At 49.2% G+C, this 142,823-nt stretch overlaps 3 protein-coding genes across 5 annotated transcripts; 1 reads left to right on the top strand and 2 right to left on the bottom strand.

The window, feature by feature from the left end:
• The first annotated feature begins 1,668 nt into the window (after positions 1 to 1,668).
• Positions 1,669 to 8,791, top strand: IRF1 (interferon regulatory factor 1). 3 transcript variants are annotated; one of them, XM_056124851.1, is made up of 10 exons: positions 1,669 to 1,943; positions 2,967 to 3,058; positions 4,188 to 4,287; positions 4,993 to 5,169; positions 5,252 to 5,301; positions 5,405 to 5,537; positions 5,725 to 5,844; positions 6,427 to 6,476; positions 7,431 to 7,563; positions 7,800 to 8,791. In XM_056124851.1, exons 2-10 carry the CDS (start codon positions 2,972 to 2,974, stop codon positions 7,922 to 7,924), a joined length of 975 nt encoding a protein of 324 aa, XP_055980826.1. In that variant the 5' UTR covers positions 1,669 to 1,943; positions 2,967 to 2,971; the 3' UTR covers positions 7,925 to 8,791. The 3 variants fall into 3 exon arrangements, with proteins under 3 accessions (XP_055980826.1, XP_055980827.1, XP_055980828.1); XM_056124852.1 differs by lacking the exon at positions 1,669 to 1,943 and adding an exon at positions 2,238 to 2,344; XM_056124853.1 differs by lacking the exon at positions 1,669 to 1,943 and adding an exon at positions 2,261 to 2,360.
• A 33,125-nt stretch (positions 8,792 to 41,916) lies between these two features.
• Positions 41,917 to 93,389, bottom strand: LOC130033062 (translation initiation factor IF-2-like). The gene is made up of 4 exons (XM_056124759.1): positions 93,357 to 93,389; positions 90,294 to 90,665; positions 77,183 to 77,285; positions 41,917 to 41,960 (listed from the first exon to the last, which is right to left on the bottom strand). Exons 1-3 carry the CDS (start codon positions 93,387 to 93,389, stop codon positions 77,202 to 77,204), a joined length of 489 nt encoding a protein of 162 aa, XP_055980734.1. The 3' UTR covers positions 41,917 to 41,960; positions 77,183 to 77,201.
• Positions 93,390 to 98,693: 5,304 nt separating this feature from the next.
• On the bottom strand, positions 98,694 to 125,193 carry SLC22A5 (solute carrier family 22 member 5). The gene is made up of 10 exons (XM_056124850.1): positions 124,626 to 125,193; positions 117,984 to 118,087; positions 110,867 to 111,021; positions 109,842 to 110,013; positions 108,505 to 108,631; positions 106,389 to 106,489; positions 104,288 to 104,502; positions 101,635 to 101,817; positions 100,647 to 100,782; positions 98,694 to 100,094 (listed from the first exon to the last, which is right to left on the bottom strand). The coding sequence occupies exons 1-10, from the start codon at positions 125,016 to 125,018 to the stop codon at positions 100,007 to 100,009; spliced, it is 1,674 nt and encodes a 557-aa protein (XP_055980825.1). The 5' UTR covers positions 125,019 to 125,193; the 3' UTR covers positions 98,694 to 100,006.
• Positions 125,194 to 142,823: the final 17,630 nt, after the last annotated feature.

Here is a 142,823-nt window from a genome sequence, read left to right as displayed (position 1 = left end):
CAGAGAAAATGCTTCACAACTGGGGGAAGGGGACACTTGGTTATTCTCTTCTTGCCTGGAGAGTGTTGAACTTGGTAACCAGTCCCCAAGTCCTTCTGTTCATGTACCCAAACCCTTCTCTGCGCTCCTGGGTGTGTGCACCAACAAATCTCAATCCCCATAGTTCCTTCTCTCTCTGTCAGGGCTGACACCCACCGTTTTCAGGGATATAGCTCTGATCCATTCCTGTCATCTTCTAGATGTCAAGCTTGGCACTGGTCACAAGATCGAGTGATTATACCAGTGCCCACCCATTGCCTCTGGAGGAGGGTGGCAGGAGGGTGCCTGAAAGGTGGAGTGTGCCCTCAATGTGTCTCTGTATAGCCTGCAATCCCTGAAACTGGGGGCTGCTGTGCAGGAGAGCAGGGGCGAGGGGATGGACAGAGCCAGCCTTGCTTGGAAGAGTAATCTACTTCTGAATCAGCAGCTTTCGGGAGTTGAGGAAAGGAGCTTGCTGGGCCAGGGTTCTGGTTATAAAATGAATATAGAGCAAGGTATAGTAGCAAACTCAAAGTAGCTGCTCTTCCCAAGGGCCTGGGAGCCTGGGAGCTGGATCTCCCCCCCAAAAAACCCTTTGGGAATCTTGGTGACTCCCCGACCAGGGGTCTTGTTGAGTACTATCCGATTCCTCCATGTTGCCCAGACCCTCTGGGGCCTAAACCCTGGATCCCCGAGGAGACATCAAGCCTTCCCTGAGGGGCTATTTTCCAAGGGCCATAGGAGCTGTAGCAGGGGCGCAAGGCAGGAATACTTTATGGGGTGGAGGGGCAATGCTACCACAAGCCACCCCAACTCAAAAGTCCTTTTGCAAAGAGACCAGCGGTGGCGGGAGGAGGGGGACGAGCCAGAAGGCGCAGAGGGGAGCTGGGGAACTAAATCGCCATTGTTATCAAACTTGAGCAGGGACCTGGAGAACCACGCACACTGGAGCCCACAGGACCTGGTGCTTTCTGGACCCCGCTCCCGGGCACTGTAACAGGAGAAACGTAGGGCCACTGCCTGCTGCCTCTCTCTTGATGCGGAAACGCGAGTCCTTGGCAGGCAGCGCCAGCAGAGGACCAACGGGGATTTCCTTTCCTCCTGCCCCGAGAGCACCTCGGCTCTTTTCCTCGTCGGGGAAGGTGAGAGACCAGGAAGGTAAGGGCGCGCTGGCGCCAAAAACCTTTCTGGATCCCTTCACCCCTTCTCAAGCGGTCCTGGGAGAACTAGGCTGGTTTTCGGGAGATTGGACGCTGTCGTCCTTAAGGGGCGACAGGCGAGCCCCAGCCCCCTCACCTGCTCACGGGAGACGGAGGTCCCCATCCCCCGAGGAAAGGGAGCGATGACCCCCGGAGCTGGCAGGTTGGGACAAGGCGGAAAGCGGGGAGGAAGGCAGGCGCGCGCAGCCGGAGCGCGCGGCTTTCCAGGACAGTGTCCCCCGGGAGCGAATGTGGGGGTGGAGGGGCCGCGGGCGGGTCGGGTCGCGGTGGCCCCGGGGCGGCGGCGCCGGCCGGAGGGGGTGGGGAGCAGCAGCCGCCCTGTACTTCCCCTTCGCCGCTAGCTCTACAACAGCCTGATTTCCCCGAAATGATGGGGCGGCGCTGGCCAATGGGCGCGCGCGCGGCACTGGAGGGGGCGGGCCCGGGCCTGGGCAGGGGGAATCCCGCTAAGTGTTTAGAGTGTCCGCGGCGCCGCGGCCCCGGCAGTGCGCGCCACTCCTTCGTCGAGGCAGGACGTGCGCTCTAGCCCGAACGAGCAGAGACCCGCGGGAGCCGTCCCCAGCCGGAGCCGCGTGCCCCGAGTCCCCCGCCGCCCGGGCATCCTCCGCCGCCGCCTCCTCCTCGCTCGCACCCGGAACCGCGCTCCCAGCGCCGTCACCACGCCGGGACCCTCGGACGCCGCCGCCGAGCACGCTCGCTGCAGAGGTGAGCCCGCCTTCGTGGCTGGGGAGGCGCGGAGGGGGAGCCGGCGGCGTCGAACAAAGGCGCGCGCGGGGCACCAGGAAGTGGGGTCTGAAAAACCCAGCCCCGGGAGCGGCGGGCGCGCCGCGTCGCCTGGGTCCCCGCGCGGGCTCCGGAGGGCGCTGGAGGAGCGGCAAGCGGCCGCGAAGGGAGGGCGGGTCGCGGCGTGGACCGCCCACCCGGCCGCCTTCGCAGACGTGCGTGCGCCGAGCCGCCGGGCCTCGGAGCGGCTGCGTGTCTGTTGCGCGCATCCCCGCCCGCCGCCGTGCCCGGGACTCGAGTCCGGACACGGACGCGGTGAGGGCCCCCGCGCGGTCTCTCCGGGGGCCCGGGCTCGCGTCCAGGCCACCGGGTTCAGCCGATCAGTGCGTGCTGCCCTAGGTGGCCGGCGGCGGAAAGTGCGGGGGCTGCGGGAGGAGACGCCACAGGTGTTCTTCCTCCGACCACTGGACGGGCAGGAGGGGAGCCGGACCGGAAGGGTCCGCGACCCGGCCTCTGCTCAGTAACTGTCAGGAGGCGTTGATGAGGGGGGCGGGGAAGAGGATGTCGGGGCGCAGCGGGACCGCTGGCCCTTAAGTAAAGGTGCGCCACTAGTGTCATCAACTCTTGTAGAGTGATTTCCTGAGATACGGGGAAAAGACGCCAGAGTTTGAATTCGGGGAGGAAAGTTCTGTTACTTAGATACTTGTGCTTGTTGTCTCTTACGTAGGCGCCTAAACCCTGAAACTAGCCAGATCCCGATTGGGGCCTGTCTTCACCCCCCCATGCCCCTCCCCACACAGTTTTAGGGGAGAGGGAGAGGGAGGGAAGGGCAGATGTGTTTTCAGCCTTCCACTTGAATTCCAATGAATGCCCCCATCCCGGGCATCGCAGTACCTGGTACCTAACTGAGGGCACGGGAGGGTATGAGTGATGGGCTGGGGCAGGGTAGTGCCGAGGGGATGCTCAACAGACTCCAACCAGGAGCCTTCTGTCTTCTCTTTACAGCCAACATGCCCATCACTCGGATGCGCATGAGACCCTGGCTAGAGATGCAGATTAATTCCAACCAAATCCCAGGGCTGATCTGGATTAATAAAGTGAGTGTAACTCTTTTGGGGGTTTTCGCTTGCTATTTTAACCTGAGCTCTTTAGGAGACCAAAGTTTCAGATGCACCTCAGAAAGGGAAGTGGTAGGGGAGGGTGAGCAGCTGTGTTTCTCCTGTGAATCCCGCATGCACCCTGCTCCTGCCTCTCTTGTTCCTTGAGGTTGGGGCAGGGCTCACACCTGAGGGTACGATCTGAGTGCCCAGAGCTGGACTTCCTCTCTCCTGGGGAGACCCCTGCATGTGCAGCCAGCATCCTCCAGGACCCTCAGACAGAAGTAGGTGCTGCCGGCAGGAATGTGCCAGTTCAGCAGAAGACCAAGAGTTAACCTTGTATCCCTTGTCCTGACCCAAGAAATCCTTGCTCATGGGAAACACATGGGTCACCCCAACAGCATGGCGTCAGCAGTAATACTGTTAGTATAATGACGAACACTGCAGGCCTCTCCTTGTTTCATCCGACCCTCAGAGTCCCTCTGAGAGATGCATCCTCTGCATGAAAATACCAAGGCCTAGAAGCTAATGCCATCACACCAAAAGCAATAAAGCCATGGTCCCCAGTTTGTTTGACTCAAAACTCCCTCCTGTTAACCACCTGCAATAAGAACAGTGAGGCTTTACATCTGCCAGTGTTTTCTTATTTCACAGAAAACACTGAGGGGCAGAGAGGCCCCACGGCAGCGCTGGGTGGTCCAGGTAGTCCGTGTCCCCTGCTTGCTAGCTCTCCAGAGGGGTGGCCAAGGACCCCCTATGTAGGAACTGGGGTCCAGGCATCTGAAGGAGCCCCCTCTTAATGAACAGAATTCTCAGTTCCCGGTGCTGCGGGTAGGTGAGAGAAAAGGGCTCTCGAAGAGCCCCTATACGTCATGCCAGGGCCTTAACGTGGAGGAAGGCTTTGCTGCACAGAGGGTAGCCCAGCTCCTCAGAACCCAGAGCCCTTCGCAATCTGGAGCGAATGACTAGCCCATTTTCACCAATCTCAGGATAGGGATAACCCAAGCCAGATGTCAGGGTGAAAAGGGGAAGTCAGCCTTTTCCCAGACCTGGGGGGCTGGGGCCCCAAACCTGTGGTCTCTGAGCTGACACAGCTGTGTGTGTGTGTGTGTGTGTCTGTGCTGCTCAGGAGAAGATGATCTTCCAGATCCCATGGAAGCACGCTGCCAAGCACGGCTGGGACATCAACAAGGACGCCTGTCTGTTTCGGAGCTGGGCCATTCACACAGGTGCGTGCCGGGTGCACAGGGACCCGGAGTCATGTGGCTCTTCCCTGGGCTTCCTTGAGAAAGATGAGAGTACAGAATTCAGGATGGGCAGGGGCCAGCTCTTCTGGTGCCGGCTTGTCATTTTGAGACATTCTTGAAGAAATTTGAAACTCTCAAATCTTAGCAAGTGTGACCTTAGCAAGTTTGGGACTGAATTTGGGTCCGCTCTAGCAAAAGCAACTGTGTCCCTGGTGGGACCTGGGCTTCCGCCTTCCTCACTCCTGCTGCCCAAGCTCTCCACACTAGACCCATCAAGTTGGCATTCTGTCCACCTGTCCATGAGGGCTGGGGCTCTGCACACATCCATACCAGCCTGCCTACCATCTTGTGAGCCCCACTCTGGGCTTCCAGGTTTGGAAATAGCAGATCAAACCCAGTATGTACTCTCTGGCTGGTCCCACTGTGCCGAGAGATGAGTGAGACCAGACGTATGCCTGGGCATTTGGCTGGCTGTGTCTGAGCCAGGCCCAGGCATTTGAGAAGCCTCAGGACAGTGGGTGTGCAGAGTGTTCCCCGGAACTACCACTGGGGTCCGACCCGTGCGGGTGGCAGCACAAGATCTCAGGGTACTCTTGACTCCTCCCAGATAGATGGTGGGGGGAAAGGGGGCAGATGAGGCTCCCCACCTATGGTCCTTGACCCCTCCTCTGCATTTCTGCCCCTTAGGCCGATACAAAGTAGGAGAAAAGGAGACAGATCCCAAGACATGGAAGGCCAACTTCCGCTGTGCCATGAACTCCCTGCCTGACATCGAGGAGGTGAAGGATCAGAGCAGGAACAAGGGCAGCTCTGCTGTGCGGGTGTATCGGATGCTCCCGCCCCTCACCAAGAACCAGAAGAAAGGTAGGCAAGGGGTCTGCGGGAGCCCCGGGGGGAGGCAGCTGATGCACCTGTGCTAAGGCTGACGGCCTCTCTGTTCCTACAGAGAGAAAGACCAAGTCCAGTCGAGACGTGAAGAGCAAGGCCAAAAGGAAGGTGAGTAGGGGCCCCGTGGCTCTCTGGCTGCCAGGGTTCCTGGTGGGTACTGAGGGAGGCGCCTGCAGCTAGCCTGGAGCTCAACCACCATCTCCCTCCACAGTCATGTGGCGACTCCAGCCCCGATGCCTTCTCTGATGGACTCAGCAGCTCCACCCTGCCTGATGACCACAGCAGCTACACGGCTCAGGGCTACCTGGGGCAGGACTTAGATATTGACCGGGCCCTCACTCCAGGTGAGGGGGCAGCTACGGGGGACACTGGTGTGGCTCTTCCTCATTGTGCTGGAGGAGGGTGGCCTCATGGACTGGTGTGTGTGTGTGTGTGTGTGTGTGTGTGTGTGTGTGTGTGTGTGTGTGTGTGTGTTGAGCATCGCGCAGAGAAAGCACACAGCCCTAACCTGTGGTTTCTGTCATCCTCAAGAGCTCTCATCCTGTGTCAGCTGCACTCTCCCGGAGTGGCAGATGCCCGTGGACATCATGCCAGACAGTACCAGTGACTTGTACAACTTCCAGGTGTCACCTATGCCTTCCTCTTCTGAAGGTTCGTGCCCTTGTTGTCCAGCCTGTTTGGGTCTGGGGAGGGTTTCTTGAAGGAGCAAATGTGCATCCAGCTGTACTGGGCAGGGGGGCTAACCCGGTTGGGCCCCCTAATAAGAGCAGTGGCACGGGATGGGGGCACCAGGCATGCGGTGGCGAGTGGGCAGGAGGACTGGCCCGGGCTGGAGTGAAGGCGCCATGGGCAGGTGAAGGGGTGGCAGGAGATGGGTGCTCTCTCCTTTTAGCTGGGTGTTCTGGCTCCTCGGCAGCCCGTTCTTAGGGTGAGGAGGGAAATGAGGGAGTGAGATGCCTGACTTGAGCGTCCAAGGGCTGACTCACCAGGCCAGTGCCCTGTTCTGGAATATCCGTGGCAGGCAGATGTGTGCTGGGAGGTTGGCTGGCGTGCATGCATGCATGTGTGTCTTGGGGGGGTTAGGGAGTGGGGACCCCCTGGAGGCTGGCGTATGGGGGCGGGGGTGGGGGTGTGTGTGTAGTGGGGGATAGGGATCGGGACCTCTGGTGGGGCTGGAACCATTGGTAAGCTGAGCTGATTGCCATCGCCCCCTCTGCTCTTCCCTGTCAACAGCAGCCACAGATGAGGACGAGGAAGGGAAGCTGCACGAGGATATCATGAAGGTAAAGCCCCTTCAACCCCTGTGTCTCCCTCCAAAACAGGCCCTGCTGTGGGGGAAAGGGCGGCTGGCTGCCTACATAGTGTGTCTGTCACCACCACTGTCCTTGCTTGGCCATGGGAGACCCACTGTGGCGGCGGGTGGGAGGAGGCCTGGCCTCCAGCAAGCAGGCTGTCCTGACTTGGGTCTTGGGGCCGCGGACAGCTCTGAGTCAGCTGCCATCAGCGCTGGGTCCCTGGCCCGCATCCACAGCCCAAACATGCCCCAGCCCTGTGAGTTTGGGAAATGCACATCAGGTTTCAATAATCAGCCGCCAGCATCTGCAGTGTGATGGCTTTTTGGTGGATGTCGTTGTTTCAAAGAAAATTATCCCTCGTGCTTTTTTTTTCCCCCTTTCTGTGTTAGTTTTAAAAGTGGATATAAAATTATTGTGGAAGCCCGGGGCAATGGCTCAAAGGGCCGAGTGCACACGTGCAAAAATCCCAGGTTCAAGCTCTGGCACCCGCCGTGTGTCCCCTGCCACCTCCCCCAAGCTGGGTGTGGCTCTCCAGAAACAAAGGAAAGAGAAATGTTTGTAGGTTTAACCCAGACCCTCTCTGCCAGTGTTGTGAGCACAGACACCGGTGTATCTCCTCATCCCTAGCCTTTTGGAGGGACTTTTCTTGTCTCCAGAGCCGTGACTATACATCACACCCCTAGCTGAGAAGAAGGCAGACTTGGGAGATGTGGGGTGTGGTCTGGGGGCTGACCCTCATCTCCCAGAGATGACAAGTTGGGGCTAGGCAGCAGTGAACCTTGCTTCCTCCCCTGCCCAGCCCGCCCTGCCCACACAGCGTGTCTGTAGCCCACCAAGAGGGTGAGGATGGGAACCTCAGCTCCTGGAAGGCTGGTTCACTCACAGGGTGAGCGTGCCTGGGACACCGGCTAATTGCTAATGTCTCCTCGTTCCTATCCCCAGCTCTTGGAGCAGTCAGAGTGGCAGCCGACACACGTGGACGGGAAGGGGTTCCTGCTCAATGAACCCGGCATCCAGCCCACCTCTGCCTACGAGCTCAGCTGCAAGGAGGAGGCTGAAGTTGACAGCCCTGGGGGTGAGGAGCCCTGGGTCCAGAGGGAGGATGGGGAGAGGTCCAGGACAGGGTCGGCGGGCAGCAGAGGCCACGCTTCCTTGCTGAACTCGCTGAGGTTGCAGACAGTCTAGTTCCCAGCTCTCAAACCCTAGGGTCTGCCTAAAGAGGTACAGGACAGGCTTGGTGGAGCAGAGAGCGGATACTGGGCCTGCCTACCCCGCTTGACCCTTTCTCACACAACCTTTTCTGTCTTTCAGGGGATCCGGGGATGAGCGTACACCCTGTCTTCACAGACCTGAAGAACATGGACTCCATCTGGCTAGAGAACATGCTCACCCCAGTCAGGCTGGCTTCCGTCCAGCCCATCCCCTGCGCACCCTAGCAGGGCCCAGCCCCGCTGACTCCTCGAAAAACAGAACCTGGCATTCCTGGTGGCTGTGGTGCAGAGAAATGGGACTCCAGTGGGCTCCCTACCGTGTCCACAAGACCCCACTGCTGCATGGGGAGGGGGCCTTCCTCTTTGGGTCATTAACCTCGCACGAACTGGCAGGCCAGAAATGGGGCTCATCTTAGGGGGTCCAGCCAGCCTACCTCCCCAGAAAGAAGATGGGCTATTCTGAGTTGGGAGTGTCCAGTGGAGGTTGCAGAGAGCTAAGATCCTCCTCTTCCGACCCTCTTGAGTCCAGCTGCCTGGAGATGCTGTCCCAGAGCCAGCCCGAGGCGCTAAACTGATCAGCAGATCTACTGACCCCAGGGCTGGCTCTGCACTAAGACATTGCACTAAGTGAATCCTGCTCCCAAGGACCCACCTCCCTTCCCAGCTGAGCCCTGGGGACTGACTGCTGAAGCAAGTGAAATGTGAAGGAGACTGTTGGTCCTGTGGGACAGTGTTCCCCCCCCCCCCCCCCCCGCCTCCGAGCGGCTCTACCCCCCACCCCCCTTTCCCTGCATGGGCTGAGGGGCTTGGGAAAACCATGGCACTTTCTCTGTGGATCATGCCACATTTTTGATCAGAGGTGTACACTAACATTTCCCCACCAAGCTCCTGGCCTTTGCATTTATTTATATAGTGCCTTGCCCCCCCACCTGCCCATCATCCCCACACGTACCCCTCAGGTCCCAGCAGCCCTCAGCCCAGGGTGGGAAGTGTGAGCACCTTGTCGTGAGTTAAAATTGGAAACACCATCTAACCAGGATCATACTTGTATATAGCATGTATATATTGATGTAAATACAAACGTCTTTTTATAAAAAGTTCATTGTCACAAGGGTGTGGTGGTTTGTTTAGAGAAACTCTAGCTGGTTTTACATGGAAACATTCTGGTGGATTTATTCTTGGCGTCTGGCCCGAGCCTGACTCTGGGATGAGCAAGACCTGATTGCAAAATCCTGACTTAACGTTCCTAGAGAAGATGGAAGAAAAGACACAGGGACACATTCCCATGAACAGTCTTTTGTCCTCTAACCCAGACTCTGGGAGTGCTGGGAATGTTAGGTTTTGGGTCTTTCTGAGTGTCACAGACTCGGGGTCTGGATGGGGTGGAGGACACAAGGGTCAGGCCCTCGGGACTGTTGCCTGCTAATTCAACAGTATTTTACTGTTGACAGCCAGTGGTAAACTGGGTGCTGAATATCAGCCCCACAGTGTATACAAAAACAATAGGGTAGGAAAACTGGGCAACCTTATATGAAGCACAACCTTATATGTTGAACAAAGGGTTCTGGCTGGGCAAGCCCACCCAGAATCTCTGAAGGGGTTTATTAGATCAGAGTGGAGCTTCTGAAAACTGATTTTGGGATCGCAGATATGGACCATGTTCCCTGGAGAGGAAGACCCAAGTTAGAGGATCATCTCCGGCCAATGAAATGTAGCAGTTTTTTTTTTTTTTTGCTTTTCCCATCCCCCTCTGGTCTCACCCTGGGCTATAAAGAGTGCCCAGGAGTGGGTAGGTTGGCCCAGGGAGGCTGTGGGCATTGGGGCTGCTCAGGGACACCCAGCCCTGTGGTCACTAGCTTTATTTCCTTAGTTGCAGAAACTGCCTGAACTGTGATGGCCTCACAGGATCAGCCCACTGGAAGGGAAGAGTGTGGGCCCTTGGAGGGTGGCAAGGCTGAATAAGAAAATATTGATGTGCATTTTGGGGGATTTTTTTTGCCTTTTTGGGTCACACCTGGCAATGCTCAGGTTACTCCTGGCTCCACTCAGGAATTACTCCTGGCAGTGCTCAGGAGACCATATGGGATGCCAGGGATCGAACCCGAGTTGGTCATTTGTAAGGAAACACCTTACCCACTGTACTATTGCTCTGAACCCTGAGTAAGAAAATTAAGGACAAAATGGAAAAGGGGCAAAGGTTGATGGTCATGTACTTGGTCCCATTTTTTTTTCTTTTTGGTCACACCCGGCAATACACAGGAGTTACTCCTGGTTCATGCACTCAGGAATTACTCCTGGCGGTGCTCGGGGGACCATATGGGATGCTGGGAATCGAACCTAGGTCGGCTGCATGCAAGGCAAACACCCTACTTGCTGTGCTATTGCTCCAGCCCCTGCTTGGTCCCATTTTGATCACACAGCATCTGGACAGGCAGATGAGTGGCTGGTAGCGGCCCCAACAGCCCCCAACAGACTCCGAGCTCTGGCCAGAAGGAGACCCACAGGTTTTTACATGAATGGGCTCAGCTTGGGCAGAGGGTTAAGAGACTCCTCCAGAGCTGCTTTGTACTGATGAGGTCAGATTCTGGGGATGCGGTGTAGCTGACTGTGTGAAGCCTTTTGATTGAGTCTGGGTGGCAAGATCTACTAGGGTGATTTTCCTAAGGATGTGGGGACGGTGTGCAATGAGGAAGGATGAACTAAAGGAGGGCAGAGTCCAGCCCGGAGCTCTTCTTGCGATCTGAATCCCCAGTGAGAAGGAGATGGTGGGTACTGATGTCCCAGACCACTGTGGCACTCTCCCAAGTTCTAATACACAAAACTCATCACTTGTAAGCTACCAAAACGAGAGGAACTCCATTTATAAGCACACAGTATCTAGAGCCAGTATGAAGTGCTACCCTCCTCTAGCTTTTCTGGCCCCAGGAATCCTAAACAATTGAGAACAACTGTTTGGAATGTCCAGGAAAAAGTCCTCAAATGGGGGTAACCTCCACCCCATGGCAAGCCCTGTAGAGCCAGGGCTGCCCGTTTGCACTTCACCATGGGCTTGAGCCCAAGTCTCATGGGAGACCTGGACGTATGTGTGTATGTGTGTGTGTCTAAGCAGCTGATAACAGCTCATGAGCCAGAATAGAGCAAGGTCAGTATAATCTGAATCAAATTTGGGCAAAGTAATTTAAGGTCATTTGAAGAGTACACCGGTGCTCTTGTGAATCATTTCCAAGAGCATTAGTCTAAGGGCTAAAGGAGGAAGCTCTTCGCAGAGGGAGCATGAAGGTGGGAGAAAGGTGCACTGTCAGGGTTGTGATGACTATCATCAAGGACCGCTTCCCAGTGGGGCTCAGCCACCACAGCTAGACTTCCTGCCATGTCTACAGATGCACAAGGGCATGTCCAGCCAGTGGCAGAGTTTCCCCGCCACACTCCAAATGCACATCCCAGTCACAGGACTGCTTCTTTCTTCCAGCTCATTTGGCAACAGCAGGGAGCAGGAGGCCGCCTGCCAGCTGCTGGGACAGAGGCTCCCGGGGGAAAACAGGAGGTTCAGCCCTTTCCTGATCTCTGGAAGTCTGGGATGGGCATGCCAAAGATGGACCTGAATCTTTGGGGAACGTCTGGGTGGCGGCCACATCCTTTCCTCTGTAGGGGTGATGCCCAGCACTCCTGGTCACCTCCCTGTATTAGGGGGTACTGTTTGTACCACACCCCTCTTGGAACACCAGGAAGTTTTTTGTCACCAGGATATATGCATCCTTTTTTTGGGAGGAGAGTCTTTCTACAAGTGCTTGGGGGTCCCCAGTGGTGCAGGCCTCACAGATGCCCCAGCACCATGATGCTCAGGGCCAGTGGTAACAGGGGCTATCAGGCAGGGATACCTCATCTGTGCTCAGAGGCCAACAGGACTACACCTGGTGATGCTGATCATATGAGTGCCGGGGACAGAATGTGGGCCTTGGGTGTGTGTGAAGGATGCACTCCGACCCTTTAGCTATCTCTCTGTTCCCTGTATCTCCCTTTCTTACTTTGTTTTTGTTCAGGGGCTATCCCTGGCTGTGCTCAGGGTTACCTCCTGGCTCTGCACTCAGGGATCACTTTTGAAGGGGCTCGGGGGACCATATCAGGTATCAAGAATTGAATTTCGGGTTGGCTATGTGCGAGGTAAGCACCTTCCCAGCTGTACTATTGGTACATTTTTTATATTTTCATATTTTTTAATATTTTTATATGTATAGCCTGGCTATAACGACCTTTCTTTTTGGGGGGTGAATGGTCATACCTGATAGTACTTGGGGACCTTGTAGTGCCAAAAATCCAACCCGGGGCTCCCACAGTGTGTGGGGGGGGGGGTGGGAGGGTGGGGTGCAAGGGATGGAACCCATGGCCTCATCCACACAAGCTGTCTCTGAGCTACATTGATCTGACCCTATGATGTCCTCCTCAATTTGGGTGGGATGAACCCTCAGAGGTGAAGACGTGTGAAATTCACCAGTATTCAGCCCACCCTTCCCCACTGTCTCAGAGCATGACTGGCTGTCAGCTGGGGCTCCCTGTGAGGCTAAATCTACGGCACCCACCACCGCCCCTTAACTCCCACACCAGGGGACCAGTGTTCAAGCCACGTAAGGCCTGCCAAAGATGAGTCAGCTCATCCGCCCAGGGCCTGCATTTCAGTCCATGTTTCTCAGTACCCAGAACTCAGGCAGATTCCACAAAATCTGGCTGTCACTGGGAGAGGAAACTGAGGTCTGGGAGGCATTGGCTTTCCTTCTGAGAATACATTTGGGGAGAGGGAGGGAAGGCAACAAGAGCAGTCTTGAACTTCTCTGGACACAGTGAGGGACAGGCCAGGCCGCCCCCTTTATCCCCAAGGCTTCATGTCTCTGCTGCTACAGGCCCCAGGGCCCCCAGGGCCCTGTGAGGTGGCGTTGGCTTTGGTCTTCATAGAAAGCGATGCCCCACCTAGGCCCTGGAGGCCACCTGCAGTTTTGAAGGGTGAGGTCCCAGGTGGGCGCGGCCAGAGAGGCCTGTAACTTGGCACAGTTGCGGGCAGTGCAGCCACACAGGGCTGTTTGTGAACCTGCTCCCAGCTCCAGGGGACTCTGGCCCCTAAACCTTATCTCCGCTCCAGGGATCAAAGAGGACTTTCTGGCCGAGTTTCTGCCTGAGCAAGAGCTGAGCCCTCTTGTACCCTCTTGGGCCTGATCAGAGTTTTGGTTTATCCCAGGGTCTCAGAGGTCTAGGTTCTGGATGGCCATGAATCAGGACCCCTAAAGTTAGTTATGAGGTTGGAATCCTCCTGCAGCTGCCCTGAGTCTAATCTGTGTCTGGGTTCCTGAAAAAGTCCAGCACCTTGGCAGCTGGCCAGTGGCCAGGCCGTATCTGGGGGCTCGCAGACAGGCTCCCTCCCAGGAGGGTTCCCCTCTACGTACAGGGAGTGGCCGGCCCTGGGGGGAGCTGAGTGGGTGACGGGACCAGGGGTGGGGTGAGGTTATCTCTCACTTCCAGCCACATACGCTGGCATAGCTGGGTCCCCTTCTGCTTGGCTGCATGTGAGGGTGCCCAGCTCTGCTCACTCAGTCAGTCCTGGCTCTGCGATGCCACGGCATCAGAACCCCTTCTGCTCAGAGACTTCTTGAAAGGTGGTGCCAGGGTCTCTGCTCAGAAGCGAAGTCACTGGCCCTGTCCAATCTCCTCTGGAAAAGCTGGCTGCATAGAACAACGATTTGTGTGGATCCGGGTTCAATGTTTGGAGACCAGAGCAGATGGGGAAAGAGTCTTTACACCGGAAGTCACTTTTTTTTCCAGTGGGAGCCACACCCAAAAGTGCTCAGGGGCCACTAGAGCTATAGCAGGAGTGCCTGGGAGACCGTGTATGGCCGGGGATCAAAGCTGGGGCCTCGCACATGTGCTAGGAATGTGCATGCCCACCTGACCTATCTCCCTTGGCCTGGCCCCAGTTATCACTTTCTTAAAACTAAGAATAAGTCAGGAAGTCCTGCCACCCACAGCAGGCTGAGTCTAGGCTAGAGTAGGAGGTGCTGTCCCTGACTGGAAGCTGAAAGCTGCTGCCCCTCCCAGGGTTCCCTGCTCCCACCGAGGGCACCCCAGCCTGGGACAGGAGTAGGCTGTCAGGAGGCTAAGCATCATGGTGAGGGATGGACTCCCAGCTGTGGGAGTCTGACATGCTCCTGGCGGTGTGGTGAGAGAGGGTGGAACAGAAAGCAGGGCCTGAAGGGTGCCCATCTTCCCTGGAATCAGAACTGGAGATAGTAGAGTGGGTAGGGCACTTGTCATGCACACAGCCGACACAATATCCCAAATGGTCTCCTGAGCACCACCAGGAGTAATTCCTTAGTGCAGAGCTAGGAGTAATCCCTGAGTATCACTGGATGTGGCCCAAAACAAAACAAAAAACTGGCAACGTGGCAGGGTTCTTGGCCCGGAAGCCCATATGCCACTCTTGTGAGACTTGGCACGGGTCACGCACACAGGGGACCACATCCCTCTCTGGCTGTACCAAGACTCAGGCCCTGTGCCTTGGTTCCCTCCCTTATCTGAACTCTGTTCATTGCCTTATCTGACCCATAAGGTAGAGTGTCGCAGCCAGGGTCTGTTCCCTCACCGTCTGCCACGATCCACGTGGTCTGCAGATGCCACCTCTAAGGCCAAAATGGAAGCCCCCCAGGGACAAGCATCTCTGTCCTCATGAACCCAGTGATCGCTCAGCTATTGGCACAACAGAGCAAGCAATACTAAGGAGGCTGGCTGAGGGGTAAATCAGGGACTGACTAGCTCAGCGCCTGCAGTAGGGCCTGAGGCAGATTGTGTGTGGTGGCACATGCCTGCACATACACACACACACACACACTGTACACACACACACACACCACACACATACACACACACACACACACACACACACACACACACACACACACACACACCGCTTTATGGCAGTTAGGGAAAAAGGCCCAGGAGCAGACCAACAAATTCTGACTCAGGCAGCCAGAGATAGGAGACTATCATTAGCATTTATTTTATTCAAAAATGCACACAGGTAAAGGGCCACAGTAATACAGTACAGCAGGTAAAGCACTTGCCTTGCGCACAGCCGACTCACCCCATATGGTACCCTGAGCCTGGCCAGGAGTGATCCCTGAGCAGAGTCAGGAGTAAGCCCTGAGCATTGCCGGGTGTGGCCCCCAAACCAAATAAACAAATAAAAATGCACAGAGATGAGAAGGCATGGATGAGCAGTCAGGATAAGTAAACAGAAGTATTAATTAAAACCTTTACAGTACACCAGTACCCCCTCCACCCCCACCCTCCAATCCTGCAGTTCCATTTTCAGGCACAAACATAGTGCCCCCTGCTCTGCGCACACAGCCCAGGGGCCCAGTCTGTACAGACACAGGGAGGAGGGGCTCTGGTGGGGAGGCTGCGGTGGCGGGGTGGGGGGGGGTAGGGGGCATCTACCTGGTCCCACCACTGTTGACCCTTCCTGGGCTGTGCTCTCCTGTGTCACGACAGAATGATCAGAATGGTCAGAGGCTGCCGTCCACGAGTCCAAAGGCCACCAGCTGTGTGAACTGCAGAGGTAATTCAGATGAGATATGGGGCACAATGGACCTTGGAAACAGGATGATGAGCCCTCCTCCCGTGCTCAGGATGGAATTTGAGCACTAGAAAAGAGAAAGTTCGGGTAAAAGATCTGGTCATCCTGCTTGAAGGGCAAAAGGAACTGTCCTGTTCAAAAGGAACTGTCTCTCGAAGCTGCCCACAAAGCTTCCTGTTGAGGTCCTAGGTCCTGCAGGGCCTCATCGAGCAGCCCAGAGTCACAATTCACGGGCTCCTGTCCCCCTACTCTTCCAGTCTGAGGAGTAGGAGGGAAGGAGAACGCAGAGGAGGTGGACAGCAGCAGGGGGACGGTCCTGACCCAAGGAGAGGGCACCTTGAATGCAGACCAGGTGGCAGTTGGCTCTGCCCAGCCTCATCCTCTGAGCCCTGAGAGTGAGCAAGGCTCAGTCTCCAGCTCTCAAGAGTGAGGTCTCTGGGGATGGGAGATACTCTGTCTGCAGGGCTGCCCATCTACGGGGCCGCCTGTCTCCTGATGCTCTTGCCCTGCGCCTCGCCATCTCCTACAGGAGTAGAGCATGAGACAGAAGGAATCCAAGACAGGCTGAGTCCAGTGAAAAGCAGGCAGGTAGAACGGGCCCCAGCAGAAGAGCTGCTTTGGCAGAGCTGTGGGTGTCCTGCTGAGGGCGGAGCCTGGCCCACAGTCTGTGCCTGAGGGCCAGAACCTTGAAGAATGCGAAGCTGGCACAGCATAGCACAGCGGTAGCTCACAGCGGAAGACAGATACTCAAATCCAGTGCACAGAATCTCTGCAGAAGTTCTGTGTCAGGCTAATGGCGAATTCAGGTTGCTGATACACTATCCCGGGTGCTGGCCTGGCACAAGACCGACTCCTGTTGGACTGTTGGCAACCCAGCACCCCCAGGAGTGATCCTTGAGCACAGAGCCAGAAATCGGGCTTGAACACTGCTGAATGTACCTCTGGTCAAAACGAAAAATTGTCTTGGGTTACCTGGATGGGGTGAACATAACCACAAGGGTCCTTAAGTGGGGAAGGAGGAAGGAGTGTCAGAGCAGGAGAGGGAGCACTGAGGCACCAAGGGGAACAGAGGAGGATGAGGAAGAGTCTACGACACCCGGAACATCGGTGGCCAGTCAGTTGCAAAGGGCAAGCAAACACGTTTGTCCCCTAGAAAGAATCACCGCTCAACTGACCCCTTGAGTTTGGCCCAGCAAGTCCCGCACTGAACATCTGACTTGCAGATGACACACCTAACTAAACGTGTGGCCATTTGTTAACAGCAGCCGTAAATGAATGACCCAGATCCTTGCTTAGAATCAGCCTCTCGCGGGCCCCTCACGGCTTGTCCTTGGTTGTTAAAAAATTGCATTGGGTCCCCAAGACTCTGCCACTGAGGCCCTGGGCAGGAACTGGGCCTCCACAGCTTGGCTGGGATGAGAAGAAGGCCTAGGAACAATCACTTTTACCAATCCCACGTGAGTCTACAGTCAACAGCTGCCTCCTTCATCCATTCGCTCTTACATAAACTGTGGTCCTGGGGGTTGTCCCAGCAGATTCTATGGACATCTGTCAGAGTCGGCAGGGCTTAGCTGCGTGTCCAACCTGCACACTCTCAGTATTCACTGGGTTCTTTTTTCAACTCAGAACACCGGAGCAAGTGGGGAAATACAGTGCAGAGGAAACATCTCCACACTGATGTCAGTCCAAGGACGCAGAGTCCCTGCCCTGCCACTTACTACCTGGATGCCCTAGAATAAGCCTCTGGACTCTAGCAGCTTTGACATCTTTATCTGCATAATGGACACAATCGCATACCTCAGCCCCGCCTCAGAGGTGCCAGAGCCTCTTAGGAAGTGACACAGGGAGCTGTCCTCGTGGAGGGGATGTTACACCCTGCAACGGGGAAAGAAGGTTGAGTACGGACCCGACAATTTCCCTCAGGTAGAGTGGCGGCAATATCTATCTGGTGGTGGCCACTGCCAAGGAGCTCCCAGGGGAGATGAGCTGCGTAGCCCAGAGCCAAGGGCCCAGAGCCCAGCTCAGCCTCTGCAGGAAGGTCCCAGGCCTGCCCCCAACAAATCGCCCAGGGCTGTCGGCTTCTGTTTTTTTTTTTTTTTCTCCTGAGGAAAAAGTTTTCTAGTTTCCTTTGTGTGGAAAACATTTCCTCCTTCCACTCTGCAATTTCAACCATAAAGGGTAGTTTTCTGTGGGACAACAGACAGGAAGAAACAAATTAGAATAGTAATAGTGATTACCTTTAGGGGAGGGGAGGGTTATAGGTAACTGTTTCCTTGATAGCTTAAAAATATTCTAGATAACCTAAAACTACCCTAAGCCCCCCTTCCACCTTTTGTCTTTTTGTCTTTTGGGGGCACATTTGATGGGGATTGGGGGGTGGGGGTGGGAACCTTTTACACACACATACAGCTAAATGCAGGAGTTCTTATTGAGCTATTGCCCTCTGACCCAAATGGCTTTTTTTTTTTTTTTGCTTTTTGGATCACACCCAGCAATGCACAGGGGTTACACCTGGCTCTGTACTCAGGAATTATCCGTGGCAGTGCTCAGGGGACCATATGGGATGCTGGGAATCAAACCCGGGTCGGCCGAGTGCAAGGCAAAAGCCCTACCTGAACAGATGACTGGTTAAAGAAACTTTGGTACATCTACACAATGGAGTACTATGTAGCTGTTAGAAAAGATGAAGTCATGAAATTTACATACAAGTGGTACAACATGGAAAGTATCATGCTAAGCAAAATGAGTCAGAAAGAGAGGGATAGACATAGAAAGATTGCATTCATCTGGGGGATATAAAGTAACAAAATATGAGATTAATACCCAAGAATAGCTGAGATCAGCACCAGGAGGATTACTCCATAGCTTAGAGGCCAGCCGGGCATTCTAGGGGAAAGGGCAGCTCAGATAGAGAAGGGAGCACCAAATAAAGGGTGTTTGGAGGATCCTCCCAGGAGGGGAGATGCATGTTGAAAGTAGACTATGGACTGAACATGTTTGCCACTCAATGCCTCTTTTGCAGACCACAACACCCAAAAGGAGAGAGAGAACAAAAGGGAATGCCCTGCCACAGAGGCAGGGTGGGAGGGATATTATCCATGGTGGTGGAAAATGGGCACTGATGGAGGGATGGGTATTTGATCATTGTATAATTGAAACCCAAGCACAAAAAATTGTAAATCTACAACTGTACTTCATGGTGTTTCACTCATAAAAAGAAAAAATAAAGCCCTACCTGCTGTGCTGTCACTCCAGCCCCTAGAAATAGCTTTTATAGTTGGAAAAGTTACATGTCATATAAAATGCGTCTGAAAAGTGCGTGGGACTTGCTTTTGTGGGGACATTAAAAAAAGGTCCAGGAGTCCTCTGAGCTGAGTTCTGCATGGTCAGAGGCCCTGGAGACTCACTCCTTTCCCACCCTTGACCCCCATTGGCTGCAGAGACAAGGACTTAGGAGCGGCCACAGCTCAGGGACAGAAGTCTTCACCATGGTCTTGTTCCCTCCTGCTTCGTGCCTGTATTCTGGGCTCCCCTGGAACTTTCACAACTCAGGTCTCGAGATGGCTCTGGGCTTCCCCTCGCCCAGACCTGCCCCAGGATCCCTGCCTCCTTGGCATCACAGTCCACACTTGTCCGAGCCCTGCCCTTCCTCTAAGAACAAAGCCTGGCCAGACCTGTAGCCCTGGTGGCCTGCAGTGACCTCTGCTTCCCCTTAACATGTGTATAACAATAGCTGTGATTTATGGACTGGTAACTTCAGGTTACAGAGCAGCAAAAGTGATCTGGTGAAATTCCAGGCAAATGTGTGTGTATGTGTGTGTGTGTGTGTGTGTGTGTGTGTGTGTATTTTGGGGGCCACGCCGCACTGTGTTTAGGGATTATTTCTGGCTCTGCGCTCAGGGGTCACTCCTCGTGGGGTTCAGAGAATACGGGGTACCAGAGATTGAAACCAGCTCTGCATACAAGGCAGGTGCCTTATCTACTGTATCTCTCCAACACTGCAAATGTGGGTTTTTTAATTAAATTTTATTTTTAATAATAATTTATATATAATTGTTTATATGTCATATATTATATGTAAATGTATAATATATAATATCTTGTAATACTGTTAATGTAGCATTTCTTGTACAACTCATTCCAGCACCACACCCTCCACCAGTCTCTGCTTCTCTCCAACACTGTCCCATTGTCCCCCACCCATCCTATTCCCCCCATTTCCCCATGGGAATCTTCCTAATGAAGACCAGGTCTCAGTTTCTATTGCCCAGGAGTATTTGTTATTACCCTACTATGTTCTTTATAGCCCATGTGTGAAAGAGATCATTCTGTGTTTTTCCTCTCCTGATTAGCTTTACTCACCCTAATACTCTCCAAATCCATTCATTTAGCAACAACTTGCATGATTTAACCTTTTCTTACAGCCAAATAATATTCCATTGTGTATTTCCATTGTATGCATTGTAGTATTCCAGTGCACCAGTTTCTTTATCCAGTCATTTGTTCTTGGACATGAAATCTTACTTCCAGATTTTGGCCCTTGAGAGAATTGTGGGACTTTGCCCCTCTAACAACAACAACAAAAAACCCTTTGGATGGGATATGCCCCTAGGTAAAATAGATTAGAATGCAAATGGCATGCAAAAATAGAACAGATGACAAGTATCTGCACCAGGCAAGCATAGAATAAGGCTACTCTATGCCTCTGCTCTTCATGTACCTATTGTATGTTGATGTATGCTGTTAACTAAAGCAATGGTTCATTATGTTGGGAGTCCTCTGGGAGAGAAGAATAATGTGTTTATTTGTTTGGCTTTTGGGCTTTAACCCCCTCTGGTCCTTGTATTCTGAAACCACCAGGCAGATAATGTGGGGTTTGCGCAGGGCAGGCTCCTGGGCATGGTCATTGGCACACTCCTTTGCCCTTTCAGTCCTGATGAAGCCTGGGCAGACCTTGACAGTGGTTTCTTTCTGGCTCCCGTTTCCAGGGCGACCAGCCAATCTTCCCCAGCCAGAGTCACATGTCAAAGGATGCCTCCTAGTCTTAAACTCCAGTCAGGGCTGGATCTTCCATCCCCTCAAGTCCCAGGAAACTGTGTCACATTTATGGCCAGACACTGTGGGGCACTCCTGGGCTCTTCCAAATGATCCCAGGGTAGTGGGGGGCGGGGGGGAGACGGGGAGGGGAGAGACGTCTGTGTTGGAATCAACACACACATACATAAACACTTTTCTTTTTTATTGCAAAACAATAATTATGATCATGCAAAAAATACACCAAAATACACACATGTTCAGTTTAGCAAATACAACAGATAAAGCAAATATTTGTACAACTACTTCCAGATCAAGAGGTAAAACAAAACCAACTGGCCAGGGCCCTGGGTCCCAGTCCCCACCTTCCCCATGTCCCCACTAAGCTGAGTTTTCTTTTTTCTTTTTTATTAGTGAAGCACCATGGGGTACAGTTGTAGATTTACAAATCTAAGCTGAGTTTTCTGATGATGTTTTTGTTTGGTTGTTTGTTTTGGGCCACACCTGGTGATGCTCAAGGGCTACTCCTGACTCTGCACACCACTCCTGGTGCTCAAGAGACCATATGGGATGCCAAGGATTGAACTCAGGTTGGTCATGTGTGCAAGACAAGCGCCTACTACTGTACAATCACTCTGGCCCCATCAGACAATTTCTGTGCCTTTTTAGTTTTACCTCCACAGCACGTGTCCAACAATGCAGTCCGTTTTGTCAGCTGTGAGCCGTTCCGTGCCTGGAATCACGCCCAGCGTTTCTTTAGGGTGCGATCCTGTCTTCAGGTGCGATCCTGTCTTTAGGTGCACTCAGGAGCAACATGCACACCCAATGCTGCAGTGATGGAAAAGTCGCTGTGTTGCCTGCATCATCACAGGAGCACTGAGGACTTAACTGTCTTCTCTACTGCTGGGGTGCCTGGGCCCGTTCCAGTGCTGTGAAGAGACTCTGGTGCACACGGGAAAGTTTGGTTAGGGGAGGGGTGCCTCTCATGGGCAGGGTTGCTGGGTTACAGGGAATGCACATTTTCATCTTTACCCTCTCATGTGCTATTTGAATCTGGAAAAGCTTCTCAAGTAAATGGTGCTGAAACACCCTACCCTTTACTGGGTAGAGAAAACGAGGCCTGCTTGACCCTGCAGTTTTGTTGTTAATGGGGTGTGATGGGGTGTGTGTGTGTGTGTGTGTGAGAGAGAGAGAGAGAAGAGAGAGAGAGAGAGAGAGAGAGAGAGAGGGATTTTGATCACCCCGGCTATGTTCAGGGTTAACTCCTGGAGGTTCAGGCTACTGAAGCTTGGTGAGGGCAGTGCCTTCCCAGTGCTTTCTCTTCAGCCCCTGCCCTTGCAGTCTGGCTGGGCCACCTTCTGCCCTCAGTTTGTCCCCTAGGGCCTGGCTGTCTGTCCCTCCCCCACCCCCTAGCACTCAAAGGCGGGGCTGGGGGGGACATCAGCATCAGGCTCCCCTCTGGTCTCCAGACCTCAGTGATGCAGTTTGAGTTGAGAATGAGGAAGTGGAAACCAAGTACGAGGGCCACCAAGAAGTCTGGTCCACAAACCTCAACGTTTCAGCAGCATCCTCTGTGGGAGAGGAACGTGCAAACTGCCTGCGGGGTGTGTTAAGCAGGTGCCAAAGCCGCCAGCAATGAGGCGAGGCGGGCAACAAAACAGGTCACAGTTTTGCACTGGTCCCCCATGCAAGCCATTCCACACAGTCCACACCCAACTCCATGAGGAAGGTAGGTCAACCCCAGGTCACGGACAAAGACATGGTGGCAACAATTTATGACAACATGTTAGTGATCCCTTATAGAAGGGCTTAATGGCCCCCTGGCTGACATACAACAATCTTCACACTCTTTCCTCTAAGGAAACTTTTTTTGCAGCATTTTCAGCGGTTTTTCATAACAAACAATCAAAATAAACTATTTCAGTTCTGCTTTGGGGCAGAGGTTGGGGTTCAGAATGGAAACATCTGAAATATGGTGATGGGAAGGTGTCGTCGTGGTGGGATTGGTGTTCGAACAATAAATGTAATCAGATATTGTTTATACTATTTTATAAAATTTTTTTAAATGACAAAACGAAAAAAACAACCCGAAGGACACGAAGGCAGAGACCCTGAGTGGCAACAAACTGCTCACAGCACAGGGCGGGGACCTGTCAGAATCGGGGTCAGATGGGGGTGGGAGGCGGGGGCTCCCCACTTACGGGCAGTGCAGTCTTGGACTTCCTTTAGCCACAGTCCCTTGTCTGTGAAATGGGGCTCACTGGCTCCGGGGATTGCTGAGAGCCCAGAGAGATAACATGGAGAAGGAGCTTAGCAGAGCGCCTGGCACCGAGCAGGAATGACACTGGGATGATGGGCTGCTCAGCCTGAAAGGCAGGACCTGAAGGCAGGTTGTCCTGGCCTCCTGGGTGCAGGCCACCAGGCTGGAGGCACAGTCAGTGGAGGGCTGGCCAGGTGGACTCTGAAACGCAGCCACCGGGCACCCGGCCCCTCCCCCACCCCGGGCTCTAGCCTAGAGCTCTCGACCTCATCAAGGTGGCTTCAAAGGGCAGCAGTTTCCGACAGGGGAGCCGCTGAAGTCTGTAGCCTGTCTTCTGTTTGGCAGCAGGGCACGCATTGGCAGGCAGCGGCAGGGGAAGCCAATGGGCAGCGAAGGCTGTTGCTAAGGTCACTAGTCAACCTTATTTGGCGACATTGGGCTGACCCAGCAGTCACCTCTGAGAACCCTGGGAAACGCCAACCACGGATGTGAAATGAACGTCTCAAAACCACAACTTCATTTCCTTTGAGAAAATATTCGGCGCTCCTCTCCAGCCAGCCTCTCTCGAGCTGGACGCCTTTTGTGCAATCGCATGCAACCTCAAGAGAGAAGAGCCGGGGTAGGGAGTGGGCTACAACCCTGTGCGAGGCAGGCTGGTGTGGTGGGAGGGCAGAGGCTGCTGCAGAGCGGGCCCTGGGAGCAGCCGAGGACTGGGGGAAGGACCTGCCCCACCCATGCAGCTGCAGACCCTTGCCCAGACCTCCCCACACAGCCCCTGGAAGGCCTGTCCCAAACCCTGTTTCCGGCGGCTTAGGAAGTGGTGCTGTGAAGCCGACCCTGGCACCACAGAGGAAGTGGGCTTGCTCGGGCCTCGCCATCTGCCGGGGCCACACTGCTTCAGGCCAGCCTGAAACTCAAACGTTTGTGGTTTCAGCTTTCTACCTCCCTCTGGTCCATCTTCCAGTTTAGCATTACGTTAGGGGAGCACTGCCCCGCCCCAGACTAAGGTGGGAGGGAAGCTACACTCTCAGGATGTCCAAAAGAGCCCTCTCCCCACGTCCTGATGGCACCTCTGCCACCTCTCTGGCACCTCACAAAGCCTTCTCAATCCTGGCTGAGACTGAGTCCCAGTCCCAGCACCAGTCAAGAGCACCAGCTAACTCAGAGGCCCAGATTGTCCTGGCTTTGCAGAAGAGGAAGAGGAGACAAAGAGCAGTTCAGGTCTCTGACCCACAAGGACAGAGAAGGACACTGCCAGTCTGCTCTCTTACCCTGGTACCTGCAATGCCTCTCAGATGAGCAAAAAAGACAGAAACCAATGGGAGACATGGGTCGCAGATCAGGCTGCTTCTCCAGTCTACCGGCACCAGTTATCAGAACCACCTCGGCACATCACTGTCCTACACCCCCAGCCCCCACCTGCATCCTCAAAGTTTTTCTTATCTAGGATCTTCCAAGAGCCCAGTGTCCTTGCCTGTTTGGAAGAGGCTATGTGAGTCCATCTGCATGGGAAAGAGGGAGAGCCAGGGTGAGAGAGGATGGTGCCACTGACATGATCGCTCTCTCTCTCTCTCTCTCTCTCTCTCTCTCTCTCACACACACACACACACCTGCTATGCCCACAATTCAGACACAGAAAATGGTGCCGCCACCAAGATATCACACACACACACACACACACACACACACACACACACACACACTCCTGCTATGCCCACAATCCAGACACAGAGAATGGTGCCACCAAAATATCACACACACACACACACACACCTGCTATGCCCACAATCCAGACACAGAGAATGGTGCCATCAAGATATCACACACACACACACACACACACACCTGCTATGCCCACAATCCAGACACAGAGAATGGTGCCACCAAAATATCACACACACACACACACACACCTGCTATGCCCACAATCCAGACACAGAGAATGGTGCCGCCACCATGATATCACACACACACACACACACACACACACCTGCTATGCCCACAATCCAGATACAAGAGGATGTGTTCCATCAAGATCTCTCTCTCTCTCTCACACACACACACATACACACACACACACATTTACCTGCTATTCCCACAATCCAGACAGAGAATGGTGCCATCAAGATATCACACATACATACAAACACACATACCTGCTATGCCTGCAATCCAGACACAAAGGATGGTGCCACCAAGACATCACACACACACACACACACACACACACCTGCTATGCCCACAATCCAGACACAGAGAATGGTGCCACCAAAATATCACACACACACACACACACACACACACCTGCTATGCCCACAATCCAGACACAGAGAATGGTGCCGCCACCATGATATCACACACACACACACACACACACACACCTGCTATGCCCACAATCCAGACACAGAGAATGGTGCCATCAAGATATCACACACACACACACACACACCTGCTATGCCCACAATCCAGATACAAGAGGATGTGTTCCATCAAGATCTCTCTCTCTCTCTCTCTCTCACACACACACACACACACACACACACACACACACATTTACCTGCTATTCCCACAATCCAGACAGAGAATGGTGCCATCAAGATATCACACATACATACAAACACACATACCTGCTATGCCCGCAATCCAGACACAAAGGATGGTGCCACCAAGACATCACACACACACACACACACACACACACATACACACCTCTACTATGCCCACAATCCAGACACAAGAGGATGGTACCATCAAGATCTCTCTTTCTCTCTCTCTCTCTCTCTCTCTCTCTCTCTCTCTCTCTCTCTCTCACACACACACACACACACACACACATACCTGCTATGCCCACAATCCAGACACAAAGGATGGTGCCACCAAGATATCACACACACACACACACACACACACACACACACACACACACCTGCTATGTCAGAACATTTAGGGAGAGTCAGAACATTCCACAGATGGGGTACAGGGTGTGTAGACGGCAGACAGGGGCATCTGTCCACCGCATCCTTGACTGAAAGTGCTCATGGGGCTGGAGTACCCCAAACAAATCCCAGATTCCTGGCTGAAGAGCTGATCTCTCCGCCGGCCCTTCTGGCGCCCTCACTCAGCACAGACCTGGTGTGTGCGCCCCAGCCTCAGGCAGGCAACAGTTGGGAATCTGAGGCCACCTTGGGCAGTACCGACTCCTGCCTCCCAGAGTCCAGTTCTAGGAAGGGAGAGGGACATGGGGTGAATAATCACACAAAGTCTGAGAGGGAATGTGTGGGTTGAGGAGCTGAGACAGGGTTCCCCAGAAAGAGACAGACATTTCAAGTAAGGTGGTTGGTGGGCGGGCGTGCGTAGGGTGAACGGTTCTCAGCCTTTCGTTCCCCAGCTTCACGGAGCCTTCAGTAAATCTGCATCCACAAAGCAGCTCTGCTGGGCTCAGCAGCAAAGTCACCCCCAAACTCTGCTGGGCTTTTGCCTATCAGCAAAGATCAAAATTGTTGTCTGCCTGCAGCTGCTTCAGCAGTTGTGCCTGTGTGTGCCTGCGTGTTTGGGAGAAAGACCTGAGAGAAGGGGGTGGGAACTCAGCTCTTGAACTCTGAACCTCTGCTGAATCTCCAGCAGCCCTGGCAAAGTCCAGAGTTGGGTGTGCGGTGGGCATTGGGGGTGAGGAGGGGGAGCCAGCAGATAAGGCAGTGAAGGGAGCAGGTGGGGTTAGAAGTTGGTGCTATGAGATGTCTAATTCTGTGAAGCCTTCTCAGATGAACAGTAAGCCAGGGTCCTTCCTAAAGTACCTCTGAAAAGTGGTTTTTTTAAGTTAAAAAAATTTTTTTAAATAATATTTTTTTTTTTAAATTTCAATACAAAGCATGAAAACAATTTTTTCCTAGAGAGGAACTGCTCCCTGTGTGAACAGCAAGCCCCAGAGGAAGCTGGTCCCCCTCATTCCTGTCCCCCGCCACTGCCCCGCCGCCTCTGCTCCAGTGCCCAGGACCAGGCTGCTCTGGGACCCTGTCCTGTCCCCACGGAGCCCTGTGCCCTGCTACTCCACTTTGTTCTCCCTCAGGGACTCTCCCGCCCTTGAGGTTATGAGGCTGTGATTTCCAGTTTCATTTTCCAGTTTCAGTATAGAAGCAGCCTTGCCAGAAATCCATTCCCTGTGCCCTGCGGCCGCAGAGGCACCGCAGGGCCAGGCCCGAGTGTGGCAGTCAGCACCCGGCTCCCTGGGCTCCCCCTAGGGAGGGCAATGAATGAAACTACCCTCATCCCAGAGATTCTGACGAAGCCTGTGGAGCCTTGGGGCGCACGGTCTCCCCACTCCACGCCCCAGCCTTGCCTGGTGCTGGGCACTTTTCAGCTGCTGATGCTGTTTGCTGGGGACTGAGGTCTGAGGAAGCCCATATGGTCTTCACGCCCCCGTGTCCCCCACACTCCCAATTTCCCCTTCAGAAGCTAATTTGTAATAGGCATTAAGGCAGGAATAGAAACACAAAAGAAAAATCCTATTGAAACCCTTAGGTCTTTTTTCTTGGTCCCTTGATCCATTTATTTGTAATTTATGGCCGGTCTAATTCCAAAGAGGATTTCAGCATGTTTCTATCCCCATGCCCGCTGCGAGTGTGCATGTGTGGGGGTGGGGCGGACCCCTCGCGGGCACGCCAGCCTGGCTGGCTTTGACCTTGGAGGGAGCAGGTGGGAAGGCCCTGAGCTTGGTAGATGTAAACCTTTCCTAATCTCTAGGGCAGACTGGTGCTCTGGTGTTTCTACTATCAGGTTTTGAACAATCATTAATCAAAATGGCAATAAAAAGATAATCTCAGAACCGGGCTATCAAGGCTTTTGAGAAACCTTCCTGAGGAGGCCTGGAGGCACGCGTGAAGGGGCTCATGTTTGTGGCCGGATGTGGAGGTCAACAGCAGAGGCACTGTCCACCTAGACTCAGGGGTCCGCGACAGGAACTTCAGTCACCAGAATTCAGCGAGGCCACAATCTCTCTCTTCACCTCTTCCTGCCCAATGAAGCTGGCTGTGCCCTGGCTCCTAGGCCTGGTGGCAGAGCTGAGGGAGGAGGGTGTAGTTAGGTCCAGGGGGTATAGAAGTGTGGGATGCCCACACAGTGTAAGAACTCCATAAGATCTGAGGCCTGGCTTGGCCTGACGGCAGTGGAGGCAGGACAGACTGCCGGACCCACACAGCCCGGGGGGCGGGGGACGGGGGAAGTCCCAATTCTGTGTCTTTCCTGCTGACTAACTGAGTAGAACACAGAGGAGCCTGTGATGGAAGAGATGGAGGAGAATGAGGAGGAAGAGGAAGAGGAGGAGCTAGTAGAGGAGGAGAAGGAGGAGGAGGAGGAGGAAGCTGCTTCTGGTGGGAGGAAGACAGGAAGCTGACTCCTCCCCAGGGCCCAGCAGGAGTTGGAGGCCATAGGGCCCTCACTCCTCCACTAGCTCCGCAAGTGGAGAAGTCAATTCTGCAGTCTGGGGCATGAGGTCACTGCCACAGATGTCAAAGGCTAGAAGCGAGGATCAATGGGGGGAAATGGAAGGCTCCGCGCCAGGTCACAGAAGCAGGGTCACCAAGGGTGAACACTGGGGTTTGAATGAAGGACAGCCTGGACCAGTACACTGGGGGGAGGGGAGATTTGGTTGTTGGTAATCTCAGCAGGAGAGACTGTGGCGTCCCATACGGCCCACATGTCCCTGTGGCCACATGTGAGGCGCATGGCAATGTGAGGCACATGGCACCTGAGGAGGCAGAAGCCCTTACTGCTGTTCTCTCACTATTTTCAGGGATACAGCTCTCTCTCTCTCTCTCTCTCTCTCTCTCTCTCTCTCTCTCTCTCTCTCACACACACACACACACACACACACACACACACACACTGCTCCCTCCCTTTTTTTCCCCCTGTTTTTGGGCCATACCTGGTAGTGCTCAGGATTTCACTCTGGCTCTGCACCTGAGGAATCACTCCTAATGGTGCACAGGGGATCCTATGGCAAGATGCCAGGGACTGAAGCAGGTCAGCCGTGTACAACACACGCAAACTGCCCACTACACTATACTCCGCTGCCCCACCCCCCTTTAGGCAAGAGAACAGACAAAAACACACACACTGAAACTTTAACAGTCTTGGCTCTAGCTGGTAAGATTCTGAATGGTTTGGATTCCATGCACCCCACCCCCACCTCCTCTCCATAACCAGGTGTTAATCAAGTTTCTAAAATTTCTTTTTTATTTTATTTTACTTTTTGCTTTTTTTGAGTCACACCCAGTGATGCACAGGGATTACTCCTGGCTCTGCACTCAGGAATTACTCCTGGTGGTGCTTGGGGGACCATATGGGATGCTGGGGATTGAACCCGGGTCAGCAGCGTGCAAGGCAAACACCCTCCCAGCTTTACTATTGCTCTGGACCCTCTAAAATTTCTATACCATACTCAAATTACCTTTTGTATTGTGGTAAAATATACATAACATAAAATTCATCATATTAAGGTTTTTTTTTGGGGGGGGGTGAGAGAGAGGATTTTCCAAGCAGTACACTGGGAGCCCAGGAAAAATCAGAGAATCTCATCTCATTGAATTCTTGCAGTTCAATGCCAGACCTGAGAATATGGCACTGCTCAGGCTCCATGGGGCCTGGGCTGAAACCTGGCTGAGCTGAACCTGATACTAGCTTGTCAGACCCCCAGCCCCTAGCCATTCTGAAGGGTGTCATTCAGGGGCACGAAGCACAGTCATAGTGTTACAATGCTGCGTTCCCTCCCTCCTTCCCTCCCTTCCATGTTTTGCCAGACCTTGACCATTGCCTCATGAAACTAACTCTGCAGCCCTGTGACTGCCAGCCACTAGCACCTACCATTCTACCTTCTTTTTTTTTTTTTAATTTTTATTAGTGAAACACCATGAGGTACAGTTATAGACTTACAAATTTTTTGTGCTTGGATTTCAATTATACAATGATCAAGTACCCATCTGCCTTCTTTTGTTTTGCTTTTTTTGGTCACAACCTGCAATGCTCAGGGGTTCCTCCCAGCTCTGCACTCAGGTATTACTTCTGGCAGTGCTTGGGGGACCACATGGGATGCTGGGGATTGAACCTGGGTTGGCAACATGCAAGGCAAACACCCTACCCATTGTGCTCTCTCTCTGGCCCCCATTCTACCTTCTTTTTCTATGCACTTGCCTAGCCTGAGCCCCTTTTACAAGGAAACACACACCGTTTGCCCTTTTGTACCTGGTGTACTTCATACCTCAGGATAATGTTTGCAAGGTCTGTCCACGTTGTGGTCTGTATCAGAATTTCACTCTTTTTAGTGTTGACTTCTATGCTATTATAAGCAGAGACCCCGTTCAGTTCACCCACTGACCACTCATGGACATTTTGCATCTTTGGTTACTGTAAACAATGCTGATATGGACACTGCCTGCTTTCAGTTCAACAACCCATTTTGTTTTCTTCTTCTTTTTTCAATCTGCAATAGTCACCCTAAAGGGTGTGAAGTGATATCTGACATTGTGGCTTTGGTTTGCAGTTCCTTAATCCAAGCTACTTACTTTAAAAATCTAATTCTATTGGCATCAAATCCTTTGCCTTTTAATTTTACACAACATGAACCTTTCTCCAATTCCCACATGGACCCATCCCTAACCAGACCCCCTTCACCACCCCACCCCACCCAACTGTGCTCAGGACTTACCCTAGCTCTGCACTCAGAATCACTTCTGGTGGGGCTCAAGGGACAATACAAGATGCCAGGACTGATTCTGGGATGTGTAGTACAAGGCAAGTGTCTTATCCCTGTACTGTCTCTCTGGCCTCACCTTTTGACCTAACTGAAATTACTTTTGTTATGAGTAAGATAAATAAAAAGGCCATTTTTTTAAATTAAAAAGAAACAGTATTTTCGGCCTCTGGAGAGCTTCCCACCCTGGACTGGGACTTCATTCATCTCTGTCTGGCTTTGAAACTGAGCCTGCCTGGTGTTTGTGCTGGGAATCAGCCTTTGTGGGGGAGCAGAATCCCTGTGGGGGGATTCTATGGTGTGGGGAGCGGTAAGTGGACTGCAGCACAGAAATGGCAGCATGTGAGTTCAGCTGTGGTTGAAAGCAGGACACGTGTAGAGCAAGGACCTGACCTAGGCACCATCACTGGCACGGGACCGTCTGTCGGGGGGTCTTAAGTCTGTTTTCCTGACTCAGCAACATACTTTATGAGCGCGGGGCAAAGGGGTCCTGGTCACTACAAAACCCCACCCGTACCTGTAGGCGTGCAGTGGGTACCAGCTGAAGGAACGAGAGGAGGAGAGAGGCACCATCTCCTTCCAGAATCTCAGCCAGGAGAGCCGGTGGCCTGGCCAGGCCCCACACGGAAGTGGAAGTGGGTGTGGGCAGTGTTGCAGGGGTGACAGTGTGGGGCGGGGGGCGCGACCCATGCCATAGCTATGTGGAAGCCGTGGAAGCCAGAAACTAAGAAGGAGGAGAGAACAAAAGAGCGTGAGGGCTGGGAAGAGGGAGCTGAAGAAGGGAAAGGCAGGCTGGGGTGGGAGGAGCAGTGGAAGGAGTCTTTTTAGGAGACTGAGGCGGTCAACAGAACAAAGACAGGTGAAAGTCAACTGTTGGCAAGGACTATTGTTCTTCCTGTAGGCCTCAGACAGTTCTGCTGCTGGCTGGTTCTGGCCATCTTCGGGACAATCAAGTGGATCCCCAAAATATCTCCTTTTGGACTAGCGGAAATGAAATGCTGTGCGCGGGGCTGGAGAGATAGAACCACAGGTAGGGCGCTTTTGCCTTGTGATTCGGGCTGGACCCCCGGCATCCCATTATGGTCCATTGCACACCACCTAGAGTAATATCTGAGTGCAGAGCCAAAAGAAACCCCTGAGCATCACCAGGCGTGGCCCCCAACACAGAAATAAAACAAAACAAAAGATATGCTGTACTGGGGCTGGAGTGATAACACAGTGGGTAGGGTGTTTGCCTTGCACGCGGCCGATCCGGGTTCGATTCCCAACATCCTATATGGTCCCCTGAGCACCACAAGGAGTAATTCCTGAGTGCATGAGCCAGGAGTAAGCCCTGTGTAAAACTGGGTGTGACCCACAAAGCAAAAAAAAAAAGCTGTATTCTCTGAGCAGCTTCCAAGATGGGCCTGAATCCACTTGGTATGGTACCACTGAGAGCCTGGAGATGGCACTGCACCCACCAGCCTCCAAATGGTCCACATGGCCCACATGCTTCTGCCCTTCAGCTTCCACCATGAAGCTAGCAGGTCATCAGTCAACACAGGGTGGACTCTGCCCCTTCCTAAGAGCACGGGGCAGGCTCTGACAAGGTGTTTCTTCCCACTGAGCTCTCAGCTCCTCGTGAACCCTACCCGGGGATTCAGTGGGCCTGTGGACCACCCCACCCGGCACCAGCATTTGGTTTGAGCCTCGCACCTCCCCGAAAGTCCACAGACTCACAGCAGAGGGAGCCTGGCCCACCAGACAGGCAGCCCCTGTGTCTACACAGAGTCCACCCAGGCTCCCATGCCGAGGGAAGGACACGTGAACTCTGTCTGCACTGCATCTTCTTTCCCATGCAGGAGGCCGTTCACTGTCCCTGAAGTGCCACTTTTCTGATCTTGGGGGAGCTCAGTTAAGTACCCAGCAGGGCCTAGGACACAGCTGCCGGCAGAGCTTGGAGAGTGAAGGGGGGCATGACCTGGTCAGTGTGTGGTCAGGAACCACATCATGTTCTCTCACGCCAGAGTGCAGATGAGTGAAGGGCCAAAGAAGGGCGGCCCTGACGGGATCCGTCCCCACAAAAAATCTCAAGCAGGGGAAAGAGGAGAGTTCTGCTGGCGAACAACAACGAGGTCTCACAGACAAAGCCACAGAAGAGAGGAGCTGGCTGGGCTCTCTCTCCTGCGGGGAGAGCCCCACGGTTGCTCTTTCACCCCGAGCCAGGCCACAGAAAGCAGGCCTCACTCGGCCCCACCCAGCGCCCTGCACACAAGCCTTCACTCCGTTCCCGGCCACAACCCCCCCACCAGCCGGGTCCCATTCCTGCTGGCCTTGGAACTGGGAAGTACCTGGCACCGGGCCTCTCCACTTCCTCCACGTGACTGCCTGGGGCCCCAGGGGCGTGTGTGTGTGTGGGGGGGGGGGGGGGACCAGCAAGGGGCCATTTTTGTGGTCAGGAAATGTCTGTGGCAGCTGTGGACACCAAGGCCCTCCCTAGACCCCTCTGAAGTCCAGGCCATTTGCAAAGATTCTGAACTGCCTAATAGGAACGACAATGTCTAATTTCTCCCTGACAAACACATGCTGATGTGTGTTTGTGTTGGGGAGCAGGTAGGGGGGGCAACCGTGAAGTCCCTTCAGATCCAGAACACTCTAAGTACAAGGGCAGGAAATCTAGAAGCAGAGCAGCAGATACTGACTTGTGGTTTCCTTCAGCGGTTTTCAACCTTGGCTGCACATTCGAGCCACCGAAGAAGCTTCTTAAAAACACTCCTGTCCAAAGAGGGGCCCTGAACAGCTAACAAACACATGAAAAGGTGCTCAACTGCATTAGTCATCAGGAAAATGCAAATTAAAACCACACGGTGATACCAATATACACCTACTAACATGAAAACGTTAGAAAATACCAGTTGTTGGACTGGAGAGATAGTACAGCGGGCAGGACGCTTGCCTTGAATACAGCAGACCCAGGTTCGATCCCTGGCATCCCACATGGTCCCCGAGATGCCAGGCGTGCAGAGTGCAGAGCCAAAAGTAACCCCTGAGCATCACCAGGTGACCCAAAAACAAATAAAACAATAAACAAAAGATCAATTTCTGGCAAAATGTGAAGCAACCAGACCTCTCTCATGGGCAAATTATTTGGCCTAAGATACTAATGCTAGCTATACACGCTCCATGTCCATGCCTGTACCATAATATCAATTCTAAGTCTATATCAAGACAAATTCATATGTGTGTTCTCTGAAAGATACCACCAAGGGCATGCTCCCACAGCAGTAAGGACCACAATAACCCCATTTGCACGCAACAATCCATATGCCCAGCTACCAATTAACCACAGAACTAATAGTACATTCATTTCGTGGAATTCTCTAGAGCAGTGTGACCTTATCCTGACACTGACCCCCTTCTGACCTTATTATCTTCCTGTGGTCCCACAAGTCCTACTGATTAGTCCACTAGCCTCATCCTAGTCCCCTGGCCCCTGAAATGCTGCAATTTTCACCTGTGGCTCCCTCAAAAGATTCTGGGAGTCCACAATGAGCCAAGTGACCCCATTTGAGAAATGATGCTTAGAGCAAAGAGAACCAGTGAACTACATCAACCAAAAGAAACCAGACAGGAGAGAACACATCTCACATGATTCATGAAAAAACTCACGAACAGGTAAAACTAGCCTAGACCCTAAGAAGACAAGAGGGGGATTGTCTTTCGGGGCACAGGGCTGCTGGTGACATTCTATTTCGACATCTTGATGTGCTAATGAGGTAAATTGACTTTGTGAAAAGTCACTGGGCTTCATATTTGGCTTCGTGTTTGTTTCTTTGGTTGCATATATGATATCCTACTATAAACAGTTTTTGGAATTTTGTTGTTGTTTCATTTTGGGGTCCACCCAGTGGTGCTCAGGGGTTACTCTTCGCTCTGCACTCAGGAGTCATTCCTGGCAGTGCTCGAGGAACCATATGGGATGCCAAGGGATAGAATCGGGGTTGGCTATGTGCAAGGTAAGCACCCTCCCTGCTGTACTATCTCTCCAGACTATGGATTTTTTTGTTTGGGGGACACATGTGGCAATTTTTAGGGGTTACTCTTATCCCTGATCATGTATCTTACATGTATGAAGCCTAGGGATGCTGGATCCTGGGACATGTGAACTGTATGGAGTAATTAATGAATAAATGAGAGAAATTAATTCCTTTTGTTATCCAAGTGGAACTTCTAGTTAGCTCTGCATACTTTCTTCTTATGGGCTGGAGCAATAGCCCAGGGGGTAGGGCGTTTGCCTTGCACACAGCCTACCCGGCAGACCCAGGTTTGATTCCTCCGCCCCTTGGGAGAGCCTGGCAAGCTACCTGCACGGCAAAGCCTGGCAAGCTCCCTGTGTTGTATTCGATATGCCAAACACGGTAACAACAAGTCTCACAATGGAGACATTACTGGGCTCGCTTGAGCAAATCGATGAACAATGGGAGGACAGTGCTACGGTGCTACTCCTGGCTATGCACTCAGGAATCATTCCTGGTGGTTCTTGGGGGACCATATGGGATGCCGGGGATTAAACCTGGGTTGGCCGTGTGCAAAAGAAACACCCTCCTCACTGTACTACCACTCCAGCCTCCTGGAATTTTTTTTAAGTAAAATTGATTTTATTTGGAGGGTTTTTGAAGGTGTGTGTGTGTGGAGAGAGAGACAGAGAGAGAGAGAGAGAGAGAGAGAGAGAGAGAGAGAGAGAGAAACATGCTCAAGAGAGAATGCAGGCTTCTCTAAGGGCAGAGAGAGCCCCTACACACATCCCTGCATTAGACATTAAAGTACACAACTCAAGAGGGGAGATGCGGGTGCCACATCTGCTTGGGAGCCACATATGCTCGGCCATATGGGTGCAAGCAGCACATGGGCTTGGGCAGCATATGTGGCCCCTGGAATTTTTTTTTTTAAATAAAGGAACACTACCCAAAGGTGCTATGGAACTCTGGGGGCCAATGTGGGCAATTTCTGACCTGACAGTTCAAGTGCTCAGGGCCTGGCAGGGCAGGAGCTACCAGGGCTATACTTGGGGTGCTAGGGGTTGGGAGACAAGTGGTGCCCCGGATGGAACCCAGATGTGGTAGTATGTGCTCCAACCCCTTGAGACAGAGCCCTGGTCAGTTACTTTTTTAAAGATCTGGATAAACTGAGTCATAAGTTGGGCTGAGAGTGAGGCTGCTGTATCAGGACCTTTTAGTATCCTGGATGATGGAGATATGCAGTCAGGTCTGAAGGCCACTGGTTTCATTCCTTGGGAGAAGCAGATCTACCTGCAGGTTTCCAGGGGGCCTGAGGGAAGGCACCTGCGGTGGGGTGTGTGGGGCTAGGTCAGGAGAGGTCCATCCCTGCTCCCTGCCCAGCAGAGGAAGAGCTACACGCAGCTGCAAAAGCTTTTGCCCTGGCAATTGCAGATGAAATCTGGTTATGTCAGTTTGTCACGGTGTGTAATGGAAACAAAGTGGACCCAGAGCTGCCACCTGGCCAGGGGATGGCTAGGTCCCACTCAAGGAGTCCATACTTGTGGGGAATAGTCAAGTCAGATTCCCAAGAGGATCCGAACTCTCCGTCCGGTACATCCTGCTTAGGAATCATATAAAGTAGCATAATCAGTCACAGTCACGGTCCTCCCGTTGTTCATCGATTTGCTCAAGCGGGCCCAGTAACGTCTCCATCGTGAGACTTGTTGTTACTGTCTTTGGCATATCGAATACATCACGGGGAGCTTGCCAGGCTCTGCTGTGCAGGCGAGATACTCTCGGTAGTATGCCGGGCTCTCCGAGAGGGGTGGAGGAATCGAACTTGGGTTGACCATGTTGGCCGCTTGTAAGGCAATGCACTACCGCTGTGCTATCGCTCCAGCCCAAAGAAGCATAATATGAGAATCATATAAAGTAGCATAATATGAGACTAACACCTAAGAACAGTAGAGATAAGGGCCAGGAGGATCACACCATGGTTTGGAAGCTGGTCCCATGTGCTGGAGGAAAAGGCAGTTGGGACGGAGAGGGAACCATTAAGTAAATGATGATTGGAGGGATTGCCCAGATCGGATGTGCGCTGAAACTAGACCAAGGACCAACATGATGACCTCTTAGTATCTATATTGCAAATCACAATGCCTAAAGTTAGAGAGCAAGATGAACTGTACCTGCCACAGGGACAGGAGTGGGGTAGGGTGGGGGTGGTGGGTGGGACACTGGGAACAAGGGTGGTGGAAAATGCGCACTGGTGGAGGGATGGGTGCTTGAGCATTGTTCGAATGAAATGCAATCATGCAAGTCTGTAACTGTGTCTCACGGTGATCCAATAAAACTTGTTTAATATAAAAGAAATTAAGAATGTGGGGATGGAGCGATAGCACAGCGGGTAGGGCGTTTGCCTTGCATGAAGCCAACATGGCCGACCCGAGTTCGATTCCTCCGCCCCTCTCGGAGAGCCCGGCAAGCTACCGAGAGTATCTAGCCCGCATGGCAGAGCCTGGCAAGCTCCCCGTGGCGTATTCGATATGCCAAACACAGTAACAACAAAGTCTGCAATGGAGATGTTACTGGGCCCGCTCGAGAAAATCGATGAACAACGGGAGGACAGAGACAGTGACAGTGGCCGAGGACTGTGTGGCACAAGGCCCAAGCAGCCAAGTGACCCTCCTTTTCCCTCAGTAGCCTCCCTGCCACCAGTCTGGTCAGGACCAGAGAGGAGGACCAGCTTCCACAGGGGGCTCTGCCCACCTGGAGCCCCCCACCCCGGGTGCATGCACAGGGGAGTTTCCGCTATGCAGAGCAGCCTCAGAAGCCTTCCCCAGCCCTGCAGCCCCTCTCCCCCATCAAGTTTCAAGCCCCCTGAGTGCTGTTTTCGTAGCTGCTTGGCTGTCTCAGGTTGAGCCTACAGAGCAACAGTGAACAGGAAAGGGCCGAGAGAAGCTAGGCTGTGGGCTGGAGAGGACAAGGCCTTGGGACTACACCACAACACTCTAGGGGGGCTGTAAGAAAACAAACCCTTTCAGCTAACAGCCTGCTCTTCCCTCCCCCAAACAAACAAAACAAACCCTAGGAGGTAAAAGAAGCAAGAGCAAGGGAACTGGGGGTGTGAGAGTGTCTCCTTCCCCTGAACAGCTACTCTCCACTCCAGAGAAGGAGCAATGGAGCAATGCGTACCCTCAGGCCTTTTCCTTCAGCCTGGGGGGGTGGGGGGACTGAGGGGCCAGAGCTCAGCTGGGGTGAGCCAGTGGAGGGCCAGGCCCTGGGGCTGCGACCTCAGGCTGCAGGCCACCCCTCACCTGTATTCTTATGGAGAGTCTCATTGGCATATATCAGGAAGTGGGGGGCCAGCAAGTGTTCTCCATTCCCATGTACACATCAAACAAAACCTGGGAGACTGATGAGGTGGATGCGATATTTCCTTCCTACAGACCTCACCCCAGGCACATGCCAGTCCCCTTGCCAGGGTGTGACGAGTCTGGAACTTGAAAAATAGCTGCAAATTCTTTGACACATCTCCCCCTTGAAAGAGTCTCTCATCTTCCCTGGATGTGGGTCAGTTTCTAACACAGTGGAAGGGATTAAGTGGCATTCGATGGTCACCACTAAAGAGGTCAACTACTGATCAGTGTGCCCGTGAGGACACATGTGGTCTCTCTAGGCACCAGTTCCAGCTGAGACCAGCGTGGCCAGCTTCACTGTCAGTCACAGAACAACTGTCTTGAATGGGGCCTCCAAACCCAGCCATCCCGATCCCCGACCATTCGGGCCACCTTCTGTCATTCCAGGCCCCTGGCCTACATCCCAGGCTCTGTGGAGCGCAGGAGATCTGTGCCTTTCCCAAATTTCTGACTGGCAGAATAATAAGATGATTGTTGCTTATGCTAGTAAGTTTGGGAGTGGTTTCCATGGGGAATAGACAACTCAAATGAGAAGGTGAATGCTTCTCTTGAAAAGTCAAATGACTCTGGAACAGCAATTCTCAGTGGGGCAAACTGACCACCCCCAGTGGTCATTTAGCAATGTTTATGGACATTTTTTTATTATTGCCACTTTGGGAGGGGGCAGAGACTAGCATCTGCTGGGCAGAGTTCAGTGATGCTGCTAAACATTTTACAACGCACAAGAGCTTCTGATAACAAGGGGTTCTCTGGCCCAGCGTGTCAGTAGTACCAAGGTTGAGAACAGTGGAGTCCAACAGTCAGAGGCCTGAGTGAGGCCCCAGCTGATAAGTTCTCCCCAGCAGTTTCATTCTGCATTTTACTGCTTCACTCATAAATACCAACAGACAACCAAGACAGTTGATACTCAAGGAAAGCTTCCAACATGAAAGAGAAAACAAATAAAGTCACATGGAAACAAAGACAACACAGAGACTAGAAGAATATTAAAACAAAACCAATATGAATAAAAAAAATAGTACCTTCAGAGAGAGGGTGAGAAAGAGAGAGGGAGAGAGAGACAGAGAGATATAGAGAGAGGAGGGGGGGATTAGCATCACCACAGATAAGAATGTGTTAGTTTTTTTTTTCTTTTTGGGTCACACCTGGTGATGCACAGGGGTTACTCCTGGCTCATGCACTCAGAAATCACTCCTGGCAGTGCTTGGGATGCTGGGGATTGAACCCAGGTCGGCAGAGTGCAAGGCAACCGACCTACCCACTGTGCTATCGTTCCAGCCCCAAGAATGTGTTGTTATGGAAAATGAAAACCAGAAGATAAGAAAGAGTTCTTGGAAATGACAAATAAGAAAGAAAAAATTTAAATAATAATAATAAAAAACAGAAGGCTTGGAGGATATAATCAGGGGAAGTTTTTTTTAAAAAAAGTCAAAGAAGCAAAGAGATGAGGAAAAGAGAGAAAATAAAAAAAAAAGCACTTTATCAATCCAGTAGGCCCAACAGATAAGAAGATAAGATCAAAGGAATAGCATCATTTCCCCCCAAAGCACAGGACACAAGATACTACTTAGCTCTGTGCCAAGAAAGGTTTCTCTTCGCTATCGGGGAACTCTAAATCACATTCTACTGTGACTGGCAAGATGAGGGGAGGAGAGGAGGTGGTTTTGTAGGAACATTCAATTTTTTTTTTTTTTTGGTTGAGAAGTGGCAGGAACGGTGTTTCTGGGTCATACTTGGTGAAGGGATCACTCCTGGAAGTGCTCAGGGGACCATATGAGATGCTGGCGATTAAACTCTGATCAGCTGTGTGCAAGGCAAATGCCCTATCCCCTGTATTATCTCTCCAGCCCCAAATATTTGTTCTTCCCTGCCACCAGAAGCTAAAAGATATCTAACCTGGTAAATCAAGAAATAACAACACAAGCAGGAAAAGACACTATAGAGAGGTATAAAAAGCTGCCTTGAGGGAATGGGGCTGGGACAGGCAGGAGTACTATTGATATCTAAACCTTATGTACACAGTGTTATGAGAACATTGATAAAGTACAACCTAATTAAAGTGAGCATAATAAAAACAGTATGCAAGGCCACAGGGTTACATATAATTATCTGGAAAATTCAATATGTTGAGTTAAATTCATAACTATGGGATGCTGGGAATCGAACCTGAGTTGGCCACGTGCAAGGCAAACGCCCTCCTAGCTGTGATATCGCTCCAGCACCAAGGGTTGGAGTGATAGCACAGCGGTAGGGCGTTTGCCTTGCACGCAGCCAACATGGCCGACCTGAGTTCGATTCCTCCGCCCCTCTTGGAGAGCCCAGAGACTGGCAAGCTACCGAGAGTATCTCGCCCGCACAGCAGAGCCTGGCAAGCTCCCCGTGACGTATTCGATATGCCAAACACAGTAACAACAAAGTCTCCAATGGAGACGTTACTGGGCCCGCTCGAGCAAATCGATGAACAACGGGAGGACAGTGATGTTCCCCCAGATGAAATTCATAACTCTTGGGGCAAGAGTTATGCCCCAGGCCCCATGGCCGGGACTGGCACAAACCTCCCTGATATGGAGGATTTGTCCCAAGGTCCCCGGCTCTGGTGAGGTGTGTGTGTGTGGGGGGGTGGGAGTGGGCCCACACTGGCTTTCTTTCCCAGCAGCCTGGCTCTGCCTGGGAGCCCCTGCTCCTGAATCAGGCTTCCAAGAAGGAAGGGACTAATCCTCTGGGGAAGACTTCTGGGAACCCATCGGGGCTCACTGCCATTCCTACTGAAGATGGAACACAACACTGGCTGGGGTGAGGGCTGGAGCAACTAGGCTGTTCCCGGGGTTCAAGACCTGCTGGAGTCAGACTGTCTTGGCTGTCCAAGGGGGCTGCACACTCATTTTATGGACTCTGAGTCCCCCTATCTCCTGCCAGTGGTTCCTACAAGAGGGACTGAGTGGGAAGCGGGTCTGCCAGGAGTCTCCAAGGGGCGTCTCTTTAGGTTCTCCGTGTGCCCTACACAAGCCCTGGCACGCCTGTCCTCTCTGCCTTCAACCCGGCTCTCCAGAGTTCTGCCAAAGGCACTAACTATAGTTTCCTTTTTAGCCTTTTCAACTGTATCTTTCTTTAAAAAATGATATCACAATATAAGTAATGTGTATCTCTTGTAGAAAATTAAGAAAATATTGAAAATTATGATTTGACTAGCTCAAATAACACCACTGTCTCAGACGCTCCCAGCTTCTACACAGGTGGAGATGGTCTTGCACATGGCCCACCTGGGGGTCCGTGTGCTGTTCACCCAGCTCGCTGCAGCTGGGCCTGAGGCCCTTAGTTGCATTTATCCCAGCAAATCTTGCTCAGCCTGAGCCTGCGAGGGCACTGTTTGTGTTTAGATCACAGGAAGGATGCCTCACAGGGAAACAGCGCAGAGCTCAGAAGCACTTTCTATCCAACCCCACCACCTTTTAATCGTTTTTCATTGAACAATATTTACAAGCATCATTCTTGGCAATGAATATATATCTTGGTCATTCATGATATACCCGCTTGCAGACTGCCAGATTTTCAATGACCAATTTCATTTTGCTGGCCTTTTCAACATTTCCCTGTTCTCTAGTATACACAATGCAGTTATAAATAACTTTTGCACAAATGGAATTATTTTCCTAGGACCAATTCCAGAAAGTAGAATGGCTGGGTCAAAGGCTGGCCACGGTTTTTGAAAAGCTGCCCCCCTTTTCCAATGCCATTAGTTGTGCCCATCAGGGCACGGTCCTCCACTCCTGGTATTTACTGGCACTTTTCCTGGTAAAATCTGGACTGTGATTCAACAGGAGCAGAGAATTCCTGTGCAGTGAATATCCTAGAATATTCCGTTAAACCGGACATTTCTTACTCTGTGCTCCCTGACAGGCCTGCACTGAAGCTGGCATTGGCAGAAGCTCCCAGGAGGAGGCTGGAAACAGGTTGCCATGTTTTCCTCCGGGAAGCACTGAAGACTGAATTGTCCTGTCCCCCCTCGTGCTTACACTGTACCCCGAAAGTCAACATAAGTCCCATGGATCTCCTCTCCATCTAAATGCAAACGTTTGCACCGTTCTGGGCAGCCCTTTGCCAATACTTTCTGAGGGCTTTTCAGCTGGGAGGGTGCAGAGGAGATTTAGTCTCATCATTCTCTTACCTTCTCATCGTTCTCTCTTCCTTCGAAGGCTGTGAATTCAGGACCTGGAGGAGACCAGAGGGAAGCAGATCAGTGATCAAGGCAGAGCAACCAGGGCAGGCATGTGGGCAAAACCAGGCTGGAAGGCAGTTGGAAGATGCATGCTCCTCCGTGGAGTGCCCCAGGAGCCCCTGGGGTGGACTGGGCCGCACACAGCGTGAGTGATGGTCCCCCTGGTGGGGGGCATCTTTCTCATACCAACACTGGGGACATTCCGAGCTCACTGTCCCCACCACCAGATACTGATTGAGCACCCGCTACATCTCAGGCATTTCCTTGATGTCTGGAGATAAGGCACTAGACAAAACACACACACCACCTGTCTGCTGGGGGAGATCAACAAACAATGAACTAAATAGGTAAAAAAATATATATAGTCACCAGAAGAGGTGAATATGCTCAAGGAGAAAGAAAGTGAAGGCGGTGGCAGGGGTGGTGAGTAGTGGGGCAGGAAGTGGGAAGTAGCATCAGAATTCTTGGGCCAAGATGTGACTCAGTGGCACAGTGCTCCTACCTTGCATGTGTGAGGTTCTCGGTTTGACCCCTAGCACTAAAAACAAAAACCACCTAAACAATGAGACCAGGGAAGCCCAGACATGTGAGAGGTGAGTTATGAACAATGATCTGAAAGAAATGAGGAAGTGAGCACTGAGAATTGGTGGGGAAGTGGTGTTCTAGGTGGACAGAACAGCATATTCAAAGGCCCAGAGCCTGCCTGGTGTGGTGAGTATCAGCAGGCGGCTTGTCGTCGCCAGACCACAGGGAATGAAGGGGAAGTGGGAGATGGCATCAGGCAGGTTGGCGGCGGGGCACAGGGCGGTGCTCCAGCACACGCAAGGTGTTAAAGGAAGCCCTGGTGTGCACTAGCGCTTTCACTTTGGTGGCAGCCACTGGAGAGCTTCAGCACAGCAGTGAAATGTTGGGCTGAGAATAAACTGGGGAACACAGGCAGAGTCAGTCAGGAGGCTGTTTTAGATAGCCTGGTCCTGGCAAGGGACCACAGTGACTTGGACTCAAGGGCCAGCATAGACATACAGAGAGAAGGTCACGCTCTAGAGAGCAGAACAGGACTTGCTGATGGAGTGGAGGTGCACTGTGGAATCCAGGACGCAGGGGGAACTCTGGCCAGATTTGGTGCCAGAGCATATCTCAGTCTGAAAGGAGGCGGGAACCAGCTGAGGTACAAAAGGTAGCTGATGGAGCATCGTGGGGGGAAGAGAAGATGCTCAAGTTTTGGGCACGTGAGGTATGAGATGCTTCTTTTAGGCACTCCAAGAAAGGCCTGTAGGGAGGCAGGTGGGTAGCTGAGCTAGGGGAGAGGTCGGGGCTCTAAATAAAGACCTGCAGGTGCTTCCTGAGTGGCTCTTTAGAGTCGTGACATGGGATGATGCCAGTGAGAGGCTAATTATCATCAGAGAAGCTGTAAGAGCTGAGCCCCACCAATCACCCAGCAACAAGGAGGGAAAAGGAATTGCCGAGATAGTGAGAGGGAAAACCAGAAAAAAAATGGTTTTTAGAAGGACAGACAATTTCTGAGATGGGCGAAGTCATAGGAGGACAAAGAATCAACAGCTGGACCCAGCATTTGGAATCACTGGGGATCTGGTTCCAGGGCAGGCTTAGTGGAACAGTTCTGCTGAGAATCTGAGCTGCTTGGGAGGAGGCTGGGGAGATACGGACCAGAGTGCAGGGAGGGAGAAAGCACTGGAAGGGATGTCAGTTCTACCTTCAGTTGATTTGGTTAAGAAATGTGAAGCACGAGGCTGACCCCTTCAGAACCCCCTGAGTGGCCACTGCCTGACTGGGTTCTCCGGGTTGCTGAACCTCATCCTGTGCCAGCAGCGGGAAGCTCTCTGCTGTTTCCAGACTCCCAGGAAGATCCTCCCATTCTCTCGTGTCACATGGAGATGCCCAGCAGGGCCTTCAGTCCTCATAAACCAAGATCTCCCTGGGGCCCATCTCCTAAAGGATATGTCCGGGACAGTGAGACGAGCATGTGGCCTGCTCGTGTGGGGTTTGCCTTCTAGAGGTGACCCATAATCACCAAGGGATCCACAAAGTAGCAGGCCCCCTGGGAAGCCAAGGCACGTAATGAGGATGGTGAAAGGGTCAGAAGGGAAAGTGTGGGAGGACTGGCCTCAGCCTGGCCCTGTGGCTAGGCAGCTCTTGAGGCTGAGACCCAGAGGCTGACAACCCATCCATCTGCCCGGCTCACCCAGCCCCCTTCTCTGGGTCCTGCATCTCCTAAGGCTGGTGGGGCCTTGGCTGCCTTTGCACAGGGCTGGAAAGAGACACCCCCACTACCCCCTTCACTTATATGGGAGTGTGTATGTATGGGGGGGAGTTTTCCTCCGTGATTACAAAGGACATGCCCCTTTCTCTGAAGAAATGCGAAAATATTAAAAACAGAGGAGAACAAAAGTCCCTCACAACTCTACTGCCCAGAAGTAACAATTCACACATCACCAAGCAACATGGGCACGTTCTATGTCAGCACGTGTTCAACAGGGCTGCAGCATGTGTGGTAAATGCGGTCATGTTAGGTGTTCTTTTGTGTGTGTACATTCTGCTTCGCTCATGAATTGTTAGTACTCTTCTCATGTTGCATTCTCCTCTCCCGGACGATTTTTTTTTGGGGTTTGGTTTCTTGGCCAGACCTAGTGGTGCTCAGGGCTTACTCCTGGCTCTGCGACCAGGAATCACTCCTGGAAGAGCATGGGGGACCATATGGGATGCTGGGGATTGAATCCTGGTCAGCCATGTGCAAGGCAAACATCTTAACTGCTGTACTATTGCTCTGGTCCCTCCAGGGTGGTTTTTTTTTTTTATATAATTTATTTATTTATTGGATCACTGTGGGAAAAGTTACAGAGCTTTCGGGTTTAGGTCTCAGTCATGTAGATACCAAACATATTTCCCTTTACCAATACTCATTTTTAACCCCGAACCCCAATAGACCCCCACCTCCCACCCCTCCCAATTCTTGTGAGGCAGATGAGTTCTAGTTAATACTCTATCTACTTTGACTAGATAGATTATTTCGATAGAAGATGCACAATTATTGTTTAGAGTTTACGACCCACAGGGTGGTTTTTAATGGCTATATGGTATTCCAATACACATACTTCACCATATTTTATTTAGTTCCCTGACATTGGACGAGTAAGGGGAGGCTACTAAAATCTCAGGACTGGGATGGGCGGAGACGTTACTGGCGCCCACTCCAGCAAATCAATGATCAGTGGGATGACAGTGATACAGTGATACAGTGACACTGGTCATTTTGGATTTAGAGTCACAGCTACCATGAGCAATAAAGAACCATTTTATAGTTTTGATTTTTTTCTTCTCTGTGGTGATAGGGGTTGGGGTGGAGAGCGTTTGAGCCATACCTGGCAGGGTTCAGGGGCTATGTCTGGCTCTGTATTCAGGGGACATTCCTGTTGGTGCTTGAACAATCATATATGGTACTGGGGACCAAACGGATTAGCTACATGCAAGTGCCTTATCTCCTGGACCTTCTCTCCAGCCCTCATAGTTTTTCTTAGTGGGGTGGTTTAGAAACCTCTGATTGCTTCTTTAGGTTTCAAGAGACTTGTCAAGGGCCCAGGAGACAGCTCGAAGGGCTAGAGTGCATGCCTGGCATGTGGGAGGCACCGAGTTTGGGTCTCAATTCTCATGCTCCACCCTACCTGTTGCCAAGTGTGGCCCTAGAGGCCCCAGCACGGGAGGGGTGGGGGGGGGGGGCTGGGCAGCACTGCACTGCTGGACCTGAGCATTGAACTACCCAGCCCTTGGCCAGGGATCACCAGGAGCAGCCCTGGGGCTCTCTGAGCACTGCTCGGGAGGTGTCCCTGAATCATAAAAAAAGAGACTTGACACTGCACTGTGCTGTGGGAATGTCCGCATCTCAGGTGGCCGAAGGCAGGCGGGGGTGGGGGGCAGGATGGAGCTGTGTAAATGAATCCCAGGAGCTGGAGTTCACCACACGCCAGACACTGACCTAAGCCTCTCACAGACCAGCCCTGGATCCGCCTCCTTTGTGTGCCTGAGGAGCGGGAAAAGGACAGGCCTTTCCCCTGAACCCAGAGAAATCCAGAGGGATTCCCCGCCACAGCAGGAAGAGGGCCCAGAGGGCACTGGTCCTCCCAAATTCCCCCCTGGGGAAACTACTTCCTCCATCATTCCTGGGGAAAACCAGGCGCTGGGCCTTTCATAATGGAGGCAGGGCTCTCCAGGCACCTCACCATCCCTGGGGAGAGGCGTTTCCCCAGGAGGGGGGAGGGGGCTTGAGGGGCCCTGAGTTCAGGAGTGAGGCAGGAAAGCACAAGCCCAGAAGGGCCAGACCTGGATCTGGAGCTCAACCCTGGCCCATCAGAGCCTCACCTGGGCAAGGGACACCATGTGGAATGTGAACCCAGAGGCAGAGAGACGTGGGTCTTTTTTGAGGAGTCACATCCAGGGGAGCTCAGGGGTTACTCCTGGCTCTGCAATCAGAATTCACTGCCGGTGGGCTTGGAGAACCATATGGGACACTGGGGATTGAACCCCAGTGCGAGGCAAGGGCCCTACCTACTGTACTATTTCTCTAGCCCCAGGATATGGGTCTGTCTTGTTGACTGTTGCATCTCCACCACACCTAGCATGGAGTCAGTGTTCAGTGAACACAAGGTTAGGTCAACACTGAGCTTCAGCATGCTCATCTGTAAAATGGGGACATCAACGCCTCTGTGCCAGGCCTGCTGTAAGTCAGACTGAAGAAACACGAGTGAGATACTCAAGAGGGTCTCGCTGCTACAACCACTAGCATCCAAAGCTCTCCCAAGTCTCCTGCCCTACATGGACAGATCCTGCTGCTGACTCCCTTGGGTAGACAGTACGTGTTCCTCTCTGCTCACCACCATACTCCACACACAGCTCTTATCTCCTTCTACCAAAGCGGAAACTGGCTGTCGTCGAAAAGGTTTTAGGTCTTGCCCCAGTCACAACCAGAGTGGCAGAGCAAGAGATAAGCCTAGTTCTGATTTCTGGGTTCCTGCTTTTTTGCTTGGTGGTTCTTTTGCAAGCAGGATAAGGCAGCCAGCCAGTTGCCACATTTCTGAGGGGAGGGGGGAAGGAAAATTCTAAAAGAAAAGAGGGCCTGGGGTGTCAGTGGGCGCCGGAAGTCACCTGAACCCCACCCATCCTCCACCCAACCTCACCCATATTATAAAAATGAGCTGAGAGTCCCCTACCCGCCTGCCCACCCCATCCCCACTCTAGAAGTCTGGGGTGTGACCAGTCTGAGGCAAAGATGGGGATCTTGGGGTCCCTCCATCAATACAGAACCCAATCCGTCTGGGGTTGGTTGGCCCCGAGGGGACGGTCACAGCCCCTGCAGAGTAGGGTGACCTGGTATTTCTCAGGCCTGGTCCATCTCCTGCTCTGGGACAGGAAAGCTCCACCAAGCCACAAGTATCTAGATTTACTCACCTCTAAGACCACGGCATGAGTGAGAACCCCCAACCTCCAGCCTAGGGGAATAAGGGGAGGAAAGGGAGCCAGGTCAAGGGCTGGATGAAGGGGAGGGGTAACGAGGAGGCTTCCCATGAGAGGACAGTCATGCTTTCAACCCCCCTGTCTTTCTGGAGGGCAGGTCTGAGGCTGACTCATCTGTGTCTCCACCACACCCAGCAAAATACTTTGTAGAATTAGTTCTAGGTTACACGCCACCTACTGAGGCCTAACAGTACAGGAGATGACAGATGGCATCTGGTCCCCAGGCCCGGCCATCTGGGAAAGGATCAGTCCTGCTGGTCCAGTGTCCTGACCAGCCTGGGGAGGGACAGCGACTCTCCTCCAGAGGCCTTCACAGAGCTGTCCTCGTTCCCAAACACTGCCCAGGTGGCTGACTTCTCCCTTCTTAGCCAAAGAGAACTTCCTGCAATGTCTCCCTGGTGGCAGAAATGGGCGCAGCATGTAGCACCGCATCCTGGTCCTGGTTTGAAATGTGGGTGACTGCAGGCTATGGGAAAGAAGACACCTGAGTGGTCATGCCCTTACTGAGAGTGTGGGGCCATGTTCACATATCCTTTCTTTTCATGTCTGGCTTCTAGCAGTGGTTCTCTAAGTGTGGCTCCCAGAGCAGCAACAGTCCTGGGACCAGTCACAAACGCCAGGTCTTAGGCCCGACCATCGGCCTGCTGAGCTGGCGATGTGTGTGTGTGCGCGCCTCTGTGCCTGTGTGTGTGTGTCTGTGTGTCAGGGCTCCTAGTACCTCCAAGACTCAGCACTGAAGCAGGGACAGCTGAGATCAGTCTGAGATGACATCTTCACCACCTTTCCTTTAAAATTCCAGTGGTGCGGTCCATTGAACAGATATATGACACTATTCTGCTATTGTTTTTCTAACTAATGAAGACCCAGGTGCAATCCCCAGCACTGACATGAACCACCTCCTGCCCCAAGCCAATTGGAGAGTGGCCCCAAACACTAGCAGCATATCTGGCCCCTCCCCAAACAATCAGACACTGAGTGTGCAGGAGTGATTCCTGAGTGCAGAGCCAGGAGTAAGCCCTGAGCATTGCGGAAATGGTCAAAAACTAAGAAAAATAAAGCAAAACAGTCAGACAATCAATGAAAAGAGATGACCAGACGTATATCCCTGAAAGAAGGATTCAACATCTCCTATGGGAAATTCTTGCCCCTGAACGCCAACAACTGGAAGTAGGACTGACTGGGCTGCACTAGGCGGGTATATGCAGCACGGGACACGCTGCCTGGCCTCGCCTCAGAAGGGAGGCTCTGCCATAGCTATAACACTATTCTCTGTTGATGGGCACTTGGGCTGTTTCCGGTTTGGGACCCTCAGAAGTAAAAATACACACACTAGGGGACACATGGAAGGCTCATTCCTTCTCATGGACCTGAGCCAAGAAGTGGAGTGTTAGATGGTGTGTGGAGGGTCTGACCTGAGATTTAGCAGAGACGGCTAAGTGACTTTCCGGTTATATTATGATGTCCTCCGACTGTCAATGCATGCATGTTGGCCAGTATCTTGTACACTATAAAGCTTTTAAGTTTTAGTCCTTTGTGTAGGTGATGGTATCTACCTGATACCATCTTTGTCACCTTTCAAAGTTCAGTCCAATGCTGTATGCCAGCAGTTTGTCCTTTTTTTTTTTTTAATCCTTCCAAACTGCAGTGGTAGATTCTACTGGACAGATGTATAACATTATTCTGTTATTGTTTCCTAACTAATTGTACACTGCCAGGTGCAATCCCCAACACAGGCATGGGAGACTCCCCACAAACTAGAGATCTCACTTAATCGGGGACGTTGAATCCTTTCAGGGACAAATGCTGGTCACCTCTTTTTTTATTGATTATCTGTCTATACTGTAGAGACTTTTTTATTGAGCGGGGGGTGGGGAACACCTGGCCATGTTTGGGACTTACTCCTGGCTTTGTACTCAGGGATCACTCCTCACAGGCTTAGGGGAACCGACCTATTGTACTATTGCTCTGGCCCTAGAGACATCTTAAAAGTTTTAATTTGGAGACTCAACAGACAGTTTGGGGACTGGACCGATAGTACAGTGGGTAGGGTGTTTGCCTTGCACGTGGTCGACCTGGGTTCGATTCTCAACATCTCATATGGTCCCCTGAGCACCGGCAGGAGTAATTCCTGAGTGCAAAGCCAGGAGTAACCGCTGTGCATCACTGGGTGTGACCAAAAAAAAAAAAAGATAGTTTGGGTGCTTGCCTTGCATGCAACCTACTCCTATTCAATCCCAGGCACTGCGTATGATCCCCTGAGTCATGACAGGAGTGATTTCCAGAGCCAAGCGTAAATCCTGAGCACTGCTGGGTGTGGCCCCCAAACAAAAACAAGGGTTTTAATTTCTTATTGGCTCATTATTATTTTTTTGGCCATACTTGGCATGGTGCTTGAGGGTTTCTCCTGATGGAGTTTGAGGAACATGCAGTGTTGGCAACCAAATTCAGAGCCGTGCATGTTGCCGGGCCTATGTCAGTAGCTTGAAGCATCTCCCTTTATTTTATTTTATTTTTTTGCTTTTTGGGTCACACCCAGCGATGCACAGGAGTTATTCCTGGCTCATGCACTCAGGAATTACTCCTGGTGGTGCTCCGGGGACCATATGGGATGCTGGGAATTGAACCCAGGTCGGCTGCGTGCAAGGCAAACACCCTACCCACTGTGTTATCGCTCCAGCCCCGAAGCATCTCCCTTTAAATGTCCACTTTTATGCTTTTCTTATTTTGTCTCTCTTAGTGGGTAGCAACAGTTCTTCTGTATTCTAGATACAATTCCTCTGTCAGATAAGCTGCTGAAAATATCAGCCTGTGGTTGGCCTTGCCACACTTTTAATGGTGCCTTGGATGAACTTAAGACCATGAAGTTCAATTCAGCTAGCTATTCATCCCTGACTAGTACTCCAATGTCCTGCTAGAGAAATCTTTTTGTTCGTTAGTTTTGCTTTGGGGCCACATCTGGTGGTTGCTCACGGATGACTCTTTGTTCTGCACTCAGGAATTACTCCTAGCTGTACTCAGGGATCTACATGGGGTGCTGGAGATTGAACCTCGGTCAGCCGCATGCAAGGCAAATGCCCTACCTGCTGTACCACATTTTCAGCACCCATGAGAGATCTTTATTTTAATATCAAGCAATCCTGTGAACATGGTGGAAATAACAAAAACCACTACCATTGAAGAAGCATGAAGCCATCCAGGAGAGTCTGAGGGTTGAGGGTGTGTGGGATGGATTCGTTGCCCAGGAGGGTGTGCCCACAGGAGGGTGATGTGCCAATCCTGGACCTTGCTCCATGACATGGTGGAGAAGGAGGTTCAGCAAGGACAGGCCAGTGCCCACCTTTCAGCGGGAACTGTGTCAGGTGCTGGGGCAACTCTGTAAAGGCTGGGAGACCCTAGTGGGCTAGCTGGGAAGGATCACCCCTTTGGAGGGGTGATAACCTGGATCCAGCCTCTTCCTAGCCCAGACCCTGCTCCTCCATCACTAAGCAGGAGCCTGCACAGGGAGCAGAGCTGACAGGCATCCAGCTGGCCCCCGAAGGGGAACTTCAACCCTTCTCAGGTCACCACAAGAACAGCAGGAGTTTCACACAACAAGCTGGGGCTGAAAATGATCCCGATGCTTGTTTCACTATGCTGCATCACTTCCAAAATCCCCAGTCATGTTTTCAGGTGAAGCCTGGATCCCAAAACTTTCCCTGCGTTCCCCCAGTTTCAACAGCATGCTACCCTGAGAGTCACAAGCCGTCTTGTGAACTTGACTTCCTCAAAGAAAACAAAAGAGATCTCAGCCCACAGTTCCCTGTGTGGCGTCTAAGAGATCAAGCCTCCATGTCTTCTGCTGGGAGGTGGGGGCTGGGGAGGTGGGGGGAGGGCTGGCAGTCCCATTGCCCTGCCACGAGGACCCCAGTTCAGCAGTTGGACACAACCCACCAGCTCCTGAGCAGCTGAGCCCCGTCTGGGTTCATGAGGTCATCCCGCACACGGTCTTGGGGCACAGACACCCGAATCCCTGGTATTACCACTAGCAGGATCCCTAAACAGAACGAGACATTCTAGGTGTTTGGGTATTCCTGGAAAAAGGGTCTATTTATTTCCTTAGATTCTAGAAGGAGGTGGGAGGCCCCCAATAGGCCAAGAACTACCGAGCCAGGCCAAGCGTGTCAGTGTGGTGAAGTTAGTTCACACTGCTGAGCCCTGCATCTTCAGCTGACTGTACATCTATAAAGAAATCTGGGGAAGACAATGCTTGACTGAAAAAACAAATTTCTTTTGTGGTGTTGGGGCTGAATCCCAGGGCTTCTCACGTGTGAGGCATGTGCACAGCCCTGGCCCCTGAAAAGTTTATTTCTATGTAAAACTGAGGTTAAATTGAAAGCTGAGGGCAGCTGGGGCTGAGAGATAGTACAGCAGGTGTACAGAGATAGTACAGTACCTATATGCAGCCAACCCTAGTGCAGTCCCCAGCATTCCATTCCTGAGCGCCGGCAGGAGGGATCCCTGAGCGTGGAGTCAGGAGTAAACCCTGAGTATCACTGGGTGTGGCCCCCAGACAAAACAAAAACAAACCAGAAAAGAAAAAAGAAGAAGAAAAGCAAGCAAGCTGAGGGTGTGGTAAGGGTGGCATGAAAGCAGGGGGGGCCCTCCTTACTCTTCTCACCCCTTTACCACTGATGCACAAAGCTGTTTTCTGCACACAGCTGTTAGAAGCTACAAGTATGGGACTAGACAGTGTAGCTAGGATGTATAAAAGAGAGATTTCTCTGATGAAGCCCAGCTCCTCCTTCCAGTTCCAGAAGCTTCAAGGGTTTAAGAAAGAAGGGTGCAGGGGGCTGGAGTGATAGCACAGCGGGTAGAAGTTTGCCTTGCATGCGCCGACCCAGGTTCGATTCCCAGCATATCATATGGTCCCCTGAGCACTGCCAGGAGTAATTTCTGAGTGCATGAGCCAGGAGTAACCTCTAAGCATCTCTGGGTGTAACGCAAAAAAAAAAAAAAAAAAAAAAAAGAAGGGAAGGGTGTAGGGAGATGGTGCAAAGGGCTGGAACACATGCTTTGTACCTGAGAAATGGGAGTTAGATCCCTGAGCACGGCCAGGCCTAGTCCCTAAGCACCACTGGGGAGCTCAAAACTTAATAATAATTAAAAAAAGGAAGAGCCCCCACCTCCATGAGTTAGGGGACCAGGAACTCCACTACTGCCAGCAGATATGATCTCAAACGGGAAGATGAGGGGAGGCTCCCTACTCGAAGATTCCCAGCAGGCTTCAGCCTGCTGCATCCCCACTCTCTGCTGTGCTGGGACCAGGCGCAGGCAGCTGCCTTTCCAGGACCAATCACTTCCCTCCCACTGCACCCCACTTCGCCAGTCCCTTCCCCCAGTCTTGGCCCCATGGTAGGCAGGAGGAAGTGATTGTGCAGGGCCTCCCAGAGACTCCAGGAAAGGTGCCGGCATCAGACTGTTAAATAAGTGGGATTTTTTTTTTTTAACATTTTCAGAAACTGTTGTTTAAATAAAAGAAGAAGAAGAAGAAGAAGAAGAAGAAGAAGAAGAAGAAGAAGAAGAAGAAGAAGAAGAAGAAGAAGAAGAAGAAGAAAACCCATCTAAACTGTTTATGTAACCCTTGGGAAGTCTCAACAAACATGGTTCCCTATTTATAACGGTGGTCAGAACTTATGAAATAAAAGTAGATGGGTTATCAAAATCAGAGAGGTCTGTCATGTTAATGCTTTGTGCTTTCCTAGCTGAGTTGAATATTTCACTCTAATTTGTGAAGCTTATTTTATTTTTTGCTCTCCCCACTTTCTCTTCCTTTCCTTTGCTATTCACTGCTGGGTGCTGGACATTCCTGAGGGCTCTGGGAATATCAGAAGTATCTCCTTCTGATGGAGACCAGAAATGGAGACCAGAATCTGCCCTGATGTAAGCTATGGGCCTTTAGGGGCTGAAGTGACAGTACAGCAGGTCAGGTGCTTGCCACGCATGTGGTCAACCCAGGTTCGATCCCCAGCATCCCACATGGTCCCCAAGCCTGCCAGGTGTGGTTCTTGAGTGCAGATACAGGAGTAAGCCCTGAGAACTACAGGATGTAACCCCTACATAAATAAATAAATAAACTCACCCTAAGAGAAATTCCTTGGGAATTGCATCTTTATGACAGCCAGTTGCAGCTCTCAGAAGAACCAAAGCAATCTGAGTCCTTTTATTAGGATAGTGCATCTTTTCCAATAAGGTTGGTCCTTCAAACTGTCTGAGCACCACCAGGTGAGACTCCCTCCCCCCACCAAAATAAATGAAAAGAAAAAAAAGATGGGCACCAGAGAGAGAGAGAGAGAGAGAGAGAGAGAGAGAGAGAGAGAGAATAGAGGGTAAGGCACTTGCTTTGTATTCGGCTGACCTGGGCTTGATCCCTGTGTGTAGAGCCAAGAGTAACCCCTGAGCATCACCAGGTGTGGCCCCCAAAAAACAAAGAAAGACAGAAAGAAAGAAAGAAAGAAGGAAGGAAGAAAGAGAGGATGGAAGGAAGAAAGAAAATAGTAAACTCGGGGTGTATAGAATGATGTTGTTGGAACTGAGCTTACATATATTTTACATACATTATATGCTCCGCAAGCTACCAAGAGTATCTCGCCCACACAGCAAAGCCTGAAAAGCTTCCCGTGACGTATTAGATATGCCAAAAACAGTAACAAGTCTCACAATTTGTTGTGAGATGTTACTGGTGCCCGCTCAAGCAAATCGATGAACAATGGGAGGACAGTGACAGTGACAGTGACATTATATGCTAGGATATAATGTATGTAATATTATATACTATTACAATTATATAATAAATTTATTTATTAAGTAAATAAATAAATAAAAACAGTGCGTGGTGGGCACTATGAATCTGGGCCCAGAGCACAGCGGGCCCTGAGTACTTCTACTCTCATAGCTCGTCTGTCCGCCACTGGTGTCCACAGCTCCTTCTCCCGAGCTCCACCTGGGCATCCTGCTGGGTATCAGCCAACTTGATCTGACTATCCTGCCTTCACCTCTCTTAGTCAGGGCCAGCTGAAGCCCTCAGCCACAAACCTCAATGACAGGGGAACTCAGGGTTCCTGGGGGACAATCACTGCATGCAGGCAATGATCTGGGTTTCTTTATAGAACCACAGTGCTGGCCCAACTAGAAGCCAGCTCCTGTGGGGGAAGATCTTCTGCATTAGAAAGGTCATTTGTGGGGGGTGGGGGGTGGTTAAAACAGTGGGGTTTGGATCATAGAAGTTCCTGGTTAAAAATTTTTTAAAAATCTCCTTCGAGCCAAAGCACAGCTGATACCAGATGAGGGCGGGGTGTGTGTGTGTGTGTGTGTGGGAGGTGAGGGCGGGGGATGTCTTCTGAATATTGTAGTGTGTTTCCCCAGGGTCCCACAGCTGGGAGAACCTGAGGGGATCACCCTTAGCTTAGGGGTAGTGGCCAAGGGACATGTGAACAGATGTAAGCACAGGCCCGGAGCACCCTCTGTCTTTTTCTTCCTCCTGCCTCCACACCAGGCCATGATGTCACTCACCTACTAAGCCCACCCCCAAAAGGTTGGAGACTCCCCACAAGTCCCTTCCTAAGGAAATTCTCACCTGGTGGGTATGGGGAAGAGGCAAGGGACAAACACTGTATCCCTGCCAGCTCTCCAAGAGCCCAGTCGGGAAGAGACTGCTCATCCCAGATATGTAAGGAGAATGAGGGATACAGAAAAGCAAAATCCTGAGACCATAAAAATAAGGTTGAAAAACGGAAGCCCCCCACTTCACCTCCTAAAAAATCTGTTTGACCGAAGGCAAAAAAAAGTTGTCTTAAAACACACACACACACACACACACGCACACGCACATGCTCACACACATGCCCGTACACACACCACTTTTTGGGGATTTTTCAAATCAGGAAGAAAAATATACCCAGAGAAAGACATGCCCTAGTTTCAAAACTCTCACTTAGTACCAAACAAGGTGATGGCCACAATGACGAGTGCCCTCTCCCCACTAGCCTGTGTCCACTCCGCCCTATCCATATGCGGAGTCAGACAACTCTGCACATGTTGACTGGCCACTGACTGTGCACCCACCTGCCCCAGAGCCGGTGTTCTGCAGCCGTCAGGGAGCAAGCAGACACGTTCACTGACTGTGCCCACCCGCACTGCCCTAAAGGACAAGAATAGGAGAAAAGAGCAGCTAGGAATACTCAAGTCCTCAACTACTGGTTTACAAACAGCAACCCAGGAGCAAGGAAGTCTGCGTGGTAGCATCAGGGAAGGAGACCCACAGGAGGGGACATTTATTTAACACAGACTTAGCACAGCGGTAGGGCGTTTGCCTTGCACACAGGCAGCACAACCGAGCCAGGTTTGATTCCTCCGGCCCTCTCGGAGGGCCCGGCAAGCTACTGAGAGTATCTCGCCCGCACGGCAAAGCCTGGCAAGCTCCCCATGATGTACTGAATATGCCAAACACGGTAACAACTAGTCTCAAACTGGAGACGTTACTGGGCCCGCTCGAGAAAATCGATGAACAACGGGAGGACAGTGCTACAGTGCTACAGATAATATATTCTATTATAGTATACTTTGATAGTATATTAGGATGTTGCTGGGCATATCCCAAGGAGGAGAGGCATTCCAGGCAAAAAGATGGGGGTGGGGCAGGAATCTGGCCAATGCTAAGGCTGAACAGCAGGCTGTAGGGCGCAAAGCCACGGAGGAGAGTCGCACCCTCACTCAAGGCTGCCTGTGGGAGTGTGAAGGCAATGGCTAACAATGGGTGGGGTGTTAGGGCTTGCTCATTTCTGCCAAAGTGGGACTCCTCAAGTCAAGAGAGACAGTTGCCCTAGGTTTGATCCCTGCACACCATATGTTTCCCCAAGACCCTCAGGGAGTGATCCCTGAGCTGGAGTCAGCCCTGAGTACCACCAGGTATAACCCTCAAAGCAAAAAATTAAAAATGCAGAAGTGGGGGCCAGGGAGGTCACTCGATGGCCGGGTGCCATGAGTTCAACCTGGCATCTCTGTCGAAACTGCAGTGCCCCTGCTAAGCACAGCCGTGAATAGTTGCTTCAACAATAACTGGTATCAATAGTGGTAATGATAATGCAGTTCTTTATGTGTCACCCACAGGAAGGCGGTTCCCCCCCCTCCAAGGCCAGTTGCAGGTCAAAGTGTACAGTATGAGTCAATTTTCATAAATACAATTGTGCATGTGTGTGGGATTGAAGAGACGGTACAGCAGGTAAGACTCTTACCTTCCTTACATGCAAGTTGAACTCAAGTTCAACCCCCAGGCTCCAAAACCAAAACACCAAAATTATGCATATGTGTACCTTTTAAATCTACCTGGAAAGAGATACAATAACTATTACTAAAGATTTTGTCTAGAGATAGTAGAGCTTTCACTTTTACTATGCATTTTTTGAAGTAGTAGTAGCAATTACAGAGAAGTTCTGGGCTTTACTTTTTGGGTTCCTGAACAGTGGTCATGGGACGTGGGGGCCACTCCCTGCTATACTTCCAAGCGCATCAGGTTTCAACTCAGGGAGCAGCTCAGACTTGCAATGCAGGGACCACCAAAACTACACCTAGCGTGCTGGGGAGGGGGGTGGAGTGTGCGGTGGGCAATTTGTCAGGCTGGGGATTAAATGAGATCCCACACATGGAAAGCATGTGACCCTAACCCCTCTACTGTCTCCCTGGCCCTGGGTTTTATTTTTTATTTTCTTTGGTGCTTTTCTATCTTTTCCAAAATTTTCAGTAGTTGAATATGGTTTATTTCTCCTTTTAGAAAACACATTAAAAAAATTTAATGGATCTGTGTCTACTTGGCAAACATGAAGATTCGCTTTTGTCTTTCTAGAGAAACATAACCCGAAGTTTGGGATAGTTAGAAAGCTGAAATTAGAGATGAAGGTACAACAGAGCTGAACACCAGAGTGGCAAAGGCAGGAATTTCTCCTGGAAACTGGGGAGATGGTCTGTTGAAGGAGGTAAGGCGCTGAGCACTTGGGCTGGGACAGGTGGCGAAGGTAAGAGGGAATACTGCTATCCCAGAGCTTGGGAGAAAAATGAAACTGAAAATTCATGACCTTCAAAATAATAATAATAAAAAAAACCCTAATAGATTCATCTCTAAACCATAATGAATAATCAGGGAAATTCAAATAAAAAAAACAATGAGATATCATCTTATACTTCAGAGACTGGGCTGGAGCAATAGCACAGCGGGTAGGGCATTTGTCTTGCATGTGGCCGATACGGGTTCGATTCCTCCATCCCTCTCGGAGAGCCCGGCAAGCTCCGAGAGCATCTCTTCTGCACAGCAGAGCCTGGCAAGCTTCCCGTGGTATGTTCAATATGCCAAAAACAGTAACAACAAGTCTCACAATGGAGATGTTACTGGTGCCTGCTCGAGCAAATCAATGAACAATGGGAGGATAGTGCTACAGTGCTACAGAATAAATGTTCAATAGAAACAGTGAAATCATGGGAGAAAAATGAAAAGAAATACTGAATGTTTTCAAACAGGTGAATGTTTCTCTGATTTGCATGGAGAGGGCTTTAAATATGAGAACAAATATATTCATAAAAATAAAAGCACTAATCAGTAATGAAAGAAGTGCTCTAAAAGCAATCTAGGAGGCCAGAGCGATAGTACAATGGGTAGGGTACTTGCCTTGCATGTGGTCAACCTAAGTTCGATCCCCGGCACCACATCTGGTCCCCGGAGCCCACCAGGAGTGATCTCGGAGCACAGAGCCAGGACTAAGCTCTGAGCACTGCTAGATGTGTCCTCAAAACCAAGGTAAATAAATAAATAAATAAAAGCAAAATAGGGCATTTTGTACTGCTTAGAATTTGATTCTGTGGTATATTACAGAAAACAACAGTGGCTTAAACAAGATAGAAATCACATTAAAATTTAAAAAAAAAAAAGCCCAGAGGCTGTCAGTGCAGGCTGGCGCAGCGTCCCTGTCTTCACCAGGACCCTTGGCTTCTTCCATCTCCTTTACACCATCCCTGGTGTGCAGTGCTCATGGCCATGTTGGCTTCTGGAGTCATGCTGCCCTCATTTAAACAGGCTGGATGAGACGTGGGGCGTGGAGAAAGCATACCCCCATCCTGTAAAAGCGCTTCCTACAAGCTGCTCTCATGGATGACCTCATTGTCCAGAGCTAGTGGCCACTCCCAGCTCAACGGAGCCTGGGAAACACAGGAGAGAGGTAAAGGGCTCAGCTAAAACTTGGTTTGTAACTTAAAAAAAAAAAGGAGAATGGATATTGGAAGTTTTCTAACACACATGTGAATTATTAAAATACAAACTCTTAAAAGAAATACAAATGTGAAATATTGTTAAAAGGGCCAACCTTAGTAATAATCAAACCCATATAAAGTCACCAAGAGGGCAATGAGGAGTCAAGTGTGAGCCTCCAGTCGGCTGCTCATGAAGAGCCAGATAGGACAGACCCAGCCGAAGACGCCCAGTGATGGACCCAAGTGACATTCAATTCTGTAGAAGATGGGTAGTGGGGAAAATTCTGCACCTAGGAATTCTCTAACTAAACTATGGCTACAGTTAAATTCTAGGTGTTTTTGAAACTTCCTTAAAAGAGCAATAGCCTCACGCACACTGAACGAGAAGATGTTTCAAATCTAAACTCTGTTCTTGGGGCATCATCACCAGTGAAATTTGAAGATCTGGCCACTCAAATAGGGACCAACTACAGGGGAGAATTAGGTAACCCCAAGTTAACCAGTTTCGCAAACTGAGAACTTTCCTTCAAGCTCCACAGGGTGGTGATGCCACCACTGCTATCCCCATAGAACACAAAGAAGACGGGCAAGTGTGGGTCACCAAGGCTCAGTCCGTAGGACCGTTTTCAGCTTTTCTCCGCCCCATACCTCCAGCCATCTCTCACTTGACTGAGCACAAGTCTGCCTTTAGCACTGTGGATTCGGAAATGAACCAGGAGTGCAAAGCGACCATCAGCAGCATCCGGGTGCGCGGGAAGCGACAGGACGTGGGGATCAAACTAACACATAGTCGTGAGTATCAGCAACATCTGCACAGACTCCAGCTTCCCATGTTCATCAGTCACACGGCCTTGAACAACGTTGTTAAACTTCGCTGGGTCTCAGGTTCCTTGCTGTCCTGTAGTACGCAGGGACTGGGACAGTAGCGTTGCAGGAAGATCAGGGACTGGTCTGTCCCCTAGTGGTACTGTGTGTTTTGGGGAAAACAGAGCCTGAAATCTGAACCAGCCCCAAGGCAAGAATGCCTCTGACAAAGGACCCATCTCAGCAAGCCTGGAAAGCCATTGAGATGCAGAATTTCAAGTGTAGGGGTGTCTGGACCCCTCAGGAGAGGCTGCTGCCCTGCCACACCAGTGGATGGAGAATATCAAAAGAAGGCCCTCAGCTGCTCCAGACTGCCCCCTGGCAACCATCCCTCTCAAAGGGCTGGGTGGGGAGGCAGTTTGGGGGAAGCTCATATAAAGACAACCTGAACAACCTGAACAAAAGAAGAGCATGGTGTAGTCTGCGCGCTTTGGGGCCGTGAGCTACTGCCGGATACACGATGCCCAAGCACCTGCCGCCCATATCTCCCCTCTTGAGATGTGTACTAGCCTGTTCCCCTACTTTAACACCAGGATGTGTCCTCGGTCTCCCCTCCCCCTTCCCCACACACTCTCTCCTCATGTCCCTTTGTTTCCCGTGAACTTGTTATACTTTACTGTTCAGCTCCTCCTGAAATTCTTCTCTGACAGAGAAAGGTGATGGCTAAGGTCTAGGACTGACTTTGCTGCAAAGAGCAATTCCGTGCTCCAGCCTCAGCTCACGGGTCCCCAAGAAATCTGGTGGTGGGGATACACATTCACGCTGCGCAGAACAAGTGGATGTCAGGTGCAGCTGGATGGCTGCCCCATGGGGCTGCCAGGACATGGGTCATGTAGGGGTTCACCCCCAAAGACTGTCCCTGATTGTCTGAGTCCTCGGTTATAAAGTGAATTTCTCTTCGAGGCTGCTGCCTCTCACATTAAGTCTCCCGGGATGTGTCGGGGGAGCGTCCCACCAGCAACAGTAGAGTGCTCACCTCAGGTTTATGGGACTGTGGGGTTCTGTAGGAAAGAGGGCACACTGGAGCTGGAAGGGCTGGAGAGAGAAGTGCTTTAGGATGGCCACAGTGGGGAGTGTGGACTCCTGGATCCCAAAGGTGGGAGGAAGCCAGGACGGTCCTGGAGAGGGTGGTTGTTGCACAGTTATACTCTTGGGGGGGCTAGAGTCAATCCCAATAGTGCTGAGAATGGGGGCAATGGGGTTATGGTGGGGGAGCTTGATCCTGGAGCTCTACCTCTTAGGCCCCATACTGGGCCCCCAAAGGCAAAAATTCATTTTTTTTTCTTTTTGGGTCACATTCGGCGATGTTCAGGAGATACTCCTGACTCTGCACTCATGAATTACTCCTAGCAATGCTTGGGGCACCATATGGGATGCTGGGGATCAACCCAGGTTGGACACATGCAAGACAAATGCCCAACCCGCTGTACTATCACTCGGGCCCAGGCATAATTTTTTTTTTTTTGCTTTTTGGGTCACATCCGGCAATGCACAGGGGTCACTCCTGGTTCTGCACTCAGGAATTACTCCTGGCGATGCTCAGGGGACCTTATGGGATGCTGGGAATCGAACCTGGGTCGGCCGGGTGGAAAGCAAACACCCTACCCGCTGTGCTATCGCTCCAGCCCCCAGGCATAAATTCTTGACTTATTTTTTTTCCTCCTTTTTATTTTTACTTTTAGCTGATTGGTTTGACCTAATTTTCCTATGTCAGCTGTTCAGCTAGTGGTGCTAACCTTGAGCTGCTAACCCAAGCCACCAATCAGAAGAAAGGTAAGAGGTGAAGCTGTGCATGTGTGTGTGAGCATTGAAAATGAGTGTGTGCAATGGAATAACACACAGCCACCAGGAAAAAATGAAGCCATGAAATTTGCTTATAAATAGATGGCAGCACTCAATGCAAACCACAGCACCCAAAAGCAGAGAGAGAACAAAAGGCAATGCCCTGTCACAGAAACAGGGTGGGATGGGGGGCATGGGGGTGGGAGGGATACCAGGATCAGTGGTGGTGGAAAATGGGCACTGGTGGAGGGATGGGTACTTGATCATGGTATAACTGAAACCCAGGCACAAAAATTTGTAAGACTACAACTGTACCTCATGGTGTTTCACTAATAAACATTTTAAAAAAATAAATAGATGGCCGTGGAGGGTATCAAGCTGAGTAAAATTAGTCAAAAGGAGAGGGCTAGACATAGATTGACTGCATAGTACAGCAGGTAGGGCGTTTGCCTTGCACGCGGCCAACATGGCCGACCCGAGTTCGATTCCTCCGCCCCTCTCGGAGAGCCCGGCAAGCTACCGAGAGTATCTCGCCCACACGGCAGAGCCTGGCAAGCTCCCCGTGACGTATTCGATATGCCAAACACAGTAACAACAAAGTCTCCAATGGAGACGTTACTGGGCCCGCTCGAGCAAATCTACGATCAATGGGAGGGCCTTTTGTGGGATATAAAAAAGCATAATGAGACTAATACCCATGTAGAAACAAGGGCCAGGAGGACTGGTCCATGGATGGAAGCTTGCCACAAATGGAAGGGCTGGGGGAAGGCAGTTAGAAGGGACCAGTAAGACAATGACAGTTGGAAATGATCATTCTGGACAGGAATTGAGTGCTTAAAGTAGGATATACATGATAACCTCTCAGTACCTGTACTGCAAACCTTAATGCCCAGAAAGAGAGCAAGAGCAAAAGAAAGAAAGAAAGAAAGAAAGAAAGAAAGAAAGAAAGAAGGAAGGAAGGAAGGAAGGAAGGAAGGAAGGAAGGAAGGAAGGAAGGAAGATGGGAGGGAGGGAGGGAGGGAGGGAGGAAGGGAGGGAGGGAAAGGAAGGAAGGAAGAAAGAAAAAGAAAGAAAAGAAAGAAGGGAGGGAGGGAGGAAGGAAGGAAGGAAGGAAGGAAGGAAGGAAGGAAGGAAGGAAGGATGGAAGGGCTAGGGTTGGGAGAGCAGGTGGGGAGGGAGGGAAACTTGGGACACTGGTGGTGGGAAATATGTACTGGGATGGTTATGGGAATGTTGTATGACTGAAATCTAATCATCAACAACCTTGATGGGGGGGAGGAGGGGGGAATAATACACTATTAGTAGAATAGGTAAAGGTAAAGGCCCTCCCGTTGATCGTCGATTTGCTCGAGCGGGCCCAGTAACGTCTCCATTGGAGACTTTGTTGTTACTGTGTCTGGCATATCAAATACTCTCGGTAGCTTGCCGGGCTCTCCGAGAGGGGCGGAGGAATCGAACTCGGGTCGGCCATGTTGGCCGCTTGTAAGGCGAACACCCTACCCGCTGTGCTATAAAGGACAAAAATCAACATCACTACTCCCACCTTCCACTCAGCATTTGACAAAGTCGTCCCTATTCACAATTTTTTAAAAACTTGGAATAAAGGGAAACTTTCTAATCTTAAAACAACAACAACAAAGAGTGAGTGTGTGCCAAGAGTGAGTGCATGAGTATGTATATAAAAGTAGCCTCCCAGGCACAGAGCTGGAGTTGGGGAGGGGTGTGGAGTGGCTTTGGAAGGATGGCAAATGTGAGAGCTCTGGGGGAAACTCAACGAAACAGAGAATGTGATAAGCTTATTACAGTGTTTTGAACACAGTGAGTCAACAGGTCCTCAATGAAAGTCAGTTTTGGACTTTGCTCGCTCACCCTCTCGCTCTCGCACGTGCTCCGGTGCTCGTGCTCTTACGTGTTCTCTCTCTGGCTACCTTTTTTGCTTACCGTTTACTTCCTGGTTTTCAACAGGTCACAGGTACAAGAGGTGACTAATAAGTAGTAAGGTGTTGAGAGTACAGTACCACTCTCAAAGGTTTGAGCATGTAATGTGTGTGTAAATCAAGCACAAAGTGGGGAGGGGGGTGCTGGGGATGAGAGAAACAGAAGGGGAGGAGGGTGGGGAGAGTCTAGGAGAGAACTCTGCTCCCCAGCAGGCTGGAATAGATGCTGCAATCGACTTTATGGTCCAATTATGCACTTACAGGGCTGTGATAAGCAAGCCTTTGCAATTTTTACAGCCTAGAACGACTTGCAAAAAAGGTCTCCCTGCCTTCAATGTAAAACACTTGTTCTGACTGTTAGATGAGTGGGTTTTATCTCAGTGGCCGTTTCCTCCAAAACAAAATAATGAAATGCGTGCACATAGATGTTCAAATACTTGAATGCCTGGTTCAGGGAAGTGTTCTACTCTGACCTGAGGAGCGACTGCATAGAGAGTTGGCTCTTCCCCCGGGGTGACTGCGGGTGGGAAGAGAGGTCTGAGGCGGTCTGAGTCTGTGCTGCCCAGGCTGCTCTGAGCATGGGCCAGGGCTTTCCCAGTCTGCTGTGTCCTCATCTCAGACCTCCTGCTCACCTGGAGCGCACACTCTCTCCTCCCTGGGGCCTGCCCTCCTCCTCAGGGCTCATCTCCTCACTCATTGCCCGGCCCTCTCCAAGCTGCCCTCTGATGATCTCACCTGCAGCCTGAGAGCCCAACAGACTGGATACCTCAAGAAGCGCCTCTGACACCCTCTTTCTTGGTTTCTTTGCCACCTGGCAGCATGCCTGCCACACTGGGCACTCTCAGTGACTGCCCACAGAACAAACATTTAAGACACAATCTAGAAAATAATGAAAGAAATGGCACGGGTGCTAAAGCATCCAAACACCAAGTGGACCAAGTTGCACATTCAAGGACATTTTTTCTGTCCACTGCCACGCTAGCCCTCTTGCCCCAGCAACAGTGAGAACAGATGACCCTCGGACTGTCCACCCGCTCCTTCCTAAGTCTTCTTTTTCAGGCATCAACTGACCTGCCGTTTCCTCAGAGGCGTCCTTGACTGTCCAGCTATACTGTCAGCGCCAGGCATGGTGAGAGTCATAAGGCAGTGTCCCTTAAATGCTCCATAAGTGAATGCATGTTACAGTCACTGATTTTTTTTTTTTTGGCTTTTTTTTTGGAGGAGGGGATCACACCCAGAGATTCACTGGGGTTACTCCTGGGGATCATATGGGATGCTGGGAATCGAACCTGGGTCGGCCGCGTACAAGGCAAACACCCTACCCACTGTGCTATCACTCCAGCCCCAGTCACTGATTTTTAAATTTAATTTGATACACATCTTTTGAGGGTCCCTCCAAGCAATGTTCAGGGGGCCCAGGGAACACTCCCTGCAATACTGGGTTTGGCAGTTCACATTCGATGTTCAAGCTGGCCCATTCAGGGCTGCGTTAGCCCAGATGTACTGGGGGGGGGGGTCCAAGGGCCAGCCCAGCTGTGTTCAGGAGGCCACTGGGGCTAACCTGTGGTGCTCAGGGAAACATGCAGTACTGGGGCTCGAACCTGGGCCTGCCTGTGCCCTGATCACTGATCTACGTCCTTGGCCCTCAGATGTACATCTCCTATCTTTGCTATTGAATTAGGGGTTCCCCCAGGCTTCCTAAACTAATGTTGGGTCATGACTGCACGTGTTGTGGATCTTACGTAAAGTCATGTAACTGAAAGTGGGAGTTATATAAAAATTTTGTTTTAAAATAAATGTGTGAAGTATCAGTAAAGGTTTGATTTGTATACATAACCCAGGGTCATGTAAAAATGACTCAGGTGAAAAGCAGGGAGTGGAAAACCTTAAGCCCAGCCCTGCTCCAGAGGAACTCAGGGGCCTTCCTTCATGCCATCTCCCATGTGGGGTCTCTGAGGAATCTCACCCCAGGCCTGCAGATGTTGGAAACGCTCTCTAGCTTTCTATGAGAGCTGTGCAGTCTGCCTCTCCTGAGCCTGACTGAGGACCCCACCTAGGGCGCCTCGCTGGTGAGGACTAGCGCAGAGAGAGGAACACTGTCCTGTGTCCCCACAGCCACTCGGAACCAACATAGGAGTTGCCTGGTTGGGACCAAAAATGGTCTTGCCCAGGTGGTGGGGGTGGGGCTGGGCTGTGTGGCTCCCTCCCGCTGGACCCAGTGGGATTAACTTGAAAAAACTGTGGCCTTGCTCCAGCCCTGCCCTGCAGAATTGCTTTGCCAGCTCAGCAGCGTCTCTGCCGAAGTTTCTCACCTGCCTCAGTCTCTTCCTTGAAGCCCTGGGGTTTACTGGAAATCATAAACCGAGAGACTATCACATGTGCTCCGTGCACGCTTAATAGTTAATGCCTGGCTGAACTGGCCAGACGCCGGCCTCCGCGTTACTCACAGTGACTGACAGTTTGCACCTGGTAATTGAGGTCAGACTTACTTTTCTTAAGTCACATGCTTTGCTTTAATCAGGAAATGTGTGTGTGTGTGTGTGAGTGTGTGTGTGGGGGGGGAGGGGGGTATATGGGGGGCACTGTTGAAAGGGCCAGCACAGAAATGCTGCTAATCAGCTTTCACAGCAACTCTACTTCCCGAGAAGCTGGCAGCTGCTATGATGACCCAGGTCAGGGCCCAAACCCCAACATTTCACTGTGACCAAGCTTAGGACACCTTCCCCTTAAGACACCTGTTGACTTGGAGTCGTTTTTGGAGTTGAACAGGACATTAATTAACTGATTAATAAGCCAATGAGGCAGAGGGACTAGGCCATCAGGAAGATTCTGCTCACTTACAGGTCTCCAACTCCCAGTGCAGCTCCAGCTCTGCGGAAACGGAAACACCTAATCTTTCTCCAGGCTTTGCTTGACCTCAGGTATTTATCTCCTGGTTGTCATGGAAGCTGCTGGGATAAACAGCAACACTGCCAGCAGGGGCCCCTCTGCCCTGCCGCCAAGCCCTCTAGGGGAGTGGAGCTCCCTGGTGGCCGATGGCTTGCCCTGCCCGCTGCGCCAGCTGGTCTCTGGGGTCTCTCTCACAGGGCCTGTGGAGGCACCCTGAAGGCTAGCTGCTTCTCAGGCCTCAGTGGCTGAAATAGGCCCACCTCCACCTGTCACCCCAGAGAAACAGGCCAGGCTAAGCAGAGCCACTGAAGCTCGAGGGGAGAGGGGTGGGGGGCACTGGTCACTTCCCCTGTGCCCAGAGCCCATGAGAGGGAACCAGCTCATCCCTGCAGCTCTGTTCGTGGGTGGGCAGGCCCAGGGCCCATTGAGGGGGGGCTGAAGCTCAGGCCAGAAGAACATCCTCCGCACTCTCCACATGTCTCCATGACAGCTGATGGTTCTCTGGGCCACTTTTGCAGATAGATGGATGGTCTCAAGCGGATGCTGCTGGGGAACTAAGGAGGAAGTCACTTGTCCCCACAGTCCCTGAAAGGGCTCCCAGAGGAAGATCTGGGTGGTTTCAGGAAAGTTTTAAAGCAGGACAGACTTTTCCCACTGTGAAAAGAAGTTCAGTCCGGAAAGGGAGGCGGGGACAGCCCAGACTCCTGGTCTCTCAGTGCCACTGTCCTGTGGAGGGAGAAGGACAGGGGCTGACAGGGGAAGGGGCTGGGTCAGGACCTATGAGATTCCTGAAAGCAGGCAACCACAGGCAGCCTTTAACCTGCACACCTCTCCATTTGTCTGTGAGTTAAGGAAGGAATGTATAAACTAGAGATGATGCTGAAAGGTGTTAGTAGGCACTAGCCACATATCTGTGTTTTGCTTTCAAGAACCCTGAACGGAAAAGAAACAGGGAAATTAATGGCCTGACTTGGCACAACGGCCAAAACTTAATTATCTGCACTGGCTACAGGACTGTCTGCAAATAACACAGCAAGTAGAGGCCCGAGCTCTTTGGTGCAGTCATTCTAGGCTCCTGACTCACAGCAGATGTGCAGCCTCCGTTCTGCTGAGCCACATGTGAGAGCAGCTTCCACCCACGGCCTGGGGGAACGCACTGATAAGCGTCATGCTGACAAGAACGATACAAATAGCTACCCTGGGCCCCGAACACTCCAGGTGGTGTCTGCAGGTTATTTAATGCATGTGGCAAGTCTGTGAGAAAAGCAATCTGTTCCCATTTTTCAGATGTAGATACCGAGAGTTGAAGGGACTGAATAGTCCAGCCTGGCACAGACTACAAGTACACCCCCACCCTACCCCTAAAGTAGGCCTAAGTGGCCCTGGGCTGCTTCTTTCTGCTATCTTGAATGAAGCAAAATTCCAAGGGTTGCTTATGTCCCCGGAAAATCACCCCCAACCATCTTAAAGCCTCTTTGCCAGAAGTGAGGCCCACCATTTTGTCTTTAAACCAGTGGGAACTGTTGTGAGGGGACAGGGCAGCAGGGAAGGGGGGTTGGGGACATGGGAAGCTGGAAGAGACATTTCCCAATTCTGACTCACAGGGGAAAAGGTCGGGTTTCTTTTTTTCTAAAGAGTCTTAGTGAGTGTCCATCTGGTTGCTGGACCTCAGCCAGAGTCCTACTCCCCAAAAGGAGGGCCCAGTTTTGCTCAGGGACGGAGAGTCTAGACCCACCTGCATCCTGCAAGTTCGTCCCAGTCCACCTAACTCAAGGCTCGGTCTCTGATGTTTCAGGGGGTTGTAAGATCTGGATGGCTCCCAAGCAAGCATGGGGGAAGGGGTGTGGAGAACTCACCCAGCCAAGTCCCCAAGAAGCCAGGAGAGAGGCCGTCTGTACCCTATTATCAGGAGGGACTCTTAATCCCCAGGTTGAGGGTCCTGTGGGCCGTGGAAGTCCTGTTCCCCCAACCACCCGCTAAAGTCAGAGCCAGCAGCCACTAGATTAGATTCAAACACAACTGTCTGTGTATTGCACATTTTCTCTGAGAGACAAAACCAAACTCCAGGTAGAGAGTCCTGGGCTCCAGGGGCACAGATCCATATTTCTGCTTTGCCCTTAACTTTCCACATGACCTTAAGCAAATCATGAAGGCTCTCTGGTCCAGGCTTCCTTCCTATTAAGTGGGAGTAATTATATATAATCATCATTGGAGATGACGTCTAGTAAGCCAGACCCTGAGCTTGGCTGTCTCCTTATCCTCAGGGGACCCTCTGAGGGCAGAACCATTCTCATGCCTGTTTTCAGGTGGGGAAACTCGAGAAAAGAGAAGTCTGGGGACAAGCCCACAGACATCCAGTTAATAAAGGCAGCAGACCCGGTTGTCAGGACCATTTTCTCATCCCTAATTCTGTGACATACAGTGTTACTTTATAAAGCACTGTAGCACGGTAGCACTGTCCTCCCGTCGCTCATCGATTTGCTTGAGAGGGAACCAGTAACGTCTCCATTGTGAGACTTGTTGTTACTGTTTTTGGCATATCGAATATGCCACAGGGAGCTTGCCAGGCTCTGCCGTGTGGGCGGGATACTCTCGGTAACTTTCTGGGCTCTCCAAGAGGGGCAGAGGAATTGAACCCGGGTTGGCCGTGTGCAAGGCAAATGCCCTACCCACTGTGCTATCGCTCCACAAAGACAAATAAAAGTGCTTCTGAAAACAACAAAAAAAGGGGAGAGGGGTTCTGAATAAGACAATATAAATTCCCTTAAGACTCCAGAATTTGTGGGGGGAGGCTACTGGAGCGATAGTACATAATACAGCAGGTAGGGTGTTTGTCTTGAAAAATTCAGAACTGATCCAGGTTTGATTCCTGGCATCTCATATGGTTCCCTGAACACCACCATGAGTAATTCCTGAGCACAGAACCAGGAGTAACCCCTAAGCATCACCAGGTGTGGCCCCAAAACCAAAAACACCCCTTGGAAGCAGCATGGTGACTTCAGAACCTGTTGGACAGAGAGGTACGAGCTTTCAGTGATGGGGCATGAGGGGCCTCTCAGGATGGGGGGGTGGAACCAGCCCTTCTCCCAGCCCGGACAAGACCCCAAGTTGCCGCCCACAAACGGCTCCTCTGCTTCTGAACGGCCATGATCCCAGAGGCACACAAACCAATCTAGGAACCCAGTGGCTTTGGGCAGAAATCACTCTGGACTTAATTACTAAAAATACCAGAAATCAAAAATCACGTGGCCGCAACACTGGCTGAGCAACATCATATGCTCTTCATTATCAGCAATAGAAAACAAATCATCTAATGATGCTTTTCATCAGGCTTGATTGTTGGGGGGAAATTCCAAATAATAATAGTGGGTCTTCTGTCGAAAAATTGAGTGTAATCAAAGTAAAGAGAGAGTAAAGTGAAAATCACCTGCCACACAGGCAGGGGGAGGGGTGGAATGGGGGGTATACTGGGGCTCTTGGTGGTGGAACATGTGCACTGGTGAAGGGATGGGTGTTTGATCATTGTATGACTGAGACTTAAATCTGAAAGCTTTGTAACTATTCTCATGGTGATTCAATTAAAACAAAACAAAACAAAACAAATAAATAAAGACTGAAACTGGCCCACAGAATCAGAGGCCTCCTCCAGAATTTTCCCTTCCGCCCTCTCTTGGGGAAGATTATGAGCTAAAGTCTACAGGTGAAGCCAGAAACATCAGGTGAGGATGAACAGCTTAGTACCCCAGCAGGCAGGTGAGAAGGGGACAGAATTGAGTCATCCCCTCAGGGAGGGGACTCATTATGTCAAGGAAGAGCCCCTCTGACCAACATTTAAACACCTCCACCCTTTTCCCAACCTTAACACAAGTCCACTTTACTACCAGCTGACCGGAATTCAGTCCTACCCACAGGATACCAGCCTTCCCCACATCCACGCTGGACAGCGCCCACCAAAGCTGCAGAGGGCAGAGTTAGGTCTGGCTCAGGGCATGAAATAGTGATTGCTCTAGAGGGGGTCCTACAGGTTTAGAGGCCAACTAGGACAGTGCCTCATACACACCTGAGTAAAAGTGTGTATTAGTCAAGAAAAAAGTGCTGCCTTTTGCCCCTGGCCAGCAGGCCTGTGGGACCCAGCCTGCCTCCCTCTGTAGCCTTGATCCCTCCCACGCTCCTCCGATGCCCCAAACATCCCGTCACAAGACTACCAACTTCCTGGCTTTTCCCCCACTTCCCACCCCTGCCTGGAACACAGATAATTCTTCTAGCTTCACCTTGTCACGGCAGTCCTATCTGGCTCGCTTCCTGTCTCTCTTCAGCACGGTGGCTGTGGTGGGGGGTGTGTGTGTGTGGGGGGGTGAGTCAGCTCCCGTAAGCCTGCCAGGGAGTTGCGTGAGGGCAGGGGACAGGGATAAGGTATTCTGTCCTTGCTAGGAGCCACCTGCCGCCATGCCTGGCTGCTGTGATGGAAGGAACAGGGGACTGGTAAGAAACCTCCATGCAAGCCTCGTCCTCATGTTCGTCCTGGGGGTTCTTCTGTCAGGCTGGAAGATTAGGGTGGCAACAAGAACTGCCCTGATATGCTGTGTCTGCAGCTGAGCTGCTCTCATGCTGCTTGGACCATGGTCAGCCCTGTAGTTCCTGCTCTAGAGGGAGGACTGAGCCCCAGGCTGGGAACGGGGCTGCTGCTGTGCAGACTGGGAGGCCTGGCTGGGCTCCTGCCACTCCTCCCCCAGCCTCGGCTCAGTTGGGAAGTAGCTTCCCCATCCCCTTCTCCCACGGGTTGGTTCAGCCCAGGGAGGGCTGATGACAAGTGACGACCATCCCACAACCCCTCCCAGGGTCAGTCAAGGACTGGATACAGTCTGGGTGGGTCTAGAGACCTACTCCGGTTCTGCTGCTAATGCCAGTGCCAGTATGGGCGCAGATCTTGGCGTCTGGCAGAACCGATCTCCCTTCCCATGAGACATGCAAACGTGGGGAATTATTTGGAAAGACAGTATTTTGAACTACTGTCTTTCTCTAGTGTAAAGTGGAGATAAAAGTCCCTGCTCCAACAGCAAGTTTGTCCTCCCATTCAAAAACCTTTACCTCCTATTCTGGGTGTTAAAGTGAAACTCTTTTGCTTGACTTTCAGAGCCAGCCAGCCCTGACATCTGGTCAAGCCCACCTGCTGCGCAGGAGCCCTGTGTACTCCTCCTGGGGTCCTTGCTCCTTGAGTCCCTGTGTCTGGCACTGCCATCCACTTACTGTTTCTTTTCCCAGTCCAGTCTCCTAAGACCCTGCACAGGCCTTGCAGAGTTGCCCCGACCTGGCCTTTTCTAGGTGCTCACAACTGCTTACTCCAGGGTGTGTGTGTGTGGGGGGGGCACTCATAGGCAGGAGCAAGGATGTGGCTATCCAACCAGAAAAACACATCCTTGAAGACAACTGGTCTCTGATATCTCCTACTAAGCATGAAATGATATATAAAAATTCCTGCCAACACACTACTGAGGTTAGAATTTTGCTAAAATGCACCCCCTCCCATATTCCCTTTAACTACCCAAGAAAAAGATAATAAAGATATAGAAATACAAAATGAAGACAAACTCAAATCACTACTTTTTTTGCTTGTTGTTGTTGTTGTGTGTGTGTGTGTGTGTGTGTGTGCGCACGCTCATGCGGTGGCAGGGGAAGAAACACCCCACCACCACCACATCTTCTCAGATCTGACAAGTAGAGGAACTCCTTAAATACAGTGCATAGAAAAAAATCACCAGGACTAGCCTCACTTACAGTTTTCAGGAAGGAAAATACAGTTAAACTGAAAACTGTTAACTGGGGTTTAAAAAAACTCACATATAACAAACAGCCCGGAAATGTTTTTAGGGCCGTGTCTCCTAAAGTCCTTAAAGGGGCTGTCTTGTCCATTAATCCCTTCTTCATAACACTTCCTTTCCCTAAAAACCAACAGCCAACACCAGAGCCTTGTGGGCCAGGAATACCACATTAGAAACAAAGGCACCTGTGCATGCCATTGCCATACTAAGCTTCACTGGTCAGTGGCCTGTGGCCACCAGGAGCTAGACCAATGGCATGTGGCCATCCCACATGACCCAGATTCTCGTCCAGCCTCTTCCCCTCTCTGGTTCACACTTCCTTTCTTTCTGCCCACCTGCTGAAAACAGCTGAAAGAAAGTCCAACACAGCTCTGCACCAAACTCAGTCCAAATTATTTCAATCAGGAACATTTATATTTCTTCTTCATTTTTTAAAACAAGAACATTAAGAGACAGAACTAAGGGCCCAGAAATAGTGAAGCCAGTAAGGTGTTTGCCTGGCACCTGACCAACCCAGGTTTGATCCCCAGCACCTCCAAGAGTGTTATCTCAATAGAGCCTGCAGTAAGCCCTGAGCACAGCTAGATGTGCCCAAAAGCAAACAAACAAGAAAGATAGAACTCAGAAAACTCCCAGTGGTTTGGAGAATTAGATTTCACATCTTTTGATATTTGTTTTCATGATATATCATTTTTCAAAATGCAATTCCAGTTCTACCCAAAGAAATTGTTCCTTTACATTGCTAGCATCAACCTTGCTCTCTCTTTTTTTTCAGCAATGACAAAATGCAATTACAATGTACACAGAAACAGAACACAGAAAGTTCTCTGCAACATTCTCACAAAAATCCAAGGATGAGAAGGACCCAAAGGGTGGTTACTAATAAATGGAAAAAAACATTATGTACTATGCCTATACAATGGATATTACTTGGCAATGAAGTACTGACACATGCCACGAAGATGAACCTTTAAAAGGCCATGGTTTACTCATGGGTCGGGGGGCATTCCGGTCCGTCCTTCACGCCCTACCGAGGTCACCAGTCGCCCCCCGCGAGCGGCTCTCCAGCACGGCCATGGCCCCAGAAGCACAAGGACTTAATGCAGAACCCAGCAGCTTGGAGCAGAAAAGTGAACGGACTATGCGTTGATCCAGGCCATCAAGTCTGCCGGAGGGGAAAGGGTGTTGCCCCATTCGCCCTCTCCTCTCTGGAAAGAAAGATGGCGGCCACATGGGAGCCTTGTGGACAGCAGGTATGAGCCGGGAGTGTGGGGGGCGACTAAAACCTCATGGGAAGGGGGGGCGTTTCGCTCCGCCCTTCACGCCCTACCGAGGCCACCGGTTGCCCCCCCGCGAGCGGCTCTCCAGCACGGCCACGACTCCAGAACACAGAAACCAATTTCTTAACTATCTGACTTTCAGTAGAAATACTTCCAGGGTCAATAGGTAAAATAGCAGAAATCCAAAACCAACATTTAATTCTTGAACCCAAAAGCAAATCACTTCACAATGCTTTTTCAGCATGTCTGATTTGGGGGGGGGGGGGTAAACTCTAAAAAATAGTGGTGAATCTTTTATTGAAACAATGAATCTAATCAAAGCAGATAGAGTGTTAACTAGAATTCATCTGCCTCACAGGGACGGGGAGGGGTGGGGGGTAGGGTTTTATTGGGGTTCTTCATGGTAAAAAATAAGTATTGGTAAAGGGAAATGTGTTTGATATTTGCATGACTGAGACATAAACCTGAAAGCTTTGTAAACTTTCCCACAGTGATTCAATAAAAAAAAAAAAAAGGCCATGGTTTAAAAATACCTAAATCAATAAAAATACAAAATAAAAATGTCTTGGTAGGGACTAGAGCAACGGTACAGTGAGTAGGGAACTTGCCTTTCACATAGTCAACCTGGGTTCAATCCCTGGCACCCCACATAATTTCCTAGCCCTTCCAAAAGTGATTCCTGAATGCAGAGCCAGGACTACGCCCTGCGCACCACCGGCTGTGGGATAAAAACAAAACAAAAATAAATAAATAAAAATGTTATGGCAAGTGAAAGAAGCCAGACATAGAAAGTACACATAGCCTGGTTCTATTTATCTGTTACACAGAATGAGCAAATCTACAGAGCCAGAGAGTACATTAGTGACAGCTAGAGATAGGGAAATGGGAATATTAGAAAGAGAGTAAAAGTTTAAAGATACAAAGCTTCTATTCTGGGATAATAAAAAAACGTTCTGAGACTGACTCTGGAGGTTGATGCACAACTCTGAATAATCGAAATTATAGCACAGTGGCAAGGCATTTGCCTTGCACGCAGCCAACATGGCCGACCCGAGTTCGATTCCTCCGCCCCTCTCGGAGAGCCCGGCAAGCTACCGAGAGTATTCGATATGCCAGACACAGTAACAACAAAGTCTCCAATGGAGATGTTACTGGCCCGCTCGAGCAAATTGATGATCAACGGGAGGGCCTTTACCTTTACCTTATACATCTCATATTTTATTGTACACTTCAACTAGATGAGTTGCATGGCATGAACATTTTATCTTAAGAAAAGCTGCTATTTTAGAACACAAAAATCTATCCCAAAATCACAAGACAGTGGCGAGGGTGATTGATGTTTAAGTCTTTAGTCTGAAATATCCAGTTACTGTGTCCTGAAGATTATCTGTCCCTAAGCCACCAAAGCTGCTCTTAGGAAAGTGCTCCCAATCTTTCTTTCCTTTTTTTTTTTTTTGTTTTGGAGCCACATCCAGTGGTTCTTAGGGCTTATTCCTGGCTCTGTGCTCAGGGATTACTCCTAGCTCTCTACTCAGAGGACCCCATTGGGCTGCCGGAGGGTTTGAGCCTCATGCAAGGCAAGGCAAACACCTTACCTGCTATACTATCACTCTGCCCTGACTTTTTTTAACGAGGACAACTTTTCTTTCCTTTTATTGGAGGTGACTCTTAAAAGTGCTCAAGGGCTGCAGAAGGCCACTTCTGGACCAAGAAGAACCACTGACCAGTGGTTAATGGTCTTGGCTAACCAGACTGTTTGGTTGATGCAAGGTCCTAAGGATGCGGTGCTCCTTGGGTCCTGTGTACCATGAACCACCAGAGCCACCTTCAGGATGACATTCAATGGTGCTTAGGGGTCCATGTGGTACTGGGCATTGAAACTGGGTTGGGAGTGTGCAAGGCACAGGCCCAAACTCCTGTACTATCTTCCCAGTCTCTCCAGTACCTGGGACAGGTCTTTCTCCCACAAGATTTTAATCGATATTTATTTATTTACTATATATGTGTGTATACACACATTCATGCATATATGTATATTTTTTGCGGGGCACACCCAGAAGTTCTCAGGGCTTACTTCTGACTCTGCACTCAGAAATTACTCCTGGCGAGGCTCAGGGGACCATATAGGGTGCTGGGGGTGCCTATGACCGCATGCACAGCAAGTGCCATACGTACTATACTCTCACTCTAGCCTCTTAACTGCATTTTTTTGAAATATTCTAATATCAGCAGGCATTACCGAGTCTCAACATACATTTCCACTGAGGCTGAGGGCATGTGTCTTCTGCCTCGGTCCGCAGGACTGAGCTAGAACAGATAGAGACTTAGTGGGAGGCGCCCAGAGCTGTCAGTGAGTGTGTTCTTAAGTTGGTCATTGCCCACTTTTCAAATAAAAAATTGGGGGGGGGGGTTCTTCAAATGAAGAACAAAACAAATTTCCAATTTCCATCAGCTGAGATACTGTCTGATGTATATCCTGAAGTGCCTAAAACAAATGGTAGGAAGGGCGAATGTTGCCAGAGTGTGCCAGCAACTCAGGGTAAATGAAATAACAAAATAAAAAACAGTGCTATGTCATCTAGGAGAGCAAATTCTGAGATGTGGGATGGTGTTTGAGGACTATAATTGTGTTTCCCATTAATTTCATTAGGTTCCGTTTTCAGGCCCACAGAGCAAACACGGCCATGCGTCTACCCGTTGGTGGCCAGTCTCGAGACAAGAGCTGCAGAGCTTGGGCTGCCACCTGCATTGCTACGTCTTTGTTTGAAGTAATTTCATCATTGGCTGCTACTTAAATAGCATCACTGATTTGGTCATATTTCTGTAGGGCACGGGGCCACACGGAGAGGCTGGGGGCGAAGCTGGCAAGGTCAGAGTGAAGGTCAAGGGGGCTCAGTAAGTTCCCTGCGAAGAAAGGAACACTGAAGGAAGATATACCGGAACCATGTCAGGAGGGACTGAGGGGTTAGAAGCCAATGGAAAGACATCACAAAACCTAGTTTATCTGGACATTTGGGATCTTTGCTAGACCCCTCAATAGAATGTCAAGAAGTGGTATCACTGCCCTTGGTTTGAAGGCAGAATGTACTCTCTCTCCCAACTATGAAACCTATACTTATTGTCTACCGGAAGAGCACAAATAGGGTCTTATTGTTTGTTTATTTTTGGGTCACATCCAGCAATGTTCAGGGGTTACTCCTAGCTCTGCACTCAAGAATTACTCCGGGGGGTGCTCAGGGGACATATGACTTGGTGGGGATCGAACCCGAGGGTGGGCTGCATGCAACACAAATGCTCTATCTGCTGTACTATTATAGGGTTTTAGGATCAATAAACTCAATCAGTGAAATTGTCAAGAGTGGGAGGAGAGAAGGACCCTAGGAAGAAGCCACCAGTGGGGCTGCAAGATAGTAATCCTGGATGTTCACTGGCAAGGCACAAACAATTCTCTGGGAAGAAGCTGGATGAAAGACCCCCAGGTCCCTGCAAAGAGCATGTTACACTGCTGCTTACCACACACTTGCTGACAGAAAGGGACTGTGCTGATGAGGTACTGCCCCCTGGATAACAAAGGGGACTGGCCAAGTTGCAGAAGGGAGGGTATGTCACATTCTGGGGGGTGGGGGGTTTTGGGGGAGAGAGGATCAGTCCATCCCCTGGCAACATTCAAGTAATGCTCTGGGTTCATAGTTTTTCATTTTTTCCTCCTTTATTTCTATAAACAAACTGAAAATCAAACTATCTCCAAATTGAACACAGTTAATTGACACATCAAGTTAATTACTACACCAAGCAATACCAACAAATATAGAAAAATAAGAGAAAAATCCCTGGTTCAAGCACTCACCCATCCCAGTGGCTGTCATTCACGTGTCCTGGAGAAGAGAGTCCATTTTCTGGCTTCTCGGCAATCCAGGCTTCTGACTTCTCAGTCCAGAGGGTGCTGCCATCTGCAGGCAAAACAAGAAAGAGCACAAGCTTGAGCCCAGATCTTTCACCAAAACCCCAACAGCAGCCTGTTCTCAGGCAACCGGAAGGTGAGATCTGTTCCCAAGCAAAAGCTAGAAAAAACTCACTTCTGCCTTTGGGGTTCTGCTACAGAGGAGCCACAAACAGTAGAAATTTTGATCTAGGGGGTTGGAGTGATAGTACAGCAGATGAGGCTCTTGCCTTGCACTCAGCCAACCCAGGTTCCATCCCCAGCATCCCATGTGGTCCCCAGAGCACCAACATAAATGATTCCTAAGCACAAATCCACAAATAAGCTCTGAGCACCACTGGGTATAGTTCAGAAACAAAACCAAAAGTCTGATCTATCAAGGGATCAAGTATTTCTTTTCTTCTTTTTTTTTCCTTTTTAGGTCATACCTGGCGGTGGTCAGGAGTTACTCCTGGCTCTGCACTCAGGAATTACTCCTGGGGGTGCTCGGGGAACCATATGGGATTCTGGGGATCGACCCCAGGTCACCGCGTGCAAGGCAAACGCCCTACCTGCTGTGCTATCGCTCTAGCCCTGGGATCAAGTATTTTTTAACACGACCAGTAAACAAGCACAGGGCTCACCATGTGACAGACGCTGCTCTAAGTGATAATATATGTATTGACTCATTTAATACTTTCAACAACAGTTAGACATTCTAGAAATTCTCTGCCACTTTTCCTGATTAAGTTAGGTTGAATAACTAAGACAAATAACTTGATTAATGTCAATTTCAAAGAGAGCTGAGAAAGGAAAATTTCTGTGAGGGATTCTGAACATCTGGCAGATGCTTCATGAACCAAATATTTGTCAAGAGCTGGTTATGGATCAGACAAGGCTCCAAGACCTGGAGAGGCCCTGCTCTCATGGTGGAGGAAGGTGAGGACATAGAGGGGATAAAACTTGCATAGATGAGGGCTTGGAGAGATAATACAGTGGGTATAGTGCTTGCCTTGCACATGGTCAACCCAGGTTTGAGTCTTGGCACTGCATTTAGTCCCTGAGCCTCATCAGGAGTGATCCTTGAGCACAGAGCCAGGAGTAACCCCTGAACACTGCCAGGTGTGGCCCAGAAACAAACAAACAAACAAACAAACAAACAAGCTATGGAGATGAAAGGCAGAGTAAGGGGTCCCAGAGTGAGAACCACTCTCTTCAGATCCATCCACTTGATATTTCCTTCCTCAGAATTTACTGACCACCCTACCACAGGCGCTAAGCTAGGATGCAATGGTGGAATGCGATGCCAAACACTGGCACAGTCCCAGTCCATATCGAGCATATTCATGCAGGAGAAATCCATGTTGATCAAATAACCACCTGAGGAAGAGCAAAGGTGTTATAATCTGATAAAATGTGGGCACAGAATGGCACGGGTCCCTGTGAGCATCCCAGAGCCTCGGGAAGGTCTGTGAAGTGGCGTGGGGAGAAGCATCTAGGTACGGGAGCAGAGGGAAGGAAGGCAAAGGTGGAGTGGTGGGGGAGCCTGGGGCAGGGACAAGAGGATGTGGGCAGCCCTGGCAAGGCACTCCCAGCCCTGTCAGGGGAAGTGGGTCCTCCCCTCAGACCCATGCAGGGTGTAAGCCAGCTAGCAGTTACATGTCTGCAGTTGTTGTTGAAACGCTGTGCTGCAGGCCAAATGACGGCCCTGCTAAAGATGTCAATGTCTAAATTCTTAGAAGCTAAGAGCTTATTTAATTCCATGGCAAAAGGGACACTGCCCAGGGAGTTGGGTCAGATACCAGCATGAGCTGGGGAGATGATCCTAGATTATCCTGGTTTCCTCAATGTCATCCTAAATGAGCTTGTGAGAGGGAGCCAGAGGGAGATTTGCTGCAGAAGAGGGTACAGCCTTATGATAGAGTTGTTGGTTTTAAAGATAAAGGAAGCGGTTGGATCGATAGTACAGAGAGCAGGGTGTTTGCTCGCACAGGGTAAATCTGGGTTCGACCCCTGGCATTCCATATGGTTCCTCCGAGCACCTCCAAGAGCAGTTCCTCAGTATAGGGCCAGGGTGGTAACCCCTGAACTTTGCTGGGTGTGGCCCCAAAACAAACTAACTAAATAAATAAAGATCAATGAAGGGGCCATGAGCCAAGAACTGTAGGAAGCTCTCGAACCTCAAAAAGGGAATGAAATGACTCTCCTCTCGAGCCTCCAGAAGGAGCACAGCCTTGCCTAAATCCTCATTTAGGAATTCTGACTTACACAACTGTAAAGCAGGAAGCTGGCATTGTTTCAAACCAGTAATTTTGTAGTAATTTATTACAGCATCAATCTGAGATTAATGCACACTGGTTTCTGTGGAAGAAAAATAAAACAGGCCAGGAGAAAGAGGAAGAGAAGACAGGGAGCCGGGGCAGAAAGCCTGCTGTCAGCAGGGACAGGGCAGAGCCAGGAGGAGTCACGTGGCCGAGGTTACTGGCGAGCCACAGCGGGGGTGGGCAGGCCCAGGACCTGGCAGCTCACTCGGGGCAGAACCCCGTCCCTGTTGTAGATCAACACACCAAGCAGGGCTGTGAGAGTGACAGAGACCCCATTTCCTTACCCTGCAGGGACTGGCCAACTCCATTCCCACAAAGAAGTCTAGGGGCTTCCTGGTTCCAAGAAAGAACATCCTGGAAATTTCTACTAGGTAAAAGGGTAAGAATTGTTTCTACCAAAAGAATTGTTTCTGCCTGGCAGTGAACTTTTCTTCACAATACAACACAGAGATTTTGAGATCCTGAGAAAGAAGATACCCATATTTAAATATATGAATTTACATATTGCACCCAGTTTTGGCTGAACCTTAATTACAGCCAACAATGACATTTTTGTTTGTTTTGGGAGGGGCCACACTCAGAGGTTCTCAGGGTTAAATCCTGCCTCTGTGTTCAGGGGTCACTCCTGGCAGGCTCCCTATATGCAATGCAAGGTATTGAACCCAGGTCAGCCATGTGCAAGGCAAGCACCCTACACCTTCTATTTTCTCTTTGACCCATAACATCTATAATTTTATTTATTTATTTTTCTTTTTGGGTCACATCCAGCGATGCACAGGGGTTACTCTTGGCTCATGCACTCAGGAATTACTCCTGGCGGTGCTCAGGGAACCATACAGGATGCTGGAAATTGAACCTGGGTCAGCCGCACACAAGACAAACGCCCTACCCACTGTGCTATTGCTCCAGCTCCAACATCTAATAATTTTTAAGGTCAGTGGAATAATGCAGAAACCAAGGAGAAGAAACAAAACCAAACTAGGATACTGTGCATACTCTTTTTTTTTTTTGCAAAGTTTTATCTAACTGCATATGTTTTTTTTCCCCCATGTCATTAAATATATTTTCCTGTGGCTGGCAGTGTTCCCACCACAGGGAGGTACCAAAATTGCTTCGCCAGTCCCTTGTCAGCCCGCCGAGTGGTTTCAGGATTTGATTGGTTTCAGGATTTGATTGGTTTCAGTCACAGTGGGAGAAAAACTCCCTCCTGAGCTCTGATTATTTCCTTAAGGGCTTGTCTCCCACATTTCAGTCATCTCTGCAGCACTAGCAGGGATTTTGACATCATTGAAACCATTTGTGGGGCCAGAGAGATAGTACAGGGTGTAAGGTGTTTGCCTTGCAAGTGACCAACCTATGTTCGATCCCTGGCACTCCATATGGTCCCCTGACTGCAGAACCTGGAGTAAGTCCTGAACACTGTCAGGTGTGCCCATCCCCCAAATTGTAATTCAATGTTAAGCTAGAATTAAAAACAAAAACAAGCAAATAAACAACAAAAAAAACCCATTCATCCCATACTTAGCATCCCCTTACACCAACTCATTTCTGTCTTTAAAAGCAACTCTTACAGTGAATGGAAAAATCAGAATCATCTACCATAAATGAAGGTAACTGTAAGAAATACAGAAGCAAACAAAACAACATAGTGAAAACATAGGATTCTGCTGCTCCTTTGCTCATCATTTTATTTATTATTTTATTTTATTGGCTTTTTGGGTCACACCTGGCAATGCACAGGGGTTACTCCTGGCTCTGTACTCAGGAATTACCCCTGGTGGTACTCAGGGGACTATATGGGATGCTGGGAATCGAACCCTGGTCGGCAGCGTGCAAGACAAACGCCCTACCTGCTGTGCTACTGTTCTAGTCCCAGATCATTGTTTTATAGCTATGGGAGAGAAGGAAGGCTTGGTGTTGAATGAATGGTATTGAATTTTTCTCTATCTCCCAGGATCAGAAACTTAAGAAGAAATTGAACAGGAAATTAAGTTTCTCACTGTGTGACCCAGTTGGATATTGTTGTAAGTGTGTCTGCTCAGTACCACCTGAAATACCTCACAGAAAAGTATCTCAGGGTATCTTCCTGGACACAAAATTACTGAAATGAAAGGTAAAGACACCCTAAAAATTTTTTGATAAAGATACCCACGTTCATTTTAATAGAGTTTTTAACTGAGAAGTACTCATTTTATTTAAACCTAAAGTTTAAGTGTTACAAAAATGTTAAAATGCTCGTCTTTTTAGTGTAAAATATCCAGCTTCTGAATTTTCAAAACAATTTTCATACTCCTTTCCCCAGTGTGAATGGCCCTGGGACAGGGCAATTATATGAACCTTCAGTTCGTTGTTAAGTTTACACAAACTGATATGCAGTTGGCTTAGCCAAGCTAAAAGTAAACTCAGTAAAACATGAGGAAGTGACTTTAGCATTTGCAAATACTTCAGAATATTTGTGCCAGCAAAGGTCAAATGAGGATCAGAATAACATGGATTCCAAAGTATACTTTTGAGAAATAAGAGAACCAGAGAAGCATTAGTCATGAGACACAAATCACGACAAAAATTCAGTAACTCTAAATGAAAAGCTAACAGAAACACATGCTAAGTCTTCCCACTCTGGTATAAGTAACCACACAGATAAGTTATGGATGAATGCAACAATGGAAAAAAATGTCTTCTCAAATAGGAAAAGTGTGTTTTAAAAGTATGAATAAATAATAATAGGAAGTAGCTAGATTGTTTCAATATTTCCAGAGTGTATATTTATGTTTCCGTGTATCTGTGGGGGAAAGGTAGGGTGATGACAATAAAAACATGCTAGATGTGTCCCAAGCACAAAAATTTGTAAGTCTACAACTGTACCTCATGGTGTTTCACTAATAAAAATTAAAAAATAAATAAATAAAATAAAAGCCTAAAAAAAACATGCTAGAGAGGCAATACAACAGGTGCGGCGTTTGCCTTGTTCATGACCAACCTGGGATCCTCAATATCACATACAGTCCCCTGAGCCCACCTGGAGTGATTCCTGAGAGCCAGGTGTAACCCCTGAGCACTACTGGGTGTGACCCCCAAACCAACCAAACCAACTAAAATCCCACTGTATTAAAGAAATGCCTAAATTGTAAATCTACAAAAAAAAAAAAAAAAGCACAGACTTTAAAGACACATCGAGGTGAATTTAAATCCCCACCTCACAATCATTTCACTTCATAACCAAGATGAGCACCCATCGTCTCTTCTACAAATAGACCTAGAAGAGTTGTGATAAGGACAGATCAGAATTAGAAAGAAAGTACCTTGTGTCGTCTTTCCCACTGCACAAGGAAGTATATCTGCGTGCCTACATACTGCTGTTCTATACTCACAGTAAAATTAAACCCTGTCTCACCAAAAAAAAAAAAAAAAAAAAGAAATGTCTGAGCACACGAGCCCCATCCCCAAGCACTACAACAAGAATATATGAAGCACCAGGGTCAAGCACGAATTCTCAGTAACTGCCACAAAGACGCCAGCAAAGGGAAAGGGAGAAGGAAAGCATACTTAAGGAGTTTTATGACTTAAGGCCAGAGCAAAATATAGAATGTAGGGTGCTTGCCTTGCACTTGGCAAACCTGGGTTCAATCCCTGGCATCCCATATGGTCCCCTGAATACCACCAGGAGTAATCCGTGAGTGCAGAGCCCGGAGTAACCCCTGAGTACTGCCCGAGTTTCCCAAAAACAAAGCAAACAAAACTTTTTTATGTCTGGAAAGTTAGAGATCTCATTAATGTGGGCATTTTCTAGGAAAACATGTTTATCCTAGCATAAGAATTAATGAGGAATCCTAAAAAAAGATTCTTAATTCCAAGTTACTAAATAAAATGAAGGAAGGGAGGCCAAAGACAGAGATCATACTTGATGAGTCCAGAAAGTCTTTTATTTAAAATAAAAAGGACAGAATTCATGAAAAAATATATAGTGAAACAAGATGATAGACAGGAGGTCAAGTGGTCACTGAGCAAATACATATGAATTAAAATCCCCTGCTAAAAAAATAAGATTTTCAACCCAGTCATTAATGGAAAATAGATAAATTATTTGGTCACTGTCCTCCTGTTCATCGATTTGCTCGAGCGGGCCCAGTAGCGTCTCCATTGGAGACTTTGTTGTTACTATGTTTGGCATATCGAATCTCGCCCGCATGGCAGAGCCTGGTAGCTTGCCAGGCTCTGCCATGCGGGCGAGATACTCTCGGTAGCTTGCCGGGCTCTCTGAGAGGGGCGGAGGAATCGAACTCGGGTCGGCCATGTTGGCTGCATGCAAGGCAAACCCCTACCGCTGTGCTATCGCTCCAGCCCAGATAAATTATTATTTTATTAAATTATAAAATAAATTATCTAAGTCATAATACATTATAATTTCATTTAAATGGATGTATATATGTATTCATTAAAGAGTTCTGTGATTTACATAGTTAAGGTTGTGATGAAAATACTTGTTTAAGCAAAAACCTAGAAAAATATCAAGTTAGTTAACTGTTGTTGCCTATAAGGATTGAGATTACAAAAGATAGTAGACCTTCCATTCTTACTTCATGAATGCCTGGATTATCTAAATAAATAGGTTGAAATAAGAAAAATAAGAAAAAATGTGAAATAACAATTATGAGACAAATCAATGAAACAAAGGATATAAAATGAAGAAGACAAAAGTTGTTACTGTTTGTAACTGGAAATGTTCTTAACATAGAATTCTCAAAAGAATCCACAGAAAAATTATCAGAATGAATAGAAGTTCAAAGGGAGAAACCAGGACAGGGATGAGAGAGAAAAACCAACTAAAATCCCATTATGCAACAGGTCCCTACAAAACAAAACACAATACCACTTACAATATGTAAGGCTTCAAAGAACACCATCAGTAAAGTGAAAAGGCAACCAAAGCATGGGAGAAACTACTTGTGACACCAATATCTGCGTAAGTATGTGTATCAGTAATATAGAAAGAATTCTGACAACTCAATAATAAGAAACAAATGGTCCAACTTAACATAAATGTAGTATGAATAAATATTTATATTCATAAACATAAATATGAATAAACATTTCTCCAAAGAAGACTTGAAAATAAGAAAATTAAGAAAGTTCAACATCATTAGCTATTAGGGAAATACAAATTAAATTTTCAGAGCCAGAGTGATAGTACAGTAGGGAGGGCATTTGCCTTGCACAAGAGAGACCCAGGTTTCATACCTGGCATCCCATCTGGTCTCCTGAGCACTTCGGGGAGTAATTCCTGAGTGCAAAGCCAGCAGTAATCCCTCATCATCGCCAGGGATGGCCCCAAAACAAAAATAAGCAAAAAACCTCAATAAACAAAATTCCAATAAGCTTCCATTTCACGTTGGCTAGGATGGCTTTGATCAAAAGGTCAGACAAGAGTTGAAGAGAAAATGGAACCCTTACTCACTGCTAGTAGGATTGTAAAATGTGCGGCTTGTTTAGAAAACAGTCTGGGAGTTCCTTACAAGTTTAAGTGAGAGGTAACATTTGAGCTATCAATTCCGCTGCCATGTACAGACCCAAGAAAAGGAGAAACACATGTTCACAAATAATTATATGTTAATGTTCACAAAAGCATTATGCGTCATGGTCCCAAAGCTAAATACCCACCAATTAATGAATAAATAAACAAAACACAGTATATCAATATGGAGGAACAGCATGGGAAATTAAAAGAACAAATTACTGATATGTGCTAAAATGCATACAAACATTTCTCATGTGTAATATAATTCCAACATATAACGTGGGCTGTCATTATATGCTGGAATTATATTACACATGAGAAATGGGTAGGGCGTTTGCCTTGCACGTGGCTGACCTGGGTTCGATTTTTTTGTCCATCTCGGAGCAGAGAGCTTCCCACCCGCATGACAGAGCCTGGCAAGCCCCCCGTGGCGTGTTTGATATGCCAAAAACAGTAACAAGTCTCACAACGGAGACGTTACTTGTGCCTGCTCAAGCAAATTGATGAACAAGGGTAGGACAGTGCTACAGTGCAGAGCTAATGCGGGCAACCTCGAAAATATTCTAAGGTTTAAAAAAGACAATCACAACAAACCATGCATGTACATTCAAATGACTATTTTTTGTTTTGTTTTTGGTTTTGGTCCATAGTCGGCTATTCTCAGGGATCACTCCTGGTGGGGACTAGGGGACCATAAGTGAAGCTGGGTAAGCAAAGACAAGTGCTCTACCTGCTGTATTATCTCTCTGGCCTTTGTACAATCCTATTTATGTACAATGTCCAGAAACAGGCAAACACAGAGACAGAAAGTAGACTGGTAATTGTCTAGGGTTGGGGAAGGGATATAGAAGAATATGGGAGAAGGAGTAACAGGGTTTTTTGTTGTTTTTTTTTTTTAGTAAGTTCCCGTGATGTATTCGATATGCCAGACACAGTAACAACAAAGTCTCCAATGGAGACGTTACTGGGCCCGCTCGAGCAAATCGATGATCAACGGGAGGGCCTTTACCTTTACCTTTAATAAAATATTCTAAAATTATAGCGATAGTTACACCTTCTGTAAATATACTCCAAGACATTTAGTTGTATACTTTAAACAGGTGCACTTTAGGGACTAAAGAGATAGTACAGCGGGTAGGGTGCTTGCTTTACACACCGCAAAGCTGGGTTCGATCCCTGGTACACCATATGGCCCCCGGAGCCCCACCAGGAGTGATGCATGAATACAGAGCCAGCAGTAAGTCTGAGCACAGCTGGGTGAGGCCCCCAAACAAAAACAAACAAAAACAGGTCAACTTTATGATATGTAAATTATGTCTAAATAAGGCTGTTAATTTTTAAGGGGAAGGCCATAAATGAGATTAACAGATGTGAGAAAATTAGGCAAAGAATTAAAATATTTACATTTAATATACATACATATATATTTATATATATTTTGTTTTTGGTTCTTCCTGATGTACCATCTCTCTGGTAATGCATTTTAATATATAAGGATATCAATATACAAAGAACAAAATGCACTGAGTGCAGATAGAAAAATAGCAGGTATAGATAGATAGGGGCTGGAGCGATAGCACAGCGGGTAGGGCGTTTGCCTTGCACGCAGCCAACAAGGTCAACCCAAGTTCAATTCCTCAGCCCTTCTCGGAAAGCTCGGCAAGCTACCGAGAGTATCTCGCCAGCACGGCCAAGCCTGGCAAGCTCCCCGTGACGTATTCGATATGCCAAACACAGTAACAACAAAGTCTCACAATGGAGACGTGACTGGGCCCGCTCGAGCATATTGATGAACAACGGGAGGACAGTGACAGTGACAGTGACGGATAGATAGATAGATATAATTTTTATAAATGAGGTTGGGGAATGGCTCAGTGGCAAGTCTGAGGCTCTAAAATTGATCTCTGTGGCCACCCACATGTGCGGAACACTGCCTTCTGGACCCTCCCGCACCACAACAAAGTATGCCACCTCTGCCCACCAGCATGAGCTGTATGCGAGCACCTCAACTGCCCTAGAGAGCATGTGTGGGCCATCACTGTGACCCACGGTGAGAACTACAATCGGAATGTTCAAGAACACAACAGCAAGTCACCTTCCCAGCTCCAGCACAAGTACATGTGACAGTCTGTGAGCACCACAGCCAAGGGTGGGGGAGGGGGGCACCCAGTCATCACAACAGCGAAGGGAAGGGGATAGCATTTCTTAGAAGAAATAATAATAGGAAAGAAGGGCATAAGAGACAATAGTTTAACATTGTTAGATTATTTATTTATAATTATTTATTTATAATTTATTTATTTATAATTTATTTATTATTTTTAATAATAATATTAATAATGAGCGATAGCACAGCGGGTAGGGCGTTCGCCTTACAAGAGGCCAACATGGCCGACCTGAGTTCGATTCCTCCACCCCTCTCGGAGAGCCCGGCAAGCTACCGAGAGTATTCGATATGCCAAACACAGTAACAACAAAGTCTCCAATGGAGACGTTACTGGGCCCACTTGAGCAAATCGACGATCAACGGGAGGGCCTTTACCTTTACCTTTTTTTTATTTATTTAAAAAAATAAGTAATGGCAAATAAGATGCATATCACAAATGGCCAAACAGATGACATGCTGGGTTTAAAGGGAACTAGATTCCTTTAAACAGACTGACCAGCAAATGCTGAGAAAGGGGCCCTTCATGCATTACTCGTGGGAAGAAAACTGATGAAGCCGTTTTGCAGCTCTACGCAGCAAACTTTACTCAAAGTTGGCATGTAAGTATCCTCAAACCAGCAATATTATGATGCCTATCTAGCTCAGAGAAATTCTTGCACAAGACCACAGGGAGATACCCCAAAGGATGTCTGTGCAGCATCGTTTGTAGACGCCATGAGTTGGAGAGGCTGCCCAATTTCTATTTCCAGGAGATGGGTTGAGTGCCGTGAAGTACACTTTCAGTGGACACTACTAAAGGCAGCAGCCATAAGGGACTAACTAGATTTGTGCAAGGCAATATAGATGGACTCAAAGATACAAAGCTGGGGTGGGGTGGGGGAGCAACGGGGGGACAGAAACATGGGCATTATAGCACAGTGGTATTTATTATCTATTTCGATGCTTCAGGAGCTAATACCTAACAATCTCTTTCAATGATACTCTATTTCTAAGCATCTAATCTAAGCAGATTAAGGTAGTTTTTAAGAACAAATAAATATGTGTGTGCCTGAGGAGGAGAGAAAACTGGAGGATAAAGGGGGTGGGAAGAATAGAGCAAAATTTTAAATAATGAAAGAATAGCCCTAAATAAATTAAGATTAACAGGGCACAATAATTTGAGAAAAGTGTGAGTGATTCCATTCTGTAAGCCTCAGATTCTAAGGCAAAAAAAAAAGCATGAATAACTTTCTTATGAAACAAATATAATAATAAGGAACACCATATGCTGGTGACTAAGCCAATGAATAAAAAAGCCACAGAGAAAAGGTGGTGGTGGGAAGATAGGGTCTTGCTTGGTCTCAGCTGAGTCTTTGGGGCTTTCAAGAAAATGGAATCAAGAACTTGGAGGGGTGGAAACCTGACGAGTGGTGTCCATGAGCCACCCACACCCACCTCATCCGCCCGCTCTCAGCCAGAAGAGAACGGAAGAGAGCCATATATCACGGTTTAAATTTAGTAATAGGAGGGACAGAGACCAGAAGAATCTCAGGGAATTCAAAAGAAAGGAAGAGAAATAGTCCATTGAGGGTAAGTCACAAAATCTGATTTCCTGGGTCATGATAAAAGGCGTTCTCTAAAAGCCAGGGACACTCAATTTCATGTTTAAAAAAATGAAGACCTTGAGCTATCTTCTGTCAAATTCAGATGGCTATTTTCAGAGTTAAGAAATTTCAAGTTTGGGGCCAAATTGCACAGCACTAAGGTGCTTGCCTTATTCTCGGCCTTGCACACAACCTGGGTGTGATCTCCAGCACGCCATGTGTTCTCTCAGCACTGCCAGGAGTGATCCCTGAGTACAGAGCCAGCAGTAAAGAACTTCATTTTATTTATGCTTCGGCTTAATCATCATGCCCATGGGATTAGGCTGAGGTTGTTTTTTTGTTTTGCTTTTTTTTTAAAAAAAAAAACAACTGAGTTTTATTTTAAAAAACTGAAGTTAAAGAAGGTTCATGGGATTGACTACAAAATCTGTCTTCACTTGATGGGGTGGAGAGACAGCATAGCTGGTAGGGTGCTTGCCTTGCAGGAGACCGACTCAGGTTCGACCACCCACACCCCATAGGGTCCTGATCCCGCCAGGAGTGATCCCTGGTCCGTAATCCCTGGGCACAGAGCCAAGAGCACCCGAATACCGCAGAATGTGGCCCAAAAACACAAAACCAAACCAAACCTGTCATCACTTAAGTGATGTAAGTAAGTCAAGGGGCAACAAATTCAGTCAATTCATTTTCAGCGCTTAGCGTCTCTGCCACGGCTGCGTGTCCCCACGCCCAGCAGTCTGGGCCCCTGGAGTAAACATTTTTCTCTGACCCAGGATGGGCAAAGCACTAAGGGTGTCTTCAGCTCTGAAGTGAAACCACTTCTCCAGTGCCACCGGCACGGGAGAGGGGGTGCGGGTTGGGGGACTCACAGAGCTGGATGCATGCTTTGCCTGGCATGCGGGGGGAGGGCCCCTCACCACCCCACCCCCCAGATCACAAATGAGCAGCACATCCTCCACCACGGAAGACGGCCAAAAGGCGCTCACTTTGACCCCGCTGCCTCGCACAGCCACAGGCCCTCCCGAACTGTGCACCCCGCCGGCGCGGCCCTGGGCCCTCACCAAGCGCGCCCAGGGCTGCCAGTCCGCCAACTCACGGGGCTCAGAGGACGCCCCAATGTGAAAACGTTCCAAAGCTGGCTGCGGGGTGGGGAGGGGTGGGGTGGGCTGATTCCCTACACAAAGGAAACTTCTGCGGGGAGCGGCGTCCTGGCTTTACCCCTGCCAGGGCGCCCTCGTCCATCCCCGCGGAACACCCCCTCCCCCCGCCAGCGGACAGACCCTTGGCACCGTAGGGCGCTCTCCGGGTCTCCCCGCGATGCCCAGCCGCTCCAGGCTGCGAAAGCCCGGGCAGGGGGTGCAGCGTCTCGAGCCCGAGCCGACCGGCCGCGGGGAGCCCCGCCCGCCCGCAGGGAGGAGCCCGCGAGCGGCCGCCAAGGGGCTGCGCTTACCTCGGGCTGCGGCCCCGGCTCCGGCGCCCGGTCCCCGCCGCCGCTGGCCGCCCGCTGCGCCCCTCGCCCCGCGCCGCGGCCGCACGGGCCCTGCTCTCCGGCGCTTTCATTTTCCTCAACAACAGCGGCAGGAAAGTGAAAGCGAAAACCGCTCAGAGGCGGGCCCGAGCCCGCGGGGAGCGAGCGGGCCGGCGGCCAGAGGTGGGGGCCCAAGGCCGGGATGCGCCCCAGCCCGGCGGGCAGGAGCCCCCCTCCCCTGCCCTCCCCCGGCTCGCGCGCAGACCCCGGCCGGGCACGCGCACTGGCCGGCTCTCCCGCCCAGCGCCGTCCAGCCACCCGCGTGCGCCGCACCCCGCGCCGCACTCCCGCATCCTGGGCCGCCAGAAATCAAGGGTGATGTCCGCGGGATTTTGCTTTTGTGAGGGAAAGCTTGGTTACTGGAACAGAGAGCACAGTAAACCGCTTAATCCCTGCCAGAGTCGGTGGGGGTCTGCGGATTTGTCATGTGGGTGCCCACATGATGGAAGGCGCTGGGACCAATGTCATGGTTCCTCTGAGTCCTTCCCGTTGCAGCACGTGGGGTTTTAGACCAGTGCTGCCTCAAAAAATGAAAAAAGAAAAAATATATACATATACACTTATATATGTGGGGGGGTTGGAGGGATAGCACAGGGGGTAGGGCGTTTGCCTTGCACGCTGCCAACCGGGGTTCAATTCCTCTGTCCCTCTTGGAGAGCCCAGCAAGCTATGGAGAGTATCCTGCCTGCAGGGCAGAGCCTGGCGTATTCGATATGCCAAAAACAGTAACAAGTCTCACAATGGAGACGTTACTGGTGCCCGCTTGAGTAAATCCATGAACAACGGGAGGACAGTGTTACAGTCACACACACACACACACACACACACACACACACACACACACACAACTCTAGCATGGAAAATTATGCTGCCATACAAAGATTTGGAGCTCTGAAAAAAAAAAGAGAGAGAGAGAGACAAAAGTAGGTGGAGGAGAAGGGGCCAGAACTGTACTGAGTGGGTAAGGCACTTGCGCTGACAAGGGTTTGGTCCCCAGCACCTAATATTGTGTGTCCCCCGCACCCCCCCCCCCCCCCCCCCCCCGCCCCGCAGTCCTGCCAGGAGTAAGGCCTGAGCACCGCGGGGCGTGGCCCAAAAGCCAAAAAAGAAAACACAAAAACAGAAAAACCATTGAAAGCAGGTGGAGTGGGACAGGCCAAATGACAGTTAAGGGGCTTGGGGGAGGGGAGGCAGGGGGAATGCCTTTATTTCCCCCTCCAGAAGTTGATGGTTTTGGTGCGTAGTTTAAAGGAAATGGGGGTGGGGGAGGAGTCAAGGCGGGCAGTGGAACCGCTCTCTTAGAGGAAGTAATTCTTGCCTCTGACTGAAACTAAGGTGCATTTACTTTGTCAGGAGAGAAAGGAATACATACAGGAGGACAAAGCCGGATAACACTCTTTACTTTTACTCTTAATGTGTGAGCAGAGAAGTGCCTGGAGGCAAAGACTTGTCTGATATTTCTCATCTCAGGTTATTTCCAAAAGTTTAGATTTAGTCCTTCACCTTGTGTGGTCAAAATTTTATTTGTGTCAGTGTTCTAGCGCTGATTAAACATCTACACCGTGGGTCTGATAGTACAGCGTGTAGGTAGAAGACCTTGCATGCAGTCAACCTGGGTTTGATCCCAGTCCAGATATGGTCCTTTGAGCCCTTCTAGGACTGAGCTCTGAGCACTTCTGGGTATGACTCAAACAAGCAGACAAAAATGTCTACATTGTGGGAGCCAGAGATTAGGGTGTGAGACCTGGGTTCATTCCTGGCACTGCTTAATCCCAGCTGTACTCTCTTTACCAACCCCCCCCCCCCCCCCCCCCCGCCCCAATGGGGATGGATATTTTTTGTTTTGTTTTTTGTTTTTGGCCACACCAGCGATGTCATGGGTTACTCCTGCATACTCAGGAATTATTCCTGGCGGTACTTGGGGGACCATATGGGATGACAGGGATCGAACCTGGGTCAGCTGTGTGCAAGGAAAACACCCGACCTGCTGTGCTATTGTCCTGGCCCAGGAAGATATTTTTTTGCATCTCTACTGAGAGCTAGTATCTGGTCTTCTTTGTAATATACTGGTTCCATGGATAATCTCCAAATTTAATTCTAAAATTAGTCACCTCTTGAACAAAATAGCAAAAAATATCCATTAACCTCCTTGAAGAGGAAGAAAAAATCATAAAGCAAAAAACGGAATGAGAGATGGGCTTGAAAAAAGGTAAGTAATTTTACTTTGCAGGGCCTGGGGTGGGTGAGTGGAGCCACTTCTCTGAGAAAAGGAATAGTTTTTGATACATGTTCCTGAAGAAATGGATTTACATTTGATCTGAGAAAGATGCCCTTGGAGAGCTGGCTTCATGGGGTGGCCCTGACTCGGACAGTGTGCAGGCCCCACAGCCTGTCTGAGTGAATCACCTGAGTGAATTGCTTGACCTGGGAATAGAGCTGTGCAGGTTCATATGCGGTCATTGTACTGAAGCGGGTTTGAACAGAAATCATGACAACGACTGTGTGATTGTTTGCACACTGAGCTCTCTCAGGAGCCAGACAACATTCCTTCACTAATCACCAACTCCAGAGAGCCTGTCTCCATCTGATGGTAAAGTGTGAAAGCTGACAGTAGGTGAGTTTGCAAGACTTGTTACCAAGCTTTAAGAAAGCCTAGATGCTATTAGTCTGCTAGGACTAAAAGAGAAAAAGAATAGGAGTGGACTTCATGAAGTTTATTTTCCTGAGGGTAAACGTGCTTGCTTTTGGTAAGGTGCTTGTCTTGCACGCAGTGGTGTCTGCCACAATCCTGGTTGAAATCCCTGGTACCACATACAGACTCTTGAACATTGCCAGGGTTACTCCTAAGCAGAGAGCCAGGAATAGCCCTTGAACACTGCCTGGTGTAGCCCACTCCCCACCCCCTCCAATAAAAGATGAAGCAGTAAAATTATTGGTTAATTTATAAAACCTACTTAATGTAAAGTGAATGTAATGTTTGAGTACCTTAAGCCCAAAGGTAGTTATAGTTTCCTTCATGGTGTCAACAATAAATGAAATGACTAATTGTTTGTAGAGATAATAATTTAATTAGAGAGGTCAGGAGGAAGAGCAATATTATTATTAACACAAATTTAGTTCTACTGAGCACTTTATATGCACCATCTAATTAATCCTTATAGAAACCCAATGCTATAGGTCATTTATCTTACAGATAAGGGAACAGAATCTCAGAAAGGTAAGTAGATGGCCTAGAGTTAAGAGCTAGTAAGTGGAAAATACTACTTTTAATATATTTTTCTTGGGTGCTATGTTTAGGGATTGCTTCCATGGTGCTTGGTGCTTGGTGGAAAATGTGGTGCCAGGATCAAACCTGGAGCTCACTTGCAAATCTCCTTAGGCAATATATTATCCTGCTTCTGAGGAAGAGGATTAGCATAAGGTAAACCCTGTCCATGGTAGAACTGGGAAAGTCAGAAATGAAGGATACTGCATAGCTGGAGATAAAGCTGTCAAAGAGAAAAAAAAATTAGATGTGTGTTATGTCAGAAGTTGAATACATAAAAAAAATATTGAATGTTGTGAGGGGTAGGAGAAGCATTTTTCAAAAATTTTGTTTTTGTTTCTTTTCCTTTAATTGCTTTGTTTTGGACGACATCCCCCGTACTCAAGGCTTACTCTGTTCTCTGGGGTCAGCCCTGATAGGATTCAGGACCAGAAGTAGTGCTGGGATTGACTGCAGATCAGTCACATGCAAGGCAAGCGCCTTACTGACTACACCGTCTCTCTAGTCCATAGCTGTTATTGTTATTTTTAAAAAAATACTTAAGAGTTCGGGGGTATGGTGCCGCCAGCAGGCAAGTGCATCAGCAGCCTGATGGTGCCTTCAGACTTCCAGATACCCCAAAAATTGCTGCTATGCCTTTGGCCAAACCCCAAAAACTTGGGGGCAAGTTTATCAAGAAAGTAAACGGCCAAAAGTTAGGTATGTTGGGAGACACACCCACAAACCACCTCCAGTTCAGCTATAGAATTGGAGGCATGGCCTCTCTGGTTCCTGATCGAACGCTTAATGGCCATGATCCCAGAAACTCAGAAACAAATCTCGAAACCCAATGGCTTTTGGCAGAAATGCTTCCGGTCCCCACAGTAGGTTACCAGCACTGGGCCACCCCAGGGGGGAAGGATGCTGTCCCTCTACCTGCTCCCTCTTGGCAGCTCGGTGGCAGCCATCCTCCAGAGGCCATTGGAGAGTCAGGTTTGGACCCACAGTGACGAGACACACAGGGCTTCATGGGCTGGGGGTGAAGCCTTTCCTTCCAGCCCCAAGAAGACCCCGAGTCACCAGTCACGAACAGCCTCTCTGACTCCTGATCAAGCTGCTTAACAGCCATGATCCCAGAGACTCAGAAACAAATCTCGGAAACCAGCGGCTTTTGGCAGAAATGCATCTGGTCCCGCAGTAGGTTAATGGCGCCAGACCACCCCAGGTGGGAATAGGTTTTGTGCCTTGGCCTGTTTCCCCTGGCGGCTTGGTGGATGCCATCCTCCAGAGGCCATTGGACATTCAGGTTTGGCCCGCAGTGATGAGACATGAGGGGCCTCATGGGATGGGAGTGGAACTGGCCCTTTCCTCCCTACCCTGAGGCCCTGGGTCATCGCCCACGAGCAACCTCTCTGCCTCCTGATCAAGATGCTTAACAGCCATGATCCCAGAAACTCAGGAACAAATCTCGGAACCCAGCAGGTTTAGCAGAAATCCCTCCAGGTTTATTGTTAAAATTTCAAAATTCTAAAATCATGCGGCCACTACTGCGGCAATACTCTTACATAAAAAAAATACTTAAGAGCACACAGAAGAAGATAATACAGCTGTTTTTCAGTAGAAAATTAGGTAATGGGGCTGGAGCGATAGCACAGTGGGTAGGGTGTTTGCCTTGCACACGGCCGACCCGGGTTCAATTCCCAGCATTTCATATGGTCACCTGAGCACTGCCAGGAGTAATTCCTGAGGGTAGAGCCAGGAGTAGCCCCTGAGCATCTCCTGGTAAGATCCAAAAAGCAAAAAATAAATAAAAAATTAGGGGGCTGGAGTGATAGCACAGTGGGAAGGGTGTTTGCCTTGCACGTGGTGGACCCGGCTGATTCCCAGCATTCCATATGGTCCCCTGAGCACTGTCAGGAGTAATTCCTGAGTGCAGAGCCAGGAGTAACCCCTGAGCATTGCCGGTGTGACCCTCAAAAAAGAAAAAAAATAGGTAAGAGATAGAAGCAATATATAGAAATTGAAGTATGGATGGCTTAAATATATGAGGAGATTCAGTACTGGGTAATGAGAAAAATGGAAATAAAATTATCTTGAGATATCACTGATAGAATTTTCACCGATTTATTCTTCTGTGTAAATGTAAAGAAATATGCACCTCGCAATATTTTTGTGTAGTAATGAATATTGGAGCCTGAAAGTACAATGAGTAAGCCATTTGTCTTGCATGCGGCTGAGCTGGGTTTGATCTCCAACATTCCACATGGTCCCCAGAGCACCACCAGGAGTGATTCCTGAGTGCAGAGTCAGGAATAACCCTGAGCATTGCCAAGTTTGGCCCCAAAACTAAAAATAGCAATAAGTTTGGGATGGTACGATTTGGGGAACTTTAAAAGCATTCACTTCGACTATACTTTTTTTGCCTCTTTGGGATATATTCCCAGGAGCCCTGCCACAGAGGCAGAGTGGGATGGAGGGGTGGGGGGTTATGGAGTGTGGGAGGGATACTGGGACCCATGGTGGTGGAAAATGTGCACTGGTGGAGGGATGGGTATTTGATCACTGTATAATTGAAACCCAAGCACAGTTGTAAGTCTACAACTGTACCTCATGGTGTTTCACTAATAAAAATGTTAGAAAAATAAAAATAAAAGCATTCATTGTTGTATTTATGTAGTGTTTGTAGTACTTACAGTGAGCAGGTTTTTAAAGTAGTTTTAAATTTTAAAATACTATAAACATTTCAGATGAAAACAGCTAAATATTGTTTTCTTTGTGTGCTCTTAAGTATTTTTTTTTTTTACGTAGGAGTATTGCTATTTATTCTGCCATTGATTAGGCTGACTGAGTTCGACATGAACTCCACCTTACCTTTTTTTTTTTTGAGAGTCCACCATTCTGTTTTCCATAGCAGTTGAGCCATTAACGTTCCCAGAAGCAATATAAATGTTCTGCTCTCTCCATATCTTTTCCATACTTGTTATGGTCTCTTTTCCCCATCGGGGCTGCTTTTTATAACAACCATCCCAGTATGTGTGAAGTATCTTATTACAGTTTTATTTGCATTTCCCTAATGATTATTGATCTTAAGTATCTTATTGGTCAGCTGAGTATCTCTTATGGAAGAAAATGTGTATAGTTATGTTGTTCATTTTTATTTGATTTTGAGTCCTTTATATATTTTTATTAGTGACTCCTTATTGGATATATGATTTGCAAATATTTTTCCCATTCAGTGGATTGCCATTTCACTCTCTAGAAATATCCTTTGATGTACCAAGTTTAAAAACTTTCCCTTGGCTTTACTGAGATAATCGTTTTAAATTTTGATAAAATAACAATCTAGTTTCTTCTTTTACTGCCTCTGTGCTTGTGGTGTCACATTTAAGAAATCTCTCTAAACCCAAAGTCATGAAGCTTTCCCCTGTGTTGTGCTTTTGTCTAAAACATCTTGGGCAGGGGATGGAGTGATGGTAGAGCGGGTGGGGCTCTTGCCTTACACACTGCTGACCTGGGTTCAATTTCCAGCATCCCATTGGTCCCCCAAGCACTTCCAGTAATAACTCATGAGTGCAGAACCAGGAGTAACCCCTGAGCATTTATAGGTGAGGCCTGCAATCCCAACGAAACAAAAAGTCTTGAGTTTTTTTAATCTTTTGTTTGGGTCTTTGAGACATTATAGATCATTTTTTTATATGGTATAAGGTAAACTTCATTCTCAGTGATATTCTTGTTGAAAAGACAGCCCCTTCCCCTCGAATGGCATCAGTACCTCTTTTGAAAACGTTTTGTCCATCAACTGATTACAGTAGCTTCTTTCTTCCCACTTCTCCTATATACACCTATAAGCCGTAAATCCCACACTAGGCTTCATCTCCGGTGGCGTGAGTCCCAGCAGACAGGCTGCTGCACAAGTGGGACCCTCTGTGGTGGAACTGCCTAAGGACTCCAAGCTGGTTTCAGCTGAGAAATCTCTGATTCTGACCTTCTGTGTTTCCCTAACAGTCTCGAGATTTTCATAAGGAAGAAATGAGAAAAGTTTCTCAAAGTGCTTTTCTCTCGGCATACTGCTGCTACTTGCTTGTTTTGCATTATCTGTCCAACATTGGACCTTTTAACCCAGGTTGTCCTCATATTTTAGGTCAAACCACATTTTAGAAATATGGAGTCACATCTAAATTATATCTTTATTTGGGTCAGAGGGGTTGGGCCCCCTCTGTTGGGCCCCACAGTACTCAGGGCTTACGCCTGTTTCTGTATGCAGGGATACCTCATTGCGGGTTTTGGGAGACCATATTGGGGGGTGGGTGGGCAGAGATCAAACCCAGCTTGGCTTTCTGCAAGGTTTTCTCCCCAGTGTCCTATTTCTCCGCCCCTGCCACCCTCTATTGTGTCTTGTGCCCCAACTCCTAGTTCCTTTAACCCTTTCACTTACTCCAGCCACTGCTGAGGTAGGTGGTTTTCACAGGCTTTGATCTGATACACTAACACGCAGCCTGGGGGTTGTACTGGCCCACCTCAACCACCGCTCCTGCCTTCCCCCTGCCCCCAGCTGACAATAGCAAGAAGGCCTTTGATAAATGGTATAATGGACAGTAGATATCGTTTCCCTCCTTTAATCTCTGGAGCAGCTTACTTGGGGGATACACTTCATAAGTTTCCTCCCAAGTTCTGGCTGGATGGAGCAGTGTGGCTGGGTGCTGGACAGCCCAGTGTAACATGACCTTGTGTTGGGAGTGGCCAGACCAGTGTAACATGTCCTTGTGTTGGGGTGGGCGGGGGCTTCCTGTTTTCTCTCCCTATCCTTTACTCTTGGCTTCTCTTGGATTTTTCTTTCTTTTCTTTTTTTTTTTAAATGAAATTATCTGCCTAATCACACAAAAACACTGTGCTTCAGGGGTACTCAGGCGTTTGCGCAAAGCACGGTCGGTCTGTGGCTGATGAACAGTGAAGGTTTCAAGTACACAGGGATTAAATCTTGGCTGGGGAGACTAACGCTCACTCCTCGAAGGAGGCCAAGTGTGCATGAGGCTGAGTCAGGTGATGGCACGGTATGTAGAAGGCTGGTAGGCAGTTGCTATTATTTTAAAAAAGTCATTTAATTTACTAAAACATCTTAATTTCCCAAGGCACTTCAGTAGCTTTCACAAAAAATATGGTTTTCAACCTTGCGAAATACATGCTTTAGGAGTACCATGGTAACATAATCAGCAAAGAAAAGACAATTACACTGAACACAAAATATCTCCCCCACCCCAGCCCATATGGCACAGCTCTGAAAGACTGAATACAACTTAAGTTTCTTCTTTGTTATTCTCTAGCCACCCCCCACCCTCCTCATTAAGCTTTCATAAAAGGCACACACACACACAACGTACACAACAGCATTTCTGGCACTCAGAAGTGCTAGAGGTTAAGGCTGGTAAGCCCTGCCCAAGTGGCAACTGTAGGCCACTACCAGAGTGATTAAACAAACAAACAAACAAACAAACAACCTTTTTTACTGGGTTCAAAAAAGACACAAACCAGGAGTCTAAAGAACCAGTCTTTCCAAGTCTACTGTGCAGGGCAAATAACTTAAAGAGAAAAAGACATAACAAACAAACAACAAAGCATGAATAAAGCCCACAAAATAGTTTTAAGAGAAGAGAGCGGGCTTGTTCCTCTTTCTCACTTCCTTCAAACCATACCTAAGAAACCTTAGTAGCGAGCAGCTTGGATTTCCACAGCAGGATGCAATGATGCGTCTGCGATGGGCCTGGGCAAGTCAGATGCTACATCAGATGTAAACAAGTCTGCCCACTGGCTACACCGAGTGTTCGGAGCGGACGGACCCAGGTGCTGCCCTGTGTTTGGCAGCTGCCCCATCCTCCCTATCAATTACCTTCAAGTTTCCCCAGGCCTGTGATTTCCTGCTCTGGGGAAACAACAACCTGTTATTCCTGGTATTGAAAAATTGCGAGAAATCAAACTCTGTGAATTTTCTTTTTTTTCCTTAAAGTGCACCATTAGAGAGAAGATTGGTGGTGGGGGTGAGGAAGATGAGCCCTACCTGGTTTCTCAAGCCTTCCCAACCTGAAATTAAAGTGGGAATTTAGAAGAGGCCTCTTCGAGTTTCCAAATCCCACTGGGTCCCGAGAACAGGAAACTTCTTAGGAGGTGCAAAGTCCACTGTAATAGTACCTATCTGAAGGTGTCTGTGGGGCCAGGGGCAGTGTTCCAGGAGGGCATGTGGGCCTTAGGTCCATAACTGGCCTCTGAGACAAGCTGTCCATCCCCTAGTGAGACACATCCAGGGTCCACAGGACAGACGACAGAGACAGCCACTGACAGCCGTGTCTGCAACAGCTGGAGTGTCTCCTCTTTCCCTTCTCACTTGCAGGCGGCTGTGTTACAAGGCTGTGCTTTTCAGCACCCTGGGGTTTTCCTCACCATCTTTTAGTGTCTTTGTGTGGTTTGGAGCTGGCCTGTATTTTATCCTGTAAAACCAAGCCAAACAAGTGTTAGTGTGATCTTAAAAAACAAACAAACAAATAAACAATGAGTCTCAAAGCCAACAAAACCCAAAACTGGGCTGGAGTGATAGTACATGAGACTGTGCATGTGGCTGACCCAAGTTCAATCCCTGGCACTCCATATGGTCCCCTGAGCTCTTCCAGGAGTCATCCCTGAGTCATCCCAGGAGTAAGTTCTGAGCACCGCCTGGTGTGAGCCAAAAAACCTCAAAACCCAAAACCAAACCAAACCTAGAACTGAGGACATCTCACATGAAGGGGGAAGAAAATCATTAGCCGACTCTTAATGTTTCTTTTTCATCTCTGCACTCCACTGCGGCTACAGAGATGGGCCTGGCACCAAGGCGGCCTGCGCCAGGTCAGATGGGCGAGAAGAGTGGCAAGCACCCCCCTGTTTCTGACCCTCTGCTGGCCACACTGGTGGAGAGAGCATTTGAGGGGAGCCCTACTCTGAGGCTCCTGACCTGAAACGGGCCAGGCTGACTCCGGACACGGTGACCAGGGAGGGTTCCTTACCCTTTGACCCTTAGCATCTGGTCGATGGTGTCTGGGAGCGGGGTGCCGAAGCTCTCTGGGAGGAATAAGGTGAGGATGGCTGTCAGGATGGTCAGACTTCCCATGAGGATGTAGGGCAGGAAGCGGTCATAGGCACCTGGGGCAAAGCAAAGCCCCCCCGCACGGGGTACAGTCAGACCCCAATGCTCCCACGGGGGTGGATCACCTGCCTTCCTGCTTCTCCCACAAAATGAGCTGAGAGATTAGACTGTGGCCCCTAGGCAGGTCTCCAGGGCGGTGAGGGGAGAAGTTCAGGAGAAGGTGGCTGGGCCACCATGAGCAGCACGAATCTTATTTCCCAGTGTTGGGTTCCTGGGACTCCAGGGAACACTGAGTTCTCGTCCAAGGAGAGGGAAAACTCCGCCACCTCTCCAGATGTGTCACACCCCATCTGGTCTGCCTGAGGTAAAAGCATGGAGGTGTCTCGGCCTGTCAGGTCTACTCAGGAGCGCCCAAAGCATCCCGGGCACTGTAGGGCCAGCTGCCAACTCTTCCCGACAAAGCACTGGCTAGGCAGCAGTGGCTGCCATGAGAAAACGGTTGTGAGGAAGAGCAAAATAGGTCCCTGTTACATAAAACAGCACAAGTCCAGTCTTCTCACAGAATGAACCTATTGTGTCAAGTCCTCAAGTTACATAATCCTGGGTTTACTGTCGTGAACAAGCACCCTGGCCTTCATGTTCCTTTTAGACTCTAATTCCAAATAGACCTTTCTCCCATTAAGCACACGGGGTCCCTAAGCCTCTATGCAGTTCTTCAGACAACAGACATGAATTCTTTTTTTTTTTTTTTTTTGAGAACACTCTCCAGGCAGAGATCCAGTATCAGATGGGTCCCATTTGCCGTGGGCGCCTGTCTCCCTGTGAACAAGCCATTTCCGGCTCATATTAAAGCCAACCAGCACTGCCCACCCCCGTTCCTGCCCATCCTCCTTCCCCATGGGACTTACCAAGGTAAACGAAATAGGGGGACACAATGCTGCCCAGGCGGGAGGCAGTGGAACTGACCCCCACGCCCATGTTTCGAACCACCGTGGGGTACAGCTCGGCTGTGTACACGTAGACCATGGAAAAGGCGGCAGTGACTCCAAACTTGCCCACCATCACCAGGATTGTAGCCAAATAATACAGATCTGAGGAAAAGCAAAGAAAGCAGAGTAGCGTCCAACCCAAGGCACCCTGCCATAGAGAGTGCAAGTCCTGGTCTTGTTTTCACTTGTCTGGGCCACATCCAGGAGCTACTCCTGGCTCTGTGCTTTGGGTTTGATCCCGTTACTGCTCAGGGGATCATGTGGTTCCAGTGATCAAACCAAGGCTCTTACATGTACTCCGCCTGCTGAGGTATCTTCCTGGGCCCTAGGGTGCCAATCTTTCCTTTTTATCCCCTTTTTTAGTTCCTGAAACAAACATACTTTCTTTTTTTTTCTTTTAGGGTGTGGGGGAGTGGAGGCAGTTTCTAAACTATAGTTTCTGGGGCTGGAGTGATAGCACAGCACGTAGGGTGTTTGCCTTGCACGTGGCTGACCCGGGTTCGATTCCCAGCATCCCATATAGTCCCTGAGCACCGCCAGGAGTAATTCCTGAGTGAAGAGCCCAGAGTAACCCCTGTGCATTGCCGGACGTGACCTAAAAAGGCAAATAAATAAATAAATAAATAAAATAAACTATAGTTTTTGTAACTCCCTAGTGTAGAATAAGGTGTGGGATAATACCAAATGGAGGTGGGGATGCAGGAGACTCTCCTCACTGGAGACCACCAGTGTGAGCCTCTCAAGAGCACAATTAAACCTGATTTTCTGAGACCCAGGAGACAGATCAGGGGCCAGGAGCTCATGCCTTATATGTGCAAGGACCTGAGCTGCATCCCTGGTACCCATGTCCCTCCCCCTATTCCCCACATTACCAGGTATGGCTCTAGTAGTCCCCAGGTCTGGTTGGCTCAGTATCACTGGGAGTGGCCAGAAGTCCCCTGAGCACTGCTTGGGAAGCACCCCTCCCCCATTATGACCCCTATTTTTCTGTTTTTTTTTTTTTTTTTTTTTTTGCTTTTTTGGGTCACACCCGGTGATGCACAGGGGTTACTCCTGGCTCTGCATTCAGGAATTACTCCTGGCAGTGCTTGAGGACCATATGGGATGCTGGAAATTGAACTCGGGTCAGCCCTACCTACTGTGCTATTGCTCCAGCCCCAAGGTCCCTATTTTCTATACCAGAAGTCGTTACAGTCACGTCAGAGATTCAGCTGTCACCCCAGAATCTCCGTGCCATGAAAAATAATGGAGGATGGATGTATGGGTGAGTGGCAGTTCAGTTTCAGGACATTCATGCCAACGCCCCATTCAGATCTCACCTGACAGGCCAGCAGACCCTTCGTAATGTTCTTCTCTGCCATTCTCCAGTGTCATTAGCCAGTGAGGACACACCGTGAGGGGCCAGAGAGAGAGCACAAGCTTTGCATATGGCACTGCATGGTGCCCTGAGCACTTCCAGAAGCAACCTCCCTGAGCACTGAGCCTAGAGTATCTTCCATGTACTTCCAGATGTAACCCAAACCCAAAACCAATTTTAAAAAGGTCTACGAGTCACCCTGACTTTGGGGTGAACCTCTATATGCATCTTGGTGCCCTGTCATGCTGCAGTGGGGGCTGTTCTAGTGTAGTACTGCCAGCTTCAGGGGCCCCCAACCCATCACAGAGGCCCCCAAATCCCTGGGTACACTGATGTTCTGGCACCAGGGTAGACATGTGAGGGGCCATCGAGAAGGGCTGCTCCCTCCCATCTGTGAGCTACCCAAGACTGCTTCAGAAACAAAACACTGCCTGGCTTCGATCCCCAGCATGCTATGGTCTCCTGAACACTGCTGGGTGTAACCCCCTCCAAGAAATTCTGCTCATTCTTGTGGTACCCCCTCAGGGACCTGGTTCATCCATTCACCCTCTCCTTGTTGTGGCTTTCCCCATTACTTCCTCTGCATCATTGACCAGGAACTGCCCTGTCCCAGGTACGGGGTCTGAGACTCCACTGTTATCAACTAGTTTTCCTTGTCCTGCCCTGTTACTACAAAAGGCCCCTGTCTGCACCATAACCATCCTCTGTGTGACTTGCCTGTCAGGTCTGCAGGACTGGAGGATGAACTCCAGGAGGGACAAGGTTCTGCCTATTACCCTTCCTGCCACCCTGCAATGAGCAAGTAGCTCCAGATGGACCACCCCCCACCCTACCCCCCTGCCCCCGGAGGCATTCCCAGCCCCTAGAGCCCAAAATGCAATAAACAGGGAACCAGGAGAGGGCCAGGCTGAGCAGCCATGGTGACGGCCCTCGCTCCTCTGCTATACTCTGGAGAAAAGTAGCAGCAACCACACCTGAACTGCATGGAGAATGAAACTTGCCACTCGCTCTGGAGCTCCTATTTCCACCTTCCCACAGCAAAGGTGGTGGCAAGCACCGGGTTGGGGACGGCCATTCTCTGAGTTTCATAGTGAAGAACGCCGCCTGGCAGGTGAGCTGGGCAGGACCCGGCCTGTTGTCAGTGTGTCTGCAGGAGCCAGCCCGGTAGAGGCCAGGGGACTCACAGCTGTGACGCTGACAACACTGGCCACCTACCTGCGGGCACCAGCTGCACGAAGAGCAGCACGCTGCCACCCAAGAAGAGCGCAGCGGCCATGGAGTAGCGCCGGGGTAGGTGCCGCAGCAGCAGCCAGGCCAGCACGTAGGCCGGGACTTCCACCACGGCCGACAGCAGGCAGTTCACATACACGTCGCCATGCAGGTTCGGTGTGTCGAGGGACAGCCCGAAATAGCCCACTGATATGGTCAGCCTGGAAGCAATGCAGAAGGAAAGCTGGAGAGAGGCAGTCACACGCCTTCACACTCCCGAACTATAGCACTGGCAGGAAATTCGAAACTGCCCGCTGCGAGAGGGCAGTGGACTTAACCCCGTGTCTCACCGCTAAGAAGCAAACATAACTTCCCCCAGCCCAGCATAAACCGTGCCAGAGCACTTCCAAGAATGTTCCAAATAGAAAGTGGCTCGGAAAAAGAAAAACAATATTATATAATTCAGATAGGTTTGCTCTGATTGAAAAAGCAAACTAAACCGTGACTCCAGTTTTTACCTCTCAGCTGTGATAATCCTAAACTGAAGCACTGACAAAACCTATATCCTGACTCTAAGGTCCCTCACCCAGCTACCAAGAAGGAGAGGCTGTGGCAGAATTGGAGGGAGAAGATCAATAACGATCATTAGCTTGGGCATTTGGAGAAAGAAGACCCCAAATGCCCGGAGCCACTAGCCTGGAATAGACTGGTCAGGGGTGGATGTCCAAACCCCACCAAGATCATGGAACTGGGATGCGGTGGCGGGAGGTGCCACAGTGGGCTCCATGTTCCACACTGTCCCTGGCCCAGGCCCTCCCTCTGCAGGCACAAAGCCTGTGGGTGTTCAACAGCACTGGCCGACTGGACCTTGAGGGATGGGACCGTTACCAACTCAACTTCAGGCTGAAACCATAACCGGGACAATCATGCAGGAGGGCTTGTGCGGGAGCCCCTGGAAACGGAGAGCAGGAGAGTCTGCAGGAGCTCCGGGAGGGGTGACTCACGGCTGGCAGGCTGCTACGGTGGAGAAGGGGTGGGGTGCTGCCCCTGAGGAATCCTGGGCCATTCCATGGAACTGGGTGACTCATGATACCACTCCTCCCTGGCTAGTCCCCAAGGGGGCAGAATAGCCACAGCTGGCTGAGCCTCGCAGCAGGGACTCCGAGATGCCCAAATCTCCCTAGCCCAGTGGCCTGTGGCCACCGGGCAGGAACTCACAAAGCCTGCCTGACACAAAGGGTATAGTGCACTGTGTGAAGGAACGTCAAGGAGCTTCCGGCTTCAGGTCCTGCCTCTGAGACAGTCTCTGGACAGCCAGGAGGAGGATATCCTGCTTCCACATTTCTAGAAAGTATTCAGCAGCCTCTGGCTCCTAAAGGACATGGTGTCTTGACTTAGCTCCTTCAGAAAAGCCTCACTTGCCCTTCTCAGTGTCAGAGGCACTGCTAGACTAGGATACACCGTGAGGGAGGACTCCACCCCTCCAGGGCTCTTAGGGATTCCCCAAAGACCTAGAGTGCCCCCACTAAAGCTCTGCAGCAGTTTTCATTCCTTTTTAATTAAAAAAATTTTTGTTTTAATTTTTAAATTTTTGTGTGCAGTATGTACTTCATTTGCTCGAGGCCCTCCCGTTGATCATCGATTTGCTCGAGCGGGCCCAGTAACGTCTCCATTGGAGACTTTGTTGTTACTGTGTCTGGCCTCTATGTACTTCATTTATTTACTTATTTATTTTGCTTTTTGGGTCATACCTAACGATGCTCAGGGATTGCTCCTGGCTCTGCACTCAGGGGTCACTCCTGGCGGTGCTTGGGAAACCATATGGGATGCTGGGAACTGAACGCGGGTTGGCTACATACAAGGCAAATGCTCTATGCACTGTGCTATCAGTCTGCCCTCCCCCCCCCCCCACTGCCCCGCCCCATTCTCCTTTTCTGAGATTCTATCCAAATTCCAAGACTCTCTTCCCTCTCAAGCCCGTTCCTCTGACTCCCCAGTGACACAGGCTCTCAATTTTGGTCTGACATGTCCACATTCAAGAGGTTTCCCTGCCGCAGCCAGAAAGGCCTGAGGTGGTCTGGGCCCCTTAGGCCGCGTGACTACGCACCACAGGATTATGGACATGATGGTGACCACTCTGATGTTCCGCGTCTGGAGCAGATCCAGAATGCTGTGTGACTGCGCCTTGCTGGAATTCAGGTCTTGCAGCTGAACAAACGACAAAGGCATGGAAGGGAGAGACTCAGAGACTCAGTCACAGGCCCAGAACCCTGCCTGCTTGGCTCTCTGTGCCTCTGAGGTGAGGCTTCTTTGGCTGTTTTCTTGGAAAGAAGGGGAAGAAGAGTGGTGAAATTGGTAGTGGTGGTGGGGGGGCGGGCAGGTGCGCTTTCTCAGGCTTTGCTGGTGACAATTCAGTGAACATGAACCAGGGGGAAAAGTAGGTGACCCGGCCTCAGGGCAGGGCCAAGCCCATTCTGACTCCTCGGCCAGCCTCCCTGTCAGTGGCCACATTCCAGAGAGGCCTGGAAGCATTCTTTCCCTAGGTTGGCGCGCTGCCCTCTGGGTCAGAGGGAAGTGGGCGGTGCAGTTTATTGATCTGAAATTTTAAGAGAATTAATGTTTTGCATGCTCATACCATGTAGCTACTGGGCTACTTCCAAGGGTGGTGGTGATGGTGGGGGGAAATCTCGGATAGAAAAACAGGAAAATTGACCTCAGCTTCACCCAGAGTAACTTCCTATGCAATTCGGCACAGCCAAGGACATTAATAAACCACACGTCTAAACACACTGATGTTGCTTTCTTAAGCAAACCCAGCTTTGGAGCTTGTTTTTCCTGACTTAGCAGTTCAACAGAAGGTCAACTTTTGACTTAATGGATCCCTGAAATAGCCTCATTTTCTCAAAGAAGGCCGTGGGGCTCGGGGCTCACCCAGACTGCCCCTGACTCAACTGTGCGCTCGGCCGCTTCCCTGCTCCCTGCCTTTGGTACAGGCTGCCATCCCAATTGGCCTGAGGGGCAGCTGTTGCGGGGCCAGGACTGGGGGTGACCAGTGGCTATGTGCTGCCTCTAATAAGGAATCTCCTTCCCCAGCTCAGATCTGCCTCTCGTGTCCCAGACATCCACCAGGTCAGCTGGGGCAGTGCTCCTGTCAGATCAGAGACACATTCGTGACTCCCTCAGCAAAGATAGTCTTAAGCCCTCCCCCAATCATGCAAGACTGGGGACAAGACACCAGCCAGCCCCAGGCACCCGGCAAAGCCAGAACATTAGTCATGGCGTGAGAGTGAGCATGTGCATGGAGGGAGGGGTGGGGCAGGAGAAAGGGGCGGGCGGCTGATGATATACAACTGCCAGGCAGTGGAAGGACACTAGACACTTGTAACGCCACATCTATTTTTGCTTCGTATTTTAGGTACTGTGCACTTTTTCTTTTTTTTTTTAGATGACAAAGTACCTAAGGTTTAAAAAATGGTTTTCCCCAACACTGGCTTTGTGAAAGACCTCTTACTCATTAAGAACACTTATTATTGGGGCTGGAGTGATGGCACAGTGGGGAGGGCATTTGCCTTGCATGCGGCCAACCCGGGTTCGATTCCCAGCATCCCATATGGTCCCCAGAGCACTGCGAGGAGTAATTACTGAGTGCATGAGCCAGGAGTAACCCCTGTGCATCGCCGGTTGTGACCCAAAAAGCAAAAAAAATTAAAAAAAAAACCAATTTATTATTGTAGCAACGGTTAAACTATACGGTTACCTAGAAGGGAAGAATGTAAAGTATGAAAACCTAAGATCCATAGAAAAGATGAAGAGATTTTGACAGTTGACACTTTCTCATCAATGTCTGCTGTGTTTTTGATAGGGGCCTCGATGCTCAGTCCAGCGGTGTTCCCCTCCAGGTCTTGGGAGGCAGAGCTGGGGGGTTACGGGGCCACACCCAGTGGTACCTGGGAAGGAGTCTATGGTTGGGGGTGGGGTGGGAAGGGATCAAGTTCAGGGCTTCCCACATGCCCCACGGTTTGTGCTATCTTCCCAGTCCCTCAGCATGAATTTTTGAAGGGCCCGACGGGGGACATTGGGGGGGTGGATAGGGAGCTGCCAGACAGGGTGAGGGGAGGGCTGCGCTCCTGGGCGCAGTGAGGGTTCCAGGGCTGTGTAGTGTTCGCACCTGGCAGGCAAGTCAGGGTCACTGAGCCCTCTGCCAGCTCCCAGGCAGCGCTTACCTCACTTGGGTCAAAGATGGTGGAGGGCGCAACGATCCCATTGATTTTGGCAGCCTTGCGGATGATGACCTCGGCCTCCTGAAACCGTCCCTGAGAGATGAGCCACCGGGGGGACTCAGGGATGAACCTGGAAGGACACGGAGCAAGCACTGACTGAGCTCTTCCTGCTGGACAGACTGACCTGGGAGAGCCTAAGCACAAGCGGTTCATGGAGGTTTCGGGCCCAGAGCTTGTGATTTCCAAGGCCAAAGCAAAGACATGGTCCAGACCACACTCAGCAGTGCCCTGATGGGTGAACTCAGTACTCTGGGTGCGTGGGCTCTGGAGAGGCCTGCACACCGCCATGGGATTCCGCTGTGGGCCACCTTCACGTCTGAAGATTCACGATGCCCCCTTGTGGACACTAAGGTCACAGGCGCAAGATAGGGCCCTGAACCCCATGTCTGAGGTCAGCCCCGCCCAGCCCACTCTAGCCCCAGCCCTGGCCTTGCTGTAAATTATTTCCTGCTTGTCCCAGTGTCCACAGAAGCATCTGGATTGGTCTCTTAGACTCTGTTTTTTCCTTATCTCTACCCCTGATTCACCTAACTGACTTGTCAGCCTCCTCTTATCCGGGCGGCTGGGTGTTCTGAGACTCTGCAGATCTTATTTTTCACCCCACAGGCGGCCCCAGCCCTTGGGTCATGACCAGGGGTCCTGCTGTGGAATCCTCTCCCACGAGTCTCTGCCACGAGTCTCACACTGATCTCCCCTTCCCCAGGGGTGAGGGGCATAGCCTATCTCAGCACCTCCTTCTGTGCCCAGCCCTTTCTGTGGAATGGGCTTCCTCTTCCCTTCCAACAACTCAGACTCAGTAGCTTCCTCTGTGGAAGGCTTCCACCAGGAGGGCTTCCACTTCCTGACACTGCCATTCTGCCTCTCCCGGTGCCACAGGCACCGAGACCTTGGCAGTACACAGCCAGCACCAGGGCTGAAGCATTCCTGCCCCGCAGGTTAACAACTTCCGGTCGGGGCACATGGTGGATCCCCCCACATGTTCCAGCTACTGCCTCTTCTTCTCCCTGCGCTCTGACCACCCAGGCACCCGGCTGAGAATATGTGTGTGATGCTTGTTTTTCGCCGTTCTGAGTGTGTGTGTGTGTGTGTGTGTGTGTGTGTGTGTGTGTGTGTGTGTGTATGGGGGGTATGGAGTGGGACTGGAAATTCTGAAACAAAACATACTTTTGTTCAAGAATCTACTTCCTGTGTCTGGGAGCCCAGATGGGGATTTGTGAGTTGCTACTGCCCCCTAGTGAAGGCCCGGAGGAAGACACCCGGGGCCAGGGCCCCGCACTCACCACCAGAGCACCACACACAGCACCCCAGGCACCGTCAGCGCCAGCAGCAGCATCCGCCAGTCTCTGATGAAGTAAGCAAACAGGGGCAGCAGCATGAAGCCAACTGCGTAAAAGATGCACACTCCTAACGTGGAGAATATAATACGAATTGACTTGCCAAGAATTTCTGTTCCTGTTCAAAACAAGGGAGGAGTCATGTTAGTATATAAATTTAGTCTATTTCCTTATTAGACCTCTACTGCATGATTTTCAACATAAAGATAAGAAAGCAACCCGAATTCTCTCTAAGTGTCTGAGCCTAGGGAAGTTGGGATTCTGATGGTCTGTCCAAGACTATCTGACTGACTGAGGCCATTCCGGCCCCTCGTTCCTCCCACAAAAAGTTTCTTCCCAGAGTCATATGCTACTAAAGATGCCAAGTTAGGCTCAGTAGTTAGTCCTCCATGAACTACTGAGAACTTATTAAGGGTGAGTCATTAATAAACCGCACACTGATTGTTATTAAGGGGAAAAAAACTGTTCTATTAAATGTGGAGAGGAAAAAAAAAAACTTTCCACAATATAATACAAGGAACCCGACGATCAATAAGTTAGGATCAGCTCAGTGAGATGGGCAACTTTCCAGAGAACACGTTGATGTCCTACAGCATATACTGAGGTCAGCCCTTGAAGGTCATCGGTGCGGTGCTGCTGGGCCATTTCAGTGCTGAGGAAGCAGTTTTCTTCCTGGCAGGGGTGCCAGCCAGGCCCCTGCTCCTCATGTCATGCCTCCATCTTTTTATTTATTCAGTCCTGGGAGGTGGCAGGCCCAAGGACAGGACTCAATTCAGTCCAGCAAAAGTGCTGCTGGGGCCGTTGCTTGACTCAGTTTCTCTGCCTACAAATTAGGTTCACCAATAAATCCCAGTCACTGTCGCTAGAGACCACTTGCCCTTGAGGGACATCACGGCTGTTTCCAGAAAGTGTTTGGTAGAATGATGGCGAAACACAGAATCAAGTACTCAACTCCAACTGGAGGGCCATACCCAGGACAAATGCTGCCACATAGTTGGAGATCTGGCCCATGCCTACAAGGAAAAACAGCACGGAAAACATCTCAAAGTTCTTCGAGAAGACCTGCAGGAAGCTGAAGCCTGTCTGCATGCCCATGGTGACAAACAGCACATTCTTCCGGCCAAACCTGGGAAGGAAAGGAGAGTGACAGAGAAGTAGCTGCAAGGAACCTGCGAGAGGGTCTGTCCCCAGAGCCACTCACGGAGGAACCTCTTGTGCAGGAACAGTCCCCCTCCCCAGGGCCACCATGCAGTCTGGGGTTGCCTAGAAGGCAGTGCCACAACCACAGTGGCCGCCAGGGAGTGAAACACATCAGCTCCTGCTTGGCTCCAAACACTGGGATATAAGTGAAAAATCAGTTATTTAGAAGATGAAACATCTCATTAAAAATGAGTAAATTGGAGGGTTGGGGCGATAGCACAGTGGGTAGGGCATTTGCCTTGCATGCGGCCAACCTGGGTTCGATTCCCAGCATCCCATATGGTCCCCTGAGCACCGCCAGGAGTAATTTCTGAGTACAGAGCCAGGAGTAACCCCTGTGCATTGCCAGGTGTGACTCAAAAAGCAAACTAAATAAATAAAAATGAGTAAATTGGTAAATAGGCAAAACAAACATTGGTCCTGACTTGCCTACATCAACTATGTAAACTGTAATCAAAACCAGATGAGGGAAGGACCAGAGAAACAGTACAGGGGTTACTGTTGCCTTGCAACCTTACTTCAAACCCTAGGAGCCTATGGTCTCCCAAGTACTACCAGGTGACACTCCTGAGCACAGAGCCAGGACTAGCCCCAGAGCACCAGCAGGTATGGCCCTTACCCTCTTCTACCTCCCTCCCCCAACCCTTCTATCTCCCAAAAAAGATGAGGGAAAGGATTTGGATGGGGGGGTGTTGGGTTACACCTGGCAGTGCTCAGGTCTTACTTCTGGCTCTGCACTCAGGTATCACTCCTGGTGGTGATTGGGGGACCATATATATATATTGTATCACTAGTATGAAGTTTGCTGAGCCTCTAACATATAGCAGTAGGGATAGGGATATTATGGAGGAAAATTTCTCTTATGTCCTCAATCAAGGAGCTTATTGTCAAGCTCAGCATTTCTCAAAGCAGGTGATTCTTCCCCAGTGGAGTAAAGATGGATCCAGAGGAACTGTAGCAGCCCTGGGGGCTGGTTGTGTGTGTTTGTGTGTGTGGTGGTGGTGGGGTGGCAGGGTGTTGGGGGTGTTAGGGAGGGTCTCTCTATTTTGGTCCCTTGAAAATGGTAGATTTCTAGGGGATCACTGAATGATTTTTCCCTCCTGAAAACTGGGCAGTACATCAAATAAGTCTAGGAACTCTGGCCTAGTCTGTGAGAGAGTAATCACACTTCAAATGACCCATCATAGGGTTGCAGCTATAGTACAGCGGGTAGGGCGATTGCCTTGCACACAGCCAAACCGGGTTCGATCCCAGGGATCCCATATAGTCCCCCAAGTACTGCCAGGAGTAAGCCCTGAGCACAGCCTGGTATGGCCCCAGCTTCCCCCCAAAAAAGAGTTCCCCCTACAGATGACCCATCAAAGCACTGAAAGTGTCATCACTGAAAGTGATGCTGAGACAAGTGTCCCGGGCATCCAGGCCCACCAATGGCACAGCCCAGGAAGCCCCTTTACTCGGGGGTCAGCTGGCTGTGGGCAGAAAGAGCTCCCTGATGGGAAGGACACCAAGATGAGGTCCAAAGGAAAGGTGATGAGGCCTGCAGTGATGTCACTGGACAGTGAGGGGGACGTACATTAATCATACGATAACCTTTAGTTTCCAGTTTGGAAGAGGTGCTCAAGGGTTCAGGAAAGCAGGGTGAACTGGGGGTCTTCTGAGGGGAGGGGAGCACAGCAGACTGTGAAGAGCACATGACGAACAGAAGGGTCCAGTGTGGCCGGCGCCAGAACGCCCAGGGCTGGGGAGGGGCTGGACTCCGGGGCCTTTGCAGCACTGCTTGAGAGCTTGGGTTCTCCTCATCACAACAGGTTTTTGCTTTGGTCTGGGTGCTACTAACATCTAGTAGGTAGAGGCCGGAGATGCTGCTAAACATCTTACAGTGCCCAGCACAGCCCCCCACAAAGCAGTTCTCGGACTCAAAACATCAGTATGTGTTTCACAACTTGCAGCTCACTGCAAGTGAATTGGCAGGCAGCAAGCGAAACGAAGTAAGCCAGAGGGAGGTGAACAAACACCAATGACCTCACTCGTGCGGCACAGAGAGAGACAAAACAAGGGAACAGACAGGAGCCGACAATGACAAACCCTTGGCCTTAGATTATCACTGATTAACAAGCCACAGGGGGAGGGGAAGATAAAATGAAGATGGAGGTGGGGACCGGAGGTGACATAGGGATAGTGGCGGAGGGCCGTGAGCATTTTGGGGATGGTGGGGTGCAGTAACTTTATACCATAAACTTTAACACTTATAGCTGCATTACCTAATCTATAATGAAAACAGTTTAACAACCAAATTCCTACTCCCAACCCAAACAAGCTGGGGGTGGGGGGAAGGGACCACAACACAAAGGCTGCAGCATCTTGTAGAAGGCAAGTGTTGGGGACCCAGATAACCAAAGCATCTGCACAGCACCAGGGAAGCCCTGAAGCAGCAAATGAGTGGTACCCCGCCCCCCTTTTCCTAGGGCTCTCTGGCTGAGCAGTGCAGGGTGGGGGCCAGAAACTTGATCCCTTGGCAAGCAAGCCAACAAAAGCTCGGACACTTCCCTACAAAACAGGATGAATCCTAAGGGCTGTGCCATTTTTTTGGGTAATTCAAACACATAAAGGTGATTCAATAATGTCAGATAAAATCCTTTGACAACCCTATTAGAACAACCATTGTTATTGCTCTTGAATTTTAAGACTTTTTCTATGCCACAAAGGTTGCTACACTTTTGTGCTAAAGAAAAAAAATTTCTGTTGCTATCCCAGACAACTAGCTGAAGGCATAAATCTTGCTTGATTTGCTGGTTCTGGATTTTTCTTCTGGCTTACTTCGAAGTAATGAGATCCACAGACTGATTTGCGGGCCCTGGGCCTCCCCTGGGAGGCAGCGGCAGTGGGACAGCTCTCACACCTCATACTTTCATTTCACTTAATGGACTTCAGTGATTATCCTTAAAAGTAATTTGCTAATTAAAAAAACAAACAACAATAATGTGGGGGCTGAAGCAATAGTTCAGTGGGGAGAGAGCTTGCCTTGCATGTGGCCAACCCGGGTTCAATCTCCAGCAGCCCATATACTCCCCCAGCACCACCAGGAGTAATTCCTGAGTGCAGAGCCAAGAGTAAGCCCTGGGAATAGTTGGGTGTGACTACAAAACAAACAAAAAAATCATGTTTGAAAACCACCACATTAGCTCTTCCAAACACTAAGGTAGTCCTCCACAGCCTTATTTTGTTCCCTTGGGAGCAAATCTCTGGGAACTTCAACACTTGAACTTCCAACACTTGACTTAGTCATGGAGCCACTGGAGTTCCAAGGGAATCAGTTCACAGACATCTACTGAGTCCATGACACAAAAATACACTGAGGCACCAGAGCAACAGTGCAGCAGGGAGGGCGCTTGCCTTGCTTGCAGCTAACCCGGGTTCAATCCCCAGCACCCCATATGGTTCCCTGAGCACCAGCGGGAGTACCAGCAGAGCAAGGAGTAAGTAACCCGAGTATCTCCAGGTGTGACCTAAAAAACAAACAAAACTAAAACAAACAAAAAAAAAAAAACAAAAAAACCCCACTGAATTTCAACTCTGAACTTTTCACATAAAGGTAAATCCTCTGAATCTAAGGTGCCACTCATCCAGATGGCACACCCCTGGAGGGCCTGAACCCCTCTTCTTCCCACTTTACACCCTGCTGGACAATCTCACCCACAGGCACGGTTTGAGGGGGGTGGGGGATCCTATATAGTGACCCCAGGTGTTTCTGAGGACCAAATCTCCCACGAAGCAGCATTTCCACACCCCTGACTCAGCACTCAGTTCTTTCATGCAGGAGTCTCAGCCACCCCCAATTTAGAACTTGAGCTAAACGCAACATCCCATCATGGGGAGCAGGTGCTCTGCTCGAGTTCTGTGTTTTAGGGAAGGAAGGATGGCTTCGCTCGCCTGGCTGTGTGGTCTGGAACCTTCCCTGGGCTTCCTGTGTCCAGGCTGCACTAAATCCCCCTGCTTTCAACTCCTTCCGCTTTTACCCATTCTGTCCCCCTGGGCAAGCCATCAATCATCTTTGCACCAATCACTGAAATCACCTTTAAATTGCTCTCTCCACAACCTCTCTTGCTTCTTTTCAAACACTTTTCCACGAGGCTATCAAAAATCAAAAATGGTGTTTTTTTTGAAAAAAATGCAAATATGACATCACTCTCATGCTTTTCAAAGCTCCTTGGGGCTCTCACTGAAGCCCAACTCTCGGGCACAGTCCTAACTCCTCCAATTTTCCGTTTCCCCATCTGTAAAATGAGAAGAATACTGCTTCCCATTTTATAGGGTCAGGAGGATTAAATTATCCTGAAAATTAAAAAAAAAAGGTTTACAGTGCTTTTTAAAAGCATCTGGCACAGGCATGGGGTGAGTAGGAGAGGGGAGTTGGCGCAGAGGGCTGGAGTGTGTGCTCTGCTCACGGGAACTGCAAGTTCAATCTCTGTATCGCCAGTGCCTGGGACAGAGCATCAGGTGCACTGCATGTTTGTTAAATAAACATTTGCAGTCAACTGACGCTCACTGCCAGGTGAGGGATCTGGGGAAGCAAATGCCTTTCTCCCAAAAGGGCAAGTCTGTCGGCTTTATTTACATAGAATAACTCTTTCAGGCTCACTCTAGGAACTCCCATGGGCCCACCCCTTCCATTTTGTTTTGTCCCAGAGCAACACACAGAGGCGGGGGTGGGGTAGGGTGGGGTGAGCCATGTGGACCTTTTGGCACTGGGGATCACACCCAGCCTCCGAGTGCAAAATACGTGCTCCAGCCCTTTGAATGATCTCCCCAGCAGGCCCCTTTTCCACCACTAGGTGACCCGCTGGAAAAGAGAAATGTACTAGGAAAAACTTCTCAGGTAAAGAGAAAAATCATAAATGTAAACAGACAACTTACTCATATACAAAGTTCCTCTCCGGTTGGGGAATTTCCTTTCCTTTCCCTTCTAGTTTCCAATAAATTTTTCTATTTCCAAAAGATTAAACGGGCTGAAGTTCCAAGGATTTTCAGCCAGTCTGCTAAAGAGTGATCGTGACCATGACACGCTCACAGAGTGACTTGGGGCAAGCAGCAGAACATTCTGCAGGAGATTTCTCTCGACCAGCAACAGTAGAGGGCGGGAGGGCTGCTCCGCTGCTACAACTGGGAGTTCGCATTTGGGGGAAAACAGCTCTGTTCTGAGAGAGAATGACATTCTCATCCTGAATTTTTGTCTCTTTTTTAATTTTTTTAATTGACTATCCATGAGACAGACCATTATAAAGATGGTCATGATTGGGTTTCAGTCATACAATGGTCCAACACCCATCCTTCCCCCGATGTACATTTTCTACCACCAGTGTCCCCCGTTTCCCTCCTACATTCCCAACGCTCTCCCGCCCCTAACCCCGCCAAAGCCTGCCTCTATAGCAGGCACTTTTCTTCTCTCTCCTTTTGTGCACTATGGTTTACAATACAGGTACTACGAGATCATAGTGTTTGTTCAGGGCATTCAGTATTTTTATCGGGAAGGTAAAGCTGGAGTAGCTTTTTTAACTGGGTGGCAGTATTGGGATGTGAAGAAGAGTGCCTGCTGAGGCTTCCAGAGGTACAGGGAGGTGGGGGTTGGGGGGGAAGCAGCTCAGCCTCAAGAAAGCCTGGAGATTTCAGTCACAAAAGCCACATACCCAAATTTTCAGCAGACTGTATCTCGGTGAGAACCATCCCAAGATGTGGAGTCTGGCCAGGGGCATGGTGCCTATTTTGGAATGTGGGAGGAAGTGGCTGCCTGAGGCTCTGCTTGAGCAGACACCAGGCTGATTCGCCTCTCTGATTAACCCTGGTCTGTTCAGCCTTAAGCGGGTCTGAGACTAACTGTGGCTTTTGGTCTCTTTCAAGATTTATAGATTTCTTTATAAATTTATTTATGGTTCTCTGAAGTGAGGCTGATAAATGAGCTTGTATAGCTCAGGCAGAGGTGGTTTGTGGGTATGGCTCCCTCATAACTAACTTTTGGCCATTTTATTTCTCAGGAAACTTGGTCCAGTGTTGTTGGGGTCTGGTTCAGTAGCAATTTTGGGGTATCAGGAAGCCTTAAGGCATCATCAGGCTACTGATGCACTTGTGCTGCGGGTACAGGTTGACCTGCTGGTGGCACTGCACCCCCATCATCCTGAACTTTTCCATCCAAAACCCAAATCAGCTGGAACTCCTGTGCGCAGGGTGGAGGTGTGGGGAACCCATAGAGTTTAGGGGTGCCCTCACATGGACTACAGTGGCCCAGGACCATGCTGAAAACTGCTCTTTTCCCATGGACTTCTCCAACAGACCCTGAAGTTCTAGGTTATGGAGGTATGATATACTAGATCTCTCTGGAAACTTCATGGAAACCAGGGAATGTTTCTGAAAAAAAATGCTGGGTTCTCTTTAAGACATAAATTAACCACAAGTTAAACCGCAACCCCATTTTCACTGTGAACTGCCATAAGCTCAGACACCTTAGCCAAGTGACCTCAGCTCTGTGGATGGTCTTGCCCACTGTACTTTTCCTGGCAAGGGGAGGGAGGACTCCACAATCCAGCATGTGTGCAAGTGTGCAGTGCCCCCTCTCTGATGGACACGAAAGGGTCACTGCCAACCAGGAAAAGGCAGCTGGATTTGTGCAGAAGGTGAATCCTCGCAGAATTCCTGTTCAACTGGATCCTGACCCTGGCTCAGGTTGCTTTGAGCAGCAGGTATCAGGAAATGGAGGCTTTGGGCTCTTGGTTCTGAATGAATTGTACATGATAAGATGTGGAGTGTCTTGGTGCCATGCAAGGGCCTAGCTTGAGCGAACACTCCCAGAGACCAAGGTCTGGGGGCAGACACACAGGGGACAGAAAGCCACCTTACCTGTCTGAGAGCTGCCCTGAGATGAAGGAGCCCACGAGCACGCCCCCGAAAAATAAGGAGATGGTGAGCGGGGCCTTCCAGTCGTCCTCGCACACCAGGTTCCACTGCAAGAGGAGAACAGCAATGCAGTGCTCATTTCAGTTTTTCAAAATGTTTTTAATTTGGGGCCAGGAAGATAGTGATTTGTATAAGCAAGACCCTCACTCTGATCCAGGCACTGCATGCCTCCACCCCACGCTACCACTGATGGGTATACAGCTCTGGTGGCCCTGGCCCTGGTGGGTCATGGGCAGCATCACAGCATGGGGACTGAGATCGGTGGTCAGGCACATAGAGCCGGGACTGTCACTGGGTGTGGTATCAGGCCACCTGAGCATTGTTCAGGAGGCTGGAGATGGGGGGAGGAGGGAAATGCTTTAAGTTGAAGTCTTAGAAAATGAAGTCAGAATGGGGCCAGAGTAATAGTAAAGCAGGTAGGGCACTTGCCTTGCACGTGGCAGACCTGGGTTTGGTTCCTGGCACCACATATGGTTCCCCAGGCTCCCCCAGGAGTGAGCCCTGAGCACTGCTAGTTGTGGCCCCCAAATCCCAAATAAAAATAACAATGAAATGAAGTCAGAATACCTAATTCCCTTCATACTGCATGTGTATCACTAGGATCCTGTGCAGTAGGGCTGGACAGAGCCTGGGTCCCCGCCACGAATCTGGGCAGCACCCAGGGTGGAGGATAGAGAAGGGCACCAGCTCAGTGGGTCTGGGACCTTGGACAGGATTGGCATAGGAGTGGTTCCACAGCGGGACACTGAGGTCTGAGGCCAGAGGGTACCATCTGGACCTGTTCCTTCAGCCCTGCTCATGCCCCCTCCCTGAGCCAAGGACCCTGGTGACGTCTGCATCTGAGGTCCCTAATGCTGTGCCAACATGAGACCCACTACAGCTGGCAGCTCTGAGCTGGGAGCTGAGAGACTGGGACTTGGCTGTTACTGGTTATCCAGCCTCGGACAAGTTTCCCCTTACTTCACTATGCCTTCCTGTCCCTCATTTGTATGCACGGGGGAGGTAGGAGAAGGCTGTGTGACTTGTGCTTCCCAGAGCTCAATTTGTAGTCCCCCCTCCAGTGACCAGGAAGAAGTCTGTGGGAATAGGGAAGCTGATATTAGTCTGAGTCCCCAAACTGCTGAGCCGAGCATAGTTTTGGGACTCAAACTATGGCCACCACAGGTTACCAGAGAGCCAAGAGAACGAAGAAAATCCTGGACAGGAAGCCTTGTGGTTTCCAGAAAACTATTTCTCAGAACAGAGTGGCTGCCCCGTGGTAACCAAGAAGGCGGCCCTCCAAGGAATTTCAGACCCTTGCTTGCCTGGCGCCGGCCGCTATCTCACCCTCCACAGCCACCAGCTCCCCAGTGACAAACAGAGGCTGGGTGTGCACGGCGTCCTGGAACAAGGCCTCTCCTGGGACAGAGGGAAAGTGAGTGTGCACCTCTGCCTGCTGTGGGGAGGAAGGGGTGCTTTCAGTAGGAGCAGGGGTGACCCCCAGATGTCCGGAGCTGGGGCAAGGGTCTTTTAGGATCACTGCTAGCACTACTGTCCCGGACCCTACAAACACTGGGAAGGGCACAGCGATTCCCACCCCAGGGAAGTGTTTGTGCTTTGACCTTAAACTGCCCAACCAAGAGGAAGCCCAAACTGGAGCCGGGCATGAGGGTCTGAGCCCTGGCTCTGGCCAAATCCCCTCTGTGTGGCCAGTGCTCAGACCCCACCTTGGAGAGGAGTTGGGGGACCCCCTGAGCAGCCTAGTCCAGGGTGGTCTGCTCAAGCTAGGACAGGTATAGAAGAGGAGACAGAGCTGAGTGTGAGAGGCGCTGCTGTCTGGATGTCCAGACTTCAGGTCCCTGCTAGCAACAGAAACAAAGACAGTGGTAAAGAGCCCGTGGCTGTCACATAGCCCTGCTTTCCCAAGGGCCAGGCACTCCACGGGATTGCCACACTGAGTGCTGGGCAGCAGCGATCCAACCTCCAGGTCTCCCAATACCAAACTTCTACAGAACTGTGGGTGACAAGGCTAGCTGCTGCCCAGAATCAGTTCAGATTCTCTCTGCAGGGAATAAGGCGCCCACAGCTCACCTGGGCGCAGGCTCCAAGCTGTCTCATTGGCACCTAAGTCTGTCCGGCTAACTCTGAGCGAGTGTCTAACGCTCAAGTGACTCTGCTTTCCACCCAACACAGGCAGTTCCTGAGGATGCTCAGGGCTTGGCTTTGGGTCCTCCTAAAGGAACCCAGACTGGGCCAGGGGATCTGTGAGTAGGGTCAGGAAAGGTCTCAGGGCATAAACCTGAGGACGTGCAGAGACAGGTTTCCACCCAGTTACTTGTCAACTGCCAAATGGGTTACACAGAGCTCCAGGATTTGGACTGAGTCCTCCTTAGAAGGGGTGGCATGAGAAGCCTGTAAGTCCAGGTGGGGCTGGTTGTGTTCACAGAGGACTTGGGGAATCTTACACGGAGTTCCTACCTTCCCAGGTATGATTTCAGCAGCTCCACCACCAGCTCAATGATGTTGCCACTTGGCATGGAGTGTACTCTCAGATAAGAGAGTGCAAGGTAGAATAAAAAGTGCAGGGTTAAGAAGCAGGTCAGGGGTCAGGGGCTTAGCACTGCTGCCCCTCACCTGAGTGAACTGTGAAAGCAGGTACAACTTGTAAAAGTCTGGAAGCAAATCTTGCAGGAGGCCATATGCCCTCACTCTTGGAGAGAGAACTGTGCCTGTCTTAGGGGCAACAGTTCACACGCACACATACACACACGCACACACACACACACATACACACATGCTGATGCTCACACACATGCACACACTGTCTTACACTCTTCAAACTGTGTACTTCACTTATGTGTAGCATGTCCTTTGTATTCAATAAAGCTGCTGATATTCTGGAGAGAGGAAACTGTGTCTCTTGTATGCAATACTTGACTGGTGCTGCTTTTCAGGATGATGTAGTTCCCTGGGACAGAGTGTTCTTACCTCTAAAGGTGACTGGAAGGGACAAGAGATAAGGTCTGTGCCCTCAGGGTGGAGTGCTTACTGAGAAGTGCCCTCTGACTGCATCAGTGGTCAAATAAGTGGGCAAGCATCCCGGCCACTGATGGTCTTGAACTTCCCAGAGACATCTCAGCTGCCTCCAGCTGCAGTCAGCAGTGGGTCCTTGCTCCCAGGAAGCCAGGGCACCAAGAAAACCCTTGGCTATCATATCCCCAATAGAGCCTGCACAGAGCATAAGTTTGACAATTGCTTGGTATGAAAGTCAGAGAATAGAGAATAAAAGTATGGCCAACATTCAACTACACTGTATCCTATAATCTTGGTCTCCAGGCCCAAACCCCAGATGAACCCTGAATTTCAATCTCTACAATATTTTCTCCCTCATCCCCTTCCCTGGATCAGCTGCCAGAACACTGACCCAGTATGTTGGTCCTGAGTTTACTAGAAAGGGGTTCAGCTAGTCAGCTGAGATGGATCAGGAGGCCTGTCCATATGCAGGTGGCTGGCCAAAAGCACCCAGCAGATGAGGGTGATCCTGAGGGAGACCGTCACAAAGGCCCAGAGTCAGCCCTGAATGTCCAAAGCCCCTGGTGGATGTGGCATTTTTTTTTCTGGAAGGGCTTGTGAATAACGGTGGGGTGTCCCCATTTTCCAATACTTGTCTAAGCATATGGTAAGGCTGATAGCAAACTTAGTCCAGAGAAAGGTGCTTTTCAGGACAACAAAGAGTGAGCCATAGTGTTGCCAAGGGCATGGCCAGGGAGGATCTGAGAATCAGAAAGGTAGGAATGAGGGGGCACAAAATTGCCAAGTTTTAGTTGAATAGACCCTAATTCATAGGTGCCAGGATGGCTAGACATCCCTAAAGGAACCTTTCTGGCAGACTAGGAAGAAAGCTAAAAGCATGGCTCTCTGACCACCTGAGGAAGTAGCAAGATTCCCACAGCAGGGGGCAGAGATGGGGTGGGGGGTGCTGCTTTCTGATTCCCCAGGACCCAGGGAGGCCTGAGGGACCATGGTGGGAGCCAGCTTTCTAGAACCGAATGAGCAAACCAGTCTCACTTTTTCCCTCAGACTCCATGCATGTACCCTCTTCTCTACCAGTCCTAACGCCATCACAGATCTAGTAGGGATCAAACCCTGATCTGTGGAGGGGGATGACATTTCCCTTGCATATTTCATTGCTTCCCAGCCACTCTCTGGCGGCCCAAATTAAAAACCCGTGTTTTCTTCTTCAGCAGTCCAGCTTAAGAGAAGTGTTCTTCATCATTCATTCATTAATTCATTCTTCATCATTCATTAATCCAATCAACAGAAATCACCCTGAATGCCCGCCCCCTCATCCAATGTCCTGCCAGGACTTGTGGGAAATGTAAAGACTAGATTCTACCACTAAGTTAGGGCTGTGTGCACCTCATTCAACTTCAACAAGGGGAAAAAACCCACAACCCCCCCCCAAAAAAAAAAACCCAAAAACCAAACATAGTCAAACATGAGACCTGAGATTCTCACTGTGGGTAGAAAAGCCATGTGAAGAATTCAATCCCTTCAACTCCTCTATGAATGAAGGGGGTAGGGGGCAGGCAGGAAGACACTAAGTGGGCACAGGACTGGCTGCAGTGGTCAGCAGGTCCTGTCTGGGCTGGGTGAAAATGGGCTTTGGTGAAACGGAGCCCCCAGAAGGTTAATGCGATTGTGTCCAGCAGTGGCTTCTCAATCTCACGGGGTGGAGAAGCAGCTTGAACACAGCCTCTCCTTCCAGCATCCCCAAAGGGCTAAGTAACTATTAATCCTGCCTCCCAAGAAGACTTAGCACCCGTAAGTAGGTGAAAGGGCACGCAGCTCTTACGAAACTGCTAAGACAGCTAAATCAATAGAGTAACACGAAAGAAACCAAGACTGGCAACCCCAGAGCTCATGGACCCTTCAAGGCAGTGTCATAGGGAGTTCACTGATGCCACCATCACTACAGCCCAAGTCAGGGAGGGGTGGCTGGGCAGCAGCAGGTGAGCTGAGGGATCTAGGGCTCTCGGCAAAGCTTGCAGATGTTCTGGCTTCTCATTTCACTGCCTCCCCATTTCCCAGCCTGTAGAGACTCGTGTCACAGAATATGTGTGGCATCTGTCCAGTGTCCCGCCATTCACACTTCCCCGTAGGCTGACGGACTTGCCTGGGAGGCTGAGACGGAGGATTTGAGAAGTTTTGATTGTGTACTTAGCCACAAAGTACCATCAGCTCTGTCTACTCCATACCTCTTTTGCCAAGAAACAGTGCCTCAGGGCCCTGGAACGATGTCATGAGCTACAAGATCACTGTGGGGCTCTAGCCACTCTCCTATATAGGGCACGCCAGGGACATCCACTGTCCAAACATGTCCAGCACATGTGCATACAGGCATGCAGACCTATGGTCCCTCCAGACAGCACCAGTCTGCTGTGAAAGATGAAGTGACACACAAAGACCCCCCAAAGAACCCTATGATCCCCGCAAAGGCTCATTAGAGTCTGAGGCTACTCAGGACCTGTGAGACCCCCCCCATCCCCAGCCCTAGCCACCTCAGCGTGAACTCTGCTCTCCCACTTCACACCTGGGCCTTTGGAGCAGTACTCTGCTTAGAGGGGGCGCCTCCTCCGAGGAGCCTCCCCTAACAGGCCAATTCTCAATGGTGGACATGCGGTGAAGCCTGGTTTCCTACTGCCCGACTGGCTTAGCTCTGCTGAGACCCCAGCGAGCACCAATGTCTGAATTTAGCAAAGCTCATCAAACATGCACTGTTAACATCATGTCATATATCTACCTCCAGGTGACGGTGGAATGTCTATGGGAGCCAGAAAAATTCATCCTCAAGGATCTGTGAACTGGGAAAGTTTCTCCCACCCATGAATGAAGGTTGTATGCTTTAACTAAATCCCTGAAATATTTCAGGTTAACAAGTCACCGTCAACGGATGAATAAAAGCCAAATAATTCCTTACAAGGGACGGCTGGGTTGCCATTTTGAGGGGAGGGTGGAAGGGTCAGAATAACTGGAGAAAGGAAATTAAAGACATGCTTAATATAATTTTAATAGTTCAGGAAAAGGTCATGAAGGCAGTTCAGAGGCCTTGCCTAGGTTCCACTTGGCACCACCTGGTTCCCTAGGCACCACTGGGAGACCTCCCCTAGCACTGAGCCAGGGTAACCGTCAGCACCACTGAGGGCACCCCAAAACACACACAGGAAAGTCAGAAAAGAAGAGGATAATTTGGATGCCCTAGATGTTGGAGGGAAAAGAGTGACAGTCCCTTGGTTCAAACTTGGCTCTGCCTCTTTGCAGGGTCACAGCCGCTCCCACTCAGGCTGGAGCACATCTCCGGGGCACTGGGTCTTCCAGGATCCCTCATCCAGGTGGCCACCGGCTGCACACCTGTGCTCTGTCTGGGTGCCACCCCCCAAACTGTTTGCAAACCACCAGGCTGAAAGACACCCGTCACCGTTGTTAGGACTGGGGCAGTGACACGCGCGCACTTGTTGGAGTGACGTGAGAGACTGCGAGCGTCCTTCCCCTCGCCCGTCCTTTGCCCATGCCCCAGCTCGGTGCGGATGCAAGGCTGGTACCCACCTCGGTGACGATAGTGGACAGGAAGACGTCCTGGCTGTACTCCCAGCCGTCCAGGCAGCCCTCCTGCTCCAGCCGCTCCAGGTCCACATCGCGCCCCGGCTCCAGCCCGAGCGCCGAGAAGTTGGCGATGTCCGCGAGCCGGTAGCGGCGGCAGCTGTGGGGCACCTCGCGGCCGTCCCGCAGCTGCAACGGGACACTGTGGTTGCGCCACGCGTCGCTCAGGTTCGCGGTGTCCGGCACTCGGCAGCGGTGCTCCGGGGTCCCCGTCAGGAACACGACTGACATCCCGTTGAAGCCGTTGGGGATGATGCTGGCGCTGAGCAGGAAGAAGATGAGGCGCTGGAAGGGCCCCCACTGGCCCAGGAAGGCGGTCACCTCGTCGTAGTCCCGCATGCCGCCGTCAGCTGCCCGCGGCGCCCGGGCCGGGGGATCCGGGACGCGGCGGCGCGCGGGGGCGGGGCGCAGCGTGAGTGTGCGCGTGCGCGCTGGGTACCCGCCGCGCGGCCGAGCGGGGACGGGCGCCGGGGCCGGGGCCGGGGCCGGGCCGGGGACTGGCCTGACGCTGAGCTCCGGCCGCTGCAGCCGCGCCGCAGCAGCGGCCGGTCTTACATAGGGCGCGAGACCGGGGCGGGTTCCGGGCCCGGGCTGCCAGGCCCGCCCGCCGACGGGGCGGTGCTGGGCCGCGCGTGACGGCGGGTGGGCGGACCCGGCCCCGGGGGTGGCGGCGCGAGGGGCCCGGGCCGCGGGCGGACAGAGCTGCGGGGTTGCAGGGAGCGCGCCCAGCGTCGGGCGAGGCAGAGGGGAGCCGTCGGGCCGAGGAATTAAAAACACTCTCCGGAGACATGTTCTGTGCATTGCTGGGCAAAAGTGACTCTTCCAGGGTCTCACGGCTATTAGCTGCCCTTGACACGACCCGACCTTAGAGTCGTAACAAGATTTTTTTTTGTAACCGGAACCATTAATTAACACCCTCCCCTTCCCTCCTCATAGAGGTTGGATGCAACGACTCGATTCAGACGTCCTTTGATTAGATAAAAATGGTTAATTGTGCTGGATTAATGTAATTAATTAATAATTTGAAATCATTCTAATCCAAGCGCCCTTTCCCTAATTTGATTGGTAGCAGGCTCTTTTGTTGTCCTTTAACATGTTTTAACGAATGTAAAAATTTAACTTCAAGATTTTTGGCGATCGCACTGTAGGATTAAATGTTCTCTACAGATTAGTTATTTCTGGAGAGTTGAGTCAAGAGTTAATTGGTAATTAAAAAAGCAATTAGGTGATTTAAAACTTCACTGTGTAATAGAATAAGTATCTACGTTTGTAATTTAAAAAATTTGTGGTGGCCTTACTAATACAAAGTCATCAAGTATGCTCTTCAAAGAAAAAATCGGACACCTAGTTAAGATACGGATTTTATTATTTTTGTCACACCTGATTGGGCTTGTTGCTGGGGGTGAGGAAATTGCTCCCAGCAGTACTGAGGCGGAACCGGGGCTCCCCCATGCAAATCATATGTTCTAACCTATTAAATTGATTTTTCCTAGTCCCTAAAACGTGAATTTTAGATAAATTTAAAGTATTAAAATATAGGTTAGAGGGGTAGAGATAGCTTAATGGACTGGAACCATGCATGTATGCGGGTGACCCTTTTTCCTTCCCAGCACGAAGTCAGAGTGACACACAAAAATCAGAATGTTCTGGGACATATGAAATTCAAACAATTGAGGGTGTGTGTCCAATATTTTATCTTCACTACATATAAGGAAATGGTAATGATAAAAGCACTGTGCTGTAGCTCTGTCCTCCAGTTGTTCATCGATTTGCTCTACCAGGCACCTGTAACGTTTCCATTGTGAGACTTGTTACTATTCTTGGCATATCGAATATGCCACAGGGAGCTTGCCAGGCTCTGTCGTGTGGGTGGGATACTCTTGGTAGCTTGCTGGGCTCTGGGAGAGGGACTGAGGAATCGAACCCGGGTTGGCCACGTACAAGGCAAACGCCCTACCCGCTGTGCTATCTCAGCGATCTGGCTGCAACATCTGTCACCGCATTGATCGCCAAGGTTGATTCGGCTCGTCTGGCTGGCTAGGCGGGTGTCCTCTTCCTCCCTCACCGCTCCTCCATGTGCATCCCCCCCAAAGCTGTCCATTAGAGCACGGTTGAAGAGGACAGCCTTCCCCGAATAGAGACAGATCGGTCTTCGGTGGAGGGTATATAAGTAGCTGTGCTCCCCTGCTAGAACCTCCAACCAAACAAGCTCTCAAGGTAATGATAAAAATTTAAAATAATTGTAAGAATATATTTAATCCAATATATGCAGAGCATTATCATTTCATCACATAAATAATATAGAAATGGAAGTGATTATGTTCTTATATTAATTTAAAAGTAATATTCACATTCTTTTTCTTCCCCATATTAAACGAGGTGTGTTCTATAGCACATTTCAGTTTAAATTAGTCACATGAAGCTGGTGGCTAGCTTTTTGATTAGAGCTGTTTCACAAGATTTTTAGAATTAGGCTGCTAAATTTAACACTGGAACATAATGTAGCACTATCCTCCCATTGTTCATCGATTTGCTTGAGCGGGCCCAGTAACGTCTCCATTGTGAGACTTGTTGGAACATAATACTTTTTACAATATTAATGGCTTAATGATAGACCCACATGTACATTTTAAAATGTAATTTGTTGGATGGATAAACACTTTGATCATGATTGTATTTGAAATAAAATAAAAAAATAGAGAAGAGGAAACTAACTTTGATAATTCTGCCTAAAAATAGCACAGGAACGACTAAACAGAAAAGAGGCAATTTATTGGCATGAGAACAGTTTAAATTGGGAAGCAAATCTGAGTACACGTTCTGTAGAACAGCTTCAAAGACAGAAAACTGGGGTCTGGTCTTATGCCCAGCACAGACTGATTTAATGGTTTATGCATACTTAGCAGTTCTCCAGGAAACTAATGCATAATTATGAAGGTGTAGGAATACGAGCAGTTCAGGAACATAGAATGCACATAGATGGCATGTATAGAAAATGGCAAAGAGAGGCAGAGAAGCTGGATAGTACAGTGGGTAGAGAACTTGCCTTGCATGAAGGCAGACCTGGGTTATTTCCTGCATCCTCTCTTGTCCCCAGAGTCCTAAGAGGAGTCATCCCTGAGCGCAGATTCAGAAGTAAGCTCTGAGCACTGCCAGGTGTGTCTCAAAAACAAAATAAAATAAACACCCCCCCCCCCAGCAAATAAATAATGAAAAAGGGTTGGGGAGAAAATGGCAGAGAAACATTATGAGGGCTGTGTTTTGTAATATGGTAATGAGGAAAAAGATGAGATTTAAGAGACTCCACTGTGCAGTCTTCACTGGTCACTGTCTGTGATGCTTAGTAGGGAAAAAAAAATCGGTTTTGGAGGGAAGTCTCTCCCACTGATGCTGTCCTCTCCAACCTGATGCTCCTGTAAGCAAAGCATGTGCTCCAGCCCTTTGAGTCATCTCCCTGGCTCTTTAAAGTTTTCTACCCCCTTCCCCAACTTTTTCCCAGCTCCCAGGATTTTAGGTCTTGTGGGCCCAATGGGTCAATGCAAGGGCCAAATATGCAGAGCTACTTGGGCCCTGCCCCGCTGAATCTCTAGGGACACACTGGCAGTGTTTGGGGGTAGGGGGTGCTCCAAGGCTATATCCAGTGGTGCTCAGGAGGCCATATGGTGCTAGGGTTGAAAAAGGGTCCACTGAGCTATCTCCATGACCTATCAAAAGTATTTTTTAGGTTTTGTCTTAGCCCAGTTAAAGTCAAAGGTGTATACAGTTGCAAATATTTTGGATTATTCGATCACAGAATTATGTTTTACACAGAGATTATACACATTTTCCATACAATATGGTAGATTTTCAGGCGTGTTCAAAGTGGTGTGGCTGTAGACCATATTTAGCTACCCGTGACATATTCAATATGCGAAACACAGTAACAGGAAGTCTCACGATGGAGACGTTACTGGGCCCGCTCGAGCAAATTGATGAACAACGAGAGGACAGTGACAGTGATGGTAGATTTTCAATTATAATAAAATTGTTAACACAGGTATTGGTCATTCTGATTATACGTAACTGTTCAGTACTGCCGCCTGAAGATGGAAGACTACATATCCAGAAATGTATCTAACCCTTTCTAGAATCTTCAGAAACATTGCTCGCAGCCAGAGAGACCGCTCACAGGCTTTGTGCATGCTTTTTATGCAGGAGGCCCTTTGGATCTCAAGCCCCGCATGGTCCCCTTAGTACTGCCAGGAGTGATCCCAGAACACAGAGCTGAAGGTAAACCCTGAGCAGCACTAGGTGTGGCCCCAGTACCAAAAGAAAAGAAACATTCCTTCCCTGGATCTAACTGAAAAGGAAAACCACACATCTTAAACAATGAACGGTGTTTTTGTAACAATTCTCAAAATTGTTTTAACATTTAAAATAAATAAAAGCTCAATGAAAAAGAATGCTGGCCTATGTTCAGACCAAACAAGGTGGAGCAGAGAAAGAATTCCTTTGGGAAAATAGAATAAAGGGTTCAGGCATGGTCCAGTGTGTAGCCACAGCACAGGGAAGGTAGAGGATTCAGAGGGTCTGCTGATGACGTCACAGATAGTGTATGATTTTATAGAAAGAAATAAAAAAATCAGCTGGAAAAAATTGAAATAGCTCTTTCCCCACCCCCACTCCCAAGAGCTCTATGAGATATTATTGCCTTGGCCTCAGTACGTCAGAGTATTAGCCCAAAGCGGAGGAACAGGAATCCACTCAACTCTCTAGCCAGCAGCCCACAGAGAATGTCATCACCGGGAAAACACACACACACACACACACACACACACACACACACACACACACACACACACACTAGCATTGGGGCAGAGCAGCACAGCTGTGGCTGAGGTTGACAGGAGCCCTCACCTGTCAGGGAACAGACAATACGGGTTCAAAGGCCACTGCAGACACACCTTAATGTGTCATGAAATGACAGAAAAGTCTCTCAGGAGTCCAGTTGGGGATGGCAGTTTGACTTTGAAGAAGAATGGGGTTGCACAAACAGACGAGCCAGAACAAACCATAATTGTGCTATCATGTGGTTTTGCCTTTGAACCCCAGTTTATTTTGGCCCAAACATATAATAACTAATCCTGAAGAAAATAGGCCTTGAATAATTCTGAAAACTAGATAAATTATATAATCAAATACTTTGAACATTAAAAAATAAAAAGACCCTACTCAGAGTGTTCAGAGGTCACTAGGGCACTCCCAAGGGTGCTGGGGCTGAGTGTCAGTGCTGGGGACAGGGCTTTGTACACAGAAGGCAAGTGCTCTACCACTTGGGCCACACCCCTGACCCTGAAGAATTTTTAAAGAACCTTTATGTCCAGAACTTTTCTTTCAGTGAGTATAATTTCCAATGTGAAAGCCCAAAATTTGGCATGAAGAAAAACAGGATGATTTTAAATTCCACATAAGTAACTACACACTACCACAAACTTGAGTAGAAATAGGATCATAAACTCATTACCTTCTAGGTGTACCTCATAAAGTGAGATGTGAAATATGCTATACTTTCATTTTTATGGAAGGGACCTCCTCAGCAGTGCTCAGGAGGCTCAGGGGACATTCCCAGCCATGAATGATGTGATAAGGCTCAGGCTTAGGAATGCTGGAGGCCATGAGGGCCAAACCCAGTGATGCTGAGGGATGTATTTTTATTTTAGGTTTTTTGGGCTACACCGGTGATGCTCAGGGGTTACTCCTGAGCCTGCACTCAGGAATTACACCTGGTCATGCTCAGGAGACCATATGGGATGACAGGTATCAAACCTAGGTCAGCCGCATGCAAGGTAAGTGCCCTGCCTGCTGTACTATCTCTCCAGCATCAGAACAGTTTTATTTTAAAGCCAAATTATCACATTCTAGAGTAGATGGAAAGGATATTAGTGACAATCAATGACAGATATAAAGTTTTCCCAAAAGGATTTTATGTACATCTGATATTGAAAGAAAATTTGGCTACTAATGTTAATTACTTCTTTAATCATTCATCAAATATTTAAATAGATTATTATGTGCCCAGTATTGTTTTGCATTCTGGGAATGGAGGAAAAAATAGTACTTGCTCTCATGGAACTTGTATTTTAGTTGGGAGATGGTGAAGCTGACAAACTTATAAGAAGAAATATAATTTTGATTGATTGCTGCTGGAGACTGAACCCAGGACATCACACATGCAAAGCACGTACTCTCACACAGCCATATACCCTGCAAAGATCCCAGAGGATGATGGTATGAAGATTGATGGTAGGTGACTACTTAATTTTATTTTTCAATTAAAAATTTTTGTTTTGGCCCATATGCTGCCCAAGCCCATGTGCTGCTTGTGCCCATGTGACCGAGCACATTCGGTGCCTGAGAACATATGTCACCTGTATCTCCCCTTTTGAGACGTGTACTTTCATGCTTTCATGTCTAATGCTGGGATGTGTGTAGGGGCTTTTTCCACCCTTTGAAGAAGCTCAGGTTCTCTCTTAAGCACTGTCTCACTTTCTCTCCCTCCTTCCCTTCAAAACCTCCAAATAAAAACTGTAATTAAAAAAAAATTTTTTTGTTTTGGTTTTGGGGTCACAACTTTTCGTGATACTCAGGGATTATTCCTGGCCTAGGGGATCACTCGTAGCAGTGCTCAGGAAACCAGGGATCCAACCATCATTGACCATGTGCAATGCAAGGGCCCTACTTGCTGAATTATATTGAACAGTGAGTGGTACTTCTCTGAGAGTGATTACTGAACTGTGATACAAGGAGAGAGGAGGAACCTATTGTGTGGAGATCTGGGAAGAGAGAGCAGCCAATGGAGAAGCAACAGGTACTAAAGGAATGCACTTAGAGGGACTGGAGTGATAGCACAGTGGGTAGGGCGTTTGCCTTGCACACAGCCAACCCGGGTTCGATTCCCAGCATCCCATATGGTTTCTTGAGCACTGCCAGGAGTAATTCCTGAGTGCAGAACCAGGAGTAACCCTGTGCATCGCCGGGTGTGACCCAAAAAGAAAAAAAATAAAAAGGAATGCACTTGGGTTGTTAGGGCAACATAGGGAAGACCAGCAAGATTGGAACAGGGTGAACAAATTGAGCTGTGATGGGACATAAGGTCAGAGACTTTGGCAGGAAACCAGATCACCAGTGCTTCATAGATAGTGGCAAAGAGTTTGAATTTTACTCTAGGTGCAATGAGAAACTATACTTTTTTTTTTAAAGCAGAGAATATGTAAGTTAGGATTTCTATCATAAAGAAGTTTTCTGGATGCCATTGGGAAAATTGATTGTAGAGACCAATAATGAAAAAGGTCAACTGGTTAGGAAGCTATGGGACATCACAGGCAAGAGGATATGTGTTGTCTTCAGTAGTATGTGTGAAAAAGAGCAATGGACGAATTCAGATTATATTTGGGAAATAAAAGGTAACTAACAACTTTTTTGTTATTATGGACATGAGGGAAGGAAAGTTAGGAGGACTAATGGATTTTTGGTCTAAGCCTTTTGGTGGCCTTTGGTGCAAATTTGTGAAATGAAAAAGTTGCAAAAGGTAGGTGCTTGAAAAATTAAAAAAACTTTTTTTTGTTTTGCTTTTTAAATATTGGTAAAACACACAGTCAATAAAATTTATCATCTTAATCATTTTCAGTGTATAGTCCAGTGTACTAACTACATCCATATTGTTGTGTAACCACCATTATCTCTAGAACTCTTAAAAGACTGCAATGCTGTACCCATTAAACAGTAACTCCTTTCTCCCCTCAAGCTACTAGCAAACCTTCTACTTGCTGTCTCTTAATTTGACCTCTTTCCGTTCCTCACATAAATGGAAGGAGATAGTGTTTGTCTTTATGACTGACTTATTTCACATGCCACAATGTCTTCAAGCTTCATCTGTACAGTAGTTTAAGTCAGATTTTTTTTTCTTCTTAAGACTGAATAATCTGCATGGCAGAGTCTGGCAAGCTCCCCATGGCATATTCGATATGTCAAAAGCAGTAACAAGTCTCACAATGGAGACATTACTGGTGCCCCCTCAAGCAAATCTATGAACAAAGGGAGGACAGTGCTACAGTGCTACAGAGCAAGACTGAATAATATTCCACTATTCATACATGCTGCAATCTGCTTTTCCATTCTGTCGATGGATGCTTCTGCTTTTGCCTATTGTGATTGCTATGAACATGAGCTTGATAACTATTCCTTCAGATCTATGCCTTCATTTCCTTGGGTGTATACTCAGAAATAGAATTATTCACTGTATCACTGTCATCCTGTTGTTCATTGATTTCCTTGAGCAGGCACCAGTAACGTCTCCATTTGTCCTAGCCCTGAGATTTTAGCAAGTGCCACATTGGAGGCTCCTTCAGGGTCAGGGAAATGAGATCCATCATTGTTACTGGGTTTTGGCATATCGAATATGACACGGGGAGCTTGCCAGACTCTGCCATGCAGGCAGGATACGCTTGGTAGCCTGTTGGGTTCTCCAAGAACAATAGACAATAAGAGGTTCAAACAAGCCTCACGCATGAAGGAACCAGCAGAGGAACCCACGTGTGTGGGACCCAGGGCTGAGATCTCCAAGCCTGCTCGGATTGGGACTGGGCCTCCTCGACTCAGATCCCCCAGCTTCCAGTAGCTAGGCATTACACCCACCAACTGCCTCCAGTGCCGTGTTATCCCATCAATGGTCAAGACCCAGGGACTATAAAACCCAGCTCCCAGAAACTTATATATTATATTATATTATTATGTTATGTTATATTATTAGATCATGGGCTGGAGCGATAGCACAGTGGTAGGGCATTTGCCTTGCGTGCAGCCGGCCCGGCTGAGCTGGGTTCGATTCCTCGGCCCCTCTCGGAGAGCCCGGCAAGCTACCAAAAGTATCTCGCCCATATGGCAAAGCCTGGCAAGCTCTCCGTGTCATATTCGATATGCCAAACACAGTAACAAGTCTCAAAATGGAGACATTACTGGGCCCGCTTGAGCAAATCGATGAACAACGGGAGGACAGTGCAGGACAGTATTATTAGATCATATCATTCCATTTTTGCATAATCTCTCCCTCAGGGGAAATTGGGGATCAGGCATGGGGCCACCTTCTGCAGTGCTGGTTCTGATGGTGTGGGCTTGAGGATGTACCATTTGGGTTCTGCAGTACTTGAGGGGGTTACCTGACAGTGGCCACTTGACTGGCCACACTTGACAGTGCTGGGGGTGGAGTCATTGGGTGCCAGTAACAGAACATCACTTCTAGGCATTTGCCCTATAATTTGAGTCATCTCCCTAATTTCAGGAAGTCTATTTTTATTTTATTTTTTGAGGAAGTACAACACTGGCTTCTGCCAAGTACACTATTTTACATTTCCACCAAAGTTTCCAAGTTTTATACATTCTCACCAATACTTATTGTATTCTATACCTTTAATAGTAACCATGCTAATGATTGCAAGATAATGTATCTTATAATATATCTCATTGTGCTTTTGATTTCTGGTTTCTTGATTAATTATATTGAGCATTTCATGGGCTCATTAGTCATTTATACATTTTCATTGCGAAATGTCTATTAAAATTCTTCCACCACTTTTTTTCTGTTTTGTGAGGTTGGGTTGTGATACCAAGGATTGAACCATGGGTATTGTATATGCAAATTATGTGCTCAGACACTGAGTTACAACCACAGCATGCTCTTCCCATTATAAACTTAATTTGGGTTTTTACTGTTGAGTTGTAGGAGCTTATTTTCATATATATATATATATATATATATATATATATATATATCTCCAGACTATCTCCTTAGATTTTGCAAATTTTTTGGTTTGTTTTGGGGTCACACTTGGAAGTGCTCAGGGCTTATTCCTGCCTCTGTGCTCAGGGATCACTCTTGGCAAGCTCAGGGAACTATATGGGGTGTTGGGAATCAAACCCGGATTTTCTGTATGCAAGGCAAAAGCCCTACCTGCTGTACTATCACTCTGGCCCCATATTCTGCAAATATTTTCTCTCATTCTGTGGGTTGCCTTTTCAAGTGAATGTTTATTTGAATGTTTGAAACAATATACTTGTACAGATAACAAAACCAACAAAAGAAAACTAAGACTACAAGAAAATGGAAAACTTCTGCATTTATGGAAATGGAAAACATTTATAAAAGAACATAAATGGGGGTATGGTGCCGCCAGGAGGTCAGTCTGTACCTGTGCAGGAAGTGCATCAGCAGCCTCATCGCGCCTTCAGGCTTCCAAATACCCCAAAATTTTTGCTGTGCCTTTGGCCAGACCCCAAAAACTTGGGACAAAGTTTACCAAGAAAGTAAACTTAAGTTTACCTTACTAAAAGTTAGGTATGTGGGAGACACACCCACAAACCACCTCCAGCTCAGCTATATAACTGGAGGCATGGACTCTCTGGTTCCTGATCGAACTGCTTGACGGCCATGATCCCAGAGACTCAGAAACAAATCTCGAAACCCAACGGCTTTTGTCAGAAATGCATCCAGTCCCTGCAGTAGGTTACCGGCTCTGGGCCACCCCAGGTGGGAATAGATTTCGTGTCTTGGCCTGTTCCCCCTGGTGGCCCAGTGGCTGCCATCCTCCAGAGGCCACTGGACAGTCAGGTCTGCGCCCACTGTGGCACCCGGGGCTTCACGGGATGGGGGTGGAGCCGGCCCTTTCCTCCCTGTCCCAACAAGACCCCCAGCTGCCTCCCACAAACGGCCTCTCTGGCTCCTGATCAAGCTGTTTAATGGCCATGATCCCAGAGACGCAGGAACAAGTCTCAGAACCCAGCAGGTTTTGGCAAGAAATCCATCCGGATTTAATTGTTAAAATTTCAAAATTTCAAAATCACGTGGCCACTACTGCAGCCATGCGACATCATAACCATATGTTATTCATAACCAGCAATAGAAAATAAATTGTCTGCTGCTGCCTTTTCGGCAGATCTGAGTGTTGGGTAAAATCCCAAATAATAGGAGCTAGAGCAATAGCACAGCGGGTAAGGTGTTTGCCTTGCACGCAGCCGACCCAGGTTCGATTCCCAGCATCCCATATGGTCCCCTGAGCACTGCCAGGAGTAACTCCTGAGTGCAGAGCCAGGAGTAACTCCTGAGTGCAGAGCCAGGAGTGACCCCTGTGCATTGCCGTGTGTGACCCAAAAAAGCAAAGCAAAAAAAAAAATCCCAAATTATAATGGTGGGTCTGTTGTCAAAATATTGAATGTAATCAAAGTAGAGAGAGAGTAATGTGGAAATCATCTGCCCCAAAGGTAGGGGGAGGGTGTGGGATGGGGTAAACTGGGGTTTTTGGTGGTGGAGAATGGGCACTGGTGAAGGCATGGGTGTTTCATTGTATGACTGATACTTAAACCCAAAAGCTTTGTAAATGCTCTCACGGTGATTCAATAAATAAAATTATAAAAAATGGGGAAAAAAAGTAAGGTGGAGTTCATGCACAATTCAATCAGCCTAATCAGTGGCTGAATAAATAGCAATACTCCTACATGAAAAAAATAACATAAATGAATGATCAAATGAGTGAAAAGGCATGCCATAGAAAGGGAGAACTTATTTGCAACTGTATATCAAGTATAGGTATGTTTTAAGTACTTATAAAAGCAAGTATTAGGTGACAGGTCCAAGTTAGAACTTTTCCTCTGCTTCCAGACCTCCATTTTTAACTATTAATACTGCTTATTGTGCTGAAAAGTGAAATTCAACCCCAGTCCTTACTAGCTGAGGCAATTCTGTCTCCTCAGCCTTCATATCCCTATAGTCAGGTCCATATGGTGGCGAATGGTCCAAGAGAGAAGGTGCCAATTCTGCACCTTAAGCTGAACCCACACTCTCTTTTGGATGCTCTGTATTCTTTTTTATTGGGTGGGAGAGGGTTGGGATCATACCCTGAGGTTCTTCGGGGTTATTCCTGGTTCTGTGCTCATAAGTGACCCCTGATAGTGTTCAGGGGATCATATGTGGTGCAGGGAATTCAAACCAGGGTCATGGCTACTGCAGCCAAATACAAGATAAGTGTCTCATCTCCAACCCTAAACCCAATTCTGGGTCTTAGTACTGTAAGGTGGTCTCCTATACCCCATGTAAGAAAAAAAAAGGAGGTAGAGAGACACAGCATGCTAGGATCAATAGAAGCTGTTCTGCTTTCACTCTTTTAAGTCTAGATTTTGTCTTTGTTTTCAGTCCATCTTGGTTCCTCCCTGGGTCTTGTCACTCTGCTAATGTGTTTTGAAAAGCCCCAAACCCAATCATGAATAAATTTCACTACACACTGGTACACTGGAGTAAACTACACACTTGAATTAGTGTCTCTACAAATTTACATTCACAGCCAGAATACCCGCAGCCAACTTGTCACTCTCACAATTCAATTGTTCCTCCTGCCCATGAAGATCCCCTTCTGAATCTCAACTCAGCAATGTGGACTGAGGGGGAAAAGCAGGATGGTTCCATTTAATTGGGACTCAGATTTGGCAAGACATGACAACAAAGGATCAGAGTAGTGGAGTGGATGAAAGGCAGGGATCTAGTAACATGGAAGAGAAAGAAATGAATGTCAAGGTATGGCTGAAAGTAAAGAAACTATCTGGAGGTGGAGTTACTGTGGTTAAGGACGACTGAAGGTGTGCCCTTGGCAGGGAGAGCTTGAGCACAGGTAAAGGTCAAGTACCATGAGGCTGAAGTATAGGATTACTCATCCTACTGTGCACAGGTAAGTCATTAATACTTGGGGGCTGGGTTTCTAACTGCTCACAGGATCTGGACAAACAAGCTGGCAACAAAATCAGAAGGCATGCAGTTTTCACATGGGAAAGTGAAGTTGTGGGTTTGGGAAGGGAACAAGGAAGATGCTAGGCTCTGAAATTCATGGAAAGCAGGAAAGGAAGAGACTCTGAGAGACAGGACCACGAGTGACTGGTAAAATGGGGACAGGGATGCTGGGTCTCAGTAGAAGTGAAGACATGGAGCTGGTGACCAATGAATTGAGAGTTTAGAGCACATCAGGGCAGGCATGGCTGCTTGGGAGGCTGGACTGGAGGCCTGTTCAAGCCCCTGAGCACACAAGAGGGTTAGAATGAGAGTATCTGACAAGAAAGGTTGAATCTGTGGGGTTGAAGAAAGATGGTCTGAATCACGTTTTAGACACTTTGATAACAACGCAGAGGCATTGGGTGATAGTTCAAATCCTGGTAAGTTTTTACAACCCACGTAGCAGTCTGTTAAATATAACCTTGGTAATAAAGTTTGCCTTCACTGGGCAAACTTGGCTAGGTCCAAACCAGGGTAGAGGTGACTACTGCTCAAGATGAGTGAGAAGAGAGTGAGAAAAACACTCAGGTCTGGTGGGGAGAAAGTGACTTTGACCTAGGTTTTAACTCCACAGAGCAGTCCTAGATGGGGCACTAGGCTAGTTGCTGGTTACCGAAGTTAGAATTTATAATCTGGCTAGACTAAATTCACTGCAGGCAAGTATTTTTCATTCTTTACCTTTGCTACCCCTGACCTTGTACTTAGTGACACTTGATGAAGGTTTTTATGTTGTTCAACCAACACTTCTAAAGTATAAAAAACTACAGAAAATTCACCAAAACAGAAAGGCCTCTCTAACACCACCTGCCTACTGCCAATACTGTAGGAGAAACTTCTCACTTGTCTGAGTTCTTTGTGAAGTATCTGAACTAGCACTAGACAGGTTAGCAAGGGGAAAATCAACTTCATAACACAGAAGTATTCATTATGCCGTTGGGTTCAAAGAAACTTGAATACGAAACCAAGGAAGGGGGAAGGGGAAGAGGGTCTGGGGTGCTGAGGAGATAGGGAGCAGGTTCAACTAGAAAGGAAGGAACAACTTCATCTTTCCTCTGAATAGAAAGATAAAGAAGGATCTGTTTTACTGATAACAAGACACGTGAATCAGATCGTGACCTCAACTACATTCTCTGGGTCATAAAAAGTCCCAGTGATCACTTCTTTCCTTCCAACAAAGGGTATGGTTAGAGGAAAGACAAGAACTTCTTCACCCCCCAGACCTTCATTGTTTGCCATTCAAAAGAATCTTTCTCCCATGGGGAGTGATAAAAGAGTTATTACTTGGTTAATTACATTATGATACTATATTGGTATTTTTTAATACTTGCATTTTCACATATTATTAAGAGTAGTTAAGGAGCTGGAGTGATAGCACAGTGATAAGGCTTACCTTGCATGCTGCTGACCTAGGTTGGATCTCTGACACGATATATGGTCTCGCAAACACTGCCAGGAGTGGTCTCTGAGCAAAGAGTTAGGAGTAAGCTCTACACACCATAGAGTATGACCCCAACCCCTCCTCCCAGTCTTGAAGGGCAAAAGATATAGTTCAGTGGTAGAGTCCTGTGTTTGATTCCTGGACTCTTCCAGAAAATGATTTTTTTTTTTTTGGCTTTTTGGGTCACATCCAATGATGCTCAGGGATAACTCCTGGCTCTGGCTCTGAACTCAGGAATTACTCCTGGCATTGCTTGGGAGAACCATATGGGATCCCAGGGTTTGAACCTGGGTTGGCCACATGCAAGGCAAACACCCTACTCACTGTTCTATCACTCTGGCCCCTCCCTCCAAATTCTTACACACCACTTTTATTTTTATTAGTGAAACACCATGAGGTACAGTTATAGACTTATAAATTTTTGTGCTTGGGTTTCAGTTATACAATGATCAAGTACCCATCCCTCCACCAGTGCCCATCCTCCACCACCACGGGTCCCAGCATCCCTCCCACCCTCCATCCCCCCCCAGTCCCACCCTGACTCTGTGGCAGGGAATTTCCCCTTGTTCTCTCTCTCTTCTTTTGGGTACTGTGTTTTGCAAGAGAGGCCTTAAGTTACACACCACTTTTAATAGGAAGCAGGGAGATAATACGGCAGGTAAGGAATTTGACTGGCCTGAGAGGCTGGTCTGAGCTTGGTTACAGGCACTACATATGATCCCCTAAGTCTTGCCAGAAGTAATCCCTGAGCACAGAGCCAGGAGAAAGCCCTGAGCAGAGCCAGGTATGGCCCCAAAACAAAAACAAAACAAACAGAACAATGATACATTATATTCTTCCATAAAGACACATCATTTTCTATTTCACTATTTTTATACTTAGTTATTTTTATTGTGGTAAAAACACATAACATTAACATTTATCATCTTAACCATTTTAAGTGTTCAGTAGCATAAAGTATATTTACATTTTTGTGCAAAGATCTTGAACTTTTTCATCTTGCAAAACTAGAAACCACTAAACACTAACTTCTCTTCATCTCATCCCTTCCCTACCTTGATAACTATATTTCTATCTTCTGTTTCTATAATTCTGACTATTTCAGACAGTTCCATGAGTGGAATGACACATTGTCATTTTGGGGACTGGCTTGTTTCACTAATTATGTCTTTGAGGTTCATTCATGTTACAGCATGTGACATATTTCCCTTCTTTTTAAGGCTGAAAAATATTTCACTGCATGCAGAGAACACATTTTCTTCTTCATCTATTCATCTGTTAATGGCTTCCAGCTCTTAGCTATTTTGAATGGTTCTCAAGGATATGTAACCATCATTTTGAGATTCTCCTTTGAATTATCTTGGCTTTATTCCATAAGTGAAATTGATGGATCATGTAGTAACCCTTCATTCTTAGCTTTTTGAGGAGCTGACATTCAGTTTTCCATAGTGACTTCATCATTTTACATTCCTACCAACAATGCAAATGCTTGCAATTTCTCAATTTCTCCACCTCTTTGTCAACACCAGTTTTCAGGTTTTTTTTTTTTTTAGAAATTCTAATGAGTGTGAGGTGAGAGTTCATTGTGGTTTTGATCTGCATTTTCCCAATGATTTGATGTTGGAGCATCTTTTCATATGCTTGCTTGCTATTGGCATCTGCATATCTATTTTCCTTGGAAGATTATCTTTTCAAATCTTTTGCCCAATTTTAAATCAGATTACTTGTCACCTTTTTTTATAGAGTTGAGAAGTTACCTATATATTCCAGATGCTGACCATTTATGAGATAGATGATTGACAAATAATTTCTCTTATTCCTTAGGCTGATATTTCACTGTACTGTTTCCTTTGATACATAGAAGCCTTAGAATTTTAGTAGCACAAGATGAATAGCACCTGTACCATTTGTACTTTTTTGCTTATGATGTCTTATTTTTGGTGCCAAGAAGTCATTGCAAAAACCAGCATCCTGAAGTTTTTCTTCTAGCTTATAGTTGTAGGTCTTACATTTATGCTTTTATCAATATTGAGTTACTTTTTGCCTGTGATTTAAGGTATAGGTACAATTTCATTCTTTTTTATGTGAACAGCCAGTTTTCCAAAAACCATTTGCTGAAAAGAACAGTCCTTAGTTCAACAAAAATGTTATTGGGATTTTGATAGAAATTGTATTAAGTTTGTAGATTGCTTTAGTTAGTATGGAAATTTGGTGACATTTGAGTTTTCTAGTCCACAAGCACAGATAAATAAATATCATTCCATTGATTTGTATCTTTGATTTCTTTAAACAGTGTCTTAAAGTGTACAAGTCTTAAATCTCTATATTATGCCATACTTAATTATTAATGCACACATATGCGAATAATGCCATATATACATATCTATATTTACATATCTATGTAAATAAATGTGTCCTATGTCTCTTGATTGTGGAGATGACATAGGAAAATACAAGCATTATAAATTTAAAACTCTAGAAACAGTGACAATTTGTTTTTTATAAAAAATTATAAACCATTTTATATTCTCACTAGAAAACTATGGGAGTGTATCTCCCCATACTTCCATCAATATTATATTCTATCACTCTGCAATTTCACTCATGTGTTAGCTAAAAAATGGCACTGTCATTTCAATTAGTATTCTTTGATTATTTGTAAAGCAGAAGACTGTATATTAACCAATGTTTTCTTGTTTGAAAACTAATTGTATTTTCCTATTTAACAATAATCTTGGCAACAGTAAATTTATCTTTTTTTGCGATATTTACTGAACACTTACTATGTGATGTATTTATTCTGACTGCTAGGGACAGAGAAATACTCCTCCTGGGATATAACCTCCACAAGGAAAAAGAATCCCCTCCCAGTCTGAGGTATCAGAGAGCAGAGCCAAAGAGATTATGAAGGAAGGAGTAGTCAAAGGCTTAGAGGAAAACTAAGCAAATGTGAGGTTCTACGAAATATTTTCAAAAAAATAAGTCTCTGATGCTTTGAGAGGTGAGGGAAGTAGAGCACTCTGATTTCTGAATTCAGAACATGCAACTCACCTAGAACCTTGATGAAAGGTGTTCTGCTGAGGGCTAATGCCTAACAAGAGAGGGCTCAGAGAAAATGGGGAGAAAATTGGAAGTAGCAAATAGTGAGCAATCTTTTGATTAATTTGAGGAAAAGCTGAAGGCAGATTGGGGTCAAGAGAGATACTAGCAGGTAGGTCACTTGCCTACCTGGCTGACTCAGGTTTGATCCCTTGCACCCCATGTGGTCCTCTGAACCCTGCCAGGAGTGATCCCTAAACACCACAGGGATCGGCCCAAACACTAGAGGGGGGGGGAGAGAGAGAGAGAGAGAGAGAGAGAGAGAGAGAGAGAGAGAGAGAGAGAGAGAGAGGATAGAGAGAGAGGGAGAAAAAGAGAAAGAACGTGAGAGATAGAGCTCTTAAACACTGTAGAAATAGAAATAGAAATAGGGCCGGAGCAATAGTTCAGTGGGTAGGGCACTTGCTTTGCATTTGACCAACCTGGGTTTAATCTCGGGCATCCCATATGGTCCCCTGGGCCCTGCCAGGAGCGATTTCTGAGTGCAGAGTCAGGATTAATCTCTGAGCATTGCCAGGTGTAGCCCCCAAACAAAAACCAAATCAAACCAAACCAAAAAACCATTGTAGACATAACAACATGTTTGTATGCTGAATGAGAAAAGTTCAGAAGAGAGGAGAAATTATTGGTGAGTCTGGAAAATCATTGGAACACTATCCTTGAGTAAGTGTGCAGTCTAGGCACAAAGTATAAAAGGAGAGAATGAGAGTAAGAGGTGGATAAAGAAATAAAGTGAGTTTAAAATTACGTAAATAGGGCT

This window comes from Sorex fumeus, unplaced genomic scaffold (assembly GCF_029834395.1).
Source record: "Sorex fumeus unplaced genomic scaffold, SorFum_2.1 ptg000051l, whole genome shotgun sequence".
In the NCBI taxonomy this organism is placed as follows: domain Eukaryota; kingdom Metazoa; phylum Chordata; class Mammalia; order Eulipotyphla; family Soricidae; genus Sorex; species Sorex fumeus.
This window is presented reverse-complemented; position numbering and strand designations above follow the sequence as displayed.

Excerpts from the sequence above, each read along its gene's own strand:
- LOC130033062 (XM_056124759.1), bottom strand. The coding sequence starts at position 93,389 with ATGAAGGAAACTATAACTACCTTTGGGCTTAAG. Across the intron at positions 90,666-93,356 it reads TAACTACCTTTGGGCTTAAG|GATGCGGGAGTGCGGCGCGG; the intron begins GTACTCAAACAT and ends CTGGCGGCCCAG. Across the intron at positions 77,286-90,293 it reads AGCCGGGGCCGCAGCCCGAG|ATGGCAGCACCCTCTGGACT; the intron begins GTAAGCGCAGCC and ends TTTTGCCTGCAG.
- IRF1 (XM_056124851.1), top strand. The coding sequence starts at position 2,972 with ATGCCCATCACTCGGATGCGCATGAGACCCTGGCTAGAGATGCAGATT. Across the intron at positions 5,170-5,251 it reads CACCAAGAACCAGAAGAAAG|AGAGAAAGACCAAGTCCAGT; the intron begins GTAGGCAAGGGG and ends CTGTTCCTACAG. Across the intron at positions 7,564-7,799 it reads TGAAGTTGACAGCCCTGGGG|GGGATCCGGGGATGAGCGTA; the intron begins GTGAGGAGCCCT and ends TCTGTCTTTCAG.
- SLC22A5 (XM_056124850.1), bottom strand. The coding sequence starts at position 125,018 with ATGCGGGACTACGACGAGGTGACCGCCTTCCTGGGCCAGTGGGGGCCC. Across the intron at positions 106,490-108,504 it reads CCATCTTTGACCCAAGTGAG|CTGCAAGACCTGAATTCCAG; the intron begins GTAAGCGCTGCC and ends TCGTTTGTTCAG. Across the intron at positions 100,783-101,634 it reads CCCCTATTTCGTTTACCTTG|GTGCCTATGACCGCTTCCTG; the intron begins GTAAGTCCCATG and ends GCTTTGCCCCAG.